This window comes from Leuresthes tenuis, unplaced genomic scaffold, assembly GCF_036924035.1.
Source record: "Leuresthes tenuis unplaced genomic scaffold, fLeuTen1.0.hap1 SCAF_21, whole genome shotgun sequence".
Classification (NCBI taxonomy): Eukaryota; Metazoa; Chordata; class Actinopteri; order Atheriniformes; family Atherinopsidae; genus Leuresthes; species Leuresthes tenuis.
This window is the reverse complement of record NW_027325375.1, coordinates 16198936-16306281: the sequence shown is the minus strand read 5'-3', so window position 1 is coordinate 16306281 and position 107346 is coordinate 16198936. Positions and strand designations below refer to the sequence as shown.

Genomic DNA, 107346 nt, shown 5'->3' with positions numbered 1-107346 from the left:
TGCAACGTTGTTCTTTGTTTAAGTTGATCTAGACATTGATAAATATGAAGTTAAAAGCAGTTTTAACATAGTTTGAGTGAAGGAATTAATTTTATAGTAAAATCCGAAATCGTGCAGAACTCATGAAAATAAGCTTATTATCGGATTCCTAAAACTTTTGATTTGCTCTTTCTTTTACTGCAAATTACAACTGTTTTTTTTTTTTTTAAATCTATCTAGACATTGATAAATATGAAGGACAAAACAGTTTTAACATAGTTTGAGTGAAGGAATTAATTTTATAGATAAAATCCCAAATCATGCAAAACTCCTCAAAAGGGGCGTATGGCTTAATCACAAGTGTGGTTCGTTCTCATTCAGGGTAATTAGAGGAAGTTTGTGAATTTTCTTTCATGTTTTAAAGCAATTATTGATGGACAATCAGACCTTCTTGCAGCTGTACCCCTCTGCTCCCTCTTTTGATGGTGTATAGTCGGGCATTCGAGCCTTTTCTTACCCGCTTTTTACAAATTATGGTCGGACTTTCACACCTTCTTGTAGCCGAACAACTCCGCTCCCGTTATTGATTTTTGTACAGTCGGGTATTTTAACCTTTTCTTACACGATTTTTACCAACTATGGTCGGACATTCACACCTTCGTACAGCGAAACACCTCCGCTCCCTCTTTTGATGATGTATGTTCGGGCATTCGAACCTTTTCTTACCCGCTTTTTACAAACTATGCTTGGACATTCAAACTTCTTGTAGCCGAACACATCCACTCTTGCTTTTGATGATGTATGGTTGGGCATTCGCACCTTTTCTTACCCATTTTTCAGTAATTATGGGTGGACATTCACACTTTCTTGCAACTGAACACCTCCTCTCCGGCTGAGGATCATGTGCGGTTTGACATTCGAAAATTTTCTTTCATGTTTTAAAGCAATTATTGCTGGACATTCAAATCTTCTTGTAGTTGAACACATCCACTCCTGCTTTTGATGATGTATGGTTGGGCATTCGCACCTTTTTTTACCCATTTTTCAGGAATTATGGGTGGACATTCACACCTTGCAACTGAACACCTCCTCTCCCACTTATGATCATGTGCGGTTTGATTTTCGAAAATTTTCTTTCATGTTTTCTAGCAGTTATTGATTGACATTTAGACCTTCTTGCAGCTGAACACCTCCGCTCCTGCTTTTGATCATACATTGTCAGGCATTCGCACCTTGTCTTACCTGCTTTTTACAAACTTTAGTCGAACATTCACACCTTTTTGCAGCCGAACACCACCTCTCCCGCTTTTGATGATGTATGGTCCGGCATTCTTACCTTTTCTAACACATTTTTTAGGCAATTATGGTCGGACATTCACACCTACTCAGAGCCGAACACCTCCGCTCCCGCATTTGATGGTGTATAGTCGGGCGTTCTCACCCTTTCTCATCAGCTTTTTGCAAATTATGATCTGACATTCACACCTGCTTTTGATAATGTTTGGTTGGGCATTCGCACCTTTTTTTACCCATTTTTCAGGAATTATGGGAGGACATTCACACCTTCTTGCAGCCGAACACCTCCTCTCCCGCTTATGATCATGTGTGGTTTGATATTCGAAAATTTTCTTTCATGTTTTAAAGCAATTATTGATGGACAATCAGACCTTCTTGCAGCTGAACAGATCCGCTCCCGCTTTTGATGGTGTATAGTCGGGCTTTCAAGCCTTTTCTTCACGGTTTTTACAAATTATGGTTGGACATTCAGACCTTCTTGCAACCGAAGACCTCCGCTCCCTCTTTTGATCATACATTGTCGGGCATTCGCACTTTGTCTTACCCGCTTTTTACAAACTTTAGTCGGACATTCACACCTTCTTGCAGCTGAACCACCTCCGCTCCCTGTTTTCATCATGTATGGTCTGGCAATACTACCTTTTCTTACCCGTTTGTGAGTAATTATGGCTGGACATTCACACCTACTTGCAGCCGAACACCACTTCTCCCACTTTTGATGATGTATGGACCGGCATTCTTACCTTTTCTAACACATTTTTCAGCAATTATGGTCGGAGATTCACACCTACTCACAGCCGAACAACTCCGCTCCCGCATTTGATGGTGTATAGTCGGGACTTCTCATCCTTTCTCATCAGCTTTTTGCAAATTATGATCTGACATTCACACCTACTTGCAGTCGAACAGCTCTGCTCCCGCTTTTGATTATGTTTGGCTAGATATTCGAACCTTTTCTTAACTGCTTTTTACAAACTTTGGTCGGACGTTCACACCTTCTTGCAGCCGAACACCACCGCTTCCGCTTTTGATGGTGTAAATTCGGGCATACGAACCTTTTCTTACCCGCTTTTTACAAACCATGGTCAAACTTTCACACCTTCTCTTAGCTGAACAACTCCGCTCCGTCTTTTGATTGTGTACAGTCGGGTATTTCAACCTTTTCTTACCCACTTTTTACCAACTATGGTCGGACATTCACACCTTCTTACAGCGGAACCCCTCCGCTCCCTCTTTTGATGGTGTATGTTCGGGCATTCGAACCTTTTCTTACCCGCCTTTTACAAACTATGGTTGGACATTCAAACCTTCTTGTAGCCGAACACATCCACACCTGCTTTTGATGATGTATGGTTGGGCATTCGCACCTTTTCTTAACCATTTTTCAGTAATTATTGGTGGACATTAAGACCTTCTTGCAGCTGAACACCTCCGCTCCCGCTTTTGATGGCGTATAGTCGAGCTTTCGAGCCTTTTCTTCCGCGGTTTTTACAAATTATGGTTGGACATTCAGACCTTGCAGCCGAAAACCTCCGCTCCCTCTTTTGATCATACATTGTCGCGCATTCGCAACTTGTCTTACCCGCTTTTTACAAACTTTAGTCAGAAATTCACACCTTGCAGCTGAACCACCTCCGCTCCCTGTTTTGATCATGTATGGTCTGGCAATACTACCTTTTCTTACCCGTTTGAGAGTAATTATGGCTGGACATTCACACCTACTTGCAGCCGAACACAAATTCTCCCGCTTTTGATGATGTATGTTCCGGCATTCTTACCTTTTCTAACACATTTTTCAGCAATTATGGTCTGACATTCACACCTACTCACAGCCGAACACTTCCGCTCCCGCATTTGATGGTGTAGTCGGGCATTCTCACCCTTTCTCGTCAGCTTTTTACAAATTATGATCTGACATGCACACCTACTTGCAGTCGAACAGCTCTGCTCCCGCTTTTGATTATGTTTGGTTGGATATTCGAACCTTTTCTTAACACACCTTTTCTTAGCCGAACACATCCGCTCCCGTTATTGATTGTGTACAGTCGGGTATTTTAACCTTTTCTTACCCGCTTTTTACCAACTATGGTCGGACATTCACACCTTCTTACAGCGGAACACCTCCGCTCCCTCTTTTGATGGTGTATGTTCGGGCATTCGAACCTTTTCTTACCCGCTTTTTACAAACTATGGTCGGACATTCAAACCTTCTTGTAGCCGAACACATCCACTACTGCTTTTGATGATGTGTGGTTGGGCATTCAAACCTACTTGTTTCCCACTTTTCATTAATTATGGGTGGACATTCACACCTTGTCGCATCCAAACACTTCCGCTCCCGCATTTGATGGTGCATAGTCGGGCATTCTCACCCTTTCTCATCAGCTTTTTGCATATTATGATCTGACATTCACACCTACTTACAGTCGAACAGCTCTGCTCCCGCTTTTGATTATTTTTGGTTAGATATTCGAACCTTTTCTTAACTGCTTTTTACAAACTTTGGTCGGAAGTTCACACCTTCTTTCAGCCGACCACCTCCGCTCCATCTTTTGATCATACATTGTCGGGAATTCGCACCTTTTCTTACCCGCTTTTTACAAACCACGGTCGGACTTTCACACCTTCTTGTAGCCGAACACATCCGCCCCCGCTATTGATTGTGTACAGTCGGGTATTTTAACCTTTTCTTACCCGCTTTTTACAAACTATGGTCGGACATTCAAACCTTTTTGTAGCCGAACACATCCACTCCTGCTTTTGATGATGTGTGGTTGGGCATTCAAACCTACTTGTTTCCCGCTTTTCGTTAATTATGGGCTGACATTCACACCTTGTCGCAGCCAAACAACTCAGTTCCCTGTTTTGATCATGTATGGTTGGACATTCGCACCCTTTCTCACCCGCTTTTTCCAAACTATGGTCGGCTATTCACAGCTTCCTCTCCACTATACTTGTATGGTGGGATATTCACACCCACTTGCATCCGAAGACCTCCGCCCCCACTTTTGTTGATATTCAGTCGGTCATTCGCACCTTACCCACTTCTGGCAAACTATGGCCTTCTTGCAGCCAAACACCTCTGATCTCGCTTTTGATGATGTAAGGTTGGGCATTCAGACCTTGCTTCACCTGCTTTTCACCAAATATTGTCTGACATTCACACCTCCTTGCAGCCGAACACTTCCGCTCCACCTTTTAGTGTTCTATCACACCTTTTTTTTCACCGCATTTTATAGATTATGGTTGGAAATTCTCAACCACTCTCTTCCGAAGACCTCTCCTCCCGCTTTTGTTAATATATTTGAACTTTAGTCGGACATTCACACCTTGCAGCTGAACAACCTCCGCTCCCTGTTTTGATCATGTATGGTCTGGCAATACTACCTTTTCTTACCCGTTTGTGAGTAATTATGGCTGGACAGTCACACCTACTTGCAGCCGAACACCACCTCTCCCGCTTTTGATGATGTATTGTCCGTAATTCTAGTCTTTTCTAACACATTTTCCAGCAATTATGGTCGGACATTCACACCTACTCACAGCCGAACACTTCCGCTCCCGCATTTGATGGTGTATAGTCGGGCATTCTCACCCATTCTCATCAGCTTTTTGCAAATTATGATCTGACATTCACACCTACTTGAAGTCGAACAGCTCTGCTCCCGCTTTTGATTATGTTTGGTTGGATATTCGAACCTTTTCTTAACGGCTTTTTACAAACTTTGGTCGGACGTTCACGTGTTCTTGAAGCCGAACAACTCCGCTACCGCATTTGATGGTGTACAGTCGGGCATTCTCACCCTTTCTCATCAGCTTTTTGCAAATTATGAATTGACATTCACACCTACTTGCAGTCGAACAGCTCTGCTCCCGCTTTTGATTATGTTTGGTTAGATATTCTAACTTTTTCTTAACTGCTTTTTACAAACTTTGGTCGGACGTTCACACCTTCTTGCAGCCGAACACCTCCGCTTCCGCTTTTGATGGTGTATATTCGGGCATACGAACCTTTTCTTACCCGCTTTTTACAAACCATGGTGGGACTTTCACACCTTCTCTTAGCTGAACAACTCAGCTCCGTCTTTTGATTGTGTAGAGACGGGTATTTTAACCTTTTCTTATCTGCTTTTTACCAACTATGGTCGGACAGTCAAACCTTCTTGTAGCCGAACACATCCACTCCTGCTTTTGATGATGTATGGTCTGGCATTCGCACCTTTTCTTAACCATTTTTCAGTAATTATTGGTGGACATTCAGACCTTCTTGAAGCTGAACACCTCCGCTCCCACTTTTGATTGTGTATAGTCGGGCTTTCGTGCCTTTTCTTCCACGGTTTTCACAAATTATGGTTGGACATTCATACCTTGCAGCCGAAAAACTCCACTCCCTCTTTTGATCATACATTGTCGGGCAATCGCACCTTGTCTTACCCGCTTTTTACAAACTTTAGTCAGAAATTCACACCTTGCAGCTGAACCACCTTCGCTCCCTGTTTTGATCTTGTATGGTCTGGCAATACTACCTTTTCTTACCCGTTTGTGAGTAATTATGGCTGGACATTCACACCTACTTGCAGCCAAACACCACCTCTCTCGTTTTTGATGATGTATGGACCGGCATTCTTACCTTTTCTAACACATTTTTCAGCAATTATGGTCGGAGATTCACACCTACTCACTGCCGAAACACTCCGCTCCCGCATTTTATGGTGTATAGTCGGGCATTCTCACCCTTTCTCATCAGCTTTTTGCAAATTATGATCTGACATTCACACCTACTTGCAGTTGAACAGCTCTGCTCCCGCTTTTGATTATGTTTGGTTGGATATTCGAACCTTTTCTTAACTGCTTTTTACAAACTTTGGTCGGACGTTCACACCTTCTTGCAGCCGAACACCTCCGCTCCCTCTTTTGATCATACATTGTCGGGCATTCGCACCTTTTCTTACCCGCTTTTTACAAACCACGGTCGGACTTTCACACCTTCTTTGAGCCGAACAACTCCGCTCCCGCTATTGATTGTGTACAGTCGGGTATTTTAACCTTTTCTTACCCATTTTTTAATAATTATGGGTGGACGTTCACACCTTCTTGCAGCTGAACACCTCCTCTCCCGCTTATGATCATGTGCGGTTTGATATTCGAAAATTTTGTTTTCTAGCAATTATTGATGGACATTCAGACCTTCTTGCAGCTGAACACCTCCGCTCCCGCTTTTGATGGTGTATAGTCGGGCTTTCGAGCCTTTTCTTCCCCGGTTTTTACAAATTATGGTTGGACATTCAGACCTTCTTGCAGCTGAAAACCTCCGCTCCCTCTTTTGATCATACATTGTCGGGCATTCGCACCTTTTCTTACCTGCTTTTTACAAACCATGGTCGGACATTCACACCTTTTAGTAGCCGAACAACTCCGCTCCGGCTATTGATTGTGTACAGTTGGGTATTTCAACCTTTTCTTACCCACTTTTTACCAACTATGGTCGGACATTCACACCTTCTTACAGCGGAACACCTCCGCTCCCTCTTTTGATGGTGTATGTTCGGGCATTCAAACCTTTTCTTACCCGCTTTTTACAAACTATGGTCGGATATTCAAACCTTCTTGTAGACGAACACATCCACTCCTGCTTTTGATGATGTATGGTTGGGCATTCGAACCTACTTGTTGCCCGCTTTTTACTATGGTCGGCCATTCACAGCTTCCTCTCCACCATACTTGTATGGTGGGATATTCACACCCACTTGCATCCAAAGACCTCCGCCCCCACTTTTGTTGATATTTAGTCGGTCATTCGCACCTTACCCGCTTTTGGCAAACTATGGCCTTCTTGTAGCCAAACACCTCTGATCTCGCTTTTGATGATGTAAGGTTGGTTATTCAGAACTTGCTTCACCTGCTTTTAACCAAATATTGTCGGACATTCACACCTTCTTGCAGCCGAACACTTCCGCTCCACCTTTTAGTGTTCTATGGGGCATTCACACCTTTTTTTTCAACGCATTTTATAGATTATGGTTGGAAATTCTCACCCACTCTCATCCAAAGACCTCTCCTCCCGCTTTTGTTAATATATAGTCGGGCATTCGAACCTTTTCTTACCCGCTTTTTACAAATTATGGTCGGACATTCACACCTACTTGCAGCCGAATACTTCCGCTCCACCTTTTAGTGATGTATGGTTGGCATTTGCACCTTTTCTTACCCTCTTTTTATACTGATTGCTGAAGATTAAGTTAAGTTCAAGCTACAAAATTTTTTAATTGTTGAAACTTGATTTGAAGTGGATAAATAAGGAGGACAAACAGTTTTAAGTCAGGCTGATAGAAGGAATTAATTTTATAATAAAATCTGTATTTCGTCATATGTCGAGAGATGCTTATTGCTGAAGAAGTTCTTTCTCATTCTACAAAGTACAACGTTGTTTATCGTTGAAACTTGATTAGACATGAATAAATATGAAGGACAAAGCAGTCTTAACTTGGTTTGAGTTAAGGAATTCGTTTTATAGGAGAATCCCAATTCGTGCATAACTCGTAAAATAGAGCTTATTTTTGGATTCCTGAAGAATGAGTCTGGTTCTTTCTCATAATACAAAGTTTGTTGTTTATTGTTGAAACTAGATTAGAAGTAGATAAATATGAAGGACAAAGCAGTTTGAACTTGGTTTGAGAGAAGGAATTAATTTTATTGCAAAATCCGAATTCATGCATAACTCGTCAAATAGATAGTGATGTGTCGTTCGTGAGCGATTCGTTCGATATGAACTAATTTTCTATATGACTCGGGAGTAACGAGTTGTCTCAGTGAGTGATTCGTTCATTTTCATGCAGTACCCTTCCTCACCACATGGCAGGCGGCAGCTTCATAAGCTCAGTCAGCACGACAGGAAACAGTATTTATTTGTTCACGACTCAACTCCTCGGGTGACGGGTCCTCGCACAGGAAACAGTATTGACTCATTCATGACTCAACTCCTCGGCTGACGGGTCCTCGCACAGGAAACAGTATTGATTCGTTTACGACTCAACTCCTTGGGTCTTCGTTTATTTGTCACGTTTCAAATTCTACGTTTCATTTGACAGGCTGAAGAGCAGTAGGCACAACAGTTCGTTCACAAACCGGATCATTAATCTCATAGACTATTCTACCATCAACAACTTGGAAACCACAATCGACTCTCTAGATGCAGAAAAAGCATTTGATGGAGTGAACTGGAAATTTTTATTCGCAGCATTAAACAAATTCGGGTTTGGGTCACACTTCATCAACTGGATAAGGATATTATATAGCTCCCCAAATGCAAGTGTCAGGACAAATGATCAAACGTCTCCAAGCCTCAGTCTGCAGAGAGCTACAAGACAGGGTTGCCCACTTTCTCCCTCACTTTTTGCTATTTTCATCAAACCTTTAGCAGCTTCTATCAGACAAGATAGAAATATTAAAGGCATCCAATCCCAAAATATTGAGCATAAATCACCAGACTCTATCAACTGGTCTAAGACCACAGTTCTGCCCATTAACTGTAGGGTCCAGAATATACCTGCGATCACTTTACAGTCAGAAAATATTAGATATTTAGGCATAAACATTTCCTCCAGGCTCTCAGAGCTAACAAAGCTAAATTATGTGCAATTATTAAAGACAGTAGAGGACGATCTCTCTCGTTGGAAGTCCTTACCTATATCACTTATGGGGAGAGTTACAACCATTAAAATGATGATACTACCAAAAGTTAACTATTTGTTCTCAATGATCCCCATAAAACCATCTTCTACTTGGTTTAAGTCACTAGATTCATGCATCTCCAAATTTCTGTGGAAAAACAAACCACCACGTATTAGTTTAAAAACCCTACAGAAGACCAAGGACAGTGGTGGATTAGATTTACCTCATTTACAGCACTATTCCTTAGCCAATAGGTTACAATATATATCCAAATGGTTTAAACCTTGTTGTTGTCACAGTTCCCAGAGACGTTGTAATCGTTGAGGATTCTATATTCACCCCCTCATTAGAGGCACGTGTTGCAGATTGATCACACTGAATCTTCTTCTCTGTTCATTGCTGGCATCATTCCCAGCATCGTAAGTGTTCGTGGCATTGTTAGCCTCTTCTTCTGGATCTTGATATCGAGCATCCTTTTGTATTTATGGTTTGTCAGTCCTCTCTCTTCGCTCACTGGAGTCTTCGTCTCTTTGTCCTTGAGTTTGGTGATTTTTTCTTCTTTTGATGCCTTGACACAGTGTGACAGGTGATACCACGTGGGAGATCCTTTAACTTGGACTGCTGTCCCTGTGCTGTGAAATGGCTGTGCTGCTCTAATGGTCTCTCCTTCATCAAATACACAGTTATTTATACATCACCTTCCACCATGAAGCGTTGTCCCCTTTTGTTTCTCTCTTTGTTCTTAAAATGCTGTTATGCATGTCTAAACCAATCCATTAAATTAGATCATTTTGGCAGTAAAGCGATCTACAATGTGCTTGGTCGCAAAGCTGCTCATCTGTGGTAAACAGCTCTTCAGAAAGGCATTCTTCAATTGATTTCACTCATTTTATGTAATAATTTTGTGATTTCCTACAAAACTACACTTCTTCTCCCATCTGTCTGAGTATTTAATATTGTCTGGGTTCCGTTAAAACATGTATTTTTCCCATCTAATTCCTTGTTTGCTTTAAAACAAGTATTCCCTATTTTCTATCCCTTCAGTAGCCAACCAGTTTGTATGGAGTACGCTGGAGCAACTTGACTGATCAGTAAAACACTGCTTTTGTTGTCACCGCAAGGCTTCCCCCGTCGGTTGTTTCACTGAGACACTACTGAGTAACTATAACTCAACACAGTTTATACACATAACATTCATATACATACTAACAAACAAACAAACAATTATTTATCGCAATTTTCTCATCTCTGTTTGAACGTACACCCAGGTAAATATTCCTGTAGTCTTCTCATACCGACTATGTACCCATTCATTGTTTAACTTCACTGTTTTGCAAATCCTAATTGAATATTACACATTGACATTGAACTTTACTGGATAAGCAGGTCTTCGTTGCATTCAGCAGCCTATATGTGAGCATCTATGTGTAAGCTGTTCTTCTTTGCATTTATCAGCAGCAAGCAATTCTTCATTGCACATGCATATGAAAATGGTAAAACAATTCCAATGCGTTAGCGAAACCTTCTATATCAGGAGTGTCCATCATGATGCTGGGAATATAACCTCTTCCCCAGAATAGTTCAACCTTCATTACACATTTCAAAGTATCATTCCTCTACAGGTATTGAAAAATCTATGTGTAAATGTTTAATATTTCTTATATTTGTTGATGTCATTCTGTGTGCATGTGGCCTAAACCCAATCTCTGTGTGGCAATTTTAATTTAAACAAGTTGAACTCTGCCTCTGATCATTTAAAAAAGGTGTGTACCAATATCAACCTTTCTCAGGTAATTACTGATCCTACAAAACCAAACTTAAGAGATCCTTCAAGGTTGTCCCTGATTGGCTCAATCTTAACAAATCAAAGGTAGAAAATTCGCAGTATCTGAACTTGGTGTTAGTTATCACTGCTCAATAGCCTGTATCAGAATTGCAAAAATGAAAACATTAGGTCCACGCTTGGTATCCAGATCCTGAAACATCTCCATGAGCAGGCTTTTTTTTTTAACTGATCTGTTGAATAGTTATACTCATGACACTGTTAAAATCCCAGATAAAGATCTAGCACTTGACCATTTTTGTAAATCTTCTAATTCCATAGTTGATAAACACGCCCCTTTTAAAAAGTATAGAACATAGAACAGGTCTAGTCCCTGGATTTCGGCAGAACTGTCTTCTTTACTTTTTTTTTTTTTCCCCCTTGTCCTGTTCAGCATTATGGCAGCAGAACTGTAGTCTGAATACCTTTGATGCCAAACAGATTTGCTTTGCCAAGGGAAGTTTTATAAATGTAAAGCTCCCATTGATGCCCATTTATTTATTTCTGTTTACAATATATGACATGTAATAGAACTGAACCGGATCGGGGGACAAGGAAAGAAGAAGAGGAAAGAAGAGGAAACAGAACAAAAATAGAAACAAAAACCAGACAACCAGCTACTACACCTGTAAAAAACAAAACAGACAACAATCCATGGCCTCTGAGGGGAATCCAGCCTTAGCGCCACCAGGAGCACCTGAAAACAGACAAGCAGAGAAAAAACAAACACACAAACAAACAAAAACAAGCACAAGAAGCGGCAATCGCATACAACACAGCTGTGGATATAGATGACCTGAGACGACATGATAATACATCAACTGCTTAGCGACCATGCTACTGGACTAATGAATGTGTGTGTGTGTGTGTGAGAACATGCAACACCCATGGCACAGGACCTACATAATAACCGTGCTTAGTTATGAGTGTATAAGCGTACAGGGCCACAATCTACAGCCCCCCCAAGCAATCAGAAGCAGGCAGAGAGGGCCACAAGACCCAGGCCACCAGCAGCCCCCACAGAGCACAGAACCCAGGAAGCCCACCGCAGGGGCAACCACGCATCCACTCAGAAGATTGCAGAGGAAGCCCCCGGAGAGAGCCCCCATAAGCATAGGGCAGAGGCCCTCCAGGAGCCAGGGGCAACAGCCCACCGACCCCGCCGGGCCCCAGCCGCCCAGACATGGGCCGTGCACTGGACCCGGGCCCCAGGAGCCCGAGCGCCCCCAAACCCCCCGGCAGAGGCCCCACCCAATACCCAGGAGGGCCAAGCGCCCCAGAACAATTAATTAATCCTCCTGGCCCCTCCCGCCCCGAGCAGCAACCAGGTAGCAGGGGTGTGCGAAGAAGACCCCTCCCCTTCTGGCTCTTCAATATTTTCTAATAGTGAGCAATTAAAATTGAGGGGCAGCTAAATTTGTAGAACTGGGAGCGCGGCCCTCTGGGCAGCCTACATACCCAAAGAGCCCCACCCACCAGATGCCACTCAGTGTAACCACCCCCAAGACCTAATGTGTGTGTGTGAGTGTGTTTGATAAGTAGTAATGTCTAAGGTGTAATTAAAACAGGGGCGGGGAACTGCAGAGTGCAACCAAAAGGGACCACCTACGTGGCCCCATCCACTACACCCCACCGAACACACACGCCCCCAAAATCCTTCATGTGTGAGTGTGTGCTGTGTACAGGAGCCAGAAGGGAGAGGGGTATGGGGATATACACCGGGGGAGATACTCTCCCCCAGAGAGGGCAGCCAGGGACTGGCTGCAATAGGCATCCCCGCTACCTGGGAGCCAACACAGGGCAGGAGGGCCTGATGTCCACCAGGCTCGGGGCCTGCAGCGACCATATTCCGGGAGCTACTGTACCCCCAGAAGGTACCCATCCCGCCCCACCCCACTCAACCCAACCCCACCCCGGACCTCTACAAAAAACAAACAAACAACAAAAAAAAAAAAAAAAAAAAAAAACACCCGGTCACACCAGTCGCAGCAGCCTGAGACCCACCATCACCCAGGCCCCCCCCCAACAGGGGAAAAGCACCCCCAACCTCACGCCCCAACACCCTGAAAAAAAAACAACCATCTGCGGACACCTTGGAGGTCCCAGAGCAACAAGCCCGGCACCAGGACCTGCACCAACCCACCCATACTGTGTCCAGGGCAACCCAGCCCCCCCAGGCACAGGCAGGGCCCCCCCCCCCGGGCGCAAGGCAGCGCCCAGCCACCAGGGCCCAGGCCCAGCACCACCACCCACGCCAGAGCGGCCCGGCCACCCGGCATAGAGCCAACAGCCACCACCCCAAGGCCCCTAAGGGACCCCGCCCCACACCGCAAGACAGCTCCACCCGCAAGCCCCCAAAACTGCCCTCCAAGCCCGACACACAGTCCCCCCCAGCAATGACCAACCCGGTCCCCACGACCCGAGAAACCTCCAGACGCCCGAAGCCACACAGCCCCCCCCAGCACACACCCAACCGCCTAGAGCGACGGGACAGCAACCCACCACCACCACTATGTGATAAAGCTAATCAGAGGGGACCAGAGAGAATGAAATTCAGCCAATTGATGTTTTGAGGAGGCAGACATTGTTTCCATGCTAATATAATCTAAAAGAAAATTTCTAAACTGGTTAATACACAGATTGTTCTTCGCTTTCCAGTTCATGAAAATAGTTTTCTTTGCGATACATAACACTGTGAGAACCATGTGTGCTGAGTTAATTTCCATGTTGATGTTGTCTAAGTCACCCAGTATGCACAGTGTGGGGCATGCAGGGATGCTACACTTTAGCCATGTTGATAGGTCCTCACAGACTTCAAGCCAGAACTTCTGGACAGGCGCACAAAACCACAAAGCGTGTGCATAATCATCAGGTGTGTTATCTGTGCAATGTGAGCAGATGTTTGAGTGTGTTAGACCCATCCTGAACATCCTTTGTCCTGTATAGTGTGTTCTATGAAGGATTTTGTATTGTATGAGCTGTAAATTAGGATTTCGAGTCATTCTGAAGGTGTTCAAACATATTTGTGGCCAGAAGCTATGACTAGAACTGATGGATAAATCTGCCTCCCATTTTGAGGATGGAAGAGACATTGTGTCATCTATCTTAGACAATAATTTATATATTTTTGATAGGGGTGCAGATGCTTAGAAATTCTGCTACCCTAGTCGGGAGTTGTAAGTCTGGTTGGTGGAGGATATATTTCTTTGTTATTATAGACTTGAGCTCATCAAATGAAATAAAATTTCCATTTTGGATTATATGTTCCAGATGTTTGATTCCTTTGATCTTCCACAGAGTAAAGTTTAGCATTTTTTTGTTTTGCAGTATGTCAGGATTGTTCCAGATGGGTGTAAGCTTACACGGGACAAGTGAGGACTTTGTCATTTTAAGAAATTCCCATCAGGCTGTCAGATAGGTGCTGATGTTAATGCTTTTGAAACATTTGTGATTTTTTACGTTTTGACTAATAAGTGGCAGGTCAGAGATTTCCAGATTATCACACAATGCTTGTTCTATATTTATCCATGGTTCATCTATTGGGCTAGGTTTAAACCATTTTGATATATACTGTAACCTATTGGCTAAGGAATAGTGCTGAAAATTAGGTAAATATAATCCACCACAGTCCTTGGTCTTCTGTAGGGTTTTTAAACTAATACGTGGTGGTTTGTTTTTCCACAGAAATTTGGAGATGCATGAATCTAGTGACTTAAACCAAGTAGCAGATGGTTTTATGGGGATCATTGAGAACAAATAATTAACTTTTGGTAGTATCATCATTTTAATGGTTGTAACTCTCCCCATAAGTGATATAGGTAAGGACTTCCAACGAGAGAGATCGTCCTCTACTGTCTTTAATAATTGCACATAATTTAGCTTTGTTAGCTCTGAGAGCCTGGAGGAAATGTTTATGCCTAAATATCTAATATTTCCTGACTGTAAAGTGATCACAGGTATATTCTGGACTCTACAGTTAATGGGCAGAACTGTGGTCTTAGACCAATTGATAGAGTAGTCAGAAAGTGCTGAGAATTTATTTATGAGTGTGATCGTGTGAGTGAGAGACGTTTGAGAGTTCTGAAGGAAAAGTAAAACATCATCATTATAAAGACTTATTTTATGCTAAATATTTTGGGTTGTGATGCCTTTAATATTTCTATCTTGTCTGATAGCAGCTGCTAAAGGTTCGATGAAAATAGCAAAAAGTGAGGGAGAAAGGGGCAACCCTGTCTTGTACCTCTCTGCAGACTGAAGCTTGGAGAGGTTTGATCATTTGTCCTGACACACACATTTGGGGAGCTATATAATATCCTTATCCAGTTGATGAAGTGTGACCCAAACCCAAATTTGTTTAATGCTGCGAATAAAAATTTCCAGTTCACTCGATCAAATGCTTTTTCTGCATCTAGAGAGACTATTGTGGTTTCCAGGTTGTTGATGGTAGAATAGTCTATGAGATTAATTAGCCTGCGAGTGTTAGTGAATGAGTGTCTACCCTTTATAAAACCTGTCTGGTCAGGATGTATTATAAGTGGAGTTATTTTTTACATTCTTTTGGCAAGGGCTTTACAAATTATTTTGAGGTCTGCATTTATTAGAGATATTGGGCGGTAGCTGGATGGAGGTATGGGGTCTTTTCCTGGTTTCTGTAGCAAGATAATGTTAGCAGAGTTCATGTGTGGGGATAATCTGCCATTCTGCTTATTTTGTAATACCATTTTGTGAAATGCAGGTGCCAAAACGGTCCAAAATTCTTTGTAGAACTCTGCTGGAAAACCATCTGGTCCCGGGGCTTTGTTACTAGGCACATGTTGAAGGGATTCATGGAGTTCTCCTATTGAAAGAGGTGAATCCAGAGCCATTGCCTGTTCGGTTTGTAATTTTGGAAGGTTGATATTACTAAGAAACTGATCTATGTTACTGTCTGATGGATCATTTTGTGATGAATATAAGGTTTTATAGAAGTCCCTAAAAGCATTGTTGATTACATCGGGGTCATGGGTGACATTTCCTTTTGAGTCTTTAACAGAAGTGATTGTTGTTTTCTCTTTGTTTATCTTTAGTTGGTTAGCTAAGAACCTTCCAGATTTATTGCCGTGCTCCAAGTTCTCCAAGCGAAGTCTTTGTATCAGAAACTGTGTTTGTTTATCAATAATTTTGTTTAATTCAAGTTTAGCTTTTCTTAGTTCATTCAGTATGTGTTCCTCTTTGGAGGTACTGTAGACAATTTCTAATGATTTAATCCTGAGTTCTAAATCTGATATCCTTGAACTTTCCCTCTTTTTCTTATTTGATGAAAAAGAGATTATTTTGCCTCTCATAACTGCTTTTCCGGCTTCCCAGAGAGTACAAGCTGACATTCCTGGCAGGTCATTATTTTCTAAATATACAGACCATTCCCTTTTGAAATAATTAATAAAATCAGGGTCTTTTAGTAATGATGTATTAAATCTCCAATTCCTAGCTGGTGGTGTAACTCTGTTATTCTTCAGTGTGATAGAAACTAGAGCGTGATCACTGATAGTGATGGGGTGGATTTTGGTGTCTGAAATATCCCTCATCAAGGAACTGCTAACTAAGAAATAATCTATTCTTGAATATGAGTGGTGTACCGGTGAGAAGAAGGTGTATTCTCTAAGAGTGGGGTGGTGGGAGCGCCAAGCATCACAAAGACCAAAATCTTTCATATACTGTTTAACAATACTCGTGGACTGCCCGTTCCGCTGACTTCCTGAAGTACTGAGTCTGTCTACTCCTGAGTCTAATACCATGTTAAAGTCCCCTCCTATGATGAGTCTGTTATCTGAGTGATGAGAGAGTGAAGTGAAAAAGGAGTGAAAAAATGAGGGGTCATCCACATTTGGACCATATATATTTGCAATGCATAAATTCATATTTTGAATAGATAAATTAACTATTAGAAATCTACCTTCTGGATCTATAACTGTGTTGTTTACGGTGAAATTTACTCTTCTATTTATCAGAATGGCTACACCTCTTTGTCTGGAGTTGTAACAGGCTGAGCAAATAGATACAAATAGATAGTGATAGTTAACAGACTAAACAGAAGAGATCTCTCTACTTGTTAATATTTGTATTCTGCTAAGGTTTCTTCTCTTTTTCCTTTTTTTTCTTCATCATGTCAGTTGATGACTGTGTTTTGACTGTGGGAGTACAAATGGTCTTCCATACCTTTTCTCAAATGGAGTTCATCTTGTGCTAGTCGGAGGATGCATTTTTAGGATGGTAAACAGTAAACCCAATATTTCCCATTTCTTCCATGATTTTTTTCAGTCTTGACTTAATTATTCCATTGTGTCTCTCCACGAAACCTGCTGATTGTTTCTAAGGTCTATTTTAAGTTCTTTGCCATCAGTGAGATGACATTGTTTACAAAGTGTATCAAATTATCAATGAAGATCTTTTCAGGAATTTCAAATCTAGAAATGATTTATTTTACCCGTGCTTTTGCTACTGAGGGTGCATCTGCTTGTGCACATGGAAATATTTCAGTCCATTTGGTAAAAACATCTGTTGTCACTGAACAGAATCGTTTCCCTTAACATTAATTTAGTTCAATGAAATCTACACAATAATGAAATAATGAAATCCAAACAAATATGTTGAAAAAGATATACTGGCTTAGGGAATTATCTTCGGTTTGGTCTTAGATTGCCCTGTGGATTGTATTTTGCACATATTTGACATGCTAGACAAAACTTTATTCATTTATTTATTCTAAAAATATATTTCAATAATTAGTAAAACCATATGCTGTAAAAACCTTGTTCATTATTGCTTCCATCCCTCCTGTTGAGACATGACATGGTCCATGGCTCAATACTGCAGCATATTTAAACAAATTCTTTGGCAGTATGGTTTTCCTTCCGGTCATTCATACGAGTCTATTGTAGATGGCAATTGAATAACATCTAATAATGCTAAAATATTTGTAGTTTATACATTTAGCTGTGGATGTCAACATACCTGTTTTTCCAATGCTGTGTTAACACATGTACAGTTAAGAAGGCATACTGACTGTCAGTGTAAACGTTAACAACCTTTTTGTTATTTAATTTACAAGCTTCAGTTAAAGCTACCAATTCGACTGCTTGAACAGAGTAATTTTTTGGTAGTGGTTGTTTTAAGAAAACTTCAGTTTCTGTTACTACTGCAAATCCTGTAGCATTTGTGCCATCAGGGTTTTTTGCTTGACCTGTCGAATAAATATAGTTATTTCTGCATTTTCATAACGTATATCAATTAAGTCTGGCCTGGGTAAAACACTGATGGTTATTTCTGACATGCAATCATGAGGCTTTCCATCTGTGGTGTAGGTAGCAGTGTGGATGGATTAAGTGTAGCACATCTCTCGACAACAAGGTGTGGCTGTGAAAGAAGAACAGTTATGTAGGAGAGATGTCTGGTAAAGATATTTTGTTAAGTAACCATATCACAGCTACTGCATGAGGTACCTTAAGTGTTAAAGGGTGAAATAACACCATAACTGTTGATGCCTGCACTGCCAATGGCTTCTGGCCATTGATTCAAAAATACGATCTCGTCACTTTTTCCCCCTTTCAGTGGACACTGGCCCCTAATTACCGCAATTCAGCAGGGGGTCTTTCATTAGGAGTACTGGACTCCCCCGTGCACGGTTTCAGCTCTGACCCTGGACGGCAGAAAAAACTTTGAGATCTGGTTTGAGGACCCAATTGTTGAGAAAATTCTCTCAATGAGACTCAGAGTTGCTGGAGTCAGTTAATGCAAAAGTTTAATCTTGCAGCAGGCTCAAGAATGTGTGTGTGTATGGGTGTATGTGTGCGAACGTGTGTGAGTTTGTGTGTGTGAGAGTTTAAAGAACCTGTTATCCACAGGCAGGTCTTAACTAGTATGGCACGGGTCCAGCCTGTCTCATCTTATTTGGAAGGTCCAGCGCTCGGCCATAACCCTTCAGTCTGTTTGGACTCTCACATACATTCGGTTAATCATAGAAAAACGAGAACAAAACTTTTTAGCCCCTTAAATTCATAAAACAGACATGGTGCAGTTATTTCCATTCTAGAAAATAAGAGTAATCACCACCATTCCTATAAATTCTGGATATTCTAACAATCTGAATCTTTTTTAAGTGTTCGATGAAGCCCTTTGCTGTTCTGTTTAGAGACTCAGCTGATCATAAACCAAGTTTTGCTCTTGAACCAAGCTTCTAAACTCTTCACCTTTTTCATTTCTCAGTTAGTATTCACTTTAAAACTGATTAAAAGAAAAAATAAATGAATGCCTATCAACAAATGTGGGATCTAAACTCTAGTGCTTCCTCTAAAATAATTTCCTTTCTCAATTCAGAAATGTGTGTGTGTAACTCACAACACCCGTGACACCAAAACGGCTTTCTTTTCTCTCTTTTCTCTACACTCTGCACTGTGAGCACACACACCAAATCAGAAAGGCTTTTTTTCTCTCTTTTCTACATTATGGACTGTGGGGACACAAAACCGCTCTCTCTTTTTTTTTTTATTGTGTGCCAGGGCGTTGTCTCACGTATTAGATTATGCTTAATATACGAATGGGTTTATCAGTCACATCAGAGTCCATACATACTGATCCTCCCGTAATAAAATGGTCGGATCTTATCAAACACACTTTGTTTCTTGTGACAATCAAGTCAGCGAAACAGCGTCTACACGTCAAGACACTGAATCAAGTTTGCCACAAGAACTCATAAGTTTGGCAGTATTGCTCTGCCGTCAGCAATCATACACCCAAAAGTTCTTTCTTTACCATTTCTGTGTTCCTGTGCCTGTTGTCAGGGTGGCGAGCTGAGTGCCATCCAGCTCCAAAAGGTCCTGAATGACCGGTTCCCTCATGGTGAGTAATGTGTACTCGAAAAGTGAACTCCTTTGTCATTAAAACCCAACTCAAAATCCTCATAAAGCTTTAATGTTTTTGATGAGTATGATTGCTATAGTGGATGCATCCTAAAATCCTGAAATTAAAATACGTATTTCTTTTTAATTTACAAATCATCCAAAATCACAACAATCCAAGTTAAATTAAAACATTTTTGATCTGAGGTTTAAATGTTTTTTTATGCTTTTCATGAAAATAACTTCTCGATCAAAGGATGAAGATGACCTTATCTGAGTTCTCAATCCTCTGGATGAAGATTCATGAATACATGGTAATGTAGCAACAATCACACTTATATTAATATAACCCTCCGAGTAGATATAGGCTTAGAATGTCTTTGATGTTCAGTTGGGACATGCATGTTTAGGTTTAAGCCATTATTAGGCTCAAAATGTTTATTCATCTTGTTTTGCAGTCTCTTCCAGCAATCTGATTTGAATCGCAGCGGATCCCTGTCTGACTATGAGCTTCAGAAGGCAATTGACGCTGCAGGTGACATTATCTACTGCTTGATTAAATCAAACAAAGTATTTGAACTAATACAAGAGGAGAAAACATGCTACCAATTTAGTGATTGGAGTATTTGTGAATGTCCACTGCATGTCCTACGAATGCATGTGAATGATCACATGGTGAGGCTGATGATATTCCGATATTCAGGCCTTGCATCTACTTCCGTGGACTTTATCACTCTCATGTTGTGCCTTGACAGGCTGTCAAGTGAGTAAATCGCGGTCCTTTCAAAAAGGACAGCTGTACATTTGAACATTTGATTTGCTCAAAATGAAGGGCAGATAAGGGGTAAAGGACAACTGTGGCATTTCTCAAGATACAGTATGTTCAGGCTTACACCACATTCAAAAATGTTATTTGTTTTCTAAAGATGTTTTTAAGGACACATCCGATGGAGCTATCCGCCTGACCTGGAACGAGGCAAGTCTGTCTCCACTTGCCTATAAGATAGAAAAGACAGCATGGCAGAAATGTCCATATAACGTTAAAGACGGAAGAATACTAATTTATCTGCAAATTAAAAATTATAAAGAACACCGTGAAAAATGTCTGTTAGAAATTGTTTTTACGAGCAAATATAACATATCACTCTCTTTTCTTATGTTTCAGTGGTCCAACATCTCCATGTACAACTAGATCACAGCTTACTCACAAGCCGAGCGCACTCACACGAGAAAGTTTGTGTAGATTGCTTTTACGTTTATTTCATTGGGTTCAAGCACCTGTACTGGAAACCTACTGTATTTGTTATGATTGCTCTTCTTGATATGGTGCCAAACTTCTCCAAATACTACTTGTAACAATCCCATACTGCTTAGTTTGATATATAGGAATTTTTTTTTTTAATATGTTGTCTGCTGGACCAGATCATCTCCAAGGTCATATAAAGAGCTTTAACAATCTCAAGTTACACAAAAAATTTCACTGTCAATCATTCTGGATTTTACATGCCAATTTTTAAATCGAGATTAGCTCCAAAAGATAAATTAAAAGAAAAATCCAAACTCACGAAGATGTCAAACACGCAAAAAGTTAACAATTTGCGACTGGCTGCGTGGATTCAAACAGAACAGTAGATTAAAGGAGAAGTGATATGTTACAAGATCTCTACATTGATATACATCAAAATACTAAATAACAATATAAAAGGAATATGATAAAATCCTAAGGAGCTGCTTTCTTCATCAGTAAATAAAGAGACAAGTGTCAAAACTTTGTGTCACTGCAATTTGTGGTCAAATCAGATGTTTACCAGTCTATTTTTCTAAATGTACAGCAGGTAAATTCTTTCGATATCAAGAGATCAGATGTCTCAGGTGAGATCATCTTACTTAACTGCCAATGTGCACAGAACTTTCCATTTCATCAGGTGTTTGGATCAAAGTATTGATGATCCATGCAGAACCAGGTGACAGGTCAGCTTTTGGCTGTCATTAGCCTTTAAAGTTTAATTAGACAAAAACACTCCAGCTTTGTTTGGCCACAACTCTCTGAGATGGTGTGTGAAAAACTTGGTCTCCGTGTCTTATGTGTCTTCTGCTTACAATATAATATTAAATATTATTTTCAATAATTAGAATTGTTCAATATATTTAGAGGTGCCAAAATGAGGTCAGTAAAAGCCAACAGTTCAATTGCAGACAATCTGCTGGGACTCTTACGCCCATTTGTGGTTATGTTTGGAACGGACGTCTTCCAGTGTAAACCCTGCAGAGTAGAACACATTTTCGGGATCTTTTGTATTAAAGACTCAGAATTATCCTCAGAAAGTGTCATTCTTACACACATTTGAACATGTAATGGACAGCAAGAGGGAAACAGAACATTCAGGGGGTACGGGAAGGAAATGTGGACCAGAAGTGATTTAATAAACCCATCATTGACTACACCAAAGATTTAAGAAGAAAAGGTAATAAACATAAAGTCACTGGTCCTTCTGCACTCATGAGGTACAAGTGTCCTATTTACACACATACAAGCTAAAATTCCCACATAAGTAATCAAAACGCCACCTATTCCCATCAATAAGGATCGTGAGCAAACTGCTTTCTGTTTGTCCACTCTCATGCACAGTGAAGTCAGTGGCTACAGGATACAGCTGCCTTTTTTTTTTTTACACTTTCCTTGTCGTGCCACGAAAAAACTAAAACCAAGAATGAAGTGACCCAACTGACAAGTACTGTCAGCTCAATCCTGTTACAGATCTCTACTGCAAATACACAAATGTGTATTAATGTGTTAAAAAACAAAACAAAAAAAAAAAAAAAAAATGTTGGCTGTGTTGTGCTTGAGGATTGTTTGTCAATTTGGACAGTGTTCTGCTGCTTTATGAAGCCCAGTGAAACTATATTCGTGTCCGGGTTTTTAACAGAAGTATTGGCTGACAAAGAACAGGCTGCTTTTTGTTTAAAGTCTAAAGTGATATTTATCTTTTAATTGTGATAAAGGTTGAGTGCAACAGAGATGTTTTGTCATGTGTACGACCTAACTTAGTCCTCCTCTTTCTCGATGTAACTCTTACAGGCCGAACGAGCCATCTGCCTGGCCATGTACCTGTCTCGTGCTGAACTCACAGTTTGATTAGTGCTGCGCTTTGCAAACTTGTTTCCCTTTTCCTCATTCTCTTCAGCCTTCACTTTCTGTTCATCTTCTTTTTCCACAGGACATTCACCAGCTGGTTCCACCTTTTCAAGATCTTTTTCTTCTCTCCTCTCTGCCTTTTCTCTCTCAGGTTCTTTCCTTTGTTCCTTCTCTTCTTCCTGATATTTGTCCTTCCTTCTGTCTTCATCTGAATTCCGCCTCTTCTCTCTTTCGCCATTCTTATCATGCTCCCTTTCTTTTGGGCTCCTCTCCCTTTTTCCATGCCTCTCTTCCCTCTCTGTATCACCCCTTCCTCTGCCTCTATCATCGTCTCTGCCTCGATCTCTGTCTCTGCCATCTTTCCTTCTATCCCTGTCACTTCTTCTATCTCCATGTCGATCATCCTTTTCTCTTCCCCTGTGTCGGTCTCTATCTCTATCTTTGTCTCTTGCCTTCTCTTGGTCTCTGTGGCTCTTTTTATGTCTATCACTGTTTCTTTCTCTCTCCTTCTCCTTTTCCTCTCCACTCCCTGATGAAGGTGACCTCTGTCTGTATTGACGTTTTGAGTGTGCGGAGCTTCCGCCAGGCTTGCTAAATCCAGACTTCTGCTCACGGCCCTCCTCATTGTCACTGCATGAACTTGGGATATTCTCATGGGTTGTAGGAGAGGGAACAGTTGAAGTCCTCTCTGTGTCTTTTGAAACATTTGTGGTATGACTTCTGTGGAGAGGAAAAATAAATATATATAAAGATTAAGGATAAGTTAGAATAATATGTTGATTTAGATTGAGAAAAGCTATGTTGTGTTTACTCAGCAAGTAATGAGAAGTTATGACTGACATGTTGGCCGAACAATCCGGTATTGCCTCCTCTCCAACAGTCTGCTTCAGCAGGTGACGATAGAAACTGCTCAGGTCTTTCTGTTTCTTCACATCCAAAGCAGCTAAGCAGAAAAAAAACCCCCACAAAAACTGAACACGTTCATGGGACTTCTCTGGAGACAGGTTTTTAAGAATATAGTTAGAAATGTTTATCTAACCTTCTATCTCTGCCTGTCTTCTTTCTTTCTCCTCCTCCTCCTTCTGCTCTTGCAGTTTCTTCTTGTACGCAGAGGTAACGTAAGCCTCTTTATCAGCAAACTGCTCTCCCTCTGCCTCCCTTTCCTTCTGAATCTTCCTCTCCTCTCTTCGTTCTTGCTCTTTCTTTCGATCCTCTACCGCTTTCATTAACTGATGGATATACTTTGGCTGTAACAAAAAAAGACACCGGTAAAAATACTAATATCACGCCATGCTCACAGGGGAGTTCCAGGCTCAGATTTTGATTTGCCGACAGCAAAAGGACACAAGAACACAAGCAACTGTACAACAGCACAACAACATAGTTTCAACCACTGGAGCAGCATGAGTTTCCAACTGTTCGACAAACGTGACATTACCTTTTTGTCAGAGCCACCCAGAATTTTTTTGTTTCCCTCAAGTCTCTGCTTTTGAATGTCATCATATACAGCATCATAGTCATATACAGTGCAGTCCTGTTCCAGGGCCTTATGCATCTCCAAACGAGTCTTTAAAAAGAGAGAGAAGAAGAGGATCGATGAAAAACCAAACAAATGTCTGAAAAGTGGACTGTGAGGAGGCTCCGAGTCAAAGAATTTCATTACAGGTAATGATGTCCCATAATCATCGCCTGTATATGACAAAAAACATTTTTTTTTACTCACCTGCTTCATCATCTTCTTTTTGATAGCCTCCTTCTTCAAACTTTCCCCAACTGAGGTCTGAGAAACAAAATATACCAAAAATGTTAAGTCTTAAGTCAAATGTTAAGTCAAATAGAAGAAGTCTTTATTTCACAGAAGCCTGTTTATAAGAGGTTCCATAAGAGGTCTTATACCAAACCAACCTCTGGAATCAGCAGAGATGAAAGAGCCCCATACTGGGTCTCCTCACATTACCAGCAGCAACTCAAAAATAAATCACTTAAATAACACTCAGAAACGCAGCAAAGACCATGCCCACATGTCAGCAGGGTCATATAATTTATTCCTGCTCAAGATGACATAAGTCTCCAGTGCAGAAAAGGTCATTGTAAGGTCATTCACGGTACTAAACAAGGAAAACCAAGAGACTGCAGAGATGAAAACAGTAAACATGGCAGTGCTGGCTTAGTATCACACCACTTTCATTCGCTCACCATAGAAATTGGTGTGTGGTATACAAATTTTGATTAAAGAGATCCCCCCCCCAAAGTTCTGCTCACACAAAAATTCCTAATGAAAGAATTGTACCCACCTCATCATCCGAGTCATCCCCGAACACCGATGGTCTCTGCAAGATTGCAGTCTTTGATGCTCCCTTCTTCTGTGGCAAGATAAGCCCATACCTGATGATAAAACCAAAGAAAGTTTCTTAAATCCTGTCTTGGAATGCATATTTACCTGAAAAGTAATAATCTACAAGGAAAACTGGTATCTCTACTGGAACTAACACAGAGTAGAGCTGGAATAGCTTAATTTGGCATATCATCACAGCACTGTCCAACCTTTTTCTTCTACAGAGGCAAAGGAAAATCACAGCTGGTTGTGACATAATTAGGACACCTCTCATTGGATATATTACAAACCTTGGGAGAGCAAATTTAGAAAACAGAAGACAGCATGTTGAATGAGGAATCTTTTGGACAGATCACTAAGCTACTGAGTAAAGGCTTTTGATATGAGACCAATTTAAACAGTCATCCGTTCATCAGTTGGTGTCCTGAGCCCCGCGGATTAGGACTGCCAACAGAACCAGCAGGCTCTGCTGGGTCAAGTTTGCACTGATTACCATAGATATATAATAATAGTTTCAACAAATTCCTTTCAAACCACATCAATCTGTGACCACTGGTTGTGTGGTGTGCATATAGTGGTTTCAAGCTGCGTTTTGATGAGAAAAAAAAACTATTTGTAAAAAATAGAATCCAAATGTAACAGGTGTATTGATGCATGTTAATGAAATTTACCGAGGAACAGAGGACCCTAGGATAGAAAAGCTAGCTTTGAATGAACAGTAGCATGTAACCTTAAACACAACCACCAAAGATTAACAGTTCCCAGTATGACAAAGGAGGATCTCCGTGTCCTGTCCTAATTAGGGCTCTCAAGTCTCACGCTCACACGCCACACATGGTATTTCTGACGCTGAAAAAAGTATCATATACATTTCAGGAAACAAGCACATCTTCCATGAGTCTGAGCAGAGCAACACTAACAACAATACTAATAATAATGTAAGCAATGAAAGACCTGCCCTGACGATCATAAGGGTCATACAAAAAAAGACACAACTTTAGCATTATGATAACCGGTTAGCTTAAGTAGCTGCAGTAGGGAACCTTCGTTTTGACAAGGTAGCTGTAGCTAATTAGCTATAGAGCCACGACTGCTACAGTCACTTCGGTTCCGAATATTGACTCTAACCATATAAACAGACTGAAACGGTTGTAATGAATTGTAAACCACACACTGCCATAGCGTATTTAGCATGTTAGTCACTTACTGTTTTGTAGGGACTGCCATCTTGCTCTGCCGGCTGCAAACGAGCATAGCAGATTCGACACAAAAAATTACTTAAATAAACTCGTACAAACAAGGAATGGCAGGCTACATTTGGACACTAATATGAACATAGCTGCTACATATATAAAACAAAGCTGTATTTCTGGTAGTTGTATTTATCCTAATTTTTTTATAACGACAGTTTAACTTGCGAATGTACAGACATGTATAACAGATAATCGGGCGGGGAAGGGGGTGGTGGTGATGGATGTAGTGCAATTTTTCACTTATTTGCTTAATATTTTTGCTTTTAGAAATGTAACTACACCATGAAATTAACGCATATTACGGTAGACTCCTTCCCCAAACTGAAAACGGGGTGCATTTGTAGCTCACATCAAGAGGTCCCGAAACTGCTTAAAACTGTAATTTAATCCTGTCTTTGACGACAGAAATATGACTATAAGCACCACTTAAGTCTGTAAACATACCTGAATATTACATTTTAGTTGCAGTTTTAACATAATTTATATACTAACCAAAACACATTAACCAACAAACAAATCAAACCCCCCCCCTCTTTATCCGTGAAAATTAATTCCCAAATTAAAAACGGTCTATTTGAGCCCCTAATCCCAGCATGCATATCGAGATGTGAGTAGATCAATCAGTGATTATTACTGTCCCTTATAATGCTTATAGTGAAATTATATAAGCTTTGGTCAGTATCTAAAAAATCCCAAAAGATTAGAGATACTTAAAATATAGTTAATTTAGAAAAACACAAATGTACCTTTTATATTTCCAAAACTGCTAAGTACACTTAAATTGCAGAGATCCTGAACCCCCCCAGATTAACAAATTCTACTGTACATCACAACAATAACTGCAAACCAGAGGTTAAAGAAGAGTCATCTTTATTATACATCAGTGATTCGTGTAGTTGCAAAATGCCAAAATCCCTCACAGATCCCTCATGAAGAATAATGGGAGGTTGATCATTTTGTGGAAAAGCCAATAGCTAGAAGTGTTTCTTTAAAGATGAACTGCGATGAAAGATCAACGGCAGTCTGCCACTCTGACTGGAGAGGAAACTGTGTCTAAGTAACAGCAAAGAAATTCTCCTCTTCATTTGATTTGCTCGAATAATTTGTTAGTTTCAGTGCTGTCCACTCTCTGTTTTGAAACCTGTGGTTAGCCATGCTATTAAGTCAGATCAAAGACTACATGGCTTGCATGTGATTAAAGCGGCGGTTTTGAATCTCCACTGCTTCCTCTGAGTGATTCTAATTCCATACACCATTATCTCTGTCGTAATCTGCATCTCATCTCTTCTGTGGCCTCCCTGCTAATCTTTCTGGTACAAGCAAAACAACCAAAGCTGCCTGACACATAAAGAGAAGACATGATGATAGAATGAGCTACAAGGTGAACAAATAAATGGGCATGTAGACTGACATAGAGGGAGGAACACTAACTGCCGAGACATTAGTTACTGAGTGATACATTCCTTCTCATCGTTGTGCAATGATGTATGAATAGAACACTGATGCCGACAAGGAAATACAGTTAATGGTTTGAACTGCATTGTTTCAGGTTGACTTCACCCTCTGAATCATCCTCATATTTTCGTTTTTTGGTATTTCAGTCCGATTATCACGCTAGTACATGTAGAAGGAAAGGAAAGAAATCAGGCTGCATTAATGACTGGAGTAGTGGTGTTGTGGATCTGTGCATACCTGCACACGTTGGTATCTGGACTGTTACCTTTCCTTGTGACACACATTTGAGGTTTGTGTCAGGCTATGGTTGTTGCTATCGTTGATCTAGGCCCTCAGGCAGTGAAGATAACAGTGTAGCAGTACAGGTTCAGACAGGCAGGCTACGTCTCAAGCGTCATGAGATTTCCTCTAACATTTTTTCTCAGTTAGTCTACTACTACACTCAGCCATAGATATGCAAAGAACAGCTTATATTAGCCAGTAACCTTTAGGATGACAGCCCTCTTCTTCTCTGAACTTCAACTGACAGCTGGAAATACCACCTTTAGACTTACTCTCTTAAAGTAAGCCAAAAAATACTCAAACTAAAGCTAACTACAGTTAACCCTCCAAACATAAATGCTCGTCAAAGCATAAATTCTTATGAATTTATCAGACATAAATTCATAAGAATGCAAGAGCCAAGTGAAGAATAATGAAATCCAAAGATGAAATGGCTTGATCAGAATTCTTGTGACTTAAACTTTTAATTACACTCAGAATAGGTTGTTCTATCTATATCCTCCATTTGAATTTGAAAACTGACTTAAGTGAGAGTGACTTTTGAAAGTTGATTAAGTAACATTTTTGCTGTCAGTATTTTGACAGTAAAATTTTATTTTCAATAAAAATGTCTGACACCTGCAAACACACAAGAACTAATTAAAAGGATGTTCTGATGTCATACATCAAAATCCTCGCAACCAGCTGTACCTATATAGTACCCTTTGTTGCTCTTTCAAGTCAGAAGATGTTCTGGTTTAGTGATTGTCTCTTGAGATTGTTCTGAGTAACTTTTGTGTTGTTTTAAAATTAAGTTGGGGTTCTTTAAGGTTGTTCAGAGATTTCTTGGAACCATCATGTTGAGTCACTCTGATTTTGATTCATATAGAATTATTTGCTGCTCTTTTGAGTAAGTCTGAGTCTCTTGTCATTGTTTTATGTTTCCTTGCAGTCATTTGACTATCAACAAAATGTTCTTGTCACAGCCAAGAGGCTCTGGACCAGGGGTCTCTTGACTCACTAGACCACTCGATTTGTGCCCATGAGGCCTTATTAGTAATGGATCAATTCCTGACTATAGCTTAGTAAACTCCATGAAGTTATTAGCGTGCTCCTCTTCTGGGCCATATATTTATTGAACTCTATAGCTGGAGACTGCTTACAATGGGTTTACTAATTTTTCAACTTAATAAATCACTATCCAAGTAACGGTCGAATTATTCTTTGTCTGATAGGCTACTCATAATTACTTTGTTTACCTCCAGCACTCAGATGGTTAATCAAGATTGACAAGCAAGGGCCAGTTGCGCATGCGCAGAAGTCGTTGATAGAGGAAACAGCCGGGGAGTAGTCAAACGGTCCACGATCAGGGAGAGAGAGGGAGGGAAAAACGAGAGGAGATAAATAATTCGGGTTCAGCTGAGGTTTTGTCCTCTCAAGACAATTATGTTCTTGTCGCCGCCGTCGCTTCCTCACAGGTGTCTGCTTCCCGGTCGCTGAATGGCGCTGGTTACAGTGCAGCGTTCACCGACCCCCAGCACCAGCTCCAGCCCCTGCGTTTCGGTAAGAGCAGCATTAATTTTTCAGTCCTCCTCCACAAGGGCTTTCCTCGCCACCAAACTCAAATCTCCTTACCGTTTAAGGCGACAGAGGTCTTCGTTTCGGCTGTCTTTTTATCGGCTGCTGACTGTCACCAAGTGCCTTGCCTTTGTACTCGTGCGCATGCGTGACATATATCTGCTCATCATTTTCAGTGAACAATAATAAGTGTCGTTGGTCGCTGCTATGTTAACCTGCCCGAAAATCTTTAGTTATTCTTTGATCGAGGGAACACCTCATTTTGCCTCATTTTAATGTAGTCTGTTGACATGGTTTCTGTTGACACCTTTCTCTCAATTCAAAGGTTTAGCTGCTATTTAGCTACTTCACAAGGTCCAAGACAACAAAGCAACTTATAATGCAGCATGCTAAGAACTGTTTTTTGATTGCAGAACCTCAGCTTAGAAATTTCCATGACATGTTGCATACACTTCCGCCCGTGTCATGCTTTATAACACACTCAAAAGCTGGTATTTACACATTACGTTACTTTCGTGCGCTCTCTTGATATGTATACGAGATTGTGGACCGTTTTTTTTTTTGTTTTTGTTTCTACACGTCAGTCATCTCCCCAGACTGTCTCGCATATTTTTGTCTGTCTGTAACGTGCGTCTGTGCGCGCGCGTATGTCTGTGCGCGGGATGAATACAGGAGTCTGCCCATGTAAAGCACAGGTGCAGGTGGCTGTCCTGTTGCCATTCCTTCTGCTTGCTTTATTTCTGCTGAGGCAGGAACCAAACCAGAAAATCAGAAACAGCGAAAAAGTGATATACAAGCATACTGCTGTACACAACCACCAACACGTCTTGTGTGTGTGCTGCTTTGTGTACTGTTGGCAGTGTTTTCTCAGGCAGTAAAGTTTACAGATTTACACTTTTGTTTAAATCCATAGAAATACCCTTTGCCATCACGGTCAGTGGTTGATGAATTGGTAACACGTATTTATTGCCAGACTCATACAATGAAATCAAATGATTAAAAATGTAGTACAATAAGGATAGCCCGCTACAAAAGTTTTCTCTCTAGATCTAATGAACTGTGTGTGAAAATGATGCCGACAAGGCATCACCCCAGCTGCTGCCAAGTGCTGTCCAGTTGCGTCTGGGTATTGTGTCCCTCTCACCTTTTGTATTCTGACAGTAGAACAGGTTCTGTGAGTAGACATAATGATAAGCATCATGCTATGTACATGCAGATTTGAGCCTATTTTTCCTGTCATCTGTCATCTCGAACAACTCAAAACATGTAAAAGTGTAGATGCGAGTGTGTGTTCTCTGAAATAATCCGTGGGTGAGAGATGTGACTGTGGGCCAGTCTTTTGTGAAAATATATTTTTTAGTTGTGACCAGCACTCGTGCACTGCGATAACAGATTGCACAAACCCATGTCTGGCTTCCTGTGTCTTGCTGTCATGTGATGTGCACTTATGTAAAGCCTGTCATGAGATGCTTGTTTTCCCCACCAGGTTTACTTGAGTGTTCAGCTGAGTTTTGTCTGATAAGGGTGTTTGTAGTGAAAATACCCACAATGTGTCAAGCACACTTGGGCACCATCATTAGCTTAAGTGGAGGAGATTTTCATACTTTTGTTTTGGTCATTGTAGATAATCTCGGCTGTAACACGTGTGCAGGGGTTGGTCTCCAGTCCTAAAGATCCCCGCCCAGAGTGCATGCTCAGGGTTCACATTTCCATACACTTTGGAAAAATCTGCATGTGTTTTCCTTAACAAAGTTTGGGTCATAATAGCATGTGATGTGATGGTATGGAACAGCTGAGATTTACCATGCTACTTACTACATATTATATTTAATTGTAGAGATATAGCCTTACTTATGCTTTATTTGCTTTGCCTTTATTTGAAACTTGCTTATTAATCATATTCAGTGCAACAAACGTAAATAAAGCTGGGATATTACAATCTCGCCATCTCCTAAAGTCCTGCCAACTACACACTTTTACAAGTGCAAAGATGGCTGTAACTATACACTTTGATGTGTAATAGCATGGCGACAACGTTTAATCTCTCAAATGATTTAATCATCACGAAAATAATTCTGAAGGGAGCAGACACGTTAATGGATTCACTGGTTCCAGCATATTTTGCTTTTCATGAGGCGTCCATCAGCGCTCGGTATCGGTTTAAATATCTCTCGGGCTGTTCTGTCTGACAGCCCACAATGGAAACCTGCTTTGGATACTGTTGCTGAAAGAAGCTGAGCACCGCTCTTTGCAGTTATTGCATTGAACTGGATCCGCAACAGTGTCACAAGGCCTGGCAGTAAATACTCGTATCCAGATCCTTTTCTACTTTTATTCTGTGATATAGAGGCTGACGCCTAGGGAATCTCCACTATCGTATAAAAGACACTGCACACATTTTTCATTGGCTCAAAATGTTTGTAGACATAGACAAGTTTTATTGTCATTCAGATGCATAAAGAATGAAATTTCAATACATGGCTCCGACAGTATAAAGATAATAAAAATAACGGTATAAAATAACAGCAGCTGGCAATGTTGACAAGTGTAATACAACAAAAGAGAAAAAAAATAATACTCTTTCATTTCTCTTTTGGATCTGTTCAGTGTTGGCTGGTATCTATGTGTTACCCACTTCTGTGTTTTAGGGAAGCTGTTGATGTTTTAGTAATGTGGTTAAAGCTAGTTAAGCCCACATTTAGAGTAAATGAGATAAGTGTCAGGCATTACAAGATAAGTGTCAAGTGTTTATCTGCCACTAAGCCTTGGCTTTCTCATTTAACATGGCTTCTTATTGGATTTTCCTCTTTGTCTCTCCCTGTTTCCCTGCTTATTTGTATATATGTGAATATGTTGTTCTCTGAACAGGCTGAGGTAATTTTCCTGCAGAGTATGTAAATCGAGTTAAAGCTGAACTCTGCTCCTGCTGCCGTCTCTCTGCACCCGTGCTCTGCTCAGGCAGAACCCAACACAAAGCTGGATGCTGCTTGGAGTTTTAATGTGTTTGTAGCTTAATGTGTGTGTGCATATGGAAGCATACAAGTTGCGCTTTATTACCCAGCGCCGCACAATGGGAACTGGTTACTTTTCCTTTTTCTAACTCTTAGTTAATCCTGCTGAATATCTTTATCTGTTTTTGCTTGCGATGTCTCTCATTTCAAATCAGGCTTTGCTGCCATATTTAAGCTTTCTTTATTGCACATTTACTTACTTAGACTGCTCCCTCAGAGCGCCATAAAATGAATCCAGTAGAGTCATGCCAAAATAATGATTGGTTTATAATGGCCTTTTCCTGCTGTTACTCGCATAGTATTAAACAAAAAGTATTTTCACAAAGCTGAAACAGGGCTTGTTTGTTGTCATTTCACACAACTGTGTTGTGACATAAAGAGAGCAATGATAAGAACTCACAAACTTTACTGTGTCATCATCCAAGTTACTTTGATCATTTTAATCTGACGATATATTGCTTTTTCTGAACTCGGTTGTTGACTTTGTGATCTGTCATCCAGCTGCCACCAGTTCTTAAAACACTACGGTATATACCCTGACATACACATCACTGATAAAGGCTCATGCGAAACATTTGCTTGTTGAAACATTACATCCAGAATCTCACTTTGGTGACTATAGAACCCTATCAGATATAATTATTTTTCCATCTTCCTAGGAGTCCGGTAGCGGGGAGGATGACCGCCGCTCTCAGCCGAGGAGGTAAGGTTGAGATGGATATGATTGTCTCTTCTGTCTCAGATGAAGCTCCTTCATCTTTTTTGTCCCGGTTGCATCAGCGTTTTTGAAAGTGCGGTGTGGTGTGTTTTGCGATCTTGATTTTGAAGTTTATAGTGCAAGGCCAAGTAATTAGAGACACTGAGTAATCGTCATATCAAAACCAAACCAGAACACAAAAGTTTGTACCTCTAAAACCTGACCTGATAGAGCTCAGAGGCACAGGAAAGAAAGTAAACTTCACATCTCTCTGACCCTGAAGACCCTCTTCCTGTACTGCTGTCGCTTGACAAAGCGCTGCTGTGCTATAGTCCTATCTCAATCCAGTACTGCCCCTTGTTCTCTTCGAAGTTGGAGATCTGGTTTATCCTGTTCAACCATACTGGCAACTGTTTTTAGTCCAGCAATCAGCAATTTCTCTACACCCCCTGCTGTTTAATTGTTCTACATGACTCAAATGAGCACTCTTACTTCTCCTTCGTTATGCTGTTACCTTAAACTCACATGAAAGCCTAAAATCCTCTCGTGTGTGAGATGATTAATGATGATTTGCTGGCTGTCCATCAGAGGGCAGCAGCGTCTGTGTCAAAGTCTGTTGTGGGTATGTGGGTCAGCGGGAACTACACTGCTGATCCAGGGACATATTGGTGACCGCTCCCAAAGTTAGAGCGTCTGTGTGGTCATTGGTGCTCTCAGCCATTCATCATAGAGGACTGTGTATTTGTGCAGCTGGGAGTGAAATGTGTACACACACTGTGTGTGTGTCTGTGTACACAACATACATATACATACATGCACAACAACATATAAACAAATTTTAGATGGACCCAATCATATTCCTGCTCTCCTTTTCTATGACCATGCGTTTGGATAAATGTGAAGTTCTCGTGGAAATCAGGTGTTTTCAGGGCTTGATTTGACTGCATGCTGTGCCACCCTCTTACACTATCACCATGTTACATTTTTTAATGGATTACATTAAATGTTGAAATGGAGATGAAGTTCCTAATGAAGAGCTGGGGTTTGTGTTGATTTCAGCTTTTTTCTTTTGTCATTTCTCTTATTTATTCCATTTTGAAAATTCAGTGAACTAGCTCATACCACCACATTTTTCTGCTTCTGCTGGCTGGCCAGGTTGCAGTTGTCTTTGATATGCAGCTGCCTACGTAGTTTGTCCCTTGTCCTGCAGACAGTTTCCAACTTTGTTCTACTTGACAGAAGATGTGTTTTTAGTTGGACACAACCAGTCTGTATGAGGTGGAGAGCTGGGTCATGATTGACTTCTCCAAGCACACCGGGGCTACAGAGCAGAATAGAAAGGCTTGTAAACTTTTCTATCTGAAAATTGTGGAGTTTAAGTCTGTCTGCGGCACAGTTGACTCAATGGAGGTGCAGCTGAAAGGATTTACTTGCGGTGGAGCACTTTTATACACAGCATTATTTGATCATTTAGAAATGTATAATATGAAAGATAGATTATGAATCTACATTGCCAAGCCATCACAGGGCCACACTGACCCAAACGAGACAAACAACCATCTACACTCACACTCACTCCTAGGGACAATTTATAGTCACCAATAAACCTGACATGCATGTTTTTGGACGGTGGGAGGAAGTTGGAGTACCCGGAGAGAACCCATGCATACTAGGGGAGAACATGCAAACTCCACACAGAAAGGCCCCAGCCGGGATCCGAACCAGAAACTCTCTTGCTGTGAGGCTAGGCCTCCTGATGTTTCCAGTGTGAGATAACATAACTAGAGAAAAAAGCCATGGAAAGTCACTTTTTCCTTCAACCAGGTGAACGAAACAGGGTGTACCTTGTCTCTTGCCCAATGACAGCTGGATATGCTCCAGCCCCTCTGCAACATAATTAAAATAATTGATAATTATTTTAAGGGTAGCCAGCAATAATAATTAAAAGGTTTCAATCAAAGTTTCAATCAAACACAGATCTGACAATATCCTGTTACCAAATAATTTGTCTTGTGCATCTCTGGAAAGATGCAAACAGGCTCTCTACCCTCTACCTGAGCCCGCTCACACCGCACATTACTGACGTATTTGCCTGTCGTGCTGTAGAAGCCAATGGCTACAACATAGCTCATCTCTGACACAGGTAGCGACATTCATTCAGACTAGTATGTAGCGGTGCAGTGTGTGCTTGCGTAAGCGAGGTCCACTGCAGTGCTGCTGATTAAACTCGGTGACATCAGCAGGATGGTGACATCAGCTGAAGCAGCAGCATCACTGTTTTATTGAAGAGAAATTATAAAGAGACTGAGACATTTTTGATAATTCTGCAATTGTAGAGTTAATCTTTATGATGCATCAGTTTGATGAGGGAAAAAAGTGGAGAGAGAAGTTATTTTTCTGAATGAGGAAGATGTTGCTCAAATTTAGCAGTCCGTTTTTGTCTCTCCACATTTCTTTTGACTTACAATTACACGTGTATGTCTTTAAGACTTGTACGTTATCTGTCATACTGATTAGACCGTTATTAATCGGATTAAACTAGATCTAACGGCACATAAGTTAGTGCTAATCACTGATGAGTTTGTTTGTCTGTGTTTGAAGTAAACAAATAACCTTGGTTGTGTTGTACTTTAGTGTTGTGATCACTAAGGTCGCTGTCTATGTTTTTGTATACATGGAAACTGTAGAGCAGCAGCGGGGTGTCTGGTGTCTGTCTGCCCATAAAACCACATCCTGGTCTTCGCTGCTTGTCATTGGATGGTATGAATTTCAGTCGTCAAACAGGAGGGAAGTCAGGTGGAACTTGAGAAATGGGTCCAACAGTCATAAACGTGTGGGTTGCTGAGACGATGATGTGGCCTGTGATTGTTTTTAGCTAGACCTGCAAGGCTTTTACAAAAGGAAATTTTGAAGGGGTCAGTGTGAGGGACATAGAACTGCATGACAAGAAATGAGACACATCGTCTGGCATTTTACCAGGAAGCTGATGTGTTTTTCTGTAATGTTTGGATAAAGTGGCTGTTATGCATTAACAACAAGTATTTAAGTCTCATAAGTGTCACTAGCTTTAGTCTTCCACTCGCTTGGCTTAATGTTTGACAGTACTGAAACACGTTTCATTGTACACACTTGGACATTTTAAAACACTTGTGACCGAGCAGACACAGGCCACTGATAGACATATCTTGAAATATGAATTTGCTGTCAGGTGGAGTCACAACGTGTCAAGTGTCGCTGACTCTGGTGAGAATGTTCCTCAGACCTAGTGCTGGTTATGCAACTCTGTTATCCTTCCTCCAGCAGCAGGAATGAAATAATACAAATGTGATCCACAGTGTCCAGATGATGCCTCCTGCACGTGGTTAAGAGGGTAATTGATGATCAGGAAACAAGTTGCAATGGAGGCTTTTTCTGTTTATGTTAATTTTTTTAGTGTCACTGCAGTGGTTTCCATCCGTCCATTTTTCTATAACGGCTTAATCCAATTTAGGGTCACGGGCTGGAGCCTATCACAGCTGCCGTTGGAAGAGGTACGACATACACCCTGGACGAGTCTTGTGATGCTGTGTAGTTCTTAAATAGAAAGAGAGTTACTCCACTTTGTTCAGCGTGCTCTCTAAAGTAAAAGATATCAGTAATTGGGCTTGAAACCACTTTTTCAATTATACGAAAGTAAAGCATCTAAGTCATACAAGTTGCATGGCCTCTGCTGAATGTAACATATGAGTCCAAGTGGTGAGGATGGAATGAAAAGTGGAAAGTAAATAGCCTATGAGTAATGCACTCAACCACAAAGCTATGACTTTACTGCCGCACAGCTGAGAGTAAATGTAAACATACAGAAGGCTTTTAGACATCTTTTTTATTTGGCTGCACTGTGATACGTTGACAAAAAAAATGCAACAAACATGCCAGAAAAACATTAGTGATAGTATAATTCTTTTCCCCATTGATCTCCACCATTGATCTCCACAGATCAAGTGTAATTTCTGTGCCCATGTGTCATGCAACTGAACCACGTGTTTATTTGTGGTTTCCTGGACTTTGGACTTGGGTAAGTAGTACAATACAAATGGCCTTAAGTGGCATTAAATGGACACTGGAAGGTTTTCTGATCTCTCATCGGGAAAATTAAAAAAAAAAACAGAACGCCACCAATAGTCACATTTCCTCTCCCCTGAACTACCACATTTTACATTTTTCTGCAAAAACGTTGTCTGTCTGTCGTTGTCTTTTTTGTTTTTCTTTATCTAAATTAAACTTAGGGCAGCATCCACCTATTTCACTGCTAAGTTTATTCTTCATAAAAAAAATTTAAAAAAAAGCTGCCATGTTTCTCCCACATATAGAAGTGAAATGACGGAATTTTGTGGTCAGACCTTCCACCTCGGGATCACTTCCTGTACCAATATTTTCCTTAAGGTAGGCTACATTGGAAACTATTTGAACTCGAAGCATAAGAAATTCCATAAATGAAGATCCTGTTTGGATCCACCTCAGGATCACTTCCTGTACCAATACATAGTTGTACATACCGCTGTTGTCATGAATTGGACCTTGTGTGTCTCCTCCCCTTCAGCTGTAGGATTTACCACAGCCTGCTGCAGAAATGAGGTAGTATCAATGAGCAGATGGTGGTGCACCTGCTCAGTGCGCGTTTCTTTGTATAGTAACAGCGCGCTCCTCTAAATCTCCCCCTTTTCATATATATATTTATATATAGATAGATATCTATCTGTCTATATATATACATATCTATCTATAAATATATAGATAGATATATATCGAGACGACTAAGACGTATGAGTTTACACCCTAGTTTTTGCATTTGAACAACTACCAGTTTTCCTTGTGACCACCTCTGCAGTCAATCGTTGGTTATCTGTAACCACCACCCACTTCTGGACGTCCTGCTCCCGCGGTCCGATCAGTGATGCTACCTGGTTTTGTGACCGCCCCGCGCAGCTCATCTGCCGGCTGCTTCTGCGCCTGCTGCGGGGCGAACATGAAACCTTATTTCACTGAGAACTCCGTGGTCTCTCGGGGGAAATATATCAACTGTAAGTGTACTGAATGCCTTGCTCCTACCCGTATAGAAATGATACTTTTTAACCCTTGTATGGTATTCGGATCAAATTGACCCGTTTCAAATCTTAAAACGGTACAAGTATACATTTTTTCTACCTGAAACTCAATGGCCTTAGCTGATTTTCTGTGATAAACATGTACAAACAAACAAAAGTGCTACACATGCTACTATACCCCACACATTTACATCCTTCATATGGTCTTCGGGTCAGTTTGATCCCACATGCACAGAGACACACAGAAACATGCCCACACAGATACACACAATGTTACATTATTATCATCAAAGCACAGAGAAGCTGTTTGTTCTCACTTTCTTTTTTAGATGTTATTCCACAATATTGTAAAAATCAAACATTTTCTTGCACTATATGCTTTGCACCAGCACATCAAGGGGGTGACAAAAGAAATAAATACCTCTAAATCACAGTACAGTCTTCCACCATCAGTATGACCAAAAAATTTAGCTGCCAGAGGGCTTTGGAATTCATATTTGAAGAGAGTCAGGCACATAGCGATGTTGAATAGGAAGATTTCTCCGAATATGAGGATAATTTCGATTCAGAGTGTTCTGATTCTGAAAGTGAATTTGAAGATGGCTTGGAATATGCACCACAAGGAGCACCACAGGTGCCCACTGGAGCAGCAAAAGAGCCAGCCACTGGAAGAGCCCCCCTTTTGAGATGCTGATTCCGACTCAGTTCAGAAAACGATTCTGGATATGACTAATTTTGAAAGGAGTGTTTTTGGTGATCAGTGGAAAGAGATAGACATCATGCATTTGCATGCCTACGTTGGCATCCTCATCCTTGCTGGTGTTTGACCCAAGGGACACCAGAGGGTCCCAAAAGGGAAGACCATATAAGGGGTAATGTGAACTTCTGTTACATGGCGTGTTTTTTTTCAACGTCAGTATATGCTCGTTGTTGGCCGTTTGAATCTGAGTGAGCCACTCACATATTAAACAACAGGGTAGCTACTCTACTCTGTATTGACAGTTCATGTTGTTCCCCTCACTCTCCACTCTTGCTCGACAAAGGCTTGTGGTTTTCCAATGGTGACTAAGTGGGAAGGAAATGACAGCACAGTGGCAGCACAATTTGTGGCTGCAGGACATTTCCCTCTCTTTGCTCCATGAGAGCTCCATGAGAGCAAAGAGAAGGAATTTTAGATAATTCTACAACTGTAGAGTTAATCTTTATGACGCATCAGTCTGATGGAGGGGAAAAAAGTGGAGAAAGGAATTATTTTTCTGAATGAGGAAGACGTTGCTTAAATTTAGCAGTCCGTTTTTGTCTCTCCACATTTATTTTGACTTACAATTACACGTGTATGTCACATGTATGACATTCATCTGTCAGATGCTTCTCCTGCTCTCCCCTCCACCTGCCTCCTCTTCTCTCACTGTGTTTCAAAAGCATCCAGAGGGTGCACAGGCAAACAAGGCACACAGTGTACCTTAGACAAACTCCGAGAATGTAAATGATTTGACAGCCAGTGTCCTTCAAGAGTACATTCTGGGGATAACACTGAGATTAACTGTCAATTCATATGTTTAATCAACAAAACCGAGATGGATCTGTTCTGCATTTAGACATTATTTGCACTTTTAGATAATATTGGGTTTGTCTGTGTGCACAGGCTCAGCTGTCTTCTCTTACAGTGTATCGGCATTAAGATCCTTCAGGTTTGTCTGCGTTTGTGTTGTATTTTCCCACATTTTCTCTCTAAATTCAGTGTTGCCAGTGCTTTGAGTACATCTAATTCCCGTCCAAGTCTTGGCTGGCCTGAGGACGGAATGAAGACTTTGTTTAAAAGTGAAGAGTTCAACTAAAATACAGTTTAAATAGCCTAATTAAAATACATGTCAGTATTTGTGATCATTTTTTTATTTACCGGTATTTATTATTGGAACATATTGTTAGAGTCTTTTTGAATGTCAGAATTGAAAGAAGTTAAGATTTTGGTTGAAATTTGTACAAACATGCACATACCATTATTGTTATTATTAATCTAACTAAAGTCACTTTACTAGTTTAAGCACTGCTTTCTGTCCCACTTTCCCCCCTTTTCCTCTGTTCCTCACCTCCTTCATCCTCATAGCAGATGGACTTTTTCAGACTTCCTGTCTGGTCCTTCCTCATGCTTGGCCCGTGTTTATCATTGCAGCCAGTAAGGAGAAAAGAAAAAAAACTAGGGATAGTCAGTGATCACTGGTGTTAGTGGTGAATCTGCTTTGTCTCTTCGGCGTACCACACTATGAGATTTTTAACTTTGATGTCAGGTAAATTCCAAGCCCAGAGGCTCTTTGTTGAACATGAAGAACAGTCCATGTAATGCTCAGTTTGGGCTGTAATTCATAAATTGTCAGAGAAATTGTAAAATCAAAGGAATGCCTTAAGACCGTTACGTAATGCTATTGTTCCGGGAGCAGTCGCCCCTGAGCAGCATAATGTAGCCGGAGCTGCCAATTAGTAGTTGACAGTAGTAGCGTCCCAGTCAAAGCCAAGTTACTCCCACATTTTGAAAAGGCATAAAAACAAACTAGTCTCTTTTTTTTCTTTTTTTTTTCTTTTTTAATAAACTCAACAAGACAGTACATCTTAGCTTATTGTGCCTCTGTAGTTTTGTAAACATGTCCATTTCAATTAAGCCAACATGTAATTGGAAGCAGCTGGTTTTTGTTGCCCATTGTCGTCAAGTGTCTTGAGCTCATAATCCTTCCCTTTATTGTTATGTGTAAGAATGTTTCTTATGGAGGTCATGGGTGTTGTTAAGCAAACTTAAAACTCAGTCATCCTTTTTGAAACACTTCTGACATTTAGAGGGTAAAATCCTTCATAAGAGATACCTAACAGATATGTTCGTACTAAGGAACTTGAACAAGTGATGACATTACATACAGTTGGAGGATCAAATGTCTTGAAATTTTGAACCATTATGAACAACTTTTCCATCGCGTTCTTAGCCCTCTTGTTTATATTGTCTAACCAATTGTACAAAATCAAAAGACATGCAGTGTATTATTATATGCACATTACAAAGAAAGTCGGCTTGTGCACCCAAAGAAATCGGAGAGCATGTTTGTTTTGTCTTGGCAGAAAGCACCTGGCCTGCCTCCCATCCAAATAGATCTCCACCTAAGCTTGCCCGCATTAGCCAATCACAACTGTTTTTTTAAAAAGGAGAAAAGAAAAAAAAAAACACAGATAAGGCTTGTTGCTTAGAGTAACGTCGCACGCTTCATGGGTCGGATTGCTCGTGGGGCTGTACAGGCATTTTGGTTTACGCCTTTTGATCGCCTTGGAAATGCACAGAGAGCTTCTAAACCAATTAAATTGTATGCATTTGACTGGCAGTACCAGGCTAAGAGGCACAACATCCTCTCCTTTGAGAGGCTGCACTAGAGATGCTTTTACCATTAACAAAAAAAAAAAAAAAAAAAAAGGCTAAACAATTAATTGATTTGCAGGCTCTCTATCTGTTGACAGAGCCCTCCAGTAATTTGTTTAGTTTGTGTTGAATGTAGCCACTAAAGTAAAGCCACGACTTATAAAAGCAGCTACAATGGATTTTATGTTGCATATATTGGTGGTTATCACTCACTTCAGTTTTTCTTTCTGTGTTTTGTCCTCTGTGTCTGTGCAGCATCAGTGAAAGTTTCCTGACAGTTAAAGGAGCTGCTCTCTTCTTACCTCGTGGAAATGGCTCCTCCCCTTCTTCTGCCTCTCACTTCTCCCAGCTGCGGAGTAAACATGCAGGTGAGGCCAAAGGTTCTCCTCAACAGCCGCTGCCTGTTTACCAGTTGCATTCTTGTGAAATAAAGTGACATTTTTGCTCAGCTGCTGTTCATCACTCTCAAAGTTGTTGCTCTCCTCTCACCAGGAGACATACAGCAGCATCTACAGACCATGTTCACTCTCCTCAGACCAGAGGACAACATCAAGCTGGTCTGCACACGCCTTGATATGTAAACAATATTAAGTCAGGACGTTGTTAGGGAGCCGTCAAGTCATCACCTGCAATTTTTCCCCAGGCGGTTCGTTTAGAGAGCGCCCACTCTCAGGTGACCCGCTACATGGTGGTGGTCTCAACCAATGGTCGTCAGGACACAGAGGAGAGCGTGGTGCTGGGGATGGATTTTAGTCCAGTAGATGGGTGAGAAAGTGACACACACAAACCCATACGCTAGTTACAATACTGCGCATGAAGTTGTAACATGGAGAGTTCTTCTCCCTCCAGCTCGTGTTCTGTGGGGCTGGTTTTGCCTTTATGGAGCGACACCTTAATCCACCTGGATGGAGATGGGTAAGAGCTTTACTAGTATGCTGTAAGAGCAAAGCGCTCAGTAAACATCAGTTTGCAAAGATGGCTGTCAAAGTCTTTTTTTTTTTTTTTTTTTAAAGTCGGTTTATCTATTTATTAACTCCACTTCTCTTTGCTGTGCTTCCTCTCTTATTGCTTTTAGAGGTTTCAGTGTGTCAACTGACAGCCGAATACATGTATTCAAGCCTGTTTCTGTGCAAGCCATGTGGTGAGTCACGCTGCATTAATCACACAGCTAAATAGAAATGAATACCTTTGTGTTCCCTTACATTGTTGGTATTAGATTTGTGCCATCTATTTGCAGGAAGAATTCAGCTTCTGTCTTAAAAATAATCATATTTTTCTGTCCCTGAACTGCTTCACAGGTCGGCCCTGCAGTCACTCCATAAAGCCTGCGAAGTGGCTCGTTGTCACAACTACTTCCCAGGCAGCTTATTCCTCACGTGGGTCAGCTACTACCAAAGCAGGGTCTGCTCTGACCAGGCTCGCATTAATGAGTGGAATACCATGCAGGACGTACAGTCACATCGTGCCGACTCGCCAGTGCTCTTCTCTGATGTGTAAGTATTCACATTGTCTGGTTTTTCCACTTTCTCTTTTGCCTCTACCCCCCCCCCCCCTTTTTTTTTTAAATGGCGTTATCAGATTATGGGTATTTATTGAAATACTGAAAGATTTGCAAATGTTAAAAAAGATTCACACATAAAAATAAAAAAAATTTACAAATTCCAATGTTTCTGCAGTCCTACAGAAAGGGAGCTGACAGAGCGACAGATCAAAACCAGCTTGAGGGAAATTATGATGCAGAAAGATCTTGAAAATGTCACCTGCAAAGAGGTGAGTGGGCGCTTCTGATACTGGATTTGGAGGGGCTCCAAGCAGATGTCATCATCACTTAAATCTTTTGCATCAGCTTTGGTCCCCCTCGGTAATAAAATGTTTTGGGGGAAAAAACAAAAAGAAAAAATAATGTTGTCCTCTAATTATCAGGAATTAGCTGAACAGCAAATTATTGACTTCCTTTCATGTGTAGTTTTGCCCACATGCGCGTCTGTTCTCTGACCATCCTGCAGATCCGAACGGAGCTGGAAATGCACATGACATGCAACCTGCGAGAGTTCAAGGAATTCATTGACAATGAGATGATCGTCATTCTGGGCCAGATGGACAGTCCTACGGAGATCTTCGATCACGTCTTCTTGGTGGGTTGACAGCAAAGCTCTCATCTGCTGCATTTTTACACCAGCGAATACAAACTCCCCTTCTGCACACTTGAAAGATGTTTCACCACTCTGCACATGAGGCCTGATCTGTGTTTGGAGAACCTGCACAATCTGATTTATTCTTGTGTAATTCTATGCTCTGCCTAATTTTAAGGTACTTTGGTCTTGTTTTGTTTGATGTCAGGCATGTATTACCACAGGATTTAAGCATTATGAAAAGCTCGGAACAAGTCTGAGGATTGCTTTTGTTTCCTACAGGGATCCGAGTGGAATGCATCCAATTTGGAAGAATTGCAGAAGAGCGGGTAAGGAGGGGCAACAACTATAAATATAAATACAATTTTATAAATAAAAAATATTTTCTAAACATTCTCCAGGTAACATTTAGTCATCTCTCATCTGCTTCCAACTTTGTGTCTCTTTGCCGTGCAGAGTTCAGTACATCCTGAATGTAACGAGGGAGATAGACAACTTTTTCCCTGGCGTGTTTGAATACCACAACATCCGTGTCTACGACGAGGAGGCCACCGACCTGCTTGCCTATTGGAATGACACCTATAAGTTTATATCCAGAGCTAAGTGAGTTCCAGATCACATGTCTTTATAATCTAATAAGTGGTCCTTCCACTGGCACCTGAGTGGAGAATTGGCACCACCAACTATCTCAAAAATACATTTTAATGAACATCTATTGATATTAATCTCATGGATTTAGTGTTTATCAGAATGTAAAAGAAGAACAATGCAATCTGAATGATAACTTAAATCTAATAAACAGCCTATGGTTTAACTAGAACACCCAATCTGCCAAACTAAGAAAGACGGCCTCAGCTGCAGTTCAGTTTGGATCTTATTTGTGTAAGGCATATGTGTCATATTGAAATATAGGCCTAAACTATAACAAAGAAAGTTAAATCTTTCATGTGATTTGTACGATAGCTATCAGCTTGTCATTATCATGACAGCCATGATAATGAGTAACCTATTCTTCATCTCTACCCCAGGAAATCTGGGTCCAGGTGCCTGGTGCACTGCAAAATGGGAGTAAGTCGCTCTGCAGCCACAGTGATTGCATATGCCATGAAGGAGTATGGCTGGGATTTGAAAAAGGCTTTTGATTACGTCAAGGAGCGTCGAACTGTGACCAAGCCCAACCCTTCTTTCATGAGACAGCTAGAGGAGTATCAGGGCATTCTCCTGGCCAGGTAACAATACACAGACACAAATCACTCAGTGACAAGAAATGCTGTAAAGGAATATGCACACACAGCTAATAACAAGTACTTTACCTTTCCAATTTTTGGGGAGTGTTTTTTTTTTTTTTAAATGTTTTCTTCTTTTCCCCACAATTTTTGTATCTGCAACTGCCACCACTTTCTGTTTTGTGTGGAACATGCTGTGCTTGTTGTAAGTTCTTTTTTTTGGGACTTTGGGTTGGCCAAACAAGTCAAACATACACCTTTTTATAAACTATATAGAATTGTGATGGTAAAATTGCATTATATTTTATCTGTGAAACACTGCATGTAACCCTATAAAACAGGACATGCGTGACTTGAAGAACGCCTCTTAAAACAAGTTTATTGTATTTTTTACCAATCTATCCTTTTCTTCTACAGCAAACAGAGACACAACAAACTGTGGCGTTCTCACTCCGATAGCGATCTGTCTGAGCACCATGAGCCACTGTCCAAATCCTATGCCCAACCCCACAGTCTGGGTCGCTCGGACCCCCACAACCAGGCCAGAAGCACAGCAGGTCCTTCTGTGAAAGAACTGCTGGATTCATTGGGAACTCCGTCCAGCTCTGGCAAAGCAGCACACTCCAGTAGCCAGCCTGATACTGGCATCCAGTCCTATCGGTTTGGATCTACATCCTTTAAAGGAATGGCAGCTCTATCAGGTGATTCTGAAGCTCGAAGCCTTAAATCTCCCTCTCATTCTGCTGTAGTACAGAGCAGACAGGTGGCCCCTCCTCGTCCTGTTTCCACAGCTGGTTCTGTGTCTTTATCTCCCCTGCTTGCCAACGGCTTATGTGACTCTGAGGAGCAGCCTTCATCACCTCCTCTCTCCCAGTCGAAGGTTGCCACTGTGGTGCCCCAGCCTCCATACACTGATAGAGTGACTGTTGCACAAAGTGTTTTGGTGGGCCAGCCTCACCCGCCTCCTTCCTTTCACCACCTACCCCTCTCTCCCACTCCGTCCCCAGCTCTGTCCATGCAGGACGAAGCTGTCAAACCACAGGTGTCGTCCTGCTCTCTGCCTGCGATGAAACCATCGTCGGTGCCTGCACCCATGACAACACAAACACCAAGCACCCAACAAGCTCGACCCCTCTGTGTATCTGCAGCGTTGCTTGTCAAAAAAACAGATGGTGACCAACGGATATATAGCTTGTCTTTGGACAGTTTAGCTGCTCATCCTCCCTCCACTAATGATTTCATCAGCTATCCCAGTGCCATTCCACAAGACAACGTGCTGCTGTTCGGCCACAGCGCTGATCACATAAACTTTTTTAGTGCCAGAGAAAAGTTCAAGGGAATGAGTCAAGATGGTAAAACCCTTAGTGCTGCAGTGCAGCAATCGTCCGTGCTAAAGAGTTGTGGGAAAGAACATCAACCACTGCCTCCAGATGTCCTTACTAGTGAGGAGGAGAAAAGAAAGGTAAATTTTGCTTGTATAAACTTTCCTAACTTGTTTTTTCATATCAAACAACAGAATACTTGTATAAACTTTGGGCGGTATAAGATTTCTTCTCCAGCCTCTTTTGTTCTCCGGTCTCAGTTTGTGTGCATGAAGAGATGTTTTGATCTCTTTCTAGGCTAAACTTTTGCAAGAGGCCCAGATAAATTTAACATTGATTACTAAATTGTTTTTCGGAGGAAAATTCCACAGTAGTTAAATATTTTGTCTCACATTGTTACTGTTCGTTTCAATAGGCTTGAGCTCAAGTGTACCCCCTGGTGTCTTTATGGATGGAATACTACATGTGAAATATCTGTCAAATCTGTATCAGTTTGACTTGAATATCCTCTGAATAACTCTAAATTGTCTTTTAAATTTTCTCTACTTTATAGGAAACAGACGTTCCCGTGCAGGTCACAGGAGTGAAGCCCACAGAGACTCTCAGCAAACCTGAAGGCTTCCAGGACCAGGAAGTAACAAAGCTGGGGCAGGAAATGGTGGATCAAGATGTTTTCCCACACAAGGAAGCTGAGAATGTTAAAGGGGAAATGAAAAACAAAGAGGATGAGGAGGGGGCTAGGCTCTACAGCGACTGGACGAGGGGGTCTGTGCGGCGTGTCACACAACAGCTAGAGCAAAGAATGAAACAAGAGCATGAGACTCCTTCGCCCTCGTCTTCACCACCGTCCCTCTCTGGTTGCACCTTGTACTCTCAGCGTCATCCGCACAGCATTCATTGTACAACAGTGTTTCCGCCTCGGGGTGCATCAGTTTGCCCGCAGGGGTCTGTGGGTAGCACTTTGCAGGAAGACCAGGATGAGGAGGATGGTAAGTTTGGACCGGTTAAAAGGGGGAGTGCTCTTGTAGTTGAGATGAGGAACTTAGGAAATAATGACAAAAGACACCAACTCAAGCCTGCTAATGCTAGATTGGGTTCTACCTCTTCTTTTCACTTCTCTGCCCAGTCTCCTTTTGCCTCATTGAACTTCCTGTGTTTGGAGGGAGTGACCGAGCTTGAGTCACGCACAGACTTGGACTGTTTCACAGCGGGAACCCACAGTGACATCATCATGAGGGAGACGTGGGAGACTTTATGTGAGTTGGGTGCCTTCCTGCAGCAGGTGAGCATGAGTGGAGGTTGCAAAGCCAGGCATGTTGGACCGGCTCTGGAAACGACTCAGAAGCGAGGCAGCAGTGTCCAGAAGAGGGCTAGGGAGGTGGAAGCAAGGATTCGCCAGGCAGGACTAACCCCTCCATCCTTGATGAAGCGGTCGGCCTCACTGGCCAAACTGGGCTGCTTGGAGCTACTCGCCAATGATCTGAGTGAGTGGGAGCTCAGCCGATCCCCTGTAGCTCTGCCCTCAGCAGCTCCAATCCACACAGTTTCTGATGAATCAAAGAAGCAGCGAGTCCACAACTCTCCTTCCTTAAGTGATGAGCAACCAGGAGCCCTCAATATTGCTGCAAACAGGCTTTCTGAAGATGGAGAAACCTCACCTGGAGTTTTTCTGCCATCAGATCAGAGTCCGGAGAGAGGAAATCTCCTAAACACTGGCCAAGATTCTTGCAGTTTGCCCGACCCGACACTTCTCACAGCAAGGCAGCAATATGGAAGGACTCATCCCCTGAGGCGGCTCAAAAAGAGAACCGTTAGTAGTACCCTTTACCACACCATGTAACCCTCACAGCATTTGTCTGTATTATGTGTGAGAGTGAAAGGGATTGTGCACCTGTAAGAACTGGAAATCGAATGCATATGTTAGATTTATTCAACAACACAAACAAATGCCTTTTGCCTTAAAGGATGCGTTTAGTAGATTCTGTATGTTGTTCCCTACAGATCCTCCAAGATCCTCTTAAAATTTCTGTGTGAAACCAGCCTCCATGTAAGAGCAGTGACAGGGCTGTGACGGTTCCAGCAAACTGAAATGAAATTGAAGTCAGATTTGTTTCAACAATAGTTTTTTTAAAAGCAGCAAAAACATTTAGATATAAAATGTGATTTTAATGTAGAAATGCCTGAGCCTACACATACTCTCTGTGTACCTCATTCCTGGTTTCTTCCTGATTGGTTGGATGAGTAAATATTTCAACCCGATGTTAGGGGAAGCCTGTTTTCCATTTCCCTTTATTTTTTTATTATTTTTTTTAATTTGCAGTCCTTCATCAATATTTGCAAGTTACATCGGAGAGAAAATGATGCAACTGATCCTCTGATGCAGTCTGTAAACGAATCTCTTTCACATCCCAGTAACAAAGACTTGATGATCTAAAATTGGTAGAAATATCACGCATCAGAAATATCAGTGACATGCAGCAGAATCAATTATCGGCACAGAAGATCTCATGTTAAACAACAGGCATCATTGATTAGTGTTTTCCTGCAAACAAACCTGTATCCAGAGGTGGTGACGATAGGAACTGAAAACTGTCACATATCAGTTACAAAATGCAAAGAGCGGTGGCGTGTTTATTCATTATTAGTTTTTTCTTTTTTTCTTTTCTTTTTTTATGGCACAATACCTCAACCAAATCTGACCTTCACAAATGTCAGGTACTGGCTTCCTGGAATGTCCTCCTCAGTCCGAAACAATTTGAACTTGATAAACTGGAATAAACTTGTCTCTTTCATGTCTTCGCAGTTTTGATGCCACTCAAAGATTCCTTATGTATAACTGTAAGAGAGAGAGAGAGGGGTTAAGGTTTGGGGGTTAAAGGCAGGGTGTACATTTGTGAGTTTTCTGCTGTGTTCTCTTTGGGATTAAAAGGTCTATATCGTTAGTGTCAACATTTTAGGAATTGTACATGTTTTATATCTGGTTTGTGTTGAGTGGGTCTGTGTAGCACAATTTTACCACATGGATGTGTACTTTTATTTTTATTTTTCAAATTTGATCTCTTTTGTACAGATTTTAGGAGTGTGCCTCTGACTGGCTAGTGAAGCTTCTCTGCAATCGGAAATGTCTGTACAGGGACGTCTGTCAAACATGCACTTTACTCCTTTTTTATTTTTAAATGTCTTTCTTTTACATGTGGTTGCTACCTTTGGGGAACATACTTAGGTAGCAGTGGGTGTTGGGTATGTCTGTGTTTTGTCAAAACTTTTTTCTTTTTGGTTTATTTTAAACTATCAGTGTAAATATTCTTTTATATCATGTGGTTCAACTGTGGCCATTAAACAATGGAAATTATTAAGAGCCGTGTGTGTGTGCGCGCATGTGTGAAAAGTTACGACAAACCTGAATATAAGAGGAATGGTACAAGCAGCCCCCAGTGACGGTATTTACTTGTGGCGACGTAAATAATAATGAGACAGGAGACAGACGTGAGTCGAGTCCATTTACTCGACAAAAATATAATTAATACAACAACGATAACTCTGTAACTTGCACTGTTGCTAGGCAACAGTCCACCACAAAGTTTTTAGACCCCCACTCCAAGATACGGAAGGGCCCATCCTTGGAGGGATGCCTGCGGGGAATTGCTTCTGGCCACATGGTTGTCCTGTCCACCTTGGTGAGGGGGGGACGGAGGAGGAGTCAACGGGCTGATTTGACGAGCTTCTTCGGCGTATACAGCCATTAAGACCGGAAAAAGCAACTGCCAGAAATTACGTTCTGAATGGACCAATCACAGCCCTTACGGTCCACGTCAACTTGACGAGTAGTTAGGATTGCACGATAGTTAGGTGCACGTTAGGCTACGGCATAGGGGTCTACGTCGACTTGATGCAGAAGCATAAACTACACTTTAACGTCACTCGGTGTCAGCCCTGTTGGGGTGCTGTGTCTGCTTCGCACACTGTCAGACATGTTCGTTCTGTCGGGGTCATCAGTTTGGAGACGTAAATAATAATGATGAGACAAGAGACGGAGGTGAGTCGAGTCAGTTTATTCTCCACAAAAATATAATTAATACAACAACAGTGTTATATTGGTGTAGGAAACACGGAGAAAGGGAATGGCTGAACTAGTTGCTGTATTCAGTCAATCCTCAGAGTTTATATCACAACATACATTTCCTCACCTTCTCCTCTACTTCAATTGTTACCCTTAACCTGTTAAGTTACATAGCCCCCTACTGGTGAAGGGAATACATATTCTTATTCAGTCCAAAGTATTGGAGTCCTTTACATTTATAGAAGTGTCTGTAAATGCAACAAACAGTAACTCTGTAACTTGCACTGTTGCTAGGCAACATGTAAAAAGTCAAAAGTCAATTTTATTTCTATAGCACATTTCATGTACAAAACAATTCAAAGTGCTTTACATAAAATAAAAGCATTGCAGCGGGGAGCAGAAAAAGCCTTGAAAATTTGTAAAAGAATATAAATATAAATAAATAAAATAATTAAAATGAATTCAAACGAGCAAAAGTCTAGATAAGTTAAAATATACCGTGTAGATTTCATGTATAGATACATGAGAAAAAAAAAAAAGAAGGGCTGCACGGTGGTATGGTGGTTAGCACCGTCACCTCACAGCAAGAGGGTTCCAGATCCCTGCCTGGGGCCTTTCTGTGTGGTGTTTGCATGTTCTCCCCGTGTATGCGTGGGTTCTCTCCAGGTACTCCGGCTTCCTCCCACCATCCAAAAACATGCATGTTAGGTTAACTGGTGACCTTAAATTGTCCGTAGTAGGAGTGAGTGTGAGCGTGCATGGCTGTTTGTCTCTATGTGGCCCTGTGATGGACTGGCGACCTGTCCAGGGTGTACCCCGCCTTTCGTCCGATGACTGCTGAGATAGGCTCCAGCCCACCCGCTACCCGATTAACGGACTGTCGGTATAGAAAATGGATGGATACATGAGAAAAATGTTTTTAACCTGGATTGGAAGAGTTTCTCCTGGTCTTTTTGGGAGAGAAAACCTTTAATTATGTTGATGTTTCTGAGTTGGTAAAAAGCTGCCTTGGTGACAGCTTTGATGTGGCTGCTGAAAGTCAGATCTGAGTCTATCAACACTCCAAGGTTACGAACTTGGTCAGTGATTGTAAGGGCTTGAGTCTCAAGGTATTTACCAATGCTGACCCCCTTCTCTTTGCTACCAAACAGAATTATCTCAGTTTTGTCTTCATTTAATTGTAGAAAATTCTCTCTCATCCAGGTGTTTATTTCATCCAGGTGTTTATTTCCTCCAGACACTGACACAGTACGTCTGCTGGGCTGCAGTCGTCTGGTGACAGAGACACATAAAGTTGTGTATCGTCTGCATAACTGTGACAATTGATGTTTAAGTTCTGCAATATCTGACCCAAAAGGAGTCAGATAATTAAACAGACAAACAGACGAGTTAAACAGAAGACGTCCAAGAATTGACCCCTGGGGGACTTCACAAGTCATGGCCACTCGCTCAGATTCATAGCTGCTAATTGTAACAAAATAACTCCGGCCTTCTAAATAGGACCTGAACCAGATAAGGACCGCTCCAGAAAGTCCAACCCAGTTTTCCAGCCTGTGCAACAGGATTCTGTGATCTACACTATCAAACGCTGAGATCCAACAGAACCAGGACTGAAACATAACCAGAATCCGTATTCAATCTAATGTCGCTAACACTTTGACCAGAGCTGTTTCAGTGCTGTGATGATGTCGGAAGCCTGATTGAAAGTTATCGAGACTTCCACTTTCATTCAGAAAGTCATTGAACTGGTTAAATATAACTTTCTCAATAATCTTGGATATAAAAGAGAGGTTAGAGACAGGTCTGTAGTTGTTCATCATAGAGGCATCCAGAGTTCTCTTCTTTAGGAGTGGCTTAATGGCAGCTGTCTTTAGTGACTTGGGAAAAACTATTTGTAGGAGATCACTTTCTACTGAAGTAAAAACAGTTTTTAAAAAGTCAGATGGTATTATGTCAAGAGTGAAAGTCATTGATTTCAGATGGCAAACTGTTTCCTCTAGGATTTTTAAATCAACAATATGAAATTCTGACAACGTCAGAGTTACTTCTAGGTTTTAGTGACATATTAGTTTTCTTGTTGGTCTGTGTGGCGTGAATGTTTTTGGCTAATTATTTTGATTTTTTGGCTAAAAAAGTTGGCAAATTCATTGCATTTCTCAGTAGAGAGGAGGTCTGGGTTTAACTGTTTAGGAGGATTTGTGAGTTTTTTTAACCATAGCAAACAGAGTTCAAGAATTGTTGGCATTCTTATTAATCAGTTCAGATAAATGCAGCTCTCTGGCCGATCTCGTTCTTTCGGTCACTTCCCACAACTTGTGACCATAGGTGAGGATGGGAACGTAGATTGACCAGTAAATAGAGAGCTTCGCCTTCTGGCTCAGCTCCTTCTTCACAACGACGGGTCGGGGCAGAGCCCACAACACTGCAGACGCCGCACCGATCCGCCCGTCAATCTCATGTTCCATTCGTCCCTCACTCGTGAACAAGACCCCGAGATACTTGAACTCCTCCACTTGGGGAAGGATCTCATTCCTGACCCGGAGAGAGCATTCCACCCTCTTCCGGCTGAGAACCATAGTCTCGGATTTGGAGGCGCTGATTCTCATCCCAGCCGCTTCACACTTGGCTGCGAATCGCTCTAGTGAGAGCTGAAGGTCACGGCCTGACGACGCCATGAACCACATCATCCGCAAAAAGCAGAGACCCGATTCTGAGGACGCCAAATCGGACACCCTCAACGCCCTGGCGCTGCCTAGAAATTCTGTCCATAAAAGTTAGGAACAGAATCGGTGACAAAGGGCAGCCCTGACGGAGTCCAACCCTCACCGGAAACGTATCCTACTTACTGCCGGCAATGCGGATTCTGTTACATGTTGTCACAAACCAAACATGTCCAACACAGAGGAAAATTCTTTGGCATTACCATCCGTCATATTATCTATGTGAATGTTAAACTCCCCGGTCAAGATAAAATGGTTAAAATCAGTCGAAATAACAGACAATAATTCAGAAGATTCATCAATAAAACTTGCACAGTATCCTGGAGATCTGTAAATGATTAAGAACAGAATTTTAGGAACATTGAATAGAGTCCGGAACTGGCATATCCCATAAGCCGTTGCTCTTAAAGGTACAAGCCCTCCCTTAGCAAAAAGTAGTTTATCCAAATGTACTACGAGTATACTTATTTTATACTAAAACTGAGGCAGTATACTTGAAGTTTATTTTTTATATACTATATTCTAAATACTTATGAATAGCATAGTGGAACTATAGAACTATACTTGGCTTATACTGTAAATTATAAAGAAAAGACTAAGTACATTAATACAAAGACTTACACTTATACTTTAATAATAAAGCTTATACTTGTACTTTAGTATACTTCTTTCTGCCACAAAGTACTAATACTTAGTTAATCTTGATCCAAGTAGAGAATAAGGTCAAGTTGTTGACTCAGCAAAGAAGGACTTGATTTCACAGGCTACGTTCAAACTGCCGTTGCAAATGACCTGAATCCGATTTTTTTCCGCTCACATGTGACCCATATCCGATTTGCTTTTGGCAGTGTGAACAGCACAAGTCGCATTGAATATGACATTTTCAAATCAGAATCAGGCCACTTTTAAATGTGTACTGAATCGGATACGTATCTGATTTTTGGACAGGTCTTTCATTACTTATATTATTATTTTAGTGTTGTTGTTAGTGTTGCTCTGCTCAGACTCATGGAAGATGTGCTTGTTTCCTGACATTTACGTAGTGATAGCCAGAGAAATATATATTATATAGATTTTTTTTTCTTCAGCATGAGAAATACCATGTGTGGCATGTGAGCATGTGAACTTGTTGAAATGTGTGTGTCTCGTGAGACTTGAGAGCCCTGATTTTTTGCATTTAGCCATACAGTCCTGCAGTACCGGTTGCCGTTGCCATGGTTGCTTCTGTAAACACCATCGTGGCGTGGTCTATGGACATGATGTCATCAAAGATCAACTGCACATGCGGGTCACTTCAGGAGCATGAGCTGTTCACTCAGCAATCCGTAGACAGGCAACATTTAAGAGGTACTGTGAACAGCCAAACAAAAAAATCGGATTTGAGCAGTAAATCGGAATTATGCATTAAGACCTGCAGTGTGAACGTAGCCATAGAGGCTCTTTGTTTTTTAAATGTCTTTGTCATCTTTAATGATTTAAGCAGGTATTTGTAAATACACTGTATGGTATCTTTTAAAATGTTATTTAAATTTATCAAACTTGTTAGTGTTGTGGTAACATTGCCACCTCTCATGTGAGTGACCTGTTCTCAAATCCCATGCATGACAGGTACTACCTCCAGCAGGGTTCCTTAGCCAAGACCCCCTTATCCTACCAGTGTAAGTTGCTTTGGATAAAAGTGTCTGTCAAATGCATAAATATAAATAGCATGCTACAAGTAATATGCTAAGTAACCAGCAGAAAAAAATATTTTTTTAGTTTTAGTATTTCTAAGTTCATAAATGTATACTTCAATAAACTAAAATGTGGACTGGAAGTAAATAACTAGCACACTAGAAGTATATAGATGAGTGTACTTGTTGTATACTTCCAATTTAGTCCAGAGAAGTATTAAATTGGTATACTTTCTCGTACACTACAAGTACATGGTCTGTACTTGCTATACTTATACTCAAGCATACTTAATAAAATGAACTTCAAGTATACTACTTTTTGCTAAGGGCTCTCTTGGGCGTGAATATCTCTCCAAAATTATTCCGGGTTTGATTTGTTTGGTCTGGTTGCCACTGTGATTTGTGGGGTCACATGGGCGCCATAGATGACGGCCGTAGGTTATAATAGGGGCTGAATCACCGGCACTCGGGCAAGAGAGAGGCAAGTTAGGTAGCCGTAATTTTTGTTGACCGCTTTTTGCTTCGTTTGATTGCTTTGACACATAAGCAAACAGTGTACACGTTCTTCCATCTTATGTGCGAGTGTAATCAGAAAGCCACCAGTAACTTTTTGTGCTTCTTATTAAATACTTTGAAGCTTACCTGAGGGGTGTTCCACGAACGTAGCTAAAGAAAGCCAGGCTGTATCGGGAAAGCCTAGCTTAAACTAACCCCATCTCTCAATTGAGCTTCAAGTCGTTCCACTAAGACATTTCAGCGGCATCTAATCAAGGCTGATTCAAGCAAGGCTTGCATAGCCTGGCCATGTGCGAGTGCCCAAGGAGTGTAACAAAGCCCTGACGAGTGGATGGTGAAAAAAAAGGAGATCGCGGAAAAGGAGAGCAAGACAAAAGCTGTCATTCTCTCGGCAGTTGAACAAAGAATGCTGATGGAACTGTATGATGATTTTAAGTCTCATCACCAGAAAAGGTAATACAGCTGTGATCAATAAAGCGAGGGAAACGGCATGGCAAACAATTTGCAGACACACTAACTACATAATTTCTGCAAGTTTCATAGCATTGTCAATTGTTACAAGTTTATTTCACTGTCCTCATGTATTTATGCTCTCCTCTTTGTTTTATAAATTTTTTACATGAAGCATGCTGAATTTTCTCTGTGTGAGATGTACTGCACAAATATACTGGCCCTGCTCAGTTTATTAATAACCCAATAATCAAGACGCATCATTTGTGACTATATTATCGTGAGTGTGTGACCGACATATTAATTCTTCACTGGTTACATGTCAACAGAAGCAATGTTACCAGCCAAAAGCGTACCTGGCAAAGGGTGAAAGTAAAGTACAAGAACAAATTTCAGACTGGTAAGTGGCCTTTGAAGAAATGTGTTTGTCCAAAAAATGTGTTGAGCTGTAGATATGTTGCACTGTAGCTACCAACAAAAAGACAGAGGCCTCTCCCACTGGTGGGGGTCCTCCACCCGAAAATCTCACACCAGCAGAGGAACTGTCGGAACTAACCATCAATCAAGGGCAGCCACTGATGGTAGGAATAGAGGGAGGAACCTCCTCGGGATATGTTCCGAAAAGTGTGCGGGATCAGTATGTAGAAGGTATTGATCACTTTCCCTAAAATTGTCAGTCTCTCAATTATAATAACTGATGGTGTGCTGTCAGTGGTGGGAGACACCACTGACAGCACTTTTGGTTGATCTGGTTGATCCCCAGACCACAGAGGGCATCCATGTGACAGACCATGTGTGAGTAGTTGGGGGGCCTAGCAGTGAAGCTGCAAAATCACCCATTGTGTTAGTAGCTTTTCCTATTATTATTATTATTGATCTACTTTCTTCTGCAATTGAAGTCTATGGCAGCCCCTAGACTGCTATAGTTTTGAACGCTAAAGTTTTGAAAATTGGCAAAGCCAACGTCAAGAATTTACATGCCCGAACAGTGAACTCTCTAGCGCCACCAACACGTCAAAGTTTGAAGTGCATTCAGCTGTATAACTTTGGACGCGTTGGTCCAAATTTCACAAATGAGGTACCGTTGGAATCCTTGGATCATGATGAGTCCAACGCACCCTCATGTCAATTTCCGCCTAATAACATTTTCTTCCATTTTGAATTTTTGTAAAAACCTTCAAAAAGCATTTCAGGTCACGGGACTTGGCATATGGTATCTTCAGACCAAGCCGCACAAAAGTTATTGTATGAATTTTTTAATTCCGCTTCCGTTTGCCCGTACCAGCCAATCAAACCTGGCGGCGATGACACCAAAACAGGAAGTTAGGTCATAGCTCAACCATTTGATGTTTTGACGTCAAACTTCTAATACAGACTCGTGACCACTTCTTTGAGAGAATGCAAAAACGCATTTTTGCTCATATCTTTGAACTCGTTGGTCCAAATTTCACAAACAAGGTACCATTGGAATCCCTGAATATAGACGAGATCATTCACACCCTATAACATAATTTGCACCATATTGGATTTTCCGCCATTTTGAATTTAATCAAAAACCTTCAAAAAGCATTTCCATGTGACTTGACAAATAGAATCTTCAGATCAAGCCTCACAAAAGTTATCATGTGGATTTTTAAATTTTGCTTCCGTTTGACCGTAGCAGTCAATCAAACTCAGTGCCAATGCGTCATACAGGAAGTGAGGCCATATCTCTGCGATGCATTGCTGTAGCAAACTTGATGCCAAAATTTAACTTTCTTCTCCTTCGTTACTATGGTCGATCTCCAATCCATGGGTACCACTGAGATAACCGCCATATTTGTGTCCAATTTGACAGTTCTCCTCAGTTTTTACATTAGACAGTGGCCACTACTGTAGTGGCCGGTGAGTAACTACGGTATTTCATTGTATCTAAGGACCCACGCCATGACTAAAGTAGGTATGAATAATAGTTAATTAGTGACTGACATCAGCTCAAACAACAGCTTTTGAGTGTACTGTAATCAGATAAAGTTAGCTAACGTTAGCAAAAGACACTGGTGAATCTCCACTGAGGTAGCGATCATCACGTTAGGTAAAGTAGTGTCAGCATTAATCATATGGCATCTGAAGTTGTTTTGTAAGGGGTTTCCAATTACTAAAATAAAAATTAGATAGAGTTGAGGACTTATGGGACACGAAGTGTTGATTGCACAACCTAGAGTTAGCTGTTGGCTGCCAGTGGTCTCCTGTTATTGCAGCCAACCATTTATTCCGCCAGTCTGTCCTTTGGGATCGAATAAAACTGCAGTCCAGGGTTTCTTTGTCGACTGCTATCACAGCAAACAGCACAACATATTTCTGGCATCTTTCAAATAACGTCAACTTTCGGTCTGTCGCTGATTTTCCTCCTACTCCACTTGTTCTGGTAACATGACAACGCTGTAACCTGTGAACTGAGGGTGGACACAAATATGGCAGCACAAAAATACAGTGACGTCATGTGGTCCTATTGCATAGATATATACACCAAGATGCCGCATTCGGGCTTGTCAGGCACGTCAACACGGCCGCCATCTTGGGACGGGGTTTCTGACATCAGTCAGACTGTCAGAGCGGGTCTGACAGCTGTGCATCTGGCAAAATGCCAGACTTTTGTGCTGCTTATGGATGTTCCGTGAAAGACACCTGGAATAACATTTCGCAAGTAATAAGATGTTTTATATTATTTAACTGTTATGAACATGTTGAATTTGATGTATTTCTTAAGATAACATAAATGAAACTAGCTTCTTACTAGCTTACGTCAGGACAAGAAAACAAAATATGTTTTTGTTAGTAAGACATCAGTAAGATGATGCAATAATAATCATTCCTAAATTATCTCTTAAATCAGTTTCATAGCACTAACATGAACATTAACTTCTAACGTAAGTTATGTATCTGAATAGTAGCTACATTAGCACGGAGAACTGAGCGTTGTTCAGATGGAGTTGTTCTGTGTGTAGGTTTCCAAAACATAAATTGAACAGTCAGGCATGGGCTGGTTATGTACCTGAAGAACTCAGGCACTCAGGAGTACGGTGTACATTTTAGGACATCCTCAGGATCAGTCTTCAGCGTCATACCTCAGATGAAAAGGTGTCACACTCGCACCAAAAGGCTTCATAAAAAAACTTTTCACAATGAACGGCCTCAGAAAAACAAATGTCAGACTCAACGGCTTCCGCTCAAACGTTGTCATTTAAAACGGCATCAGCTCAAACGTTGTAATTTAAAACGGCATCAGCTCAAAAGTTCTCATATAAAACGGCATCAGCTCAAAAGTTCTCATATAAAACGGCATCAGCTCAAAAGTTCTCATATAAAACGGCATCAGCTCAAACGTTGTCATTTAAAACGGCATCAGCTCAAACGTTGTCATTTAAAACGGCATCAGCTCAAACGTTGTCATTTAAAACGGCTTCAGCTCAAACGTTGTCATATATCTAACGTCCTAATGTATAATCCATTCTCTATTCCACAGGTGGAGACCCCCTAGTGGCCTGGCAAACTTCCGTTGTGTTTTGAGTGAACTTGCAGCGTTTCTCTTGCATGTGTTTTGAAGTTTCTCTCTTGCAGCGTTTCTCTCTTCCATATGTTCTGAAGTTTGCGTCGCGTGTGTTTTTGTGATTGGCGCACTTTTCTCTGCAGCGTTTTACTGTTAGATTTGTTTTGCCGTTTGCAACGCGTTAGCACGTGTCGGCCACCGTAATTCTCAGCATCTAAAGCGACTTCTGGATTGGAAAGCCGCAATAGTATGGATTAGGTTTAGCCCTTTATTCACTTTATTGTGTTGTTTGTAAGATATAGAAAAATCCTTCGCTGTGTCAGCGAAATTTAATTAGTTTTATATAAGATTGTTCTTTCTGTTTCTAACCTCAATAGCGTCATGAAAACTGCACCAATTTCATCCAGGTTGGTATTATTTTGTAGAGATAAGTAAGCCAGACATTTCACAGGTCTCATCAACTCACCAACCTCAGTGGTTGTAGCGAAAACTCAAAGGAACAACCTGAATGTTCTTCCGAGTATCGTTCACCAGCCGGAGCGTTTAGGGGCCGTCGTAAAATTGCAATCTCTGATTTTTCATTCCGTCTCACTCTATCAACAAGTATTTCAAGATCGGATCAGATTATTATTTATCCACCCATTAAAGTCGCAGTATGCCTACCAGTAATGACAGTGCCTCCCAACACTCACCAACCCCCCGCCCGTGCCGAGCGTCGCTTCTCTGTACTGACAGACGTTCCAAAATAGACGGCACCCACCCCCGAAAACGCTCCTCTACTGCTCTGTCCCGGTACTCTCCCCTCTCTCTTTCCCTGCCGAGGAGCGTTGGGCAGTTTTCAAGTGCGTCTTCTTAGTAAAGACTCCGCACCGACTCCAGGACATCGGGAATATAGTCAAAGGAGCAAAAGCGGCAGCAGGAGGAGGCAACACTACAGCAAATCGTACCAATTGTCCAGGGAATAGGGGTCTCCCCAAAACCTGAGGTGAGCTGACTTGTGTCCACATATCTGTGTCAATGTCTGTGCTGCAGTGGGGTGAGAGGTGCGTCAGCTTCTCTGCTGCACTGCTGGAAAGGAGTGAGTGCGTCCATACCTTAGGAGATCACAGAGACAGAGCTGGCATATCATGATTGCGCACTTTATAAACCTCCCCAAACATGTGAGCGGAGCAGATCTTGAGTCCTGGAGAGCAGCTTTGGGGTACTTAAAGAAGCTCTTTAACCAACCTCCCTCTCTGCCTCCCCCACCCCCACCCCCCATGCGCCCCTGACAATTCTTTGTCTATGTTAACGTGTGTTTGTACAGGATGTGCACATCAGCTGTTTAAATTTACAGTCAGTAAATAAAGTAGTAGATAAAGTGCCACAGAGTCCACTGCATGCATACTGGGACAAATTGGGATCGAGCAGGGCGGTAGGAGGAGCTGCTGATTCGGGTGGGACAGAGCAGTTTGCCATGTCTATATTAGGGCCGTGGCAGTGTCATACTCTCTGTGCCATGCGCGACAACGGAGGGCCGTCTCATTAACTTGAGGAAGCATGTTGGAGGTTATTATGCATTTGCTATACATTTCATGACAAAACAGCGTTTAAGAATGTTGGCATTGAGCTCTGCTGAAATCTCTTTTACAGTTTGGGAGCCTGCTTATTTGAATAAGATGAAGATGCATTAAGAGAAATTCTGGACAAAAGGTCATAACAGCAGGCAGCAGGAGAGCTTCCTAAACCACTCTTAAAAACTGACTCATTGTCAAGTGTATTGGTTCTGGTGCTGTCCCTAAATGCCTCACTGTTGGCCCACTGGTCATCCCTGGAATGTAAATCTCTAGATAATGCAGCACTTCCAGGAAGGCAGAGGGTGTCTGTCCTCTCATCACTTTGATAAAGTCATGAATCCTGCAGTCGTTAGGGTCACTTGGGTCACATAGATATATTCTGGTGGGAAAGTTGGCTTCAGTTGATTATTTTCAGGGTTTTATTCTGATGGTAAAACATTTAAATGTAAGAACAGGAGGAAGAACTGCATTTATCAGATGTCCGCAGGGACTGATGAAGGCCTACTTTTAAATTTAGGTTTTTAGTTTTGGCCTTATGTAACTCTGTGTCTGGGAGTAGTCATGTGTAAGAAAATGTACACCCTCTTTCATTTCTAAGGTTTTACATATCAGGACATGAAAAAAAGTCATGTGGTCTTTACAGTGCTTCATTAGAGATAACAGAGAAACAGCCGGGTACTGCTGATCAAATGCACTTGATTGACTGATCATTAGCAAGTGTGCGCACCCATATAAGAGCTGACGTTTTGGCAGTTTGCTTGTCTGGGGTGTCCAGGTGTGTCTTAACATGAAGTCAATGAGGAAAAGACTTTAGCAATGATCTTTGAGATTAAATTTTTCCTTCCCAACAATCGTAGAAGGGTTATAAGGCCATTTCCAAACAGGTTGGTGTCCATCATTCCACTTACAGAGATTATTCACAAGTCCAGGAGTGGACATGCCAGCATATTCTCCCCAAGGTCAGACGGTGCAATGTTCAGAGAAACTACAAAAAAACCAAGAGGTCAGACTCTACAGACATCAGTTAGTACAATTAGAAAAAAGGAAGAACAGGTACAGCTTGTTTTGACAGGTTGCAGGAGAAATAACTTTCTTTAAAAAGAACATGACCAAGTCAGGCAAGCACAGTAGTGTAGAGGGCTGATGATTTGGGCTTGTTCTGCAGCTACAGGACACCCGGCAGTCATTGACTCCACCATGAATTCTGCCGTATACCAAAGTATTCTAAATGTGAGATCATCTATCTGACAGCTAAAGCTTGGCTGAAGCTTGGTCATGATACAGGAGAATGATCCCAAACAAACCAGCTAATATACAACACAATGACTTAAAGATAATTAAAGTATTGCAATGGTCCAGTCAAAGTCCAGAACTCCACTTGATTGAAATCCTGTGGTGAGACCTTATAAAAAAGCTGAACTTAAACAGATGCCCATAAATTAAACTTAAATAGACTGGGTCAGAATATCTCCATGATGCGCAAGACTAATAACGTCATACATAAATGTATTACTTTATAATGCACCTAAAGATAGGGGTCTTCAGGCTGTTGAATCATAGGGTGTTCTTAGTTTTTCACAATTAGCATTTTTGCGCTTTTTCTTTTTAATCTAAAAATTGACACAGTATAATATGTCATGTGTTGTTCATCTTGAAGTTTTATTTACCTAACTTTAAGATCTGTTAAAGACTGTTGTTTTTTTAAATTTATTTATTATGTCCTGATTTAAAAAAAAAAAAAAAAAAGCCTAAAATTGAAAGTGGGTGCACTTTCTTTTACACGACCGTATATACTGATCATGTCGATCATTCACTCCCCCAGTTGTTATCTGCTCTCTGCCTCCTAGTGTATGTCTTTGATGTTTTGCTCTCACATAGTGCTTGGTGGGACAATCAACTATGAATATCTACACTGATGGCAGGCAGTGTTATACAATATCCCCAGTGTTTTTGGAGGATTACAGTGAGGACCACAGGACAGCAAGTTGTCAGTCAGCAGCCAGCCTAAAAACAGGCTTGAGGGGTCATTATTCAAAGTAAAGCAGAGAGTTATTTAAAGCTGCTTCAATGGAAAGTAAATTCATGAATCATGCAATATTCACAAATAAATAAGCTACATCAGACATCTTACATAGACGTGATCAACAGTTTGCAGTGACATACAAAATAGAAATTATATAACGATTTTGGCAAAATCTTATTTTATTGTGACTGAATCTGAATGAAAATTATTTTAAACCCCGCTAATCCTAGTAATCTTAAAACTTGAAAACAAACATCAGCAAAAAAAAATCTGCTTGTAACAAGACAGTAAGGGCTTAAACTTTTACAGGTAAAGAACAGATTTATTGAGGAGTGTCTATCACTGTGTTTTATGATATTTATTTCCTCTTGGAGGGACGAGATCTAATCAAAACTGTCTAAATTCACCACTATTTTTCAATGAACCCTACTGTATAACCATCACTTAAGGATTCACTGAAATGGAAGCTATCATTACACTTTTGGCCCAACATGTTCACATAAAACTCATAGACTGTATAGTGCCAAACCATTCATGTAACCCTGAAGGTCATCTTAATTCAAGTTATCTTTAGTTTTAAAGCTAATGAAGCTAAACTATTTAGCGAATGCGAAGGATGAACATTTATAATCTGCTTTAATCTTTTTAATTATTTTTCGTAATCTTTTCTGACATCTCTTTATTTTTTTTTCTTGCTTCCTCATCTTTACATCCTCTTTACATCTTCCTGCCTGCTTCCATTCTCTGCAGCCATGAGTCGCAGCATCGTGCGACAGAGTAAGTTTCGCCATGTCTTTGGCCAGGCGGTCAAAGCTGAGCAGGGTTACGATGACATTCGCGTTTCCAAGGTGACATGGGACAGCTCCTTCTGCGCTGTCAATCCAAAGTTCTTGGCGGTCATCGTTGAATCCAGTGGAGGAGGAGCTTTTCTGGTCCTGCCCGTGTCTAAGGTCAGTAAGTTTAAAGCATCAGACCATAGGACTGTCACAAGACAGTGTAAAAAGTTGATCAAATCTGCTCAAAGACTGACACATCAAACCAATATTATGGTTCTATGCTCGAAAAAGAGGCGCATGCACTTTGGTTACCTAATATATAAGTAAACTGACTACAAGAGGACAGATACAGAAGATGGTGTCCCAAATGAATAATGATAAATGAGCTTAAGTTAAGAGTAGGGCTGGGTACCTAACTTTGGTTCTTTTAAGGCACCGACCGAAATGCTCCGGTAGTACTGAGTATCAAAACATGCCTCGTCTTTCGGTGCCAGGTTTTGGTACTCAGAGATTAATCACGTGATCATGCTACCCTCGATAGGCTGTATTAACGTTACACTTTTCCGCTTGCAGGAAAATGTGGTTACGCCTACAGCCGGAGTTCACATGTATCTGTGTTGGGAACTGTAGTTGTGTGCATGTGTCGTCGAACCGGTTCAACAATGCCACCGAGGTCAAAAGCGTGGCTCTATTTCACCAAGATTGATGCCAATAGTGCGCGATGCAATATATGCCAAAAAGTCATTGCTGCTAAGGCCAGCAACACGACTAATTTAATGAATTATTTGACCGTGCACAAAATCAATTTAAGAGCAGAAAATTGCTCCGTGTTTTACTGCAAAAAGGTTGGACCGCAACCATCCTCCTCTCAGCATTCAGGTCAGCCTGTGGACGCTACAGAGCCCGAGCGGCATAATTCAAAATCTCCACCACTGGACTCCGCTTCATCTAAGAGTACCGAGGACGGCGCAGTGTGTGGGATTTTAACAAGTAAATTAACATTCAGCAAAATCCGGCAGTAATCTTAATGTTACTGCAACTTAATACTGCAGAAAGCAGACGTGTTGATGTTTCTGAAGAAAAACTGGGATGTGAAAAGTATCCTAAGTACTCCGTCTGTTGTGTGTGCTTAGTTCAGGGGAACGGATTTTCGCACAACACCGCTAATGGCGGCGGAGTGATCAAACCCTAACCCATCCTAGAGGGGGCGGAGGGGACAGATGCTCGACTCTTCATAACTACGCTGTTTGAGGAGGTGACCGGAGACACTTTACTGGATACTAGCTTTGAACTGGATGGAGCTCACCACAGTCTGAGGCTGAAACCCATTCTCGTACGCTTTCACAGATACATCCAGAAAGAGCAAGTGCTGCTATGGGCAAAGAAAACACGGAGCATCTCACACCAGGGTTATCCCATAAGGATCTTTGAGGATTTCAGCGCCTCACTTATGGCCGCGGGAAGTGGGGGTGATGCAGCATCCCAAGTGGCCAGAGTGAGATTTAAATATATATATATATTTCTAGTAATTATAAATACATATTAATAATTTATGTTGAATGTTTTAGGTTAAAATTCCATAACTGACACACACGGTGACGGACTATTACTTTGATTTTAATTGAATTAATTTGAGGGCATTTCACGGAAGTTGCATATCTGTAGGAACGATGTTCCCGTCTGGTCCAGATAGGACAAAACAGTTAAGAACGGCTTCTATGGTGCAGAAACGATTTTAGCTTTTTTGGGAAAACCACCACCAGCCAAAAAAACCTTAACTTTACCGGCAGCCATAGCCACAGCACCGGCAGAAACAGCTGCAGCACTGGTAGAAACAGCTGTAGGACTGGCAGCTGTAGGACTGGCAGCTGTAGGACTGGCAGCTGCAGCACCGGCAGCCAAGCCTGGTGTGACTGAATTAGACAAGCCTTTCCAGCCCACATCCAATTTCAAATTCCCTGCACGGCATTGTGGTAATGAAACTTTCTCATGTTCCGTGACACGAGCTTGGTTGGAAGTGGCTTCATTATGTGGAAGAAACTGACCACATTTTGTGTTTTGTCTGTCTAAAGGCAGTCGAAAAAAAATTCCTACCAAGAGACAAATTTAAGAAGGACAACTCCTTTGTAAATGGCGGCTTTTCAAACTGGCGTAAAGCCATTGAAAAATTTTGTGATCAAGAGAAATCAGAGATGCACGCTGTGGCAATGCAAGAGTTGTCTCCTTGATCTCCAGCTCAAAATGCTTGGGCCAAGCATCGCCAAGCAGCTTGCCCATGTCACAAAAGGGTGTGCTACAGTCCAAGATGTGGCATCATGTTTGACAAAGCTCCAGCCACAAACACAAGCCATGTTTTCAGAGGCAGAAAAACTGATGGAATTATGTCTGTGCCTACCCATCTCTGTAGCCTCTTTGGAACAGACTTTCTCCTCCTTGCGTCAGTTGAAAACATTGGTACGCAGCATCACGATCCAGAAAGGACTGACACACATTTCCCTGATGTATGCCCACACGGACATAATGAACTCTCTGGACATTCGCCCTCTAATGAGAGATTTTATCTCCAGGACCCCAGAGCACGCTTCAACTTTTGGACACATTTGGTTTCATTCATGCCATTCAATGTTTGTAGTAGTATGTTGGTGGTGGGGATGAAGATTGAAAGGTTCGGAGACTGTTATTTTGATATTGTGTTAGATTGTTTGTTTTATTTGACCTCCACTTGGAGAGTTTCTGTGTGTAATGACATGGAGAGTGTCTGTGCTGTGCATAAGGATGTTGTTGAAAGTTGTTAACGTGTAGTTGCATATTAATTCCTTGTGGTGTGCTTGAATGGATTTTTTTAAGATAACAGGGTTGCCTGTGTCATAAACTAGCCTACACGTGATGGTGCTGATTACTGATTACATCTGACTGTGTTACAAACCCGCGCTCAGACCACAATGGGAACTGCTGACCCCATATTTATTTATTTTACATTTAGGCTGGGATATTTTAAATAGGTATATAGGATCACTCACTCAACTGCACACTGGGGCTGTAAAGTCATAGTCGTCTGATCAACTAATTGGTCAATTTATTTGTTGTGTTAATTTCATACAGTCTATGGTTAATTTCATCAGGAGGAAAGTATCATGTGCTAATGGGGGTGTTTTCAGCGCCCCCTTGTGTCACAAGTAACAGTCTGTCTTGTGAACATCCCCTTTGTTTTCACTATTTTGGATTAGCCCAACCCACTTGAGACAGGTAGATTAATAAACGTCCATGTTATTCAACGCCCGGTGGTTTGCTGAATATTTTTTTTTATTTTGGGCGTTTCATTTACAGTGAGACATCGCCAGTGTGGCAGAACTTTACCAAAGTAGATGGCGGGAAGAAAGTCAAATACAAAATTTGCAAACAACAGTTTGCATATCACAGCCCGACTACAAACATGGCATATCATCAGGGGAAAACTGGTATACTACGGTTTTTATGCTTTGGGACTGTTTCTTTTTTTTTTTTATATATATATCTTTGGTAAAGGAGTGTTGTGTTTTTTTCCTTAGATTCTCACGATGGCATTGTTGCTACTTTGCTTTCTGTTACTAAGCTGACTCGGTTCAAGCACCATCTCATCAGAGCACTTAGAGGATTGACATTTTGGCACTAATTCTATGACTGACATAAGCCAAAGAGACATGCTACAAACCATCAGGCTCACAACCTGGAACGTCAGGGGACTTGGTGGACCTAAAAGTACTTTCACACCTTAAGAGTGTGAAAACAGACACTGTGTTTCTCCAAGAAACCCACCTTCGTCTATGCCGCCACACCAGACTGGGGGTGAGAGAAATGATTACTAGATGCATCGCTATTCGGACGTGGACGATTCTAAATCGATTCACAAATGTCCGAATTTCGATTATTTAAATAAAGTAATACAGACGGTTCTAAAATGCGGAACTAAGAAGGGCGATACGCGTCATCTCCGGGACATGATGGGGCGCACACGAGCAGCGGACACGCCGCATACAGGTTATTTAATTTTGTTAAATAAAACACAGAGTATCACTTTATGCCGAGGACCCCTTACTCTGTCTAAAACCCCACTGACTGCACCGACAAGATTCTCGACATCTTGAACACATTTAGTTGATTTTCTGGTTATAAATTGAATATTAATAAAAGTGAATGCTTCCCTCTTAATAATGTAGCAAAACTAATCCCGGCTCAAATACTATCGTTCCGCTTGGCCTCTTCTAGTTGTCAATATTTAGGCATTAATATCTTGAACAGTTTCCCTTTACTGTATAAACATAACACTGTGGACCTGGTTAGAAAGGTTAAATCAAATCTGCTACGCTGGAATGCCCTCCGATTGTTGCTTCTAGGTAGAATCAATTCTATCAAAATGAATGTACTACCAAATTTTTTATTTCTTTTTCAAGTGTCTACCTATATACCTGCCCAGAGCATTTTTCAAAGATTTGGATAAGATTATTTCACATTTCATTTGGGCGGGAAAATCTCTAAGGGCAAGGTACTCAATTTTGCAAAGAACCAAGGATTAGGGTGGCTTTGCTCTGCTGGATTTCAGGGCATGCTATTGGGCAGCCAATATACAAAAAGTCTATACCTGGTACTAAGCCCTAGTAGCTATCAAATCTTTTTGTAATCGAGTAATCTACCGATTATTCCATCGATTAATCGTATAAAAAATAATTTTGCGTTATTAAACAACCAATGCTTAATGGAAATGATGTGGCTGTGAAACGATCAAGCATTTATTTCTCAAAAAAACATACAGGTATTTATTCCAACTCCAACACTTGGCTCCAAAACAAAGCCCATTTATTGCAACTTACCCATTTAGTGCTTTTAAGTGCCAGTGCCAATAATTAAATAACAATAAAGTCAACTTATTGTGCAACATGTATAACATGTAAAACTATGAATACAAACTTAAATAGGCCATTTGGCCTTAGTTTTGTCTTCTTAAAACAACATGAAAAAAAGAATTGCACCTTCTGCATTTACCCACCTTAGAAAAAAGAATGAATTAAAAAAAATAAGACAAAAAGGTAAACAAGGTTAACAATTTATAAAAATAAATGTATATACGTTTTGAGGCAATGTACCCAGCAGCAGCAGAGAACAAGCGCTTTGAGGACGTTGATCTTGCTGGGATCCTCAAAAAAGACTTTGCCAGCTGTGCCAAGGCTGGATACCTAGTTTAATTTATTATCCACCATTGGCAGTGGATTCTCCTTCTTGGAAATAGGCTGTTCACCAAAATACTCCAAGACCTCCCTCTGATCCACCCGTAGTGTGTGTAGCTGTAGCAGATGTGGTGGCAGTGGCTTCCCTTCCCCTAATATGTGTCTGTCCTGATTCCTTTTTGACAGCTAGTGTCATCGATTGAATACTATTTTGGACCTTAAACACTTCTTCAGCAGGCAAGAACTTCAGTTTTCTAAACCTGGGGTCCAAAGCAGCAGCCAGAAGGGCAGTGTTAGGAGCATCAGGTAGAAATACATATAGCCCTTGCCACCTCTCTGTGATGTGTTCTGCAGCAGAAGCCTGAAATGCCCTCACAGGTGCAGTTTCAAATTCTGCACTCAGTGTGGACTTTTTAAGGTTTTGGACCAGCTGTGGATAGAGTTGTCACGATACCAAAATAAGTAACCATGATACTATACCAGACAAAGTATCACGATTCCGGGTATTATCGTGATACTGCAGTCTTTTTTTATTACTATTATTTTTATGAACTGCAATGTATTTGTACAAATTCTAAATACTTATTAATTATGTATGATGTTGTTTGGTGTATGATAAATATGATACTGGTGAAGTAAGAATTAGACTGAAACAAATATTTTTATGAATAACATTTATAAAAAAATAGTAATCCACGGTTGTACCGTCGTGTAGAATTTCTAGTATAGTAGGAACCATTACAATTTGGCACCCTGAGGTACCGTGGGTATCGTGCAACTCTAGCTGTGGAAGGTCAGAGAGTGTGACATACTGTTATCCACTAAGAAACTCTGTAGCTCCCTCAAATGGCCCAAGGACCTGGGTCAACTCCTCACTGAGGTTCCACTGTTCTGGCTTTAGATCCAGGTACCACTACCTTCCGTCTCTAGGATTGACTGCAGGATCGGAGAGAGCTGCAGTCACAGGCCATCGCTGTCCCAGGAGTCTTGATAACATATGATACGTACTGTTCCAGAAGGTACTAACATCTTGTATCAATATTAGTGTTGGCACTCCCATCTGCTGCTGTTTTTCTTTGAGTTTAGTGCAGGCCAGTTCACTCATTTTGAAATATTCCACAAGCCATCTAGCAGAACCCACACAACTAGAAATTGTTTTGTTTTTCAGTGTGCTCTGCACAACTAAATTTAAAGTATGCCCTGCACATCTCACACAAGCCCATCCATGCCTCTCTTTGAGAATTCTTGCAGCTGCCACCACTTTGGCCCCATTGTCATGGACAACTGCCTTTACCTTTTCAAATGGAATCTGAAATTAGGCAGTTGTCTCCTCTAGCCAGTCTACAATGTTGGCAGCTGTATGCCTCTCTTCTGGGAGCATTGTGGTTAGGGAGAGGGACTTCATGTCCCAATCTTCCCCCAAGAAATGGCATGTCACCCCCAGGAAAGCCTCTGTTGCCACACTTGTCCAAATGTCTGTTCTCAGAGCAAAACACTCTGTTTGCTTTAGAACAGCTTTTAATCTCTGTGATGTCTCTGTGTTTCTTCTCCATCATTTGTGTGAAATATGGTCTTGATGGCATGTTGTATTTAGGATTGAAAGTTGAGATCATGTTTCTAAATCCTTTGTCCTCATATCAGTCCTCATATCAGTCACAAGCATGTTCAAAATGCTCTCTGTAAGCATTGCAGACGGAGCTGGGCAAACATAGCTGTTCATAAGCTGTTGTGAAGTGCTGAGAGCGAGAAAAAGGGAAAAATCAATTTATTAATATGCACAAGTGTCTTGCTGTAATCTAGCCCTCACATCAAAGTAAATATCTGTTTTATGTAGATTTGTGCATCTGCATCATTTACCATTACTAACAAACAATATATTATGCTTGGAATAGGCCTATTTGGTATGGTAACCTAACACAGGGAGGATGGTGTGTGTTTGTGTGTGTAGTGAGGGAGAAAAGGGGTTCTTTGGTGTAGGTTATACTCTCTTGCAATTGAACATGAATAAGTTTACTACTTCAAAAAATCAAAGCTAAACATAATATCTTGTCAAATCGCATCACAACATCACTACAAATACAGTATGCTCTGGTACGTTAAATCGGCTAACATCAATGTATACGTTACCTTGTGTCGGCTACGCCTGGTTAACTAGCGTTAACAACTGGATGCTTTTGGTTCAGATGTTGAATCATGGATGTCATGTTGTTGTGATACGCTAGTTTTACTTTGCAGTGGACACATTGCACCATGTTGTCTTCTATTTTTAGTGTGAAATTATCCCTGTGGCAGTTTCCCCTACCACTGGTAATACACTACCCCAGCACACCACACCATCATTCATTACACAGACTACATGTTAGCCAGATAGCATGCTATGGTTAGTTTAGTGGGTGCATACACTGAGCTACATTTAACATCTAATTAAGTTTGTTTTGGGTATCTCTTTATTATTTGAGGATTTGATATCATGAGGTTGTATCTAATAATGTTGATTTTTCTCACCACAGTATTTCCTGGTGGTGGGCAGTGACAAAGGGACCCAAGCCTTGTTTCTTTTATAGTGCCTGAGTAACCGGTTGGGAGCATGTTCAGTCCATCTGACTGAACCAAACTGTGGGATTGAAATAGGTTTGTAGATTAAGGTCTTGTGTGAATGCGGTGAAGACCGCCTTTATGTGTGGTAAATAAGTGTAAATAGATGTGATAATGATTTTGGATGTGGAAAATGGCCTGTGGGGTTAAGTGATTATTTGTTTAATTTCCAATTAAGGTGGTATGGTCCAGTGGGAGGGGCCAAGCCCTTTAAATGGAGGGGGTTCTACACTGTCTAGGCAGTCAGAAGGGCTGTGATGCTGTGTAGACTCAACGGTGTTTTTGGTTAGTACTTTGTAAATATATTTTTCTGTGGCATTTTTGTTTTGCTCACATGGCTCCATGGAGTTTACTTAAAGGCCAATAAACCTTTTCAAGTCAGCCTTCCGGCTAACTACCCTCATTCTAGATCAGAGTGTGACAATCCCAAACTTTGGACATTTTCTCCCATTTACAGACTGTTTCTTGGCTCTCTGCCATTGTGGCAACTGAATTCCAAAAGTAACACACTAGTGGTGTGCTTCCTCAAAAACGGTTATGGAACAATGATCATCATGAGCACATTTCATAGGAATTTAATAAAACACCCTCATCATAGACTGGTGTCAGATGGAAGCATACTCATGCAACTCCATCTCTTTATCAGCTTTAATGTGTCCCCCTAAATGCACATCCTACTAAAGTCGCCTCCAATCCAATTGTCTTGTCTACTGTAAAAATCCTGAAACGGTTTAAACAGCACTTCAAAATCACCTCTTTCCCCACTAATGCCCTTCTGTGAAAACCATTTATTTTTACCTTCGGCATTTATTTTTACCTTTTGACTCAACTTACACTCTTTGGAAAGAGAAAAGGCTGGTGAAGTTTGATCAACTTCTTAATTAGGACATTTTTATCTCCTTTGATAACTTCCGAACTAAATTTGCCCTTCCACAAGCTCATTTATTTAGATATTTTCAAACCAGAGATTTTGTTCGTCGTAATTTCTCCAACTCCCCCACAAACCACCACGTACTCTCATTGATGTAATTCTTTTCATTCCTGCCGTCCGTGGATTAATTTCAATTGCGGTCAAATTAATCTTGTCATCACTGTCATCCCCACTTGCAACTAGGAATTCATGGGAAAAGGAACAAGTACCTTGTCAGACGAATTGTGGCTAAGGGCCCTTGATAGGGTTAACTCCACCTCATCTGGTCGCATCCAGAAATTCAGTCTGACATTAATTCAGTTCAAGGTCCTACACAGGATACATTTTTCCAAAGCTAAACTGAAAAACTTTTTAATACAAGTGATATAAGTTTTTTTCCTGTCCAAGATTAAGTTAATTTTGATCCTCTTTCTAGAATACTTTTTCAAAAGCTTTAAATGATCCTGTGCTTTTGAGTTTTTTTAACCTCCATCTTTGGTGTGCCTGAAGAATTCCCACACTTCACTAACTGGGAAAGCAACTCTATCGCTTTTGCATCTCTGGTAGCCCACAGACATATTCTACTTATTTTTACTACTGGATTAGTAAAGTTCTAAAATGGGTGAAATTTAACCTTACAGACTGAACATGTACTGTGTCTTGATAACCCAATAAAGATATATATGAAAAAAAATATTTTAGCCATGCTGGCAGTATAATAACTCCATCGACATATTGGTTTGTATATCAGTTTGTGTTTGCCACTAAAGCTAGCTCGTATAGCTTATATCAGAAGGATTTGATCACAAATTTACATTCAGATCAGTCCTTTGGGTTCTGGTGATCCCCTGACTTTTCAGATTTTTCTTTTAATATCCTGCTTTTCTGTTTAAATGTCTTACTGTTTCGTTTAAAAAAAGAACAGGAGCTCTAAGTCCCATGCTGTCAGCAGGGGTTTCAGTTCAACCTATAAGATACATGTATGCAAGAAGAAGATCAGTCAGAGATTAGACGGGGCTTTTGATGTTGAAGTTCTGGTTGAAGGCTTGTTTCAGCGAATGTTCTGGTTAATGTTCTGCAGTGTCCGGCAATAACACGGCTTGACCGTACATGACAAAGCATTTAGCAGGCAGCTGTGTGAAGTCAAATGATTCCTGTGACCCCCCCCCCCCAAATATTTGAAATGCACAGAAAAGTCAACATCTCCTTTGAAGTTGGACTTGGAAGGTAAATAGATAGTTTTTAAAAAAGATGGTGTTTTAGTTCATTATCTTGTCGAAAATGATTTAAATGTGCCAAATTCAACACTTATGGTTAGTTTAATATTGCTGCTGTAAATCACAAACACTACATTTTCCACAGTGGGTCAGCTAGCAGCAGATCGCAATTCAAGGTGGACCTTCGCAAATAAGTGCTGACACTGCTGTAATCAGACAAGTCTGAAAGAAATTTTAGTTGACCTGCGTTGTGAGTTGCATCCACTCGGTAGGTTTAATTTGAGCCATGCTGCTAAAAACATTTGTCAATCGCAGCTGGTGTCACAGCCAATAAGGACAGAGACTTTGAAAGTCCTTAGTCAAAGAAATACCAATGAGTGTTTTTGTTTTATTGATATTATTATTCAATTTTATCTAATGTGTGTGCTTCATTATTTAGATTACTTTGGCTTGCATTAGTCCAATAAATGGACTGAAGAGGGATTGATAAGTTTTTTCACATTCTGGAAAAAAAAAAACTTTGTTAATTCATGAAAATGTGTAGGACAAAGAGTAATGTCTAGTTTATTGGACACACTAAGCAGTCATGGTGAATAGACCTGCTATTAATACACACCAGAGCACTCTCCATCCTCCTTCTCCCCCTCTGGGTCCCCAACAGGCAACAAGAAAAACTCCCCTTTCAACACCTCATCACTTGAGCTATAAATACACCTCACTAAGTGTGTGTGTGTGTGTGTGCATGTAAGGAGTGATATCTCTAAAGCTGATACACATGTTCACACGATAAGAACCATTGGAATGGAGAAACATGGACTTGTGAGCATTTCCAGTTTGTGTCAAATGAACACTGTGTACTCTAAGAGAAAGCTTCCGTTTTCAATTTTCAACATATTGGTTTTGGACACCGCATTTGGTTATATTTGCATCAGAAATACTCTTAAGACCAAGAAAAAAGGTTTGATATTTGTTGATAGTAAGCACATTTTAGCATGCTACCACTTACCAGTTAGTTAATAGTTAATTACATCTGCTCAACCAAAGCATGCTAAAATGTTTATTATAAGCATGTTTGTATTGCCACTCTCAAGTACATCCCTCCAAAGGTCTTCCTTAAGAAAATAAGCAAACTGACATAAGTATAATGATGTGCTTTAAATTGTTTATTCTTCTTGTAGTCTGAAGACCCGGTCATCAAATACTTTCCTCTCTGGTGACACTTCCCAGCTTTAATGTTGCCGCTTTCAGTTGCTGTTTTTTTTTGTTTGTCTTAGAGGCTTCAGATGTTTTCAGAAAGTGAAACCAATGCTAGTTGGGTTCAACTTAACTGACTCAACCATACATTAATTGAATTTGACAGAATGTGAACAAAACACATTGCTTTAGAATCCAGCTACTTTTAATTTGGAGTAACATCACAAAGACCCACCTTGTTCCAGTTACAGCCATACATGCCCCCACTGTATCGTCACACCTCCACTACCATGTTTGATAGATCTTATCTTGATCCCTCTCTGTTGTTCCTTGCACCTGTGTTTTCCCATCATTCTGGTTGAAGACAGTTCTTTGTCTTAAATGTCCAAAAAATTGTGCTCCAAGATCGTGTTCTTGTCATCATTGGTTGGCATTTTGATGTACACCCACTATGTTAACAAGGCTTTTTTTTATGGCAGACTGACAATTAAGCTCCTGAATCTTCAACTTTATTTTTTTCACTTACTGGAAAAAGCTTAAAGTTGACTCTTTGATCGAATCGTGTATTGATTGCTTCATTTCAAATCCGCTTCTATCTCTTATTCTCTTATGTAGAATAAATATTTGTTCATCTTAAATACTGTCCTTTGTGTTGCAGACAGGTCGTGTGGACAAGAACTACCCGCTGGTGATTGGCCACTCTGGACCCGTCCTCGATATCGACTGGTGCCCTCACAATGACAACATCCTGGCCAGCTGCTCAGAGGACTGCACTGCAATGGTAATCACAGCTTGCTTGTTTGTGTGCGAGTGTGTGTGTGGGAGAGAAATTTCAAATGCATGTGGAGGAGTTGGTTGTGTGATGACTCAGATAATAGTCACAGAGGTCATTACAGCGTGAGTTTCTCACGTCTTCCTGGCTGTTGAGAGAACATTAAGTGAAGTGAATCAGTCAAGGCATCTGATTCAAGGCATCAGCGTGTCTACCTGTCTGACTGTTCACCCACCTGCTTTACATCATCTGTATCTCCTCATGACATATTTTTTTAGGATGATCAGTGTCAGATCTAAAACCCTGCTGCTTTTATCTGTCCAATAACCCAGATATCTAACTGTCAGGCTGAGATATAAGCAGTATATCTAGGCGTCATGAGCCCATCCACCAAATTTGGCATCGATACATCAATGCCCTTCCTGGCCCTGTATGGCCCCTTCACAATCCACTTTTTAATCACTTTTGTTTACATATAAATGTTGCAATTAAAAAATGAGGGGGGTCTCCAAAGTTAACAGTAGAACAAATATTAGTTCACAATAGAGATTCAAATACCTGGGTGTGACCATCTCACAGGACCTGTCCGGGTCACTGCATGTGAACAGGACTGTTAAGAAGGCCAGGCAGCGTCTGTTCCACCTCAGACGCCTCAGAGTCTTCAGGCGTCCCTTAAAGGTGCTCAGGAACTTATACACGTGCACCACTGAGAGCATCTTGAGTGGGAGCATCATTACATGGATGGGCAGCTGCAAGAAACAGGACCTCTTGGCCCTTAGGAGGGTAGTCCGCATTAGAACAACCCTACTCGACCTGCAGAACATCTTCATCAAACGATGCAGGGCGAGAGCCGAGAAGATCCTCAGGCAGCCCCACCACCCAAGTCACCCACTCTTCTCCCTGCTGCCATCAGGCCGTCGGTTCAGCTGCCTGAGAACCAACATGGAGAGGATGAGGAAAAGCTTCTTCCCCCAGGCCATCTGTCTGCTCAACAATGAGTGTTAAACTGGACTATATCACTCACCTGCACCTTAATGCTAACATAGTATTGTTAATATTGTAAACTTTTACACTTATATTTTTTACTCTTGGCTTGGACAGCATTACGGCTAAGGTCAGACAATTCAAGACTAAATTCAGTTATGAATTGTAAACTGAAATAGCTGCATAGTTGCTGCCATATAAACACACTCCATAGTTTACCTTTAGTATTTTTCTGTATTTCTTTATTCCGACTTTGATTGGATATGATGAACAGAGGAAGCTTGTGGCTCCTCGCTGTGTTTGGTCAGCAGGGGTCACTGTGCGGCTTTGACTACACAGCTGCAGCTTAATAGTTTAACATGGTTACTTCTTGAAAATGTTATTTGTGAATCTGAATAAAGAAGTCTGAGTCATAAGCTTACTCACCGCAAAAAGAACAGCAGCTTGAATCTTTGAAATACCTTTTTTTTTTTTATTCTTGCTTTATTGTTGTTCCAGTTTTACTTTAGAATATATCTTATAGGTTGAATATGTTCACCTATAAGTCTGTTCGGTCCTCTGAACAGACTTATTAGAACATATTATTATTATTAGACATATTAGAACATAAAATCTTATGTTCCGGTGACTGTACTCATTATGATGGACTAAATATTCTTTAACCTATGCTCAAAATTTAACATGCTCCTTAGTCATAGTATTTTTTTTTGTGTGTGTGCATGTTATCCACAAGTATACATTGCAACATTTCTCTCCTTGTATAATGACAGCATGTTTGAACATGTGTGCGTAATCACAGCTGTCAGTGAGGAAAGATTTGTTCACTCGCTCATATCAACATTGCAGGAATCTCTTGATTGAAACGCGGCTTCTCTTTTGGCAGCAGCTGCTTGGATGCTTCTCTGTCTGTCTCTGTGTGTGTGTTTGATTTGTTTATATCCAGACAGACAGTCGCAGCTGCCTTGGCAGTGTTGCTGCAGTGAAGTTATAGAAAGGCCAGAACTGTGATGTCATTCCTTTCAGTTCATGGAGACTGATCATTGTGTCATCTGGAGGGGCTCATTATGGAGTATTTATGTATGTATGTATGTGAGTGTGGATCAGTGTGTAGAGAAATCTATCTGTGTGTCTTCAGCATATGTGAATTAGTCATCAACTGCTGCTGGGTGTAACTGAAAAGGCCACATTGAGCAAACTGCTAAAATACCTGCAGAGAGTAATGAGAAATTGTGTTTTTGAGCATCCGTGTAGATGGTTATTTTTTGTACGAACTTAAATTTGGTCTTGCTGTGCAGTTCATATTACCAGTAATAACAAGTATAGACTTGCGTCCTGATGCTCAGCATGGCTTTAAAATAAAGTCTGAAAAATAGCATCTGTATAGAAATGTAACATTGCAGCCTTTGTACATCATGGCAGTAGCTGCCATTGAGGACACTGAAGTCATGTCCTCTGTATTGCTTCTGGGAATTTAGTAGTTACCAGCTTTTTATTTACTGTACTGCTTGTTCTGCAGAGGGTACCTCACATTCAGCAGTTACATGATATTTCATTTTAAGGGGGCATTTTGGTATTTTTTCATGCCATTTAATTGGAATTTCAATGTTTTTTTTTCTCCACAAGAAATGTTGACATTCTCAACAGTTATGAATGGCACATAGATTAAAAAAAAATATTTAAAAACATAACTCCACAGATCTGAGTGATACTCAGTTCTTGCCTCATTCATCCTGTAACACAAACCCAGAGTGACCCAAACCCAAATGATTTGTAGTTCAAGTTTTGGGGAGAAAAAGTCTGCACACAAGTGTGAACTTTATTAGGTTGGTCTCACTTTGGCAACGATGCATTAGAAATATATTTCTCTACAGTAACTCACTGTGAATGAATGAATGAAGGAATCACAGTGATTCACTGAAACACAGTGAAATCTGTGTCCGATGACTTTTAAAAAGATTGTTATTGACAAGAAAAGGAACAATAAAATGGTAGATTTTTATACAGATTTATTTATTTATTTATTTTTCCTGATTGTCACTTGTACTTTTCAGCAAGTTTCCCGAACCTCTGATCCCAGATGTAATTCATGACAAGCTGTGTCAATAAAACAGGACAAAAAATTTGAATGATAATTCATGTTAGTCATAATATACACCTCACCAGGGGGCATCCTAACCAGATGCCCGAGCCACCTCATCTGACTCCTCTCAATGCGGAGGAGCAGCGTTTATACTCCGAGCCACTCCCGGATGACTGAGCTTTTCACCCTATCTCTAAGAGAGAGCCCAGACACCCTGCGGAGGAAACCCATTTCGGCTGCTTGTATTCGTGATCTCGTTCTTTCGGTCACTACCCACAACTCGTGACCATAGGTGAGGATGGGAACATAGATTGACCAGTAAATAGAGAGCTTCGCTTTCTGGCTCAGCTCCTTCTTCACAACGACGGGTCGGTGCAGAGCCTGCAACACTGGAGATGCCGCACCGATCCACCCGTCAATCTCACGTTCCATTTGTCCCCCACTTGTGAACAAGACCCTGAGATACTTGAACTCCTCCACTTGGGGAAGGATCTCATTCCCGACCTGGAGAGAGCATTCCACCCTCTTCCGGCTGAGAACCATAGTCTCAGATTTGGAGGCGCTGATTCTCATCCCAGCCGCTTCACACTCAGCTGCGAATCGCTCCAGTGAGAGCTGAAGGTCATGGCCTGACGACGCTAACAGAACCACATCATCCGCAAAAAGCAGAGACGCGATTCTGAGGACGCCAAATCGGACACCCTCAACGCCCTGGCTCCGCCTAGAAATTCTGTCCATAAAAGTTAGGAACAGAATCGGTGACAAAGGGCAGCCCTGACGGAGTCCAACCCTCACCGGAAACGTTGCCGACTTACTGCCGGCAATGCGGACCAAACTCTGACACCGGTCATACAGAGACCGAACGGCCCCTATCAAGGGGTCCGGCACCCCATATTCCCGGAGCACCCCCCACAGGACTCCACGAGGGACACGGTCGAACGCTTTCTCCAAGTCCACAAAACACATGTAGACTGGTTGGGCGAACTCCGATGCACCCTCCAGGATCCTGCCGAGGGTATTGAGCTGGTCCACTGTTCCACGGCCAGGACGAAAGCCACACTGCACCTCCTGAATCCGAGGCTCGACTATCCGACGGATCCTCCTCTCCAGTACCCCCGAATAGAACTTAACAGGGAGGCTGAGGAGTTTGATACCCCTATAGTTGGAACACACCCTCCGGTCCCCCTTTTTAAAGAGGGGGACCACCACCCCGATCTGCCAGTCCAGAGGCACTGTCCCCGATGTCCACACGATGCTGCAGAGGCGTGTCAGTCAAGACAACCCTACATCATCCAGAGCCTTGAGAAACTCAGGACGGACCTCATCCACCCCCGGGGCCTTGCCACCGAGGAGCTTTTTGACCACCTCGGCAACCTCAGCCCCAGAAATGGGAGGCCCCGTCTCCGAGCTCTCAGACTCTGCCTCCTCCGAGCACGTGTTGGCAAGATTGAAGAGTTTCTCGAAGTATTCCCCCCTACCGACTCACAACGTCCCCAGTTGAGGTCAGCAAAGCCCCGTCCCCACCATACACAGTGTTGACTGTGAGCTGCATCAGTTGAAAGCTTCGCCCCTCTCTTCACCCAAGTGTCCAGGACATACGGCCGCAAGTCCGATGATACAACCACAAAGTCGATCATCGAACTGTGGCCAAGGGTGTCCTGGTGCCAAGTGCACATATGGACACCCTTATGCCTGACATAATGTGCCCTTCATGCCCTTCCTACATGAATAACTAAAAACAAAGCTGTGATTTGAGCTTTTATTTACTATACTGCTTGCTCTGCAGATTATAGGTCAGAAAACATGATCTGTGTCCATTCCAGGTGTGGCAGATCCCAGATCATACACTGACCCGCCCCTTGTCTGATCCCGTTGTTGTCCTGGAGGGACACTCCAAACGAGTCGGCATTGTCAGCTGGCACCCCACCGCACGTAACATCCTCCTCACTGCGGGTAGGATTTATCCCAACAAACACATCCTTCAGTTTCCTGAAATCCTTCTCATCTTATTCATTTATTTATCTTTATCTAAGCAGACATCAACAGGATTACAGAAATCTTTTATTTCTGATCCAATCACTTTCCAGGCAGTGATAACCTGATAATCATCTGGAATGTGGGGACAGGTGAACCCCTCATCTCCATGGACGACCATCCAGACCTCATCTACAGCGTCAGCTGGAACCGAAATGGCAGCTTGTTTTGCACCACTTCTAAGGACCGACGTCTGCGTGTCTGTGACCCCCGCAAGAGGGAAGTGGTGGCAGTGAGTGCACAGAAAATACTGAAAGATATTTGCCAAACAGTAATGTTAGTATACACTAATATAAAAATAGCACCACTATCAAAGTTCTTTTAATTAGCATGAATTATATATTTGACCAGTGGAAAGTTGGGATGTTTTGGTCCACATTAAAGAGAGAGATCCTGGTTCTGTCTAAATCTAAGACCACGATGTAACTGCTGCTTTAGATTTTTGTTTAAATACATAGAAAATAACTTGAAAATGAAATGCCACTTTGCAGGAAATACTGAGATATTTTAAAGACACCTTTTGAACATGCCCCCAAGATTTCCTCTAAAGATAAAAAAAAAAAAAGGTGTTAAATCAAAGGTGCACTAACGTGTTGTAGAATGAAGACAACCTGAATATATTTTAGCAAATACTTATTAGCAAATATAGTTCCATTTCCCCCTCAAGATGAATATGTGTCCTCATTCTGAGTCTGGCCCATATACTTCTTTACTGTTAGATGCTGCCTCTAACGGCCAGCTAGTGGGTATAAAATCCCATTGTTATTTATCCATTGCATATAGGGGAGTTATATCCTATATGATGGAGGTTACACCAATTTTCTTAAATAGCTGGTTCTGGTGTTGTACTCGTGTGTTCAGCCAATCACTGAACAGTTACATCTCATAGACCAGTCACCCTACAGCTGCTTCAGAGACAGTTCCCCTCAATGTAGGAAAGCTCCAACTCTGAAGTAGAATAAGTAGGCAATAGAGTAGTTTTTTTTCCCTAGATTTTTTTGTCCCTCTGCTAACCAACAGGAACGTCTTGCGCCACACGAGGGCATCCGGCCAATGAGAGCCATCTTCACAAGAGATGGAAACATCTTCACCACAGGATTCACCAGGATGAGCCAGAGAGAGCTCGGCCTCTGGGACCCGGTAACATGAAAATTTCATATGCCCCTTTTGCATATCAGAGACAGAGACATACATATGTGTGCGCATGATAAAATCCAGGCTTTAGTAACTGTTTTTATTCCTCACAGACACATTTTGAAGAGCCTATAGCAGTTTTGGAGTTGGACACAAGTAATGGAGTGTTGTTACCATATTATGATGCAGATGCAAACATGGTCTATTTGTGCGGAAAGGTACAAAGACCCAGGTTTATTTTTTCAAATCCTGTTTTTTTTTTCCTGTTTTCAAACATGGCCATATATTGTAAATGTGTTCTATTTCCAGCTTTGATTACAAGCAGTGAGCTGTTTGTCTTTGCTTTGTTTTATGCAAGTGGTTTTCTGGGTTTGTGTGTGTAGGGAGACAGCAGCATCCGTTACTTTGAGATCACAGAGGAGCCGCCGTACGTTCACTACCTCAGCACCTTTAGCAGTAAGGAGCCCCAGAGAGGTATGGGCTTTATGCCCAAGAGAGGGGTGGATGTCACCAAATGTGAGATTGCTCGGTAAGATACTGACAAAGATCTAAATGTACAAGACTTCAGCTTCACTGCATTTCTCTGTGAAACTACATTTAATGTGTTTAAGGGGATGTGCAGTAAAGGCTGCAGGCATTTGCTGAGTCGATTAAGTACAAATCAAATTCTGAGACAATTATTATAAGGCGTCAAGCGAAACAATTTTTTCAGGCAACTAGGTTAAATTCTCCTACCATCTTTAGTCTCCATTTCTTCTCCAAATTTTATTTATTTATCAGTATGTCACCCTCGGATGCAAATGTTGTAAAGGTTTACGATATAAACTGGTTATTTCTTTGGCCATCTCCTTGTTTAAGTCCTTGTTAAATCAGATATTCTGGACCAATGTATATGAAGAAATTAGTGATTTTAGTTATTTTGAAATAATAATTACTCTGCATTTCCTCTGTGAGGTAACCACTTAACCCACTGCCTTTGACAAATTATTGGTCACATTTGAGGCCAAGGCATCTAAGATCAATTAATATTTTCCTTTGCATGCTTTCCACTTAATGCATGCACTGAAGTGTTAAAAATGCACAGCTGTTTCCTGTCATTTTCTTTCTTTCTGTGTAATTTTTTTCACTCTTCCTCTAGGTTATACAAACTGCTTGACAAAAAGTGTGAGCCCATCACAATGACAGTGCCCAGAAAAGTAAGCCCAGCTGACACAAAGATCACAGTCAGCCTGCTCTTCTGAGTTCTTGACTTCAACACACGTAAAGATGAATTCCACTGAAATATGATTTAGAGATCAAATTCATTCTACTTCATACTTAATTCCAACTCGTCTAACTGATGATGTCAATTTAATGATCCAATATTCTACATATAAAAAGACAACAGTTAAAGCTTTATAGAGTCCAATAAATGTAAAGTTGCAAATATATTATGGCCTTTTGTTTGTATTATTATTTGTTTAAATCTCATAATGTGATAGTATGAAAACTTTGCTTCAGTAAAAGTTTAGAATTTGTTTTCATTCACAAGACAATCTCATCCTAAAGTCGTACCTATTTCAGTACAATTTTACTGTTGCATTTGGCATGTTTTACCTCTGCCCCAGTTATTTTTCCTTCTGTTCATTATCTTGGAAACACAGTGCGGCAAAACAAAGACAGACAGAAGTGAAAGAGTACCTGTGCTGCAGCTACCCACAGATGTCTGGCTCATAATTACCTGGGCCACAGTCTCTGATATTCAAAATCCGTCACAAATAATGATTTTTAGATCAGAAAGGCTTCAGTGAAATTATTTAGGTGAAACGGCTAAGCCTCCCCAAAAAACAAAGCTGCAGTTGTTTTAGTTCTGTAAAGGCCACCAAAGGAGAATCATCTAACTGGGCATGCTCAGAAGGTTTTACTCTTTTACTTTTTTTTGTCATGATACTACTGTAGACATCAAGCACCATTTGGGAAGATTACTGCAACGCTTCCAGGCATTCTCATCTGGATAAAAATATTTGGAAAATTAAGCTCATATGGATATACATTTTTTTTTTAACAAGCTGAGGGAAAAATATCTGTTTTTAAAAAATAAATAAATAAAAAATCCCCCATCCTATAGCTGAGGGTAATGTTTCTCGTTTCTTCTCCCCCATCTCTCTTGTACAGTCGGACCTCTTCCAGGATGACCTTTACCCAGACACCGCAGGGCCTGAGCCTTCCATGGAGCCTGAGGAGTGGCTGGAAGGCCGCGATGAAGATCCCATCCTGATGTCCATGAGGGATGGCTATGTGCCGCCTAAGAGCCGAGAGCTCAAAGTTGCAAAGAAGAACGTGCTGGACTCCAGACCCACCACCCGACGCAGCATGTCCACTTTGGACACCAACAGTCTTCCGGTAAGTTCTAATTTTTTCCTGTCATTAGGTACTCACATCCTGTACTTGCTTGCATATAGCAAGTACAGGATGTGTGTGTGTGTGTGTGTGTGTGTATATACATACATGTATGTGTTACGTAAAATATAAAAAAAATATAATATGACTCATCTATCTTAATTTGGATTCATATTGTGGGTTAGATTTAACAGCAGCTGCTTTGTACTACATTTATTGTTCATATTTCAATGAAAATAAGCCAGACCTTCTTTAACTTTTCCACCTGTAATTTGTGCCATTACTCATACAAACATCTGTCTCTCTGTTCAACCCTTTTCTGTTGATCTCTTTTCTATTTGCACCTGCCCACAACTTTTTTCCCTGAAGCTCCTGTCTTTGTTTTGGTTTATTTTCTGTAGTTGCTCACTATCCTTGACCTATTATCCTTTCTCTCTTCATCCTTATTCCCCCCTTCCTGCCACTATCTTTTTACTTTTACCTTGTTTTCCTTCTTTCCTCCTCTCTGCTTTTCCTCACGTCTCCTCCTGTTCAGCCTCAGTTTCTTGAGAGGTTGTTGGAGGAGATTCAGAATCTGAAGGCCACAGTTTTGTCTCAGGAGAAGAGAATCTGTGACTTGGAGAATAAGCTTTCCCAGTATACCAATGGCACTGCCTGATGTGCTCGAGAACATCTTCTAAAGAACTGGTTTGAATTTCAGAATCATCTTTATGAAAGGAATGCATTTCCACTGCTCTGACAAGAAATCACCCTTATAAATAATCTAACAGTGTTGCCTCCTTAAAAGACACCATTGTGTAAGAATATGAATGTGATGGCTTGTGAAAAGTCACACAGAAATGCTTTGTGGTTAATTCTACAAATTTCTAATTTCTAAGTTTTAGAATAATGCATCTTTTAATGCAATGGCAATATATTTTAGTGTAGTCACATCTTTATGGTGATATGAAGGGAGTGAGACAAGAGCAGTGGAGCCTGGGGCTGTAAGTTTGAGGGTTATGTGCAAGTTGGGTTAAAGGTCTTAAGAAAGTCTGCACTGTGAAAGAAAGACCTTTCACAGTTTTTGATAGAGAGAAGGGAAATTTTAGTAAATAAAATGCCAAAAAAAGACTAAATGCTCACAGACTCAAAGCATGAAAAACATTTTAGCCCTAGTCGCTACCTCACCCTCTGTACCAAATGACCACATAATTTAGCCTCACTGAAAACTTTTCAAAATGTAAATTGTGGTAAAGGACACAGGTGAAAACAAATATTGAACTTGTAGCAAAATGTGAAAAACAATAAGTTTTGTGTTCAATAAAATACAATAAAAATGGTCTTTTTTAAAACTGCCTGCCTCTTTTATTCATTGTTACACCCTTGATGCGCTGTTAAGAAATTATCAATTTTTATCTAGAGACCCTCTTATGTGAAATGGGTGTGCTGTGCATGTGGAAGATAAGGATGCTGGGGAGTTTTCCCTAAATAGAATTTATTGGGTCTGGCCTCTGAAGCAACACGGTAGCCAAGTACATGTTCATAGCATAAATCAAATCGAGATGTCAAGGTGCTTCAATCAGTTTTGGCCATTGGAAGGAGATCCAAAACCATCTGAGAGACCCCACTGTAAGAAAAATATCATGCACTAATTATTTGCATATATTCAAATGCAATTAATTAGGCTGTTGTAGGAATTACTAAGTAACATTAGATAAATGTAATGCTAACATAATACAAAAAGCTTTGCTGTTATGAGAGACAGACAATGCCTTCACTCCAGGCGTTGTATCAGGTTGTTGTTTCAAATGTTATTGATAATTAGCTTACGGTTGAATGGTGCATTGCCTGACACTTCACACACAAGTTACCTGCTGCACAATTAAGTTTCTCTCTCTCATAAAAGATACAACAAATAGCATGTCTGAAATTAGTTATTTATACATGCGTTATGGAAATGTTGATGATGACGGTCAAAGTGGAACCACTGGAAATGGAAGGTTGGGTTTAGGCAGTAAAATTATTTTATTAGGATTTATTTATTAGAATTCAGCAGCCTGGTTGGGGAAAAGCATGGCTAAAACTAACTAACTCCTGGCAGGTCATGTATGTACACTGTGCATATTGAGAAGTAAACAACCCTCTTTCTCCTTGCAAGAATAATCTTTCAGTCTTCGATTGGTCTTTACATCAACAGACTGTTTGGGTCAGAGAGGGCAAACTTTCTCAGATCTGCTTTCCCTGACTACAGAAAGCTGCCATCAACCCATATTACTGACACCAAAATAGAAAATTGCTAATCTGACTTCTGATGCATCATCTGAACCTCAGTTAACCTCATCAGATGCTGAAAAAAAACTCCCATACTTGTGATGGAAAAAGAGGCTTCCAGCAATTGGTTATTCAGTTGCATTTTGTATCTAATTTAATTTTGTTCTCTAAAATAACTTGCATCTAACAAATTGCTACAGGTGTAATGTCAGATCTTAAAAGGAAATTATTGTTGAAGTCCTGAAGAGGGTCATTGCTAGAATGAGAGCCTTGTCTTACTCAGAGCAACACATGTTCATTTATTGGCAGTTGAGATCCCTCAAATGATAGAACCAATCTAAAGCAACACAAAAGAAACTGAATGCGTAATGCCAGGATGGAGCCTGTCAACATGTAGCAACAACCCTTAATGGCACACCAATTTGTGGCTTTTTTAACTTTGAAAAGAAGCAGATTTTTTTTGTCTGTGTTGTGCAGGGAACAGTCTATGCAGAGTGCTCAGAATTCCTGCTCAGCAGCACCACCACTTCCCCACTGTCCAGAGGGCATTTTATCTGGGAGCAGTGGTTCTACTCTGAGCCTCTCTGAGTAGAACCACTGCTCCCAGATAAACTGAACATGTGATTTACAAATTATTCAACAAGAATGGTAAGAATTTAATGTAGATCAAAATAGTTTAAGACAAAGCAAAATTTAAAAAAATGTATAGATTATTCAACTGATTGCTACTTTGATATGGGGGGTGATTGGATACCGAGTTCAGTCAGTATAAGTCCAAGTGTCAGTACACTTATGCACAGGAAGGTTGACTGAGTGACTCTGGTGGACACGGAGAGAGGAGCTGCTGAACCTGCACTGAGGAGACAGGAGCCCACGTTACCCACCCGATCCACAACCAGCAGCTCCGCATCAGGCGAGCAGCAGGAAGCAGTGTAGGACACCAGAGTTATGTTCTCATTTCCAGCTGCCAGACTGGTGTTCAAAGTCCCGTTGCCTTCTCTGAGGCTGACACGGTCAACACCAGTGCCGTCAGTCACCCTAACAGAGAGCTCCCACACTGATAGGCTGCAGTTTTCAGTGCAGTTGGCCTCCAGGCTGATCAGCTGACACTCCGGTGGGGTGAAATCAGTCACCTGAGAGGAAGAGTTAAAAATGCAGATATTTAGTTTTTATATAAGTAACTGAGGAGGCAGAAAAATCTGTCTTTGTGGTTAAAATGATGTTTAGAAAATCATTCCTAAGCTATCAATAACCTGCACTTATAATTGTCAATTATAAGTGACAAATAACTTCGTCATTTGTCACTTATAATTATGTGATGATAGGATTCTAAAGTGATTTGTACAAGGAAACTAAAGGAAAAAAAAAAAAAAAAAAAAAGCTTCTGTTGAAATGTCATACTATAAATGTTATTACCGTGTTAACAACAGTGAAGAGCAACACAATGTAGTTCATATCTGCACCCCCCGGAGCCTTGGCTTCAATTGTCAGTATGACGTCAGTACCAGACGGGGTGTTCAGAGGTGCTAAGAGGGTCACTGTGCCATGAGTGCTGTTTCTACTTTCCACAAATAAACTGGTTGGAAATGTTGAGTCAAAATCTCTATTGTTGGTGGCTCGGATGGTTAAGTTCCCGTCTGTTTCACCACTCATCACAGAGAAGGGCACTGAAAGTAGTGTCCCTGGAACCAGGATGCTGTTTGAATTAGAATCAGCCTAAATGAAAAAGTAATTGGTTAAGACTTTAAGTTACTGCATATTCTGTCACATTGATGCAGTCTCTGCTTCATGGTGAGGTCTCAAATGGCTACTCACAGTAATAGTTAGATTTGAAGCTCGGAAGTTTGTTGGTGACTGCCTTTGGAAGACAGCCGAAGAGCTGGAAATTCTTCCTTTCACACGCACCACAAACTCCCCTGACGGTATTCTGTTGACCTGGGCTAAGAAGTCCCCATTTCCCTGTGTTACCAACTCTCCTTTAATCTCTTCTGAACCTGACGATTGGACCAGCGCAACCTCCGTCACTGTGGTAGATTCGCTTCCCATTAAAGACACCAATAAGCTGCCATTGAGACCTTTAGAGAAAAAATTAATCCATCATATCTGACTGGATTATGCGTTGATAAATCATCAAATTTACATCCTAACAGATGCCTTTACCTGCTCTGGGACGTGTGTCAAGAGCATCAAATCCACCGAACGGGCCTTCGGATGGCTCCACAAAGTCAAACAAAAAGCCAATAGGACTCTGACCTATGAATTAAAAGTCAAACACCTTTTTATAAGAACCTGCCTTTTGTGAGAATGTCTGCTGCTCTTATGCCACATGATATATAACATTTTAAGATGCTTGGCTTCTTTAGGATTACAGCAAAGCCTCAAGTAGCACCCAAAAGCATCAATGAAGTGCCTCACCTATAACCTTTAGGGTGTAGGAGTCAGTTGAGACCATTCTGATTTCCCATTGTCCAACTTGCTTTTGTAGCTGCAGTGTCTTTAAGTTTCCTACTGACTGGGACGCAGAGATGAGTGAGCCGGCTGAGTCAGTGCTTTGCTGAGATGCACCTATAAACAAAACCAAAATAATTGTACTGGTATGGAGTAGTTGTAAGAATTAGATGGCATAAGTTTCAGAGTTTTTCTTTTTTTTTTTTCTTCCTTAACATCAAAAATTTCAACTGTAAAATCTGTGAGTGAATGAAACAGTTCCAATGCACATGTAGCTTTGTTGAATAATGTGACTGTATTGTGTCAACCCCAAATGAGCCTTCAAATCAACTGAAATGAAAGGGTCATTTTAATGATTAAACAAATCATTCCAGAGGCAGACTTACCGCTTGGGCTGATGAGTGTGAACGTGACAGAGTCACCAGTGATGTAAACAATCAGGTTTTTTACTGATTCATCAACTATGAATATGAAATTATCAGCCTTCCCTGGATTCCTGGATGCATGTAGAATGGTCACCTGAGAAATAACAGTTAGATTTTAGAATAACCGAGTGAGATCTTTGAATTGAGAGAGCTCAATAGTAGTGATATTACCAATGAAGAGGAGGCAGACTGCTTTATGATTCCTGTGGCCACAGGAAGTTCAGCCTTCGTGACTTCAACAGCCTGACCTCCTGATGCCCGAGCCACGTCTCTGTACAGCTGAGCATCAGACACTGCTAACCTTCTGGACTGTTGCAGGTTGTCATTACGATTTGTCACTGTTGAGTCAGTGATCATGAAGTTCACCTTTCAAGAGAAAATGTGGATAAAAAACAAGTTACCCAAGTCAGAAAGCTCTGTGGTACCTAAAAGTGAGTAAACAAAGAAACAAACTTAAGAATGTTTTTTTTTCCAAATAAGTTACAATACAGTCCATTCTCATTTAGTCTTTATTATATTCAAACCTTACGTTATTTAAGGCTACACTTAATTTGAATCTGTCATTAATCTATGATGCTCTCTATTCTGTAAAATGTCGATAAACAGTTTACATGTTCATCCACGCCTACAATTGTGTAAAGTGTGATTAGGGTAAGGCTAAAAGGGTCAGTATATTTCCCTAATTAGACAATTTAATAAGGATCTTAATGAATAAGGTAAGATCAATTTGATTGAATCACTTTTATAACTGTGGCATTGGTTAGCTAACTTCAAATAGAGATGATTAATAAAGAAACAGGTTATCATGAGGATGGCACAGGATTCCTAAGGAAATACAGTCAAGTTGGTGTCCTTTACCACAATTTTAATATATGTTCAGTGTCATGTCACCAAATCAATCCCTCTCAAACCACACTGAAAGATCGTAAATGTTTAGCAATAAATCATGCAATGGATGCTGTAATTACCTTTGACCTTGAAGTTTGTGGTTGGAAATTGCACCCCTAGAGGTATAGGGGTGCAATTGTTTGTTTGTCAATTGAGTTTTGATTCAGTTTACCAAACAAATGTACTTTTTCTTAAAAATGTAAAGTATTTCAATGACTTGGAGACACAAACGTATGTCATTATGGTTTTGGTCTGTGTCATGATGTTAAAACATTTGGTGACGGAGGCATGTGGTTATTATAATAGATGTTTTAAATTGTGGTGTGGTATATCTTGCTTTTCACGTGTTATGAGGTGCATTTCATTGTACCTTTCCCAGTTCTACAATTTGAAAACATTCCTGACCTCAGGGAGAGTTCCTGGTTAAATACAGGCTAAATAGATATCCAAACCTTGTAGAGTATCTCACCACTGCCTGGGTCCGCTCTATGAGTGCAATCACTGTGCTCTTCAACTCTTTGTCTTTAGCAGGTGCATCCGTAAAGAGAAAGATCTCAGAATTGAAAGGAGCACTAGTTAAAGCTAGCTATATGAGGGAGAAATGATAAAACAGCAAAGAGGATTTTAGTTAAAACCTTTTCATACACAAGCAAGCTGTGAAAATGGTCAAAGAAACGTTGCCCACCTGTAGCCCTGAGAGACTGAATTCCTCATCATCTCCTCCACCAGTTGCTGTTAATGAGTTAATGATATCCCTGAAAAGTGTGGAGTCTGTGGTCTTTATCAGCGGCCCGAATCCTGAGGTTTGTTTGTTGACAAAAGTAAGAAATGTTTTTTTTCCTTCCTCTTAGACATGAAACAAACAAACAAAAAAAAGCAAATTTTTGCATGACAAACATTGCCTTAAAGAACCTACCTGGATCATTAACAGGGACAAGAATGTAAACTGAAGGCTCGTTCTCTGTTCCCACGTCATTGTCGATTATAGTGGAGGTAACAGACTTCACTGCTTTGATGTCATCACTCATGCTTTTTGTGGTGTCAATGACAAAACAAAGAGCTTTGCTGGATCCTTTTGAGATTCCTACCATCCTGAGGGATAGAAAGAGTTAGAGAAGATAAGACAAAACCCATATGGTGCACAATCAAAACACAGAAAAGCTTCTATACTCCAGGAATGGCCTGTCTCCTGCTGCCCCTCGAACATCCTCCAGTAGCTGACTGGTCGCAGCTATTGCCATGTTTGCTGCTTGGGTGTGGAGATGTCCATGGCTGGAGCCGAAACTGTCTTTGTTGATCCCTCCTTTGGGTTCGATCCTACTCGTTAGATCAACTATTCCTCCATGACTGCACTTCCCTTTTTAGGAAACATTGAAAGGTGATTAGCATAACTCTGTTTTCCAGGATTTTTTTTTTCTGATTTAATATTATCTGTTATCACTATCAATTATTACACGAATTTTTTAACTGTAGATATTGTGTAACAGTTAGTTATCTCCTAATTGCTTGAGATGGAGATGGAGACGGCAGCAGTAAACAGAGCTGACTAAGTTTAATAAATAAACTCTGAAACAACAAGCGAAGGTGAGATTAAGGAATACCGTCATGACTGTAAGAACAGGGGTGGAAAATGTCTCAGAGGCACAAAACTCCACAAAAACAACACAACAGAAGACGTTTTAACAAAATAAACTAATCTTAACATACAATTTTAGAAAGTTCAGGACAAATTCTAAACATGCAATGTAAGTAAAGAATAAACACATTATTTCATCTACCCAGTCTGTTTATCCAGACTGTAATGTACAATGTGCTTGGTTCTTTATTAAAGGTACATTTAAACTGGATATTAGTATAAAAAACATGTCATTTTAGGCATTTAATACGGCAACTTAATAGGTAAAGTTAGCACGTACTTTACCTTAATTAATTTGAAAAAAGGATCTTTATTTTAACGATCGCTGATATATGAGGTTGAGTTATTATTATCATTATTATAATGATAATAATAATAATAGTAACTGTAATAACAAAATCTTTATTCATCCCAGAGGGAAATTCACAGTTTCCGAAGCTAAAGGCAGATATAGCAACTTAACCAAAAGTAACTTACAAACAAACACTTGATGGCTTGAGGGCAATCATATTAAAAATGAAGAACTTGAATGAGAATGAACAAACTTAAGACCATTGTTCCAAACCATTGTTTGACAATTGCCAGTCCAGTGCAGTGCAGATAATTCAAAAGTCCAGTGCAAACAGGCATGTTTTGTTCAGGTGCATGGTGTGCTGTGAGTGCAGCACTGCACCACTCACATGGCATGGGGGAGGAATGATCTCCTCAGTCCGTCAGTGGAGCTGCTCTTCTGTTTGATGTTGTCGTAATATTCTGATTACTCAAAGTAAGTGTAGTACTTTTCACTACTGGTCAAGTACCATCCAGTACAAATCTTAGAAGATTACAGACTGGATTCCATGGACAAACTTCAAGCATAAATCTTTATTATGTTCATGCAAACCTTTAAATGATGGTGTAAATGAGAATGCTGCTGTAAATAGATCAATAAATCATTTACCTTTTGGTTTGGTTGAAAAAATAGGCTTGATATCAAAGTACCCAGAGGTCAGGATACTGCCTGATATGATGTCCTCCAGGATGTTATTCTTACAGTCGTCTCCATCACAGCTGCGACATGTAGCTCTGCTTTCAGCTGAAAGAATGTAGTTCAGCATTTCAGGTATGTGCAAATAAATATTTTCTTTCTGATTTCCATCTAAACTGCATTGTCTGTTTGCCAAGCCATCGCATCATTGCTTTACCTGCAATGTTACCAATGCTGGTGTCTGCTCTGATCAAATTGGAGTTTGGGAGAGTATTTCCCAGTTCAACCCAGTTACTGTGACTGTAGAAGTCCTGCAAAGTGGTTAAAGAAGAATAAGCTTAATGAATTTTCAATTTTTCAAACAGCATAAGTGAAGCATTTAAAAATATGTCAATAACCTGTAAAGGGTGCAGAATTTCTCCCAATTTCTGCCTTGCCGCCTCATAATTTCCCTGCTTGTTGCTGGCTTTGACAGCTATCATTCCCTCTGTGATGATTCTTCTGCCTTGAACAAACATCTCATCATCAAAGTGGAAGCTTGAATTAAGAGCAAAACGGATGTCCACTCGAATGTTCCTCAGCTGGATGAATCCAATTGCTCGGTGGAAAGTTTTGGACGACTGTGGCGCACTGCATGCAGCAGCAACAGCCTCTGCAGTGAAAGGCTGTGTCTGTATAAATAAAGTCAAACTATGTCAAGAGGCATACTTATTTTTTGTAAATGAACTTCACTGAAGTAAATTCATACAGGGAAATTGAAGTTCGTTCCCTCAGTTTGGGCAAGAGCATGGCATGTCTGCACAGTGGCGTTCAAAATTGCTTGCTTTGTAATCTCCAGATGATTCAGAGATTTACCAGGTAATATACCAAAACCCCGAGCTCCAGTATGCAGGAGCAGTAGACAGAGCGTAGCCAATCCTGAAGACATCATTGCTCGAGTTGTCTGAGGAGGAGGAAACACCTAAGTTTAATTTAATTTTCCTTCAGTATAAAGACGGCAACAGTCATGAATGCTTGGAATTCTTCTTTACTCAATCAGATGTGATCACAAGGAAGTAAGGGGAAATGTTTATCTTGCTTTATCACAGAGATGTGGTGGCTGGATAGTGTAGTGGTAAGATTGCAGCATTTCATGAGGGTGACCTGGGTTTCAAATCTCACCTTGATCCCACCATGAAAAGGTAGGGATCCCACCTACCTCCAGTAGGGGTCCTTTTGCATGACCCCCTTACACTACCTGCCTACCTGGAATATGAGTGTAAGTCGCTTTAATTAGTTACCAGCTATTAAAATGATCACTCTTGTTCATTAATACACTGTATACCAGCAGTGTTATATGCCTCAGAAAACAATAAAATACATAATAGTGCAGTGAAGAATTTGTCTGTTTCTCTAAGAATCAGTTCTGCAAACTACTTTATGTTGCATACACAAACTCCATTGTATCTCTGAATGATTTGAAAAGAGATTTTAACTGTCTTCTCTTTAATTAACTTTCAAATTAAAACATAAACACTCACTAAATCCTGATAAGTACTTACTTAACTATCTCAGAAATGTTGGGACGCATCTCATTTCATTTTAATGTATGTATGGGGTAATCATAATCAAAAGTCTATCTTCTAGGTATTTCACAGGAGTAACAGGAGTAAGAAATGCTACTGACCTTATGCTGTCCAGCACACTTGTGTGACTATTTTGTCAACACCCACTTTATATTGCACCATCCCAGGGTGGAGTCATGCTGGAGTCGTTCTACCTGTTGGAGTCGTTGTACCTGTTGCTTGGATACCTCTATTGGTTTCGTATTTAGACATTGATACCACAACTTCACATCTTTGCACTTTGATTGTTACATTTCCAATTTATGTGGAAACTGATTGTTTCAGCTCATTTCAGCTCTTTTAAGGTTTGTGCTAAAAGAAATTAACTGCAGAGCCCTTTGTTGTGTCTGTGTTGTCCTTCATAATCAGAGTAAGGACACTTTTGCAAGAGTGACTGTTTTATTTTCACCTTTGTCTGAAGCCACAGACTGAATGGCAGCATATTTGTAATACCTACATAAAAACACTGAAGGTTGGCATACGACTGATAGGAAGTGAGATATGAAGCACAGAGAATGTGCCTTTGCAGCAACTCAGCTGCATTACAGTTAAATGCTGAAAGGTATTAGGTCTGTGAGTGTTCAGAACCCCAATTTCAGTTTGTAAGATCTGCAAATATCAATTCAATTCAATTTTATTTATATAGCGCCAAATTACAACAATTGTTATCTCAAGGCACTTAAATAATATAGTCCAATTCAAGCCAATTGGAATTCAATTCATTGTAATCATAATCCAATCAGATCCAATTAATTAATTTAAGAATTACCCCAATTCGTTCATACAGAGCCAATTCAAAAACAATTTCCTTGCTAAGGAAACCAAAAGATTGCACCGAAACTTGTCTTCAGTCCAATCTCCCATCCTGAGTGTGCATGAGGCGACTGTGGAAAGGAACAACTCCCTTTTAACAGGAAGAAACCTCTGGCAGAACCAGACTCAGGAAGGGTGGCCATCCGCCTCGACCAGCTGGGGTTTGAGAATACAGAAAAGAGGGGACAACAAACACCATAACACCATTCAAAGGATACTTGTTGGAACATGGAAACACAAGTTAATAACCACAATAATGTCAAATGTACATAGTATCATTTGAGAAATTAAACAGGGGGAAAAGAGAGCAAAGTGAGGAAAGGTGTGACAGATGAGCCCCCCCAGCAGTCTAAGCCTATAGCAGCTTAATGGGATGTTTCAGGATCACCTGAGCCATCCCTAACTATAAGCTTTATCAAAAAGGAAAGTTTTAAGCCTAATCTTAAAAGTGGAAAGGGTGTCTGCTTCCTGGACATTTACTGGTAGCTTATTCCACAAGAGAGGGGCCTGATAACTGAAGGCTCTGCCTCCCATTCTACTTTTAGAAACTCTGGGAGCAACAAGTAAACCTGCAGTTTGGGAGCGAAGTGGGCTGTTAGGAAAATACCTTACAATGAGATATTTAAGATATGATGGAGCTCGGTCATTAAGAGCTTTATATGTGAGGAGAAGAATCTCAAATTCTATTCTGAATTTAACAGGGAGCCAATGAAGAGAAGCTAAAACTGGAGAAACATGATCTCTCCTGTTAGTTCTCATCAGAACTCTGGCTGCAGCATTTTGGATCAGCTGGAGGCTTTTCAGAGAATATGCGGGATAGCCCAATAATAAAGAATTACAGTAGTCCAATCTTGAAGTCACAAATGCATGGACTAGTTTCTCTGCATCACCCCGAGACAGGATGTTCCTGATTTTGGCAATATTATGAAGGTGAAAGAAGGCAGTCCTAGAAACCAGTTTTATATGTGCGTCAAATTATAATTTCTGGTCAAAATAACTCCAAGGTTCCTCACTGTAGTACTAGAAGCCTAGGAAATACCATCTAGAGTAACTATATAACAAGACAATTTCTCCCTGAAGCGCTCAGGTTCAAAGAGAACAACTTCAGTTTTGTCTGAATTTAGAAGCAGACAGTTCTGAGTCATCCAGGTCTTTATGTCTTTAAGACATGTTTGTAGTCTGACCAACCTATTGGTTTCATCTGGTTTCATAGATAAGTACAGCTGAGTATCATCAGCATAGCAATGGAAATGTATGCCATGCTGTCTAATAATGTTACCATGTATAAAGTAAAAAGAATCAGTCCAAGCACAGAACCCTGAGGAACTCCATGACTTACTCTGGTGTGTGAGGAAGATTCTTCATTTACAAGAACAAACTGGAATCTATCAGATAAATATGACTTAAACCAGCCTAATGCAGTTCCTTTAATCCTTATAACATGTCCAAGTCTGTAACAGAATGCTGTGATTGATCGTATCAAATGCAGCACTGAGATCCAACAGGACAAGCACAGACACAAGTCCGCTATCAGAGGCTAAAAGGAGATCTTTTGTAACTTTCACCAGTGCTGTTTCTGTGCACTCTGAATGCTGACTGAAACTCTTCAAACAGATTATTTCTATGTAAATTATCACAAAGTTGAGCTGCAACTATTTTTTCAAGAACTTTAGACAAAAACGCTTATCTGGATTTGTGGGTGAAATAAAAGAAGTTCCCTTTTTGGTCACACATATCTGGCTCCTCTGCTGATCAACAAAAATTTTCTTTGTGTTATTGCTCACACTGGGAAACGTTATTTTGAAGGTTTTCATGTCAGTTTACTCTCCACAAAGAATGTTATGTTTATGTTTATGCATTTAGTAGACGCTTTTATCCAAAGCGACTTACAAATGAAGATATAACAAGCTATCTAAAAAAGCTTGCAGGCATAGAGGAAAGTACATAAAGATAGAGTGCAGCGATAGAGGGGGTAGGGAAGTACAAGATAGGAGAGGATAGGAGATGCTCTCTGAAGAGCTGGGTTTTCAAGAGTTTCTTGAAGATAGACAGGGACACCTCTGTTCTGGTAGTGCTCTTAAGGCACTGTAGGCACTGCTAGACGACAACATATTCCTGTGAAAGCCTGTGAAAATAGCTGAACATTGCACTTCCATCCATCCATCCATTTTCTATACCGTCAATCCGTCGGTTGGGTAGTGGGTGGGCTGGAGCCTATCCCAGCAGTCATCGGGCGAAAGGCGGAGTACACCCTGGACAGGTCATTGCCAGTACATTGCACTTCCAAATTTTCATTTTTGATTTGAAAATTTGATAAAAAAAAAAAAAAGTCAGTGTTGAGGTTTGGGTGTTGGATGCATACTTGAATCTGAAAAGTGAGAATATCTTTGCCTCTTCCAGAGTAATGTCATCCTTTTTGAGGAATAAAGGCAAGTATTTAATGTAGAAATTTACTAAAATATGTAATTTGGTGCATTTCTGGGTACATTTCCAATTTGAGATTTATGAAGTCAGGCATAAATTGAGATTTTACACAATATACACGATGTGATCATGTTTTGTATGAAATATTGACACTGGAAACTATCACTTTGATACAAGTGCAGTAGAGACACTGTATTTCGGAAAAGGAAGCACTGTATTTGATATTTAGAGAATTTGAAAAAAAAATAATTATGGTAGAACATTCAAGACCATAAAAGCCATTTGGGACATTTGTAAATCAATGCATTCTGTTTTTATTTACATTTTACACAGAGCCCTACATTTTTTCGGAATTGGGATTGTTTGACCTGAAAAAGTATGCCATCTGATTTAATTCCCATAAACCAGCTTAAGAATAAGGTAAAATAAGACAACCCCTCAAGAAGGATTTAAAAAAGCTTTAAAAGATGGGAAAATATCTATCTAGCGCAACACTTCATCTTTCACCTTCGTAATATTGACAAAATTAGGAACATTCTGTCTCAGAGTGATGCATTCTGCTCCATGCTTTTGGTACTTCAAGATTGGATTACAGAGTTCTGATGAGAACTAACCGGAGATATCATATGTCTCCAGTTTTAGTTTATCTTCATTGGCTCCCTGTTAAATTCTGAATAGAATTTAAAATTCTTCTCCTCACATATAAAGCTCTGAATGACAAAGTTCTGTCATATCTTATCTATGATCTCATAGTTAGATCATTTCCCAACAGAGTATGTTGCTCTCAGACTGCAGGTTTATTTGTTGTTCCCAGAGTTTCTAAAAGTAGAATGGGAGGCAGAGCCTTCAGTTATCAGGCCCCTCTCTTGTGGAACCACAAGACACCCTCTCTACCTTTAATGTTCACTTTATTTTTTGATAAAGCTTATAGATGGGGATGGCTCAGGTGACCCTGAAACATCCCAAAGTTATGCTGCTACAGGCCTTGACTGCTGAGGGTCTCCTGTGTTACACCTCTCCTAACTTTACTCTCTTTTTTCCCCTTTTATGTTCTCAAATGACATTATGCACATTTGGCATTATTGTTGTCATTAACTTGTGTTTCTCTATCTCAGCAATTATGTGTTATGGTGTTTGTTGTCCCTTCTTTTCTGTCCTCTCAAACACCAGCTGGTCAAGGCGGATGGCCAAACTTCCTGAGTCTGGTTCTGTCGGAGGTTCGTTTCTCTCCACAGTCGCGTCATGCACACTCAGGACAGGAGATTTGACTGGAGAGAAGTTCCGGTGAAATCTGTTGGTTTCCTTAGTTAGGAAATTGTTTTTGAACTGGCTTTGTATGCATGAATCGGACTCATTTTGAATTGAATTAGCTGGATATGATTGGATTATGATTACAATGAATTTGACTGTAATTGGCTTGAATTATACTATATCACTGAAGTGTCTTGAGACGACATTTGTTGTGATTTGGCAGTATAAATATAGACTAATTGAATTGGAATGAACACTTGTATCCTCAATAATGAGGACTGAGTTTGTAATTTATAAAAAAGCATACTGTAAGAGCAAACATCCTACTGTTCAACATAGAAATAATGCAATTACCATCAAAAGACTAGTAATTCATTTGTTAAATTGCACAGGATTTTTTTTTACTTCCGTTGTACAATATCATGAAATCAGACACTAATAGGTCACCTTTAACGAAAAAACGACTGGAGCACACGCAACGCAAACTTCAAAACACATGCAAGAGAGAAATGTGTTGTAAATTTCAAAATACATGCAAGAGAGAAACGCTGCACGTTCACTCAAAACTTAATGGAAGTTCGCCAGGTCACTAGGGGGTCTCGGGACCTGTGGGATAGGGGATGGACTATGGGAATAAGTAAGCAAAATAAGTAATGATTTTCTTAGGCTTCATAAAACATTTTTTATCATTATTTATATAAGATAGTTTACTATGGGACTGTTGTATTAGACTGCATCAGTGTAATCTACGTGTTAATAGCAAACTGAATTTATATAGCATGTAGATGTTATCATTCAGTACATCCCCATCTCAGATGATAAACTTAACCTCAGGACTGTGATGCCAAGGCAAAGAAGAACAGACTGAATAACTCTGGTAGACAAAGATGTAACAGATGTAGAGGATGGAACAGATGGAACACCTGCAGTTACTGAATTGTTGGTGGTCTCAGGTTGTGGGATATTTGTGCGGACAGAAAATCTACAAGTTTCCACATTCCCCACCCCATCCACAACTACCAGCGGATGAGCAGCAGGAAGCAATGTAGGACACCAAAGTTATGATCTCGCTACCAGCTGCCATGCTGGTGTTAAAGATGCAGTTGCCTTCTCTAAGGCTGATACAGTCGACACTTGTCCCTTCAGCCCTTCAGACAGAAAGCTCCCACATCAACTGGCTCCAGTTGTTGGAGCAGTTGGACTGCAGGCTGAGCAGCTGACACTCTGGCTGAGTGAAATCAGTCACCTATGAGAGAGTGAAAATGTAAAAACAAGAGCAGGAGCGAATGTTCCCCGTGTTCCACTTGTCATCAGAGAAGTGAACTGAACTGTTCCTGGCTCTCAGGCGCTGTTTGAATCGTCCTAACAATAGAGGGAAAAAGACCATTACAAGACCAATGCAGTATAATTTAGGTTAAAGGTAAAATTACTGCATTTTCATACAGCTGAGAGTAGAAGCTCTCAGGCTGCTGGTTGACTGCCTTTGGAAGATCCCTGAGGATGCTCTGGAGGTACTGTTGTTGTTTTGTCCCTTCACAAGTACCACAAACTCAGCTGATGGTATCCTGTTAAACCGAACAAAAAACTGTCCTCGGCCCTGAGCCTCCACACTGCCATTAACTTGCCCTGATCCTGATGATTCAACTAGAGTGACCTCTGTCACTGTGGCAGAGTCACTCTCAGTTAGTGTCACCATCATGCCTTTGGATAAAAGAAAATCCCCTCAGATATGCTGACACTGACAGACTTACTTCATACAATCTCAAAATTGCACTTCCTTTACCAGCTGTTGGACAATTGTCTACAAGATCAAACCCTCCTAAGGGACCCTCTGTCTCCTTCAAAAAGTCAAACAGGAAGTTGATCGGACACTCACCTGGAAATAGAAAAGTTGCAAAGAAAGAAAGTCAACCAAATTGACCATTAATTGTGATTAAACAAGATAAAGAATATCTAATAAGAAGATTTTTTTATTTTTATTCAACCATTTAATCCCTAAGGACTCACCTACAACCTTCAGGCTGTAGGGATTTGTTGACACCATTCTCATTGCCCACACGCCTGCCTTTGTTTGCAGCTGCAAAGTCTGAAAGTTTCATATGATTGATGATCTGGTTGTGTTCGTGCTGTTTTGAGGCATGCCTAAAATAAAAGCCAAGAAATAAAATGAGTTGATAGAAATTGGGTTTAAAGTTGTTAAAACATACAGAATAAACACATGGTTTACATAAAATGAGTAAATCACTTCTTATCAAACAATCAGTTAATACACATCACAACTATTACAGACACAATCAAATGTCATAAATTATTTTTACTTTGTTCAATGCACAGAATATCTGTGAAAGACAGGTAACAGGTCCTGATTTAAGTTTAGTACCCTAAATCTTCTTCTATGGAGACATGCTTTTATGAAATATGCAGACTGTACTTGGCATTGTCTTGATGAAAAATGCAAGCTCTTTGATTAAAAAAGACTAAAGGATGTCAGCACATTTTGCTCCAAATATCATTCAACATTATTTAGGGCTTCACAGATGTGCTTTGAAAACATACAAATTGATTGTTCTATTACTGTCGGTTAAAACTGGCTTTCATGCAATTGACAACAGATGGGCTTCTCTTGTCCAGGTTAAATAGCAACTCCAGTGTGTTATAGTTCGGGTTGAGTGACAGTGTGATTCTATTTGTCAGTGTGTGACAAACATTTTGTGATCTTGGCTACGACATCATGTCTGAATTTTGCAGATTGTATCGATGCTGTAGGTTACATCTGTAAAGGACAAGTCAGATTCTTATAGTCACAAAGTTTTATGAGCTGAAAGACTGAAAAATGACTGCCTTTTCCACCTACTGACTACTGTTCATTGGTTTGTTTATTTTTTTGAGCTGTAAATCTTTCCACTGTTTCTTTCTGCTGCATCTACCTGTGCGCAGTAATGGTACGAGCTGGATGACAGACAAAGCTTCTGCTGCAACAACTCAGCCATATTTTCTTATTAGTTTAAAATCCACAAATTACATTTATCTCATTTGGCTTCTGTCTCCATTGTTTAGCTTTGTTTTGGATTTCACACAACGGCACGACTGTTATGTTGACCAGCATGTAACTTATTGCTATGCTCCTATTGGTGGATTAGAAGACAAAGACGGGGGTTCCCCGTATTTCTTATAGCAGGATCCCAGTAAGGGGCTGACGCAAACTTATAAATCGTCTTTAAGCTGGGCATGCATTATCACAGATCCTTCAGCTGGCACTGCATCAAGAAATTGAATTAAAATCTTATTGTGAAATTTAAAAAAAACCTTATGTTAACCTTTTCCAGAGGTTGTGTCAACATCTCTGGGCTCAGAGGAATCTGGGATGGACTATCACAAAGTGGAAACATGATGTGGACACAACAATATGAATTCAAGAATTTTTTTGGAAGAACCAAACACTGAGTTCTCCGGCACAAAGACAAAAAGAACCATCTTGATTGTTATTAGGAAAAAGTCCAAAACCCAGGTTTTATCAGTGCTCTTCATAAAGGTAATTTCCAGAGATTTCCATGTATTTTTCAAGAAGACATTGCAAAAGCACACTCTACATACATTACAAAGCAGGCTTGAAATGCAGAAACATATCTATATTATCAAAGTAAATGAAGGTGATTTAAAAAAAAAGAATATCTTGGGTTCTTACTGCCTCCAGTGAAATTAAAGTTTAAACAACAATTGTTTTATTATTTGCCTTTTCCATAAAGTGCTAGCTTCTCCTGATTTGAGGTTGTACTTTACCACTGATTTGGTCTGCTCTATAAGTGCAATCACTGTGTTTCTCAGGTAGGCATCTTTAGCAGGTGCATCCGTGAAAAGGAAGATCTCAGAATTAGGTGGAGCGCCAGTCAAAGCCAACTATGAAGATGAGGCAAAGAAGACTTTAGTGTCAGCTTTTCTCTTATCATCAGTTTTATAGTACAAATATGAAGTAGTTTACAGCACCTGAAGTCCTGAAAGACTCAATTCTGGTGTATCTCCACCAACCAAAGGAATTAATGAGTTAATATGATTCTTGAAAACTTTTGGATCTCTAGTCTGTATCAGTGGCCCAAAACCTGTGATTCAAATAGAAAGATGTCTTGTGCATTTCCATATTCCTCTTTGATTGAAACATTGAGGGAAAAAACAAGAACAAAAGCCCTGTAGACCAAAACATAAAGTTCAGTCTGAAACATTAATGATTTACCTGGATCACTGAAAGGCACAATAATGTAAGCTGAGGGCTCATCTTCTGTTCCAACTTTACTGTGGATTATAGAGGTTGTGATGGTTACTGCTGTCATCTGCAATGCTTCCTGTTGTGTCGACCACAAAACAAAGAGCTTTACTTGATCCTTTGTTGATCCCCATCATCCTGAGGTATGAAAAGAGAAATGTAGAGACTGAAAATATTTTTTTCAAATTTGCTCAATGTTCTTATTTTAGAATAAATGATGTTCATATTCTCCTGCAGCTCACTGGTTGCAGCTACAGCTAGACGTGCTGCTTCATTGTGGAGATGTCCGTGGCTGGATGAGAGGCTGTCTTTGTTGATCCCACCTGTAGGCTCAGTATTACGTGTAGTATCAGGGAAATCTCCATGGCTGCATTTTCCTGTTTATCATCAGAATAACAAAGATTCAGTACATTTTTTTTATTTGTTATTTTAATCTAAATTATTACATACTTTTTTTTTAGTATGTTCAGGTAACATTCTGCTATGCAAATACACTTCTAAGCCACAACATTAACACTATGTTGAAGAGGTCTCCCAATGCGCTAGCGCTAGCTCATCAAAGTATGGACATAGGCCCTCTGGAGGTGTCCTGTGCTATAAAGCACCAAAATGTTAGTAGCAGGTCCTTATGTCTTAGACGCTGTACTTAAAGACCTACAGTAGATTGATCAGACAGTTTCTCCAGCACAGTCCACAAAAAAATTCTGACATATTTTTGCAGAAGAACAGCACAAGAGGAAGCCACTGCCATCACAGACTGCTGCACCCCCATTTATTCATGAATGAGAAACACATGTAAAAAGCTTTGTATAAGATAGCAAATGTTACAAATGTTCTATGTAAGTGTGGGTCATTTAAATGATTATAATGAGCATGTCTACCTGGGAAAAATATCCTGAAGTAAGTATCTTTTTCTGCAGGATATCCTCTTTGTGTGTCTTTATGTTTTCATCATATGTTGCTCTGGTTTTGTCTGCATCATATGTTGCTCTGGTTTGTCAAGCCAAACACACCAATCGAATAAAATATCTTTTTACCTGCTATTTTTCCAATGCTTTGGTCTGCACTGATCAGATTGGAGTTTGGGAGTTTGTTTTCCATTTCCACCCAGTTACTGTGACTGTAGAAATCCTTCAGATTTGAAAAAGAAAAAGGAGAAGGGAGATACAAAATATTTTGCAATTATTCCTTAGCTGACTGCTTGGACTTATTAAGTTACAGGCAAAGGGGGGATATTTAACTAAAATTCAAAGTTATTATTAAGTGAAGTTGTAATTAGGTAAATTACCAGCAACTACTTAACAGTGTACATTTTTTTCAAAAGATTAGTCAACAGCAGCTCCCCCGATATGAGAAAAATGTGTTTGCTGTTGTGAAATTTTGGCAAAAATGACCAATTACCTGTCCAGCACAATAACTGCATTATAATACTATTTCCTGAGTAGAGTTCTAGACCCTTCCATACAGTGTTTAGTGTTAACTCTTCATCTTTTTCCTCATTAGCATCTCTGGCTTTTTGTGCTGCTAAATACATCATAGAGTTCACCAACTTGTTGCCAACTTCCTGTCTCTAGTATTTGATAAAGCGGTTGAGTAAATTTATAAACAACTGAAGCAAACTGCAGTGCCAGCTGATACATTGCTATGTGTGGCCCATATTTGATTTGAGACTATAATTAACAGTGTGTAATTTTCTTGTTGGATCAAGACTGTACACAGTTCTAAAAACACTGATGCATAATAGTGTGTGCTGTAAGACTAAAAGAAGAAAATACCTGCAAGGTGTGGAGTATTCCTCCTCGGTTAAATGTTGCCCAAAAAAGTTCTGTCGCTTGTTGGCAGTCTTTACGACCTCTAAACCATTTCTGATAATACCCTTTCCCTCTGTAAACATCTCATTGTCAAAGTGATATGGCGGGTTGAAGACGTGACGGATGTCTGTTATCATGTTCATCATTTGGATGAGGTGGATGGTTCTGAGGAAACTCTTTGCTGATTTTGGGGGCTTCACAGCAGCAATGGACTTAGCAGTAAAAGGCTGAGACTACACATAGACAGACATACTGTATAAACACAAAATGATACTGAAATAATTTATTTTGCTGAAGAGAGAAAAAAAATCGATTTCATGTCGATAAAACAATTCTTACAGGCAAATCAAAGTCCTTGCCCTCGGCCAGGGCCAGAGAATGGCACACTTGAGCTGTAACGTTCAAGATGGCTCTCTCAGTAATCTCTTGATGGTTCAGAGATTTTCCAGATGATATTTTAAAACCATGAACTCCAGTTTGAAGAAGCAAGAGACATAATACAGTCAACCCACACATCCATGATCAACCTGTCACAGACAGAATTCACACAAATTTGAATACACTGTATTGAATTCATTACTGTAGGATAAGTTATTTTAATACTTCTAATACTTGTCTTCCAAAGACACTTAAACTAGCCATTCAATTATTTGTCTTTACTGTCACATGTTAAATACCCCTTATTGTCTCATCAGGGAGGCTTTAATGGGACAGTAGTGGTCCCATTAAAGCTGTGTTCACACCTGTTGTGCAGTTTCTTTTCTAGACCACATCTGAAAAAATATACTTTTTCTTTTCATGAAACAAAGTGGATTTTAATGGATGTATTAGATGGTCAGTGATCTCTTTATATCTTTAATGACATTTACAAACTTTCCCTTACTGAGACTGGACAGATCCCAACCGCCCAAATGTGGAACAAAATTTTTTTTTCTTTTTAGCCTGTATGACTGGGAGTGCTATACAGTTTGGGAACTTCCGCCTATTTCAGCTGCTGCAGTTTAGCAATCATCTTAGAGTTTCAGCAGGAATGCATTCATAGATCAGCACATCTTGTTTCTTTTGAAACTCACATGTACTGTGTCGCTTTACAATGTATTATCACCTGTGTGAAATTGAAAGTTTAGCTCTCCTCATTTATTTGTTATTCCACTAAAATTTGAACAGTTTAAGTCATGCTTTTGTGGTCTTTCCAAATGTTCCCCACTGGGTGTAGCGAAAGCAGCAAAAACAGTGACAGGTTAGTCGGTGCTTGACCCACAAGTGCACAATTTGATTTAATTCAAAACGAGATCCTTATGCTGTCTCCACAGCTGCTGGATATAAGCCAAATTTGACAAGTGTCCGTCCTTCAATGTTGACTTTTGAAAAATAAAGCAAATCAAAATGTTGGACCTCATGTCAATTTGCGCAACAATCTATAACAATGATGTGCAGTCCTGCTCAAAGTGATGTACCAGTGGTGTCTTGATGGTAAAAGACTTGACGAGAGATGTGTTATGATGCAAGAAAAAACACCAGCAACAAAAAGGTGTATGTTCACATCCTATGATAACAGTTTACAAGAAATTGAAAATGCACTTTTGTATCAATATTGTACATTTATATTGGAAGCTACAAACACAAGGTATAACCATTAGATCTAAAAATTAATTATAATATTACATTATGCTGCATTATAATTATCTGTTGATACCAAATAAAAATAAATAACAGATCTTGTAAAAGTCCATTAATAGAATGAATTAAACAAAATTGTCAGAACTGTGTGTATGTTCGCTAGTTCCCTATTAAACTATACACCTCTATGTTCAGCATTATTTTCAGGGAGAAATGTATTGTTGTTTCTACAGTCTTTATGCAGTAATCTATATTCTTAGATTATTAGTTGTATATTATTAGTTCCTATTATTAGTTGTATATTAGTTTTACTAACTTTTACTTTTACTTTCATCTTCAGTAATAACAGGTTGTGTGAGGTATTTGGTTTCTAGAAAGCTGTTTGTATACAATTAAAAATAACTGACAAATGTCAAAAAGCTTCCATGCCTCAGGCTTTCCCAGATCTTGTCATCACTTAGCTCTGGTTTGTAATTGGTAGTGAGATCATTTAAAATGCAATCTTGCTAGCCATTTAGTTTAAAATGAAAATTGTTTACTCCTCTCTTTTTCTCATCTGCCTCCTCACAGTTGAATATCCAACAAAGGGAAGGAAATCCTATGCCGTGGGGGGACTTGTT

General features: G+C 40.6%; 4 protein-coding genes and 1 long non-coding RNA gene across 7 annotated transcripts; 2 read left to right on the top strand and 3 right to left on the bottom strand.

The window, feature by feature from the left end:
- Positions 1–22031: 22031 nt before the first annotated feature.
- Positions 22032–26392, bottom strand: nsrp1 (nuclear speckle splicing regulatory protein 1). Its single transcript, XM_072374632.1, has 7 exons — positions 26320–26392; positions 25072–25162; positions 24501–24557; positions 24216–24344; positions 23817–24024; positions 23618–23720; positions 22032–23497 (listed from the first exon to the last, which is right to left on the bottom strand). The coding sequence occupies exons 1-7, from the start codon at positions 26364–26366 to the stop codon at positions 22687–22689; spliced, it is 1446 nt and encodes a 481-aa protein (XP_072230733.1). The 5' UTR covers positions 26367–26392; the 3' UTR covers positions 22032–22686.
- Positions 26393–29399: 3007 nt separating this feature from the next.
- On the top strand, positions 29400–49886 carry ssh2b (slingshot protein phosphatase 2b). Its single transcript, XM_072374353.1, has 15 exons — positions 29400–29644; positions 33330–33373; positions 42104–42216; positions 42341–42405; positions 42492–42613; positions 42698–42763; positions 42924–42989; positions 43147–43341; positions 43525–43618; positions 43855–43983; positions 44263–44309; positions 44437–44583; positions 45009–45209; positions 45624–46668; positions 47082–49886. Exons 1-15 carry the CDS (start codon positions 29582–29584, stop codon positions 48366–48368), a joined length of 3684 nt encoding a protein of 1227 aa, XP_072230454.1. The 5' UTR covers positions 29400–29581; the 3' UTR covers positions 48369–49886.
- Positions 49887–60219: 10333 nt separating this feature from the next.
- coro6 (coronin 6) lies at positions 60220–85643 on the top strand. 3 transcript variants are annotated; one of them, XM_072374513.1, is made up of 11 exons: positions 60220–60461; positions 63806–64005; positions 75607–75729; positions 80608–80737; positions 80872–81050; positions 81839–81958; positions 82066–82170; positions 82336–82481; positions 83091–83148; positions 84107–84334; positions 84701–84974. In XM_072374513.1, exons 2-11 carry the CDS (start codon positions 63808–63810, stop codon positions 84878–84880), a joined length of 1467 nt encoding a protein of 488 aa, XP_072230614.1. In that variant the 5' UTR covers positions 60220–60461; positions 63806–63807; the 3' UTR covers positions 84881–84974. The 3 variants fall into 3 exon arrangements, with proteins under 3 accessions (XP_072230614.1, XP_072230616.1, XP_072230615.1); XM_072374515.1 differs by lacking the exon at positions 60220–60461 and having other exon boundaries at positions 63783–64005; positions 84867–85643; XM_072374514.1 differs by lacking the exon at positions 60220–60461 and having other exon boundaries at positions 63783–64005; positions 84733–85643.
- A 1565-nt stretch (positions 85644–87208) lies between these two features.
- Positions 87209–94626, bottom strand: LOC140279394 (von Willebrand factor A domain-containing protein 7-like). The gene is made up of 16 exons (XM_072374512.1): positions 94612–94626; positions 93694–93888; positions 93344–93616; positions 93163–93256; positions 92919–93053; positions 91513–91699; positions 91259–91434; positions 91028–91140; positions 90812–90928; positions 89626–89820; positions 89416–89548; positions 88997–89146; positions 88742–88834; positions 88397–88656; positions 87998–88297; positions 87209–87714 (listed from the first exon to the last, which is right to left on the bottom strand). The coding sequence occupies exons 2-16, from the start codon at positions 93874–93876 to the stop codon at positions 87307–87309; spliced, it is 2817 nt and encodes a 938-aa protein (XP_072230613.1). The 5' UTR covers positions 93877–93888; positions 94612–94626; the 3' UTR covers positions 87209–87306.
- Positions 94627–102771: 8145 nt separating this feature from the next.
- On the bottom strand, positions 102772–103352 carry LOC140279396 (uncharacterized). Its single transcript, XR_011909334.1, has 3 exons — positions 103266–103352; positions 103022–103134; positions 102772–102934 (listed from the first exon to the last, which is right to left on the bottom strand). It is a non-coding gene; the product is annotated as an uncharacterized lncRNA (long non-coding RNA).
- Between the last annotated feature and the right edge of the window lie 3994 nt (positions 103353–107346).

Bases quoted from the DNA above. Each gene is read 5' to 3' on its own strand.
- LOC140279394 (XM_072374512.1), bottom strand. From the start codon at position 93,876: ATGATGTCTTCAGGATTGGCTACGCTCTGTCTACTGCTCCTGCATACT. The intron at 89,147-89,415 runs GTAAGTCTGCCT...TTTTGTTTATAG, and splicing joins CACACTCATCAGCCCAAGCG to GTGCATCTCAGCAAAGCACT. The intron at 88,298-88,396 runs GTGAGTAGCCAT...TTTTTCATTTAG, and splicing joins CTTCAAATCTAACTATTACT to GCTGATTCTAATTCAAACAG.
- nsrp1 (XM_072374632.1), bottom strand. From the start codon at position 26,366: ATGCTCGTTTGCAGCCGGCAGAGCAAGATGGCAGTCCCTACAAAACA. The intron at 24,558-25,071 runs GTGGGTACAATT...TTTGTTTCTCAG, and splicing joins GGGATGACTCGGATGATGAG to ACCTCAGTTGGGGAAAGTTT. The intron at 23,498-23,617 runs GTCAGTCATAAC...TCCTCTCCACAG, and splicing joins CCGGATTGTTCGGCCAACAT to AAGTCATACCACAAATGTTT.
- ssh2b (XM_072374353.1), top strand. From the start codon at position 29,582: ATGGCGCTGGTTACAGTGCAGCGTTCACCGACCCCCAGCACCAGCTCC. The intron at 42,217-42,340 runs GTGAGGCCAAAG...TCCTCTCACCAG, and splicing joins GCTGCGGAGTAAACATGCAG to GAGACATACAGCAGCATCTA. The intron at 43,619-43,854 runs GTGAGTGGGCGC...ACCATCCTGCAG, and splicing joins AAAATGTCACCTGCAAAGAG to ATCCGAACGGAGCTGGAAAT.
- coro6 (XM_072374513.1), top strand. From the start codon at position 63,808: ATGAGTCGCAGCATCGTGCGACAGAGTAAGTTTCGCCATGTCTTTGGC. The intron at 64,006-75,606 runs GTCAGTAAGTTT...TTTGTGTTGCAG, and splicing joins TGGTCCTGCCCGTGTCTAAG to ACAGGTCGTGTGGACAAGAA. The intron at 80,738-80,871 runs GTAGGATTTATC...ATCACTTTCCAG, and splicing joins TAACATCCTCCTCACTGCGG to GCAGTGATAACCTGATAATC.